Source organism: Zingiber officinale, chromosome 6B (assembly GCF_018446385.1).
Source record: "Zingiber officinale cultivar Zhangliang chromosome 6B, Zo_v1.1, whole genome shotgun sequence".
NCBI classification, from domain to species: Eukaryota; Viridiplantae; Streptophyta; class Magnoliopsida; order Zingiberales; family Zingiberaceae; genus Zingiber; species Zingiber officinale.
In genome coordinates, this window is record NC_055996.1 from 41,639,563 (window position 1) to 41,783,741 (window position 144,179).

The 144,179-nt window shown below is 34.5% G+C and overlaps 2 protein-coding genes across 3 annotated transcripts; one reads left to right on the top strand and one right to left on the bottom strand.

The window, feature by feature from the left end:
* Positions 1 to 13,741: 13,741 nt before the first annotated feature.
* On the bottom strand, positions 13,742 to 86,973 carry LOC121992376 (DExH-box ATP-dependent RNA helicase DExH11-like). 2 transcript variants are annotated; one of them, XM_042546698.1, is made up of 23 exons: positions 86,692 to 86,973; positions 86,127 to 86,375; positions 85,746 to 86,006; positions 85,578 to 85,649; positions 83,452 to 83,530; positions 82,705 to 82,850; positions 76,150 to 76,257; positions 72,404 to 72,505; positions 71,936 to 72,136; positions 71,743 to 71,853; positions 63,855 to 63,922; positions 63,337 to 63,706; positions 62,316 to 62,471; positions 62,125 to 62,235; positions 51,030 to 51,083; positions 43,936 to 44,193; positions 33,543 to 33,652; positions 31,312 to 31,465; positions 19,116 to 19,575; positions 18,432 to 18,646; positions 17,556 to 17,794; positions 14,227 to 14,353; positions 13,742 to 14,151 (listed from the first exon to the last, which is right to left on the bottom strand). In XM_042546698.1, exons 1-23 carry the CDS (start codon positions 86,824 to 86,826, stop codon positions 13,939 to 13,941), a joined length of 3,999 nt encoding a protein of 1,332 aa, XP_042402632.1. In that variant the 5' UTR covers positions 86,827 to 86,973; the 3' UTR covers positions 13,742 to 13,938. The 2 variants fall into 2 exon arrangements, with proteins under 2 accessions (XP_042402632.1, XP_042402633.1); XM_042546699.1 differs by lacking the exon at positions 13,742 to 14,151 and having other exon boundaries at positions 14,226 to 14,355; positions 17,557 to 17,794.
* A 50,195-nt stretch (positions 86,974 to 137,168) lies between these two features.
* On the top strand, positions 137,169 to 137,723 carry LOC121990932. Its single transcript, XM_042544979.1, has one exon. The coding sequence runs from the start codon at positions 137,169 to 137,171 to the stop codon at positions 137,721 to 137,723; it is 555 nt and encodes a 184-aa protein (XP_042400913.1).
* The last annotated feature ends 6,456 nt before the right edge of the window (positions 137,724 to 144,179 follow it).

The following is a 144,179-nucleotide window of genomic DNA, read 5'->3' on the forward strand; positions in this document are numbered from 1 at the left end:
GACCAGATCGAAGCGGAGTGAGCGGATCGGGCGGATCAGATGGAAGGAGACCATCTGATCGGTCGACCGAACGTGGGGATCGGTCGACCGATCCGCTTCGGGTCAAACCTGATCCTGAGTTTTGAGGATCTGGATCAGATTTGTAAAGGCTATAAAAGGAGCCTCGGGCTGCAGCTTCCAAAGACATGACAGACAGAATTCAAGCGATCATTTAAAGTTGTGCGCTGCTCCGAATCACTTCGACACTCCGACGATTGACGACTAGCTCTTCATCTTTTTGTATTGTCGATATAAATTCTTTTGTACTCTAAAGTTGTAAAAAGATTTATGGATTGATAGTGATTGCCCACTGAAAGTGATCAACGATCGCAGGGCTTGGAGTAGGAGTCGCCCAAGGCTCCGAACCAAGTAAAAAATACTTGAGTCTTCTTTCTGTGTTGTGCTTCTAATTTCCGCTGCTTAACTCGATTTTCCGAATATGAAAAGTGTGAAAGCCACGAGCGTTATTCACCCCCCTCCCTCTAGCGCTTCTCGATCCAATAATTGGTATCAGAGCCCGGACTGCCAGAAGCTTTAACCGCCGACTGTGCACAAGAGCTATGGTCTGATTGAGCCATGTGGGTACAATATTGACCTCGAACAAAGAAAGTGGGAGCTCGTATGTTCAGATCAAGAGGATCAAACACTAGGTAGGAAGTCCTAGTTGCGACTAGGCAAGGAAGTCCTAGTAGGTCGGGTGGACCGAGGGGCAGAAAGACCTGGTGGGTCGAGGATCGAACGTGGAAAGCCTATGGTCCTTTGTTTGAGGGGGGATTATTGGAGTTGCAAGGTTGTAAACATAGTCCCACATTGAAAACACATGGGAAAGATCATGGGTTTATAAGAGAAAGATATCTCCATTGGCATGAGACCTTTTTGGTAGAGCCCAAGAGCAAAACCATGAGGGCTTAGGCCCAAAGTGGATAATATCATACCATTGTGGAGATATCTAAATTCTTTTCGATCTTATATATAATCTCTTTCAACCTGGACTCATTTGGGGCAATCTTAGGTGGGACAACTTCAGCTTCTCCATCGGATCTACAATTGGATCCATCTCTGGATTCTCCACACAGTCTTCTGTTCTGTGTGTGTCTTGGACTGGAAACTCTTCTTGCTAGAGTTTCCAGAACAACCGATCGAGCCGACCAATAAGCCATCCGACTCCATAAATCAGGTCATAATCAAGCTCCTTTATCTCCTCCCAAAACTCATGTTGTCATATATCATGACTAGCCATCTGAAAAATTAAAATTAAATAAGTTAATACAAAATTGACTAATCAGTACAAAACCAGCTTAATTCAATTTATACAGGCATAGTACCAACATAATAAATCAAGAAAAATAAATCTTCTCCATTTTTGGGAGTCTAAGTCGACCGACCCATTGGACCGGTCGATCAGAAATTCAGATCCTAAGCTTGATCCATTGTCCTTGTTAGAACTAATCTAATTAGAAAGGGATTTTTATTTACCTATGTTTTGTTATTGTGTAATCTAAGTTCATTTCAGTCAATCTCAAATTTATTGATCAAACTTAGGTCTGTTTGATCAAACCAATGCCCATTGGAGTGAGTCTGATCTATTAGAATAAATCTAATCTATTTGATCAAATTTGACCCATTAGAACAAATCTGGTCATTTGATCATATATATATATATATATATATATCAGTTTAAAAATTATGCATGGATTGCTACTGTATTAAAAAATAAACAAAAATTTTGGTTCTTTTAACCAAACTTCTTCTCATACATTTGATGAAGAAATCTTTTAATCGATTAAAACAATGGATTAAACAAATTTAATCAATTGAATCAATCGATTAAAACAATCGATTAAATAAATTTAATATATTAAAACAATCGATTATTCTTTCTTTCACCACTTTCTTCGCGTCACGCTACCCACATCGCACGCCGCGCATGTCGCACACCACGCAATTGTGACAGACATGGTCGCCGGCCACGAAGGCCAATCTCTAGCCTACTCTGGTTGTTACCGATCCTTTCTGGAACACCGTCGTCGGCATATCCCCGACTTGCAAAGCTGGTCGCCTATGACCTACTGTTGGTCTCACCAGCGTCCGCGAGGAGCAGAAACGGTGAGAATCAGCGTTTAGTGAGTCGCCGGCCTCAGGTGTGTTGTCGGCCATCCTGGACACCATCTCCGGCCCAGGAACTCGGTCGCCAATGACCTTCCGCGACGCTAGCCCTTCACCAGTGGAAGTTGCAACGCTGTTGCAATTTTCTAGACTGTCACAACACTATTCACAGTAGCAATGTATCCTCCGGCGAGCGACTTTGTCGCTAACTGCATCCCTCTTTCAAGACGTTGTCATCGGCGAGCCTTTACCATGACACGGAGTCACCGGCCTTGGCTTTTTTTGTAACACTTATGCGATCATGACTTAATCGCGATTTCAACGCAAAGGTAAGGGATGAACAAAGAATATGAACATTATCATGTAATTCAAACATGCATCATATTTTCTTTAGAATGCATACTACTCTGATACTAATGTGGCATTCTAAAGACATGAAAATAAAAACTGTAAACGGTAAATACTTACAGCGATCTCTCGCAGATCTACAATCGGCAATAGAATGTGATCTTCAGACTTGCTGTCGGAAGAGTGATCACAGAATCGGAAAGCTCTCCGCAATTTCACAAATCAAATCCCACCGCCTCAAATGTTCTCCCAGTCCACTCTATTCTCAATGCACTTCATTGTCTTTCTTCCGTGAATGATCTTTGGACGCACCCCTTATAAAGGAAAAATAATCCAGGGGTATAAGGGACAATTTGCCCCTAAGAAGTGGGCAACGTGGGTTTCCCCCACATTCCCATTTCCTACAATTACGACTAAAGTTCTCTCCTCGATCTATCCCAACAAGGATATTATCTAAGTTGAATCCAAGAACAAATGACGGATAGAGAGAAATTCACTAAAATTGATCACAAGACATATACTGTTGGATCGTGAAACGTCGATAGAGGGGGGGGGGGGGTGAATATCGATTCGAAAAACAACGAGTATAAACGCAGCGGAATAAGAAAATTGAACACAGTGGATTTACTTCGTTCGGAGCCTGTGACGACTCCTACTCGAAGGCCCGTACTCCGTGAGTACTTTCGTTGGGAAATTCACTAGCAATTCGAAAAATAGATTACAAGTTAAGTACAATATTGCTAATAAGGAAAAATTACCGACAATAAAAAGACTTAGAATAGAAAGGAAAAGCTTGTCGGAGATCGCAGCGCAGCAGGAGCACAAGGAAGCAGATTCTTCGTTCTGAGAGTTGTGTCCTTGAAGCTTGCTCACCCCCTTTGGAGGGGTCTCCAGAGCTTATCAGATCCCAAAAATTCGGATCAGATGAGGAGAGTTTGAATCTGGCTGATCCGAGTCGTCTCCAACTACTTGTTTGACACAGTCATCTTCCGAAGGTCATAACTTTTGACTCCAAACTCGGAATCAAGCTCTGTCAGTTGCTACGCGTGTAGAATTTGAAGCTCTACATTTGTATCTACAAAATAGAGTTAGAAAAATATATGTATAGATATTTTATATAGATTTATGAGTTAGGTCCTGTCTTCCCGAGACCAGAACCTAGTCAGGGTCTCAATTTAGGGATCCAAAATGGACCTAAACTGGACCGACGCCTACTGTCCCTTAACTGGGATGCGTCCTCATAGTCACTCTCCTTCAGTGACTTACCTTTACTTACCTGCCAGACGTTCGGTCAGTTCTTCGACCCGTCTGGACTTTGTGCCAGCTATCCGGTCAGCCCGTCAACCTAGTTGGACTTCGTGCCAAGCGTCCGGTCAGCCCGTCGACCCGCTTGGACTTCGTGCCAACTATCTGGTCAGTCCATCGACCTAGCTGGACTTCTCGCCAAGAATCCGGTCAGCCCATCGACCCGCTTGGACTTCGTGCCAGACATCCGGTCAGCCCGTCGACCTGTCTGGACTTAGCCTGCATACTCGATCAAAGCATTAGATAACGACAAACCTAACTTAACCTATTTTTCATTCATCAAAACCTGGGTTAAATCGTTAGTGCTAACCGCACCAGCAATCTCCCCTTTTTTGATGGAATGACAACTTAGTTAAGTTAGTGAAAACATATGCAAGAAAAAACAAGTAACAACATGCATTTATGTGGTTTTTAAGTTAGTTTGTATTTTTCTAGTTTTGCTAACTTAACCACCTAACCCTCCCCCTTTGGCATTCATCAAATAAGGACATAAGTCAAGTAATTAACAACACAGAATACAGACAAAGTAAAAATTGTAAGAAATGATGTCAAGTTAACTTGGGGGAGTTTAAACTTTTGAAAACTTGTTTAAAGCATTAGCTTTTAGCTTTTAGAAAAATAGCTAAGTTTAAATAGTCTAATTTTCAAACATAAGTGTATAAGTTCTAAATTTCAAGATCAAGTTTTAAATTTTCAAAACAAGTTTCAACATTGAAACGCTTTTCAAACATAAGTTTTCAAAACCAAAATTCCAAAACTAAGTTTGAAAAATCTATTTTTCAAAACTGATTGAAATTTATTTTTCAACACTAAGTTTGTAAAAGATTCAATTTTCAAAATTAAGGAAAATGATTTTGAGAAGCTTAGTTTGTAAACTTAAGTTTTGAAAAATCTAATTTCCACAATTTTTAATAACAAAGTAATTTTTAAAACTAATTTTTGTAAAATTTAACTTTCAAATCAAATTGTCAAAATTAAGTTAAATCAAATTTTAAGAACTAGATTTTTAAATTCAATTTTCAAAATTAAGTTAAATCTAATTTTCAAAATCAATTTTCAATAAAAAGTAAAACCCAATTCTTAAAAACAACTTAGTTTTATAAGAGTTAGTTTTCAAAAATAGGTTTAAGAAATTTTTAAGAAAACATTTTTCAAAGATAAATTTTAAAATATTTTAAATAAAGGGAAATTTTTAATTAATTCCTCCCCCTGAACCTGACATAAAATTTTGAAAATATTTGCTAAAAATATTCAAAGTAGAATTTTTTTTAAAAAAAAATTGAGGTAGAATTTTCTAGAGAGATTTTAAAGAGAAGATTAAAAAATAACACTTAAGGAGATAATTAAAAAAATAAACCTCCCCCTGAATTTGATACTCCTTTAATTTATTACTCCCCCTTAATATAATGCTAAGGTTTGAGTGTGTTAAATTTCAAGCCCTAACACATTTGTCTACCTAAGTGTTCTAGGGGATTCGGTAACACTTATATTATTTACATATTTATCTCTGTATCCTTGATATAATTGTTTATTTGAGTTTGATTAATCAATAATTAATATTAGATTCAGGTGGTTAAGCTTCAGTTTAAGGTTTAATAAGATAAATTTTATTAAATCAAAAATAGTTGGCCATTATCAATAATTTATTGTTTAATTTTTACTTGATTTAATAATTTAATACTTAATAAAATAATTTAAATTTCATATTAATTGATTGAGTTGGTCAATGAAAGTGCTAGTTATAATTATTATTTTTTATTTACTTCCTTTTAAGTGAGATTAATTTAGTTTGAAGTTAGCATGAAGTTAAAATTATTAGACACAGTTAAGTAAGGTTTAATTCAAGTCAATTTTAGTTCTCAAATGAAGTTAAACTTAAACAGTTAAGTTCTACTTATTAATTACATAATTAAGTTTAAAGTTAAAGTTAACAGAATTTAAGTTTTTAAGTTAGGTGTCTAAGTTTTAAATGAATTTAAAAGAATTATTATTATTATTATTTTTAAGGGATTTCTAACAGGATTTCTAAAACAGTGTTTAAAAGGATTTTAAAATGATTTTTATAATTATTTAATGGCAATTGACATACGTTCAATTCAGTTTTGATTTAAGATTTAAATTAATATAAGTAATTAATTTAGGTTTAAGTTTTAAGTTTAAGTTAAATTTTTAAATTTTAATTGTAATTTCAATATTAAGTTTTAATTTTCAGTTAGGTTAAGTTAAGTGTAAAAATAATTTAAAGATTAAAATAATGTTTAAGGTAAAAAAAAGTTTAAAATCTAAATAATAATTTTTAAAGTTTAAATAATCAATAAGAATAATTTTTTTTTAAGTTAACAAAATTTTATTGAGGTGAAAAATAATATTAAGAAGAATTTTTCAAAATGATTTATAAAAGATTTAATTTTTAAAAGACATTTTTTTTAAAACTGATTTTTGAAAGAGTTTAAAAGTAATTTTTAAATAATTTTTAAAATGGTTTTTAAAAGAATTTTTAAATAGTTTTTAAAATAATTTTTAAATGATTTTTAAAAGAGTTTTATAAATAATTTTTAAAATAAGGTTTAAAATAATTTTTAAATTTATTTTTAAAAGAGTTTTTAAATAATTTTTAAAAGAATTTTTCAAAGAGTTTTAAAATAATTTTAAAAAAAAATTAAAATAATTTTTTAAAGAGTTTCTAAATAATTTTTAGAAACAATTTTTAAAATAATTTTTAAAAGAGATTTTAAATAATTTTTAAAAGTGATTTTAAATAATTTTTAAGATGATTTTTAAAAGAGTTTTTAAATAATTTTTAAAATAATTTTTCAATAATTTTTTTAAAGGATTTTAAAAGGATTTTTAAAAAAGATTTTTAAAAGGATTTTTAAAATAGTTTTTTAAAAAGATTTTTAAAATAGTTTTTAAAAGGATTTTTAAAAGAGTTTTTAAATAGATTTTTAAAATAGTTTTTAAAAAGATTTTTAAAAGAATTTATTTTTAAAATAATTTTTGAAAGGATTTTTAAAAGTATTTTTTAAAATAGTTTTTAAAAAGATTTTTAAAATAATTTTTAAATAGTTTTTAAAAGTATTTTTGAAAGAATAATTTTTAAAATAATTTTTTAAAAGGATTTTTAAAATGATTTTTAAAATGATTTTTAAAATAGTTTTTAAAAGGATTTTTTTTTAAAAAAATCATTTTTAAAATTTTTTTTTAAAAAAAGACTTTTTTTTAAAAGATTTTTTTTAAAGAATAATTTTTAAAAAGATTTTTAAAGGGTTTGTAAAATGATTTTTTTTTTAAAAGAAAATAATTTCTTTTAAGTTAAATTTTTTTTAAAACTAATTTTTTATAAAAAATATTTTTAAAATAATTTTAATTTTAATTTTAATTTTAACTTAATTTTAATTTTAATTTTAATTTTAATTTTACTTTAATTTTAAATTAATTGTAATTTTTAGTTAAATTTAATTTTCTCTAATTTTAATTTAATTTTAAGTCCTTAGTCATCTCACCTGATCTAAATTATCAATTAGGGAATCTTATTATTTTGTGAGATGAATTAGATTCTATTTTAGGATTTGGTTTAACTTTGTGTTAGATTTAGCTTTGGATCTAACAAATAGGCATTCTTTGGATAAACTTCTGGGCTATGGTGAGTCACTTGGACATCATTAGAGTAACCATACCTTCGAGGTTTTCCAAATAGTCATATCCACTGGACTTAGTACAAAACCTTGGTCTAACTGGTTAGGATCCATAAAGGGTAACTTCGGTCAGTTCCACTTAGCCAAATGCACCAGGTGGAAGTCATATCTTCCTAAACATGCATAGACTAAGCTTCCCTAACGTACTATCATCCAAGACTTCACCAGTACCGTTGGTCAAGTTAAACTATTATCCCTTTTGAACTAGTCCTAATTACCCTGCCAGGTACATTAGTTATTGGTTACCCTGTCGGGTAAATTAGTTTTGGAGGTGCCAGCTATTCTGGAATCTCCCCCTAAATTATTGATTTTCCTTTTAAGATTTTTTTGTTTTAGTTTTAATTTGAAATTTAGATTTAAGTTTTAAATTTTGAATTAATTAAATTGGTCAAATTATCCTTCTTTAAGAGAGTGTATTTAATATTTAAATTTTCTTTCAATTTTAATTTTATTAAGTTAATTGAATTGTCTTTATTTAATGGATTATCGTTAACGATTGAGTTTTTATTAATTTTTAAATTTGAATTAATTAAATTATATTTCTTTAAAGGTTTATCTTTTAATCTTTTATTAACTGTTAATTTTAAAATTTTCAGATTATCTTTGTTTAATATGTTATCTTTAATATTTAATTTTAAATTTGTTAAATTTATTTTTGATTTTATCAGAGTGTTTTTCAAAAAATTTTAGGTTTAAATTTGAATTTTTAGATTTATTAATTATTTTCAGATTTTTTGCATTTTCTAAATTAATGATATTTGTTTTATCAGAAAATATCCTAGGGATATTTTCTAAATTAATTATATTTGTTTTATCAGAAAATATCCTAGGGGTATTTTTGCAAGAATTCTCATGTACACTATTTTCACATATACTTTCAGACATATCCAAATTAACATGCACATATTTTAAACTACTACTAGCAAGGGTGTTTTGGTAAATATTACTAACCTTGAGCGCAACTCCTAATTCAGCAGGCTTCTCCATTGGATCTGACTCGAGTTCGGATTCGATTTTGGCTTGATCGTCTGACTCCAACGGCTTCTCGTGAAGCTTGATCAACTGGGTCCAAAGCTCACACGCATTCTTGCACTTTTCTAGTCTGCATAAAACATTGTTAGGTAAAACACTACAAATAATTTTACTTACATTTTTGTTCAGTTCCGAGTCCTGAGAGGGTTTTCTCAATATTAGCACATAATCAAAATCTAAGCTTCCTAAGAAGCATTCCATTAATCGCTTCCAATAGTTGAAATCTTGATCGTATGGTGGTGGTTCGTGAGGGTTCCGTCCTTCAAGAAGAGTCATTGAATGCTGAAGATGGAAAACTAAAAAGTGGTGCCAAGACTTGGTCTTGGATTAGCAGTGCGAGAAGAAAGAAGAGTAATGAAAAAGAGCTAAATCGGTGTTGCACCAATTTAGTTTTAATTACGAAAAAAAAATTCAAAAAGGTAATAATACCAGTTTGGAGTTATGCGAAAAACTGAAAGCCGAAAAAAAAAATTAAAAGAAATGTTTCTCCCCCTGTCTGATTGGTGGTTGCACCAAATCAGAGCGGTACCTGCTCTGATACCACTTGTTGGATCGTGAAACGTCGATAGAGGGGGGGGTGAATACCGATTGAACACAGTGGATTTACTTCGTTCGGAGCCTGTGACGACTCCTACTCGAAGGCCCGTACTCCGTGAGTACTTTCGTTGGGCAATTCACTAGCAATTCGAAATATAGATTACAAGTTAAGTACAATATTGCTAATAAGGAAAAATTACCGACAATAAAAAGACTTAGAACAGAAAGGAAAAGCTTGTAAGAGATCGCAGCACAGCAGGAGCAAAAGGAAGCAGATTCTTCGTTCTGAGAGTTGTGTCCTTGAAGCTTGCTCACCCCCTCCTTTTATAGCCCTTTGGAGGGGTCTCCAGAGCTTATCAGATCCCAAAAATTTGGATTAGATGAGGAGAGTTCGAATCTGGCTGATCCGAGTCGTCTCCAACTACTTGTTTGACACAGTCATCTTCCGAAGGTCATAACTTTTGACTCCGAACTCGGAATCAAGCTCTGTCAGTTGCTACGCGTGCAGAATTTGAAGCTCTACATTTGTATATACAAAATAGAGTTAGAAAAATATATGTATAGATATTTTATATAGATTTATGAGTTAGGTCCTGTCTTCCCGAGACCAGAACCTAGTCAGGGTCTCAATTTAGGGATCCAAAATGGACCTAAACTGGATCGACGCCTACTGTCCCTTAACTGGGATGCGTCCTCACAGTCACTCTCCTCCAGTGACTTACCTTTACTTACCTGTCAGACGTTCGGTCAGCCCTTCGACCCGTCTGGACTTTGTGCCAACTATCCGGTCAGCCCGTCGACCTAGCTGGACTTCGTGCCAAGCATCCGGTCAGCCCGTCGACCCGCTTGGACTTCGTGCCAGCTATCTGGTCAGCCCGTCGACTTAGCTGGACTTCTCGCCAAGCGTCCGGTCAGCCCGTCGACCCGCTAGGACTTCGTGCCAGACATCCGGTCAGCCCGTCGACCTATCTGGACTTAGCCTGCATATTCGATCAAAGCATTAGATAACGACAAACCTAACTTAACATATTTGTCATTCATCAAAACCTGGGTTAAATCGTTAGTGCTAACCGCACCAACATATGCGCCATAAATAAAATGAGGGTCAATGCTTTATTTCATTAAATAAACACTAAGTTACTCCCTAATCCTAGAATTAGGGAGGCTACTTCATGGCGTTGGAGTAACAAACAAAAGACATGGTTTTACAATGTAAAGAGATTAAGTGTAGAAGGAACCCAATGTCTTCAAAAGAACTCCAATCGGCGTTGCAACCTTCACCTCCTTGAGAGACGACTCTCCCAAGGAGGGTTTCTATCACAAATCCATGTATTCTTAGACGATCCTTTAGCTCGAGGCCTTGGGTTCCTTTTATAGAATTTGAGGGTGACTCAGTCTTTGACGGAATACAAATTTTTGGAGCCAAGTCAAGTAAGTGCGCCATTACCGTATTGGAGAACACGACATGTCCGCGTTGTTTCTTGAACCCTAGGCCTGAAAGAGTAGTGTTTGGCATGATCGTGCCAGGTGGCACGCCCTACCTGTGTTGGCCGTTGGAAGCTTCAAATATGCTATGTTTGTGCACCTTGCCTCTAAGTATGGGCAGGACCATGGTAGCCAGTGCTAGATGCTGGATAGAGGCTTTTCATCTTCCAAATGAGTCCAAACCAAGATCTTCATGCCCTATCAATAATAAACACAAAAGAGCAATCTCCTGTACCAAAATGATCAAAATGCATGAAAATGATAGGAGTAAATGGAAACATGCTCGTGCAATATCTAAAATAGATGCAAAATAAGCCTAGAAATATAGGTATGAATTATGTGCATCAACGAGTAAGGCATTGCCCGGAGGAGTGGTGTAGATGCTATTGACCTTGTGACCACTGGGCAATTGTTAAAGCTCTCAAACAAGGTTGTGGCGCCTTGGGCTTCTTTGTTGATGGACAATCTTGATGGGGGTGCTAAAGATAATTCAAGCTAAGGGAGGCAGATAGTTGAATGCTTAGTTATGAAAGAGCAACAAGGAGTTGGTTTCTAGAATATTCGTCTTATTTTGAGTGTGGTTTTATAACATGTTTACCCATGGATGGTAAATTCTTGGTCAAAAATATTTTCACCTTATGTGAAACTTACTGAAAACTTGGAACCCTCAAGTTCGTAAACCTTCAAGGTGGTGGTGAAAATATTGTTTCATTGTTGTACGTGCATAATGTATGTATAGGATATCCATAAAGATGTGGTTGGAGTTGAGCTTCCTAATTATGAATCTTGGAGGAAGTTATGTATTGTTGGAACGTGCGTCCCCCAAGTGGTCTTGTGTAATTATGGGTTTTGATGTTTAGGCAAACAATTTAAGTTTGAATTTGTGTTTGTGTTTGATTTGTGTTGTAGAGATTTAGGCATACACATATAAAGATGACATGGCACAACGAAGGTCATGGGTACCAAGTGGGACAAGATCTATGGAGATCTAAAAAGAGTGGTATGGGACACTCGAGATGTCGTAGGATGAGAAACATCGAAAGTAGCTGTGTATGTGAAGTAGAGTATGTAAGTGGAGCATGAAGGATGATATAGAAAGAGACCCAAGGACTTGGTGTATCCATGGGACAAAAAGCTTGATAAACAATTGTTGGAGAAGCACTATGTGAGCGAGCGAGAAGAATGACATGGGGAAATAGCCAAAGGCTTGATGCATCTAAAGAATGAGAAGATGAATAGGAGAAGATCTCATGGAAGTAGACAATTGCTGTCAAGCTGTGTTTAAAGCAAATTATTCACAGGCAAAATTAATTTTCGGCCTAGGCAGAGTCGGTCATTGAATGGGTTGTAGTCAACATCTCAATTGAGTGAAAATGTTAAAAGTTGACTGATTGCCAATGAGCAATCTAATATAGGTTGGATGAAGTAGTCACTAAAGGAATCAAAGAAATAGAGGAAACGATCAAGATCTACTAGATTCAGTCAAGGATAATTGATTAGCAGCTAATAGCTAGTTAATTAGTAATGAAGCAATCTTTGAGGGAGATAGAGGAAATGGCTGCGAATTATACTAATTTAGCATGAAGCAACGTTAATTAGCATAGCATGTAATTGACGTTTAGTATATAGCCTTTATTGATGGTGGTATGTGTGTTTAGTTATGAATTTGAGATGAGTGCAAACTTTAGTATAGCCTATATTGATGGGGGTATGTGTGTTAGTTATGAATTGAGAAGTTGTCACTTGATGCCTATGGGTACACCATAGGATAAATTATGAAACCTGTGGTTTGGAATATTAATCGAATCTCACAATATTTCATTGGTTTTGGATACTTAATGTTAGTCAGATTTGTCAAGGAGATGGATTTTAAGTGTAGGCTTGAGTAGTGACCCTAGTGGCACGGAATGTTGATTTTTTTTTTATATATATAGATATCCAACTCTTCGAACCGATTAATATTGATCCATTTTATTATCATGATTAGTTGTTTTATTGTTTTGACCCTGCATTATTTAATAGAGCATTTTGCTACAACTATTAGCCTCAGATTTGTAGTGGGTGTGCATTGGAGAAGGAATAAGTTTTGAGGCATGAATACGACAAAGCAATATTGTATTCTACGGTGAAGGTATGGGTTGTTAGTGTTTAGAAGAATATTGTGGGTATTAAACAAAGATAATTAGGATTAGTTAAGATTAAATATAGCTGAACCAGCATATCTGAGTGCTGATTTAGTGTTGTTTAATAATTGAATAAGGGGTGTTCTAGTTATGATGTTGTGCACTTTGATTGAGGTGTCAGGTTCGAGCACCCCCTGCGTAGGCTCTTATCAATTAAGTGGTACCGTTCATCCAAAAATCTATTCGGGGGTTTTTGATAAGAGGTCGTTTCGACGGTGGTGTCAGCCACTATAAAAAGTTTACCCATACAGTTTTATGACGTGATCGAGCATAACCTCTCTCATGTCTTGACCATTTGCACTAATGGCTAGTAGTCATCCGTGATTTACCTCTTCCGTATTGACCTAGGGACGGATTGACGGGGGCGCTTGGGGCGAGCGAATCGTCTTTTGCCACATGATATAGTGTTGTTTAAATTCAATTTGGTTTCAATTGGAATTAGAGATTAGCCAAAATGCAGGTCAAGGTGGATGGTATATTAGTTTTGCTTTATACTCAATTCCAAGGTTTGTTGGTTGAACCAACAATGAACTAATTCGAATTGATTTGGTTCAACTAAGTTGGCATCTTAAGGTTCAATAAAATCCCTCCCTAATTGAGGCTAACTTCACCCTCACCTCATCATATGTTTTAGGCGTCTGAGTGTCTATCAGGTGGTATGCTCATCCTTGAATTGAAATTCGAAAAAACATAAGAAACACATCTTTAAGTGTTATGCCATTTGCACGTATTGGACACCTGCTGCTAAGGTGCTATATTGACCCTTCAAGTCAGTTTCACTCGGACTCAATGGCATATAATAAAAGATTCAAAAACAGATGCGTGAGATAGATAGATCCCTAGCATTCATTTAGCCTGGTGGTGGTTCTATTATTATATATGAAGCAAGATTCAACTCGTCTATGGAACAATTTGTGGAAATCAACGCCATTCAAAAATACTGAACTAGGTAACACCGAACCCAGAAATGACTCAACAACTTCATTCAAGACAAGCTAATTGGAACTGATCTTCAAATTAAATTTGATGACTATTAGCAAGATGTAGATAACACTAATAAAATCCTAACAATTTACAGCCAATGAGACAAACACTTTGCTATTAACACAATGTTTACGAATGTGTGAAATTGTCTTTTTACGATGACAAGTGAAATCTATTGTGCCATTTCTAGGATGATACAAGATTAATGGCAACAAGAGCTGTGTTCAAACTCCTGTCACATACAAGCTAGCTGCAAACACAATGTCACGTTTTATAGCATTTGAAGCTGTTTCCATCTTCTTGTAAAGGCTGGAGTTGCCCATTATTGAGGCTGCGTTCTTGAATTCACGACATGTTTCATCCAGTCTAACAATAGTTCTTACTATGAGACCTTCAGGTACGTCAGTGAGTTCACAAATATCAGCAAATGGGGTTCCCTGAAATGCATAAATAAAATATCAGAGGACTTCTGAATCATGTAAAATACAGTGAAAAGTGTCTAAAACTCAGACCTTTGCCCATTCGTATACAACTTCAACAAGGCCAAACTTGAGATTGTCTCGTGCATATTCCACTGGATCAATAGAGAGTTTAAACTGTGCCTGGAGTTGACCCAATCTAATCGCTGTATCATATAACCTAATGCAGGTAGGAAGGGAAGATAAAGCTATAAATAATAAGATTCTTGAGGTTCTAACTGATGTAATTGGCAATTTAATACAATGTAAAAAACATCAAAACACGGTTTTATACATGAAACATTAATAAGCACAAATATTTATCTTTCACCAACGTCTAAATCAACCGTAAGCCAATGTTTCATATAACAAATCTAAAGAAATAACACATCAATTCAAGGCTTTCCCTGAAGGGAGAAGGATGCATGATAATATTCATGTTGTAAGTGAGATTGTACATTCTTTTTATAAACAAATCTGAAGAAATTGTGAAGGTTGATTTAGAAAAAGATTATTGATAATGTTACTTGGACAGCTATTATAACTATATCGAGGCCTTCGGGGTTTCCTAAACACTTCCTTTGCTGGATTAGAGGACGGTTGACCTCAAGTTTACTTCATTCTAATATGGAAAGTCAATGGAGTGTATTGAGTAATAGTTGCTAACTGGAATGTTGGACCATATGTTAGATGAAAATCTTTCCATGAAATTTTCTCATAATTTTTATGACGATAACCTATCTTACAAATTACAAAGTCCATGTCAGACTTACAAGTCTGAAATTCATATCAGTGTAGTATGAGCCCACAAGAATTCAAATTTCAAATGTTCTTGGACATACTGTTTCAAGTATCTTGGGGCATATCTTAAGAATCTTCATACATTTTTTATTAGAATAATTTAACACCCGTATATACAATTGTGTCTACAAAAGAAAAAAAAAGTCACTAATCCTTCAACTACCACAAGCAAAAATAAAAAAGTAAAAAAAAATCCTAAAAAATCAGCTATAAAAAAGAGAAATAAATTAATCCTCCAATAGAAAAATAAATCAACAATCACCGCCAAAGCTTTTATCCCACTAAGTGAGATTGACTGATCCCCTACGCCATTAATGGCTAGATCTCTTAATATATCCTCATTTATATTTTAAAAAAAAAATATTTTATTTTATTGTTGCTAAACAAGTCTTCTTTGATCTCATTCTTCTTTTATTAATGTTCGTATTTCTCATGTTCTCACATTGCCTAACTTAACAATTATCTTACTACGGCTAAAATTAATAAACTTAAATTACATATATTGTCTTTACTAAGGTTAAAACCTTTTTACTTTTAATGTTTTAATGTTTTTGCCAAAATTCAAACTTAGCACTCCTTCACGTGTTTCATCAACGAAACAAATGTCATCTACAAATAACATACACCATAGTAATGTATCTTAAATGTGTTCTCCATTCATGACTAGTGCAAAAAGGTATGGATTTAGAATTAATCCTTGATGTAACTCTTATAAATCAACCTTTCAAAATAAAAGTGATTTTCTAGTGATTTCTAAATGACTCTTTAATGCTCAATATTCCAACATGTCTGAAGTTTGTTGGTGGAGAGAATAACACTAAAGACAGGAAGCTATCAATTAAAAATCTCTCAGGCTAATTAATTCAACTATGAGCTCTATGCAAATGTGACGAATGGAGATCAATCTATGCCTAATCACATAAGTTTAATTTGATTAAATAGAGGATAGTGACTACTAGAAGGATAGTGACTGATTGAGCCTAGGTGCATGGAGGAAGATATAGTGTTAGTCATTCGTAAATGAAAACGCGAGTGGGGTGTTCATCTTGGGCTTCCAAAAAAAATCAGTGGTGTATTTAGGAACTGAAAGGTTGTTTGATGGTACAGATTGGGAATTGAGATAATTGAGACATTCGATTAAATGGTGGCATGTGAATTTGAAGAGCTAGGCTAGTGCAGGAGCTTATACAGAGATAAATGGAGCGTTAATTGTCTTTATTCAATTTTCTCAAATCTATTAGTGAACGAAACTTTTAACTTTTTAACATTCCTAATAGTAAGTGTGTGGACAAATGGATAATAGATGTAGTGCTGATGGAGTGTTGTCAGCTAAGGTTTCTTATAATTTTACAAGAGAAAGGAGTCTGGCAAAAATGAATCAGCATAAGATGAATTTAGAATTTGTTTATTTTTCCACGATATGCACCATTCAAAAGAGGATCATATGCATTTGGCAAGTATTCTTGTTTATTCCCATCATTGCATAATCTGGTCATTTTTTCTAGTATATCTAGAGTAAGAGATACTTTTTTTCTATAATTTTTATTCTACTTATTAATTCATTACTCAAGTTGTAATTTTTTTTTGCTCATTGGTAGAAACCCAATAATTATATAGGTCTTCATGGATACATTTTTCTGTCATGTACAAAGAAATCTTATGTTCTATCATTTTTTTAAAAAATCAATAAACTAGGTGGTGATTGCATACATCCAGTTACTCATGATCAATCTAGATACCTCTCCCAACAAATGGAATGTGCTGATAGACGATCTGAGAGATTTTTAGTAAATTGTAATTTATTAGGCTGATGATTTTTAAGCATTCACTTCTACTACTGTGGAAACCATGATAAAACAACAATGAGAGACTTAAGGCCTGATCTCTGGTTAATACTGAAGCTTTGGTAAGGAGAATAGAAGTGCCTAAATATGAGAATGTGTTGTCAGCAGGAGTTCTTAGAGAGGTGGAAACTGCATTTTATTGATAGAAAAGTTATGCAACTGGGATTGCGAAAGCTGACCCTAAGGTGGTTGTTGTGGAAGACCCTGTAGTTTGGGGTTCTTTTACAACACAAAGTATGTGAGCTACATATGTGGGCCAAGTTTCAAGTAGTAGGTTGGATATGTGAGCTACATATTATTGATCAAACAAGTTTAAGCTATGCGAATAGAAGAAAACACCAACTTAATTTATGGTAATTAGTATGCAGCATTATATCAAATTATTCTACATTGTATTGTTTAGGCTGGTTATTCAAATGCCGATCAAGCAATAGCACATTTCACTCTCCCGCCTAGGTTTCATTTGAAACACTGTCCATTAAGAGTACTAAATTTACCATCATCACTAACCACTTGGGTTATGAAATTTTGTAGAATTTATTTACGTGGGAGATACAATGGTGATGGTGATCAGTGAAAAAAATATTAACTATAGGTGGAAAGGTGATAATAAAAAAACTGTAGTATATAATTATAACTGTCGGATAATAAAAAAAATTAACTACAGACATTAGATTCTGAAACCGTATATTTCAAAAACAAAGCATCATTTTGTAGGATATTATATAATTATACTACCTTTTTTTTGCATAAGCCAGCTTAGGAGTAAGTGATGGTTCAGTAGTGTTGTTCTGTTGGAAAACAAGAGAAGACATAATTGCAACTGCCTCTTCAGGTTCCAGATCATCCAATTGGTTCTCAAACAAACATTCTGTGCATATCAGTTCCTCCCCAGAGTTCATTTCACATGCAACCCGACCCTTCAATTGAACAACAAGATCAGAATCAATACAGTAGATCTCCTTGAGCACATCAATCTGCATATTGAGGCATAATGAATTAGTTTATTTAAGGAATCAATTGGTTTGAATGATCTTAAGGAATACAGGTAGACAAAAGAAAAAAATAATCAACGTGATAAAATTTTGAATATCACTAGTGAAAAGCTTTGCATGGATCTCAACATAGGGATACAATTTATAAAGCCAAGTCCAAATAATTGGGAAGAAATATGGCTTGATGATGATGAAGGTATATTGTACAATTACTCAAATTCAATCCAAACAACCGAAACCACAATATCATATCTATGAGCGGTTTGCATGCATCAATTTTAGTAACAAGCATTACCGGCACACAGATTTATACTTGTTTTTGAAAACTGCAACAAGATGGAAGCTAGTCGGATCAAAATTCCTTTCAAGAACAGTGTTTGCAGAACAGTTTGCTGACATTAGTGTCAATAATACCCAAAAGATCAAAACTTTAAATCATCATCCCAGCACAGTCAAGGAGATAATCCAAGCTTCAAATAATATATATCTATTTCTATAATCCCATCGTTATTACAATCTGGCCTTTGCAGATCAGCATTTATCTTTGTAGGAACAAATTCTTTTGATATTAAAATGAAATTATAATGCATCAGGAAGAATGGAGTATATTTGAACATACCCGGCCTTGAAAGTCTGGCATTTGCTGAAGAGCATCATCTGACATTTGGAATTTTAAAGCATTGACTTCTTCTTTGTGCCTACTTTGCTCCTTCATCAACATGATATGTTCATTCAACTTTGTGCAACCATGGCATTTGTTCTCACTCATATTTTGCAAAAATTCATTGTAAATATGATACATTTGCACAAGAGCCATATCTTTCAATTTGAGATCTAAGAAGTAAAAAAAAAAAAACAAGCATTAAAGAAAGAAAACTAGAAAACAATTTTCAAGAGAAAGGGGTCATGAATCATAGATCTTTTTCAACCCAATCATAAAAGTTTAACTGCCATCAACTATCATATAAGAGAGTAAAAGAAGCAGTGCAAAAACAATTCAAGTATGATCTGCATATGCTATATGACACACTGTCCAATGACTTTATTATTCTATGCAGGACACATACATATTCCACAATTGTATTTTCTTTGACCTTCAGATCTGTATTTTCTTTTTGTGGATGGATTATTGCCCTAACTATTTAAATTCAGTTCTCTTAGAATGAAATTTTAGTTTCAATTTTTTGACAGAAGATATTTGTGAGCTGCGATGAAAAGAATAACTGGGATATTTGCAAGTATAGCTATATACATAACAGAACAGTCATATAGCTGCCTTTATGGCTAAGGAAATAAAACACACCTTTTACAGCATCCAGAGCAGGAGGAAATTTGTTTCCATCAGGTTTCTGTTTTAGCAATTCCTGAACAGTTTTTGCATATGCAATGTTGCTTGCATCCTCAAGAAGTCGGACTTGATCAATCTTCATTTTGCAATTGCAAATAGAGATGATATCTTTGTTCTCCATTTCTGTAACAGCATAGTTAATCCCAGAAGCACTACCATAATGGGGCAATTTTATGTTTATAGCTCCAGATCCTTTCCTTGAAGTAATGGATGAAAAATACTCTTCTTCTGTACCACGCTTTCCTTTAGGAGTAATAAAATAACCTTGTTGAAAACTTTGATTCTCTTGTATTTTGTTCAAGGGACATGAAGCTTGCATAGACGAAGCAGTAGCAGTAGTCAATACTAAAATGATATATTGTTTATTAGCAGCAGCAGGAGTCTTCAGAACAACACCAAGTAAGTGGTCTTCTGCCTACCATTCAGTCAAAACATAATTCCAATAAAAAATGGCATCCACAGGAACAAGTTTGTAGAAATGGAAACATGTGGAATTTTAAGGGATAAGTATTTAGACCACTCTAGAGAAGATATTATTGAATATGTGAATGAAAAAATATATATATACTATTGAATTTTATTTAATAAATATATTATATATTTAAAAATCCATAATTAAAACGTCAATAGGTCCCAAACTCAAATGAAAAAGGTTGAGGGTTGCATTTGGTTGTTAGTCAACATTAAACACTAGTGAATGTTATATGAATGGATCTATCAACTATTGTGCTAATGCTAAGTTACTCTCCTGAAGGAACACATTATAAGTTCCAACTGCAATGACCGCTATATCTCCGTGTGAACTTGGGTGTAGTGTTAAATACGCAAAAGTTCTCATGTCATAAGTTAGATAAGAACAAACATTATATTGAACATAGAATATAGGAATGCTCACTAGTAGAGCAATGAAGATAGTAGATACAATGATTAGGATAAAAATTAATATTTTATATTTATAAAAGATAAAATGGGTAGGAGAGCAAGCAAAAATGATAGAGACACAGCAAGGAGTAAAACAAGAAATACAATAAGTATTGTTGTAAATAGTTCGTTAAAGTAAAGAGTAGTTAAAAAGAGGATAAGATTATAACTCTCAAGATAGTGGTGACCAAAGAAAATATTAATGTGATTAACATATATGCACCTCAAGTAAGATTAGAAGAAGACACCAAATATAAATTTAAAAAAAAAAACCTAGATGAGGTAATACAAAAAATTCTATCAAACAAAATAATTTAATAGGAGATCTAAATGATCATCTAGAGTAAGAAATGAGCAATATGATAAGGTGTGAGGTTAGAGTTTTGGAACAAGAAATAAAAAATAAAAAACTATATTGGATTCTATGATAGTAAATGAATTTTTCATAGCTAATACGTATTGTTTTACATTAATCATGGATGACCTCACAAGAAATATGCAAGATATATTACCAAGATGTTTGTTGTTTGCAGATGATATTATTTTGATAGATAAGATATGTTAAGGAATAAATCTAAGCTCGATTTTGGTGAGAAACAATATAAGTGAAAGAATATATGAAATTTAAATTTAGCAATCTTAGACAATAGTATGACAAAGTTACCCATAACTGAGAGCTTTAAATATTTAGAATCAATTTTGCAAACGTATGGAGGGGTTAAAAGAGATATCTTATATAAAATGTAAATAGGAGGGCTGAAATGGAGTAGAGCATTAGATGGTCCTTGTGATCGTAAAGTATCGCAACGGAAGTTCTACAAAATGACATTAAACCAGTTATACTATATGTAGTTGAATGTTGGACTATATCTCGAGCACACAAGTAGAATATAAGACCCGTAAAGATGAGGATGTTAAGATGGATGTATGGATATACAAGGATCAATAGAATTAGAAATGAGAATATTAAAGAAAAAGTCGGGGTTGCATTTATTGAGAGAAAACTCACACATTTAAGATTATTTAGATGACTAATAAATACTTCAATTAGGTTATATGAAACTATGACAAATACGCACATTAAATGAGGACGAGAAATACCAAAAAAAAAGACTTGATTAATAACGATAAAAGAGGATGATAATAATAATATAGTAGGGGAATAAAACCTAATGATGTAGGAGGATCCAAGCTGACCTCATTTAGTGGGATAAGGCTTGGTTGTTATTGTAATATTTGAAAACACATAACATGTGGCACCATGCCAAGTTATTACTATGGTTTCTTTTTTCTGCACGTCATATCCTATCAAATTTAATTACCAATGTTTAGGATTTCAGTCAGTGTCAATCAGCATAGGTGAGTCAATGTCAATCAGCATAGGTGAAATATTTTATTTTGTCCTTTGACTAACATGTAGAACAAGCTCAAGGCATGAAAATCGAGTATTTCTAGTAACTCGATGGAAGACCATCACTTCATCACCTGTGAAAATCCAATAAAAAATTTATGCGTGAATGCCAATGGAGATGAAAATCATGCAACACGAACAACCCACAAGGCCACAATGCACATGGCCTAAGATACAAGCCCTTCTAGTTACTCAAAGTCCAACTCTTCAATGTCTATGAAAGTACAATGAAAAACTCATGTGCAAATGTCATGAGAGATGAAAATCTCACAATGTATTGTTTGACGCAAAATCCAATTAGACCATGCAACTTGCAATCCAACGATGTTTGTAGCAAAGACAACTAGCAAAGTTTAACTCCCAAAGAGATAAAAGTGTTGTTCGTCATCAGATCAAATGATGTCTGTGCAATTTGGGATCCAACATGTTCATAACAGAGATGAAACTAGCAAGCTTCGACTTACATGGAGACGAAAGTCTAGTGACGTTGTTCATTGTGAGATCCAATGATGGGAAGTCCAACTCCTTCACCTTCTTTTCGTCAAGGAGACGCATGACTTTCCTCACCTTCGCCTCTTATGTTTTTCCTTCTTAACTTCCCCTTTTGCTGGCTTCTAGTGTTCAGCACACCAATTTGACATATTTTGAGTTGACAAGATACTAAAACCATGGTTTGGCACATTTTTTCTTTTTCAACAAGAGGTCATAGTTGATTGTTCAAATTTATTCATTGCTATTATCAAACATCTGAACATGTAAAATTTAGAAGAGTAGGGAAGATTAAAAATCCCAATCTTGACTTCTGTCTACAGAAGCGGCCATCATTCTTCTACATGATTAAGAAGCATAAAGAGGAGGTGTGATAACTTTTCTGGCTTAGATTTAGTCCATGGTGGTCACCACCACTCTTCCTCTCCCTTGTCCCTTGTGATCGGGCATAATAGAGAGGTGACAATGATTCTGCTAGTTTAGGATCTCTAATTTATGCGAAGATGGCAATTAAGGTGGTTTCTCTTCCATCGATTAAGCAACATGATCTAAATTGCCATTGAATATGGAAGACATGCATCAATAGGCTTCAGTTCCTCTTCAACAAAGCAAACAAGGTGGCATGCACTGTAGGGTATCATAGATCTAGCAAAAGCGTGATATAGTGACGCTAGGGCCACCACATATGTAGCCACCACATATGGACAACGTTCACCATATTGTGTTGATTCCAATTCAATTGATTAAGCAAGAAGTCATGGGCAATTGAGTGGCCTCTCTTCCACACATATGGTAGCAACATGATCAGGAGAGGCTAGTCACCATGTATGGAAAACGCACATCAACAAATGGTCATAGGCATCAACTATTGTTTTCTTGATTCGACGTTGTTGACAAAAATTTCTTCATGATCTCACACTGTGTGGGGCAGCACAATCAAAAAGTATCATTCCAATAAATACCAAACCTTGATACTACTCGGTCCGACATCAGTAATCTCACCAATATTACTATGTCAATTATGTTGATGAATATCAGATCATGCTGATAATCTACACCCTTTGACACTCTCCAACACACATCAAAATGAATTGAAAAGCATTTCTTATTTTTGTAGCTTGTGTTTGTACAACACAATGTCAAAACAATATCATTCTGGATGAAATACAATTCATATTTAGGTTTATAGTTATTTCTATTCAACTTCTTCATTTCCTTCATCCTACCTCCAATTCGCCACCAACACTATATGTATGAACGTCGACATAGTATCAATTTCAATCAAAGATCAAAACCCTGACATGACTCAAGATTTTAAACCCTTCTCCTCATCAATCATGCAATCAACTCCCTGATTTGGATTGATTGGATTCTAGGGTGAACAGGATTTGTGCGAATGTTGGTTACATGGTGAACAGTTGTTGGTGGCATCTCTTTCCGACAAGACATGAGTAATAGAAAATGTGACAAAGCTTTCTATGCTCTTCTCCTTGGAGTCTCCACTCTTCATCCATTGTCTTTAGCTATCCTCTTCTACTGTTTCTTCCCAAATCTCTTCTTTCTATTTGTGCATCCTCCATTATTGTTCCCTGCTTTATGCTTCCAATCAAATTTATTCACTAGTTCTTAGTTTTCCTACATCTTCTTCTTCCTCTTCACGTGTTAATAAGGTTTGAGGCTGCACACATTCTCTCCCTCTTTTTTTTTTTTTTGATAAAGATAAGTTAAATTAAGTTGATCAAGGACTTAAATGAGGAGCATTCAAAAATCTAAAGACACGCGTTTGAGCCTTTTTAATCAATCTCGCAATGTTTGGCACATTCCCTTCATATTGACATCGATTTCGGGTTTGCCAAATCAAATAGATCATATAAGATACACCCAAATAATGGACTTTGTTGAGCATACTCTCTCCATAATATCGTTGTTGGAACGTCTCCAACAAGGTTACCACTGTCCCAATGTTGTGCCCAATGTGTAGCCAACTTTGAGGCCTATGTCATAGAGGTTTAATAATGGAACACATGAAGAAAAGGTGATACATCATCTTGTTCGCCTGCTGGCATAGCAGACAGGTTTTGTAGTCTGTCCTTGGTGCGCACTTTGCCATTTGTGGGCTGTCACATGACAAACTGGTGTTTTTGGCATGATGTAAGGCTTCCATACAATAGATCTGAGCATCCTCGAGAACACCTCTAAACATAATCCAAAGAGGAAGGGTGAAAGTGGATCACCCTGCCTCAAGTCCCTCCTCCCCTTGAATAATCCATGCATTGCTCCATTAATATCCACCGAGTAGGAGACGGTGTTACACATTCCTCTATCCATGTGATGTACTGCTCCGAAAATCCAAACCGCAGGATTGCAATAAGCAAAAAACGACCAGTCGACTGAATCAAAAACCTTTTGGAGATCCATTTTGAGTACACACAATGGTGAAGTTCTCTTCCATGCATAATTCTTCAAGAGCTCTTGGACAAGACAGATATTCTCCACCATGAAACGATCCTCAACATAAGCTGACGGTGTCGGATCTATGATGTTGGTCATCACCTCACATAGCCTACTCGTCAAGATTTTGGAGATGATCTTGTACACAACAGTACAGCAAGCTATCAGTCTATAGTCTGTAACCATCAGTAAGTGATCCGCCTTCGGGACTAGCATGAGGAGCGTATGATTTCACTGCTTAAGGAGTTTCCCCATTTTGAAAATTTTCCTCATAGACATCTGAATGTTGGGTCCAACCCGCCTCGAAGAAATTGAGGCCATATCCGTCCAGTCTACCAATATTGAAGAGAGTGGCCCGTATGTCCTTGGAGATAATCGTAGGACCAAACCTTGCTGCTCCACCTATGTAAGAACTGACCCACCAAACTGCAGGTTGCTATCCAGCAGCGTGCAGCCCCCTCTTATGCCTAGCAGCCTTTCAAAATGTGATACAAATTCCTCCGCAACTTCAAGTATGCCGCGTGATAGTTACCAGAGCATTTCGTTTGTTGTTCCTCTTGACCAAGACAACATCATCTTGGTGTTCCTTCGAGTGTGATTTTCTCTACATTTTTTCCCTGCTTCGTAACTGCTTCTTTCCTTGCTACCTACTATTTATTATTCCTTCTATTTGGACAATTTCTTAATTATTAAGTTTATTTAGTAGTTGTTAGACCTCTCTTAGTTTTATTTCTGTTGTAGTAAGCAAATAACACTTTATTTATTTATTTTTTTGCTGGAAAGGCAGGGTTGATAAGTATCCCAATGACGAAGTCGAAAATCCACTTTCTGTTTATCAGTGTCTGTCTTTCCTAAAAAAGGTCAATTTCTTCTTCCTCCCATAAGTTTCTAGCATTTAGTTTGTTTATAACTTATTCAAGCTGTTTCCATTCCCAACAACACAAATAATCACATTTAGGATCGTTAGTGGCTTTCTTGAAAGTATCACTACAACTTTCGAGAAACATATAGGTCAGAGATGGAACCATTTCTATTGAACTTAATTGTTAAATTTCCATAAAATTATATGAAGTTTGCAATGAAGGTAAAACAGATCAATGTCTTTTAAGGAGGCTATCTTCTATTGGTTTTGCTTGTTTTCACTTTAGGATACTCTTTCATTAAACATAATAGATATGCAAAAATAATCAGTCTCCTTTTTTTTTGCTCAGCATTTAGGTTGCCAAGTATATTTTATTTATTTTTGTTTCTCCTTTCTTTAAGTTACTTTAAAAAATGAATTTAATAATTGTTTCAAAAGTTCAAATTTAACTGAGTTTACTCTGGCCTCTTTGTGGCATAAAACACCCCAAAAAATTCAAGCCTAATTTTCAGTTCCTGAACCTCTTTCTCCAAACAAGTGGATATGATTGTCTATATCATTAAATTGTAGATTCTTGAAGTTTCTAATTATTTAGGTTTTTATAGAGTAATTAACATATTTGGTGATTAAGTATTTTTTTTTATTTTGAAAAAATAAAATAAAATTGGTGACTATGTCTATATTTTGGGCCGTTGTTTCTTACCTTTCAAACTCAGCGTTTATAAACAAAACAAAGATTTTCAATGCAATTAAACTTGAGGATTTGAAGGTAGGACTTGAGCAATTAAACTTGTTGTATAGGTTAATCAATATTTTCTACTAAGTTAATATATATGTGAAACCATGATAAAGTAACCGTTTAAATTCGTATTCTAGATACCTAGTATGTACAATATCTGAGCACATAAAACATCAAGCTAATTAGCTAAGTGTGCTAGGGATGAAGCGATGTAATAAATAGCTTGATGAAACTTATTCATTTCATTTGTGAACAAAAAAGCCTTCTAATTTCTTTAATTTATTACATAGGTCGTACTAAAATAAGACAGGTAAGGAATGTAACATTTGACATTAATACTATATTTCTATACTCCGTTTAACTGAGATTGATGGGGCACTCTAGGGAGTTTGAAAATCAAGAAAATGATGGTGATGGAGTTTAAAGCCGGAAACCATGTGCATAGGTCTCAATTATAGGTGCAATTGTGGCAGTTTGATCCAAATGACTATAATTCTAATTCTAAATACATAATAATTACTATCTTTTAAGGAAATTGATGGCACATGTCCCACATGTTTCAATCACTAAGGCTGACTTAAGTTTAATTTGACTTTAAGAAACCAGTGAACCTTAAACCTTACATTAGCTATTCCTACTCTTGACTCTTCTACATGCCCCAACACCATCTAAGGTATTTCCATTTGAATGTCTACTTAGTATTTGCTTATGTTCCTGTTTGATAAAGCAATGAAATCTGATGAACAATATAAATGTAGTTACAATTACACATTTTGAAGGGGAGCCTTGGCGCAATGGTAAAGTTGTTGTCATGTGACCAAAAGGTCACGGGTTCGAATCCTGGAAACATCCTCTTGCAAAAAACAGGGTAAGGTTGTGTACAATGGATCCTTCCCCGAAACCCCGCATGACGGGAACTTCGTGCACCGGGCTGCCTTTTAACAATTACACATTTTATTGTGTGAGTATTTTGTCTAAGTTTCCATTTTTTTTTCATATCCAAAAAGGTTCAATCAAGGCTAAAGAATATTTTTTGTTGGGTAGTGATGATGGAGTCTAGAAATAAGGGTAAAAGGCTTCATATGCCATCATTGAGAATTATAGATTAGAAAGTTTATATTCTTTTTATTTATGATAGCAAGGTTTGTCATAGAATTCAACTTGGTCATAATCAATTCCTTTCTAGTAATACTATTGTTTATCGAAATAGTATCATTTTTCATGTTTTTTGGCTCACGAATTCTGCATAGTTAATAAATAGAATATGAAATAACACCATGAGTGATTTACAGAAAGTAATTTAAAGCACACATTTAACAGCATTTCTCAAGCAGATCAGATGGTAGTAACTGAAAGTAAAACAAAATTAGAAAAATTTCAAATTTGGGTAGAAATTGGGTCACTGCAAGCTCTCTTTACCTCTCAAATTTTTTGCATCTCATTTTGGTAATAAGAATTTGCACTTTCTACTCCATTTAACAATATAGGTCCATTGGCAACCAAGACACGTTATATACGACTATTATTTGTTTGTGTTGTGGCAGAATCATAGATGCTTATGACAGCAATAATTAATGGCCAAATGACTTGGCCATGACTGTATGAAAAAAAGGATTGTTTAAATCATCTATATAAGTCTATCCGGAAAAAGGATCCAAACTGACTGGGTCACTATTTCTCACTAGATACTTGTTATGTTTTCTCTAATCCATCGCAATTGTAACACACTAATGTACAGTTCATCACAATACATTGTCCATGTGGCGAGATCATGAACACCAAGAGAGTCCTATATGTCAAATCATATGACCATTTTCAAATTTTTATAGATGACTATTGCACACCTCAACTCATCAATTCTCAAGAATATTTGCCTACTTCTTGAAACATATATAGACAGAAGAAACAATTTTTATCCATCTTTATTTTCTATTTCACAATTTGTCTATATGAAAATACTCAAGAGCAGAATAAAAAAAATGAAAGAGTTAAGATGAGAGCATAAGACAGTTTGAAGACAGATTCAACTTGATAATTATTTGGGTGGGTGCGCCAAGGTGATATAAGATGCGAGAAGATATATTATTGACATATTTATTAATCATAGGCCTCTTCCACCATATTTGCCCTTTCCATCCTATAACTTATGTTTCAATTTGTTTGGATCAGAATACTACTAACTTATCTATTTGTTGCTTTCTTATTATCAGCTTACTTGTTATTTATAACTCAGTGACCTAATATGCTTTCGATTTATTACTACTTGGTGCTAATTTAGCAATTACATTTCCCTTTTTAGTAAAGAATGCTACTGAATCATACTATTGTCTATTGCAGCAACACCTGTTTATATTGCTTTTATTATGAGCTTTTGAAATCTTAATTTTTTTACTACATGTGACTCTAAGCTAAGAAAATGAAGTCCCATTATGCCTCTACTTACAAATACAATTCCCCTGCTAGGACAATTAACTAACCAGTTTGGAATCTGGCATTAATGAACTGAGCGGCTGTGAATTTTGAGATTTCCAAGACTATTTCTCGTGTTTGCTCTATATTGATCTGTTGCCCATGATTGTCTGAAGTTGTTATTAATACTGAAGAATCTCCAATTTGTATTGGCGATAGATGGAAGAAAAGCAATTTTATACAAACTCAAAGGTACTTTCTTTTATGAATTTGATTGGCTTTGTGATTATATTAAAATATCATGAATTGGAAAATTGTATTCAATGATTTTTTGAACTAAATTATAATTGCATACTGTAAGGCAAAAATTAGTTAAGTTTTAGGGTTCATAATACTCATTAATAGATATTTTTATGTTGTAATCCTGCAAATACTGCCAAGTTGGTATTTATTAACTGAAATGATTGGCTACTAAACAGTTTGTCTTTATTTCGCATAAAACATTGATGCATTTAATTCCACTCTAAATAATCTTTGCCTTAATCAAATGAATAAAATTTATTAACTATAACTCCTTTTATAGTTTTCTTGTCAGATGATTCATTTTATTTTCAGAATCTAGTTACATAATTCACTTTTTTCTTGGATGTTCAAGTTTAGATGTATATAGGGATATATTTTTTATGTAACATTTTTCTTGAAATCATTAAGTTTAGTCACTGCTTTGTAATAAATTCTTTGTAAAATAATATGTATTATTCATGTGATACAAGAAACTTTGTTGACGAATTGATTCTCCATCCCACGTCATTGTGTGGTGTCATGCTTGCTCTACGATTGCAATAAGCATCTTCTCTCTAGTTGTGAAATATATTACGGTTACTTCAAGTGGTGAAATATATTATGATTGCCTCAACGCCAACAACACCATTAGCAGGTTGTAATATGGTGATCTACAAACTATTAGACAGGAGTCTTTTCCCAATCCCTTCTTTCAACCTTTCCCAAATAGGAGTTCCTTGTGCGAAAATAGAGGTTGTTGTTTAGCAGCCTAAACCTTTTAAGGGTAATGCCACTTATTGATTGGGCTCATGTGCTTTGTTGTTGTTTTACCTATATATAAATCACTTCTATATTGTACATCAATTTGACACTCTGAAAGTAGAGGTGGCAATTGCCCATGCTCGGGCTAGGCCTAGTCCATGCCCAATATACTGCTAGAATCCATGTCGAGTTGAGCTTCACCAATCTATTTATGGTTGTGTCCAAGCTAGCACAGAAAGGCTAAGACCTTGGCCCAACTTGAGCCCAAAAGCACTTGGGTTATGCCCAACATAAATTATTCTATAAGATTTAAATTTTGCAGCATTTCTAAATTAAAAAATTATTTAAAATGGAAAATTACTTAAATTCTTTTTAATTATACATTTTATATTAAATTTTTTTTTTATGGGTGTATCATAATAAAGCCAATTAGTTCAAGGATAGGCCATCAACATCCCCTTTTTATAGCCACAGGTAATATCAACATCCCTTTGGCCCAACTTGAGCCCAAAAGCACTTGGGTTATGCCCAACCTAAATTATTCTATAAGATTTAAATTTTGCAGCATTTCTAAATTAAAAAATTAAATAATTATTAAAAATGGAAAATTACTTAATTTTTTTAATTATAAATTTTATGTTACTTGTGTGTGTGTGTGTGTGTGTGTGTTTGTGTGTGTGTGTGTGTGTGACAATATAGCCAATTAGTTCAAGGATAGGCCATCAAACATCCCCTTTTATCTATAGCCACATGTAATATCAATATCTATCTAACTCTAAATGTGAAATTAAACGTCCCATGCTTTGTGGGCCAAGGGGCATAGGCCAAGGGACGATACTTGACCTAAGCACACTTAGGCTGCGTTTGGTAGCCAGTAATCTACCTTGTAATATAATCCAGATTACATTACAAAGTCGATTATTTTGTTTGGTTTGATTTAAAACTTGTAATGTAATTTAATCTGGATTACAAAAGGTAGTGAAGAGGTGTGGCGACCGCCGATAGAGGTCACAGGATATTTTTGTCATTTTATAATAATATGAATTACATTCCTTATAAAAAATAATGGACACCAAACAAAAGAATGTAATTATCTTTGTAATCAAAGATTACATACATTACATTACCAAACGTAGTAATGTAATCAAGATTACATTACATTACATTACAAATTTGATTACATTACAAGCTAGATTACATTACACCCAACCAAACGTAGCCTTAGGGTATAATGAACCGGATGTTCGTGAACATGTTTAGTTTGATAAAGCTCATTCTTGTTCATTCAATGATAAAAAATATTATAAAATAAACAAGCTTAACACTATAGTAAGCTTGGTTTGTTAATTATTTCTTAAATTTTTATTCAAATACATAAAAATATAGTAATTTATAAATTTTTATAATTTTAAATTATTCATAATATGTAAAAAAAATAAAAAATAATATAGTTTCCATGTATTACATAAATGTTTAACCTAATTTACAAGGACAACAACGTTATTAGTTGAGCTCAATGAAAAGCTCGAGTTTGATAAGATTTTTAATAAACTAACTTGAACGAGCTCGACAAGTAAATAAACAAACTTGAACACAACTAAGCTCAACTCATCTCGTTTACACCCCTAAGCTCGCCTATAAATTGGAGCAAGCATAGAATGATGCATGGCATGCTGAACCATAGGTGGCTCAACCCAATTACCACCACTATCTCAAAGTATTGACATCAAAGAAAAGAATGAAAAATATATTATCCAAAACTAATATCAAAATATACTGTAAAAGAGTAGACTTAAGCTATCAATATAACCAGATTAGCACTCACCGGTAGTTGTTTAACTATCACCAGTCTTCCTGGAGAAAGAAGTTGTTGGGTGGACTGTAACAGCAAGATAGCCTCCATAATTTGTCGTCTGTATGTTTCAGCTTCTGATGCCATCTCATAATATGCTTCTATTGTAGGTTCGCCTTTTATGCAACTGATACGCAAATAATGACGCTTCAGAAATATAAAGGAACTGAAGAAAAATAATAGTGACTAAGAAATGACGACATTTATTTGATAAAAAGTAGCTACCCAATTCTCAAGGCAAGTTAGATATACAAGTTGCTCCACTCAAGTATATTGAATATCTTAGTAAATCATGGTTTGCGTACTATAAAAGTCATACCATAAATTTTGGCATACTAACTGTATACTAGTACTAGCAAAACTACATCATCTTAAATGCTCATTTCCAGCAAAAAAACATACAATAAGCGCTAGATGACAAACAAATTATTCATAAGCCAAAAAATATCATAGATAATATTATTCAAGTATTAATCAGCAACAAAGCTAGCATCGAGAAGAAAAAAAAATGAGATTAAAGCATTAATATGGGCAAAGCTAACTTTTTGGAAAAAACAAAACTTATGATTTAACATTTTATTATGAGATTATAGTGGTGTTAACTTATGTTGCAGTGCAATTGATTTTTTTGTTAAAAGATTGTCTAGATTTTTTAAAAAAGAATAGATTATTTATGTTATATAATAATTAATTACTTAGGTTTTCATTGTTATTTATAAATACATTATAGGAAATTTTGAAAAGGTTTAAATATTAAATTTTGGTAATAATGCTTTTTTGAAGAAATTAAAATTTAATTATAGTTTATCTTATATACTTAATTGACTTGTTAAGTTAATTCAATAGAATTTTCAATTAAAGTAAATTTAATACATTTTATGATTATTTAATGTTAGAATTGGATATTTTTTCAAAATTATTTATATTTTTCGATTTAAATAAATAAGAACATTTCATTATGAGTTGGTCATGATTATTCTGAAATATTAAAGTACATTTAAAACTATTTGGTTCTGAATTTTTTTATGGTGAGTAAAAAAAAGTTAAATTAATTATTTTCTAATTGGCATTTCATTTAAAATATTTTCTAATTATTTTCTACCTAATGTCTATCTCAAATAATTAATATTTATCCAACCTAATGATGTGTTTAATTTTCTAAAAAAAACATATTATATTCCCCATGGATCCTAATAGAATAGTTATTCATTCATAGTTTCTATTTACCGAAGTGTTGATTTCATGTCTATCTCAAGTAATTAATATTTATCCAAAACCTAATTTGATTTGCTAAAATACATATTCCATTCCCCATGGATTTAATAGAATAGTTATTCATTCATAGTCATTTAGGAATTAATCAGAATAGGTAATCCTAACCTTATTCCTGAAATTCCCTATTTTGATACATTAGAATTACCACATTACAATTACCTATATTGGTATTGTATCTTGTTGTGTTAATACAACTTTGGTAATTATTTTGGTATTGCATCTCGTTGTCCTCCTTTAACTAGTTCTCTTTCTCCACCTAAGGTTATGCAACTAGCTCCTCATTCTCTCCCTTTGCCTAGCTGTCTTCTCGTCGTTCTCCTCCTTTTCCTCATTGATGTCTTCTCATTCTCCTCCTTTGCCTCATTTTTATCTTCCACATAGGTTTGATGCTACATAGCTATCGACGCCAGTAGTGAGCATGGTCAATGTCAATCTAGTTTGGAACAAGATTTCAAATTTAGCCTTAGTGTTTGAGCCTTATTTTGTAAGTATATTCAATTTATTGTTATATCCCAGTTTACATATTGTGCTTACTTCCATAACATAACTTGAATTATAAAAATGGTTTGAGTTGGTTAAGCAAGGTTTGTTGGCTCACACACTATGTTTTATTAAGGCATTAGTTAAGATCATGAGAGACACTCATCACTCTTCTCTCTTCTTTTTTTAGTCTTCTTTATTTCCCTCTCTTTTTTGTTTACTCACATCATAAGAAACACTCCCGCTATGTTTTAGTATGTCAAACACATTCTTTGGAAGATGAATTAAACAAGCTTTAAAATTTTGAGCCAAACTAAAAACTAAGCCATGTGTCAACCCAATGTCTTATTGCATAAGATACTACAGGCATTCTTCTAAGAAAGATATTTACTCTCTAGTAGCATTTTGACACAATTTAACTCAAAATAATGATAGAACAGGAAGTTTACTCAATCTTTTTAGTAGATTGGCGTAGCTTTTGCAAAAGAAGTCGCTCTTTCTCTGGCAAATTCTTTTGTGCATGGAATTCTGCAAAGCTTCTTTTTAACATGTCCTCCACCTGCAACACATAATTTATACACGGATATAACAGCATGTCAATTTTACTAACTCATTTCCATTACAAAAGATGGCATTTTTTCATGTTGAAGTTAACAAGCTGTGGTACACATTTTTTAGGGACCATGAGTTGGGAAGACATTTTAAGAGTTTGTCCAAAGATGAACCTTACTATTGAAATTACATAAAGTAACTTGACAGTTCACAATTGTGATAAATTAGGTACTTTGATGAGCTCTCATCAAATTCAACATCCTTGGAATGTTATAATTCATTAAAAGGCAGCCTGGTGCATGAAGCATCCGCCAATGTAGGATTCTGAAGAAGGGTCTATTGTACGCAACCTTACTCATTGCAAGAGGTTGTTTCCGCGACTCGAACCCGTGACTTCTAGGTCATGCGGTAGCAACTTTGCTATTGTGTCAAGGCTCCCCTTCAATGTTATAATTCATTCAAAACTCAACATGTGTTTCCAATATCCAATGGCTAAATTGTTCTTGAAACCAATGTTCAAAATTTTGTTCCGTGTCGAGCGAAACTTACCGTTCCGCCAATGCACTGAAATTTACACCAGACTAGTGATGATTTCGTCGCGTGCACACAACAGGAGGAATCGTGCGCGCAAAAGAAGGAATCGCGCGCACGACAAAAGGCATCGCGATAGAGTGGCCAGTGTGTCGTGATCTCATCGCAACCGGGGCCTTCGGAGGAGTCGCAGGACTCCTCCGACGTTGCGCTAGGAGTCGCTGGAGTCTCGCAGGCGTCGCCGGAGGAGTCATAGGATGCCTCCGGCGATGCCAGAGGTTCCCGCGACTCTCCGGCACTGCCGGATGAGCGTGTCGTGACTCTCAGGCACCGCCGGATGAACGTGCCGTGACGATCATGAAGAAATTAAGGTTTAAAAATTAAATATTTTTAATTTAATTAATTCAAACATTTCTTAACTTAAGTGTCATATTTCGAAGAGACTTTTATAAAGCCTAATAAAATTATCCCAATAAAATATAAATATATTTAAAATTAAAAAAAATAATAATAAATTCTATTAATTAATATTTTGAAAATTAATTTTACTGATTTAAATTTTATTTAAAATTTCTAAAAAAAATTTAAAAAATAAAAAAAACTAATAATTCATATTAATATTCTGATATTTTTTAATTATTTTATATTTTTTCTGTTTTACTATTTAATTAATATTTTGATATTTTTTTATTATTTTAAATATATATTATTTAAAATAATGATTAATTTAAATAAATAAATAGTTAATTCATATAATTATTATACAAAGCATAGTATTTTTTAATTAATTTATATACTTATTACATAAAAAATATAGAATCAATTTAAAATTTAGATCCATAATATTAAGATATTTAGCTTTTTTACTTTTAGAATTCTTGTTTCCTGAACATATGAAATATATATTTTTATCTTAGAATGTCTCTACTCTGCCTAGGAAATATTATACGTCCTTTATTTAAGAATTTTTGATAAAGATCTGTCAAGTTTATGATTCCTAACAAAATACATATAATCTTGTGCACCTTTGATCATTCTAAATTGAGATAGTTAAATTATTATTATTAGAAGATTGTTTCAAGTTTAAATAAAAAAATATCGAAAATGTATCGGCACGACATGATACGATACCGAAACAGTATAATTTCAGTCTGGGACCGAAACCTCGGCACGGATTGAGATTTTTAACTTTGCTTGAAACAACTCACACCACTTTAACAGTCTTGACATAGAAATAAATTTTTTTTCATAATGGTGGTAGAAATCATGAACAGCAAGAGTGAACATGCAATGCAAAAGTATGCGCTCTTCATCCTTGTCTTTCCTCACAATGAACAGTGCATGAACAGAGAAGACCAAGAAAACATCATTTATCTCACTATTAGGAACCACCCACCCTGTGTGAGGGGCATGAAGACCCAAATTATTGTCCAAGAAAAGCCTTTCAGGGTTTGCTCACATAAAGCTTAAGTAACATAAAATAAGGAATATTTTTGTGTGGATCGAAAGTATCCTGGATTTTATTCTAAAAAACATTGTGATTTTCTTATTTGTGAAGTGATTATTGGCAAGCCATTCTACACCCCTCACTGATGAAGGTTATTTTAAGGCAAGGTAAACATTTACCAATAGACACATAAATGTTTCAAAGGATCTATTAGAAATGATATCCCCATGAATCTGGTATGAGAACAAGACTTCTGATTATCACAGCCAGACAACGGGCAATACACTACAAACCAATTTGAGTAATCAAGATGGTTCAAGGAAAGCAAAGTTAATTAGAGGCATCCTTGAGAATATCCCCCAACATTAAATCCAGGAAAAAGTTGCAAGCAATGAGGTACAAAAAAAGAATAGGATGATGGGTATGATAGAACCAAGAAAGTGGAACCCTATAGATGTCAGATATCGTGATAGAGGGAAGAATGTCCACATATAATGCCTTAGTGGACCCCTTTGTATGTCACATTAAGAACATTGTACAAGGAGAACTTACTTATTTTGAGCAACTTAATGAGGGAATGATGGTGTTGTACACTGAGATTGTTGAGCTAAGAGTATGGTTATCATTACCTAGCAGGAGCTATTTTCAAGTAGAAGATCAGAGTACGCATGCCTGCATCTGTCCTTTGAAACCGTGATCATGCACCTATACCAAAGTGCTGCAGTCGCACATGAGAAACACCTTTCTTTTTGAAATGAGATAATGCAAGGGATTAGGCAAAATAGGGAAGACACAAAGGGATCAATTCCAACCATGTACTTGTGCAGTGATGAAAATATATGGTATGGAACAAAGTAATTATTATACAATCAAGGTGGGACTATTAATTTTCATTAATATTGAAAAAAGAGCTGCAAAGTCAAAACTTAATACAATTACCTAGAATATTTACCTCATTGCTCAAAAAAAGTTATGTTACTTAGTCAACAAGAGTTGATCCAAATATATCAAATGCTTCAAGACTCAAACAAAACCAAGAATGACCATCCTTTTTGCTTCTTGGAGAGTTGCAGATATGGCCATATGGCCCAACAAGAGCTGTAATATAAGAATGCACAGTTGTGGCCCATGGGCAGAGAGATTGTTAATTAGAATCATACAGATGATCCAAAGCTTCTCATCGTACAAACACTAGGAATTACATTTAAAAATGTGACACACAAGAAGGTGAAGGGTGCAAAGTTGCCCATCTAAATGTGAAAATTATTGCATGGATAAACAAAGCAAGTCAAGAAGTGTAAGGACTTCAATTAACCGGCAATATTGACCAGTGTTTTCAAGAGCGGCGAATAGCATGCTATTATAAGCGAACGCTGCAGAGCATTCGCTGATTAGCGATTCGAGGCAATAGCGTCGATAGCGCACATACATGCGCTATCGTGACCTAGCGGCCCATAGCGGGCGCTATAGTTGATTACAAAATAGGAGGCGAGGAGGGAGAGGCGAGCGGAATCAACTTCGAGAAGGTAGGGCAAAGGCAAGCGGGCGGCAAGGGACGGTGATTGGAGGTCAGGTTTTCTCCTTCCTTTTCAGTTTTCTTCGTTTTCTTTTTTCCTTTTCGTTTTTCATTTCTCAAAGGAGAAAAAGCAATCGCGATTTCGTTTTTCGTTTCTGAAATCAAGCATTTGGATCGATTGAGTGATCAATCCAGATGCCTTGGATCGATTCAATGGAATCAATTCAGATGCCCTAGATTGATTCTGATTTTTTTCTAATTAATTAATTATTTGTTCTGATTTTTTTCTTTTGTTTTTCTAGGATTTTCATTGTAGAATTTGCAATGTCTACAAATTTATCAAAAAAAAGATAAAAAAAAAATATTGGTTGGAAGTATTATTATCAAACAGAGGGAGAAAAATCTGTTCGATGCAAATTTTGTCATCATATATCAAATGGAGAGAATACACGCTTATTTAGCTCAAACTCATAAAGGGGTTGTACCTTGTGTTAGTGTTCTGGATGATATTAAGCAAAAAATTAGAGAATCACTTGACAAAATTAGAGCATATAAAAGTAAACAAACCAAATTGTTACGAGAGATTGGTGAGGTCCCCAGAGTATGAATACACTATCATCAAAAGTTGGAAGTGTAGGGGGCAATTCAATTGGATGTTCTTCTGGTAGTGGTGAATCAAAAGGTAAAAGTACTCTTCATGGGTTTGTTAGTTCGGAACCTAGACAAACAACCCTAAATTCGGCATACAAAAAGGATTTGCTTGTTGATGTAAGGCGTAGAGTTGGTCATTTTACTTACTCTGCCGCACTTCCGTTTAATGTTGTGAATGATCCTTATTGATTGCCTATGGTTGAGGGTATTGCGGAATATGGAAGAGGGTTCAAGCCTCCTTCAATGCATGAGTTAAGAACTTGGATACTTAAGGCTGAGGTTGATGGCATCAACCTGATATATGAGGAACATAAAAAGGCATGGAAAAAAATATGGATGCACTATTATGTCTGATGGTTGGACGGATGGGATGAATAGAAGTTTGATCAATTTTTTAGTGCATAGTAACGCCGACACTTTCTTTTTGAAATCTATTGATGCATCAGCTTTTATTGAAAATAAGGAATTGATCTTTAAATATCTTGATGATGTTGTTGATGAGGTGGGAGAGGAACGGATAATGCTTCGAATTGCATTAAGGTGGGGGAAAAAATTATGGAGACTAGACACGAAATTTGGTGGACACCTTGTGTGGCGCATTGCATTGATCTAATGTTGGAGGATATTGCAAAGTTGGAGATTTTTTCTAACACAATTGAGCATGCTAAGATGGTTGTGAAGTTCCTTTATGGTCATGGGACTATACTTTCTTTGATGAGAAAGTATACAAACGATAAAGAAATTCTCCGTCCTGCTGTTATTCGCTTTGCTACTTCATTTCTCACTCAAGAGTATGTATAAAATTAAAAGACCACTTGAACAAATGTTTACTTCCGAAGATTGGGTTAGTTCACCACTATCTCAAACAACTCAGGGAAGGTCGTGAAGAGAATTGTTGTTAATGATTCCAACTTTTGGTCACATGTTGCATTTACGTTGAGTGTTGTTCCTCTTGTAAGTGTGTTAAGGGAATCTAATTCGGAGGAGAGATCGGTCATGGTATATATTTATGAACTTACGGTTAAGGCAAAAGAGACAATAAAATTTAATTGTGGGAGAGTTGACAAAAAATACAAGCCCATTTGGAAAGAAATTGATTCACGATGGACTTCACAACTTGATCATCCTATACACATGGTCGGGTACTATTTGAACCTGTAATTGCGTTATGAAGAAATATTTTCTGATTGTGATGAAGTTAGAGATGGATTGTATGCTTGCATGGATAAGATGTTGTCTTCAAATGATCGTCTTAAAGCGGACATCCAATTGGACTTGTTTAACAAAGCTAAAGGAGAATTTAGAACTCCAATAGCAAAATGAACAAGAATGTTGCAGACTCCAGGTAAAATTTACTTCTTGTAATCGTTCTTGTAAAATTTTAGTAGCATTCGTATTTTAAAGTTATATTTATATATATTCTTGTAATTTTCTTTATGTTATTAGCCTCGTGGTGGGAACGTTTTGGAAGTAAGACACTCGAGCTTACTACATTTGCAATTTGAGTGCTTGGTCTCACTTGTAGTGCTTCAAGATGTGAAAGAAATTGGAGCACTTTTGAATCGGTGAATATTCTAAGTTTATAACTCTACTTGAATTTTAATTGTTTTATAATTTTCATATCATTATTTAATTTTTAAATATATTTTCTTCTTTGTAATATTAGGTTCATACAAAAAAGAGAAATAGGCTTAAACATGCGAAGTTGAATGCATTGGTGTTTGTGAAATATAACTTCAAGCTTAGGGAGAGAAGCATTATGAGGAGAGTCAAGATTGATCCCATTGTAGTTGATGAAATTGATTCAGATGATGAATGAATAACTGAAAAAGGTCTCATCCTCCCCGTAACTACTAAATGGCTTGAAGATGATGAATTATTTGAAAGTGATCCTATTGTGAGTGTGTCGTCGGCTATCTTTGAAAGTCTTTTCGACTCAGATAAGCTAGTTGAAGATGTTGAGGATATAATTGAAGTTCCTCCTACGAATTCAAAAAAAAAGAAAGTTGTCGAAAATTCAAGTAAGCATATGCAAATTATTTACTTATATCTACTTCACCTATAATTGATTCTTAAATGTCGTATCTCTTATATAATAGATTATTTACTTATATCTACTTCACCTATAATTGATTCTTAAATGTCGTATCTCTTATATAATAGGTGGAAGTAAAGACAAACAAGCAAGGTTGAGTCTTGTGGAAGATAATCATCTTAATACTGAAAATTATGATGGAGTAATTCCAACAACTTTTGATAGTGAAAATTTTCCAACCATAGACACTATTGATGATGATAATGATATAGAATTGGATGATACAGATTATTTTTAGGTTATGTTGTTTAATTATAAGACTTTTTAAATTGTTGTTCTTGGATATTTTGACATGTAATGAATTATTATGATTAATTTTAGGTTATGTTAATTTTATTTTATTTATATAAATATATTTTGTTTTTTTTAATTTAAAAATTGGCATGCACAAAAAGCTTGCGCTATGCACTTCGCTATTTACGCTACGCGATACAAGACAAAAATGCTATGAACCAACGCTATGCGATTTAAATCACTGATATCGACCAGGTTGGTGGGTTTGAAAGGTTCCATGGGCTTCAAGAAAAAATGTCCATCATCAAGTCAGATAAATGATTCTAAATCCAGCAAATCATTCTGCCAACCAATAAATGTGCCACAGATTTACAACATGAAAACAATTAAATTTTACAGTGGTGGAAACAAATCGATGATATTGAAACAAAAGGCATCGCCATGAGTGGACTAAGAAAGATTGTCAAGTCGGAGCATCAATTCAAGTCTTGTATTGTATCAGGTGGCACAGTTGAAATATACCACTTGAATAAATTACCCAAACCCAACTAACCAATTAATAGGCAGTGGTATCATATCATACCGACACTTTGCACAATTCGAGTAATGTTTAATATGTTATCACAGCTTGTTTCTCTAAATTTCTACTTCAACTTCTTATGTAATTGCTATGGTCTTATTTACAAAAAAAAAAAACAATGTGAAAGAAGACTATAGGAGCCAAACTTATATAAATTCAGCTTGACATGTAAAATTATGTGAAAGAAGACTATACGAGCAAATCTCATATAAATTCATCTTGACGTGTAAAAGTGACGTTGATTCAACAATCTAATTGACTAGTAATGTTAAAAGTAGAAAATCTAACAAATACGTAAAATCTAAATTCATTTGAGACACTTTATCATATGGCCAAGTGTATTGGTATCAATTAAAAATATTAAAAGAATAAAACTAATCAAAATTCATATCTGCAACATGCTAAGTATTCCAAGTGTCAGCACAATTTCGGAGGGAATTTTGTCTAGTTCCTCCGAGAGCTGATTCTCTAGGACCTTTTCTCCCTACTTCAGTATTTGCATGGGGTCATTCATTTAGACAATCTATCTATGGTCCAAGAGCAATGGCCCATCTACATATTGGGTTTCTAAAAGATGGGGAGGGGGTATAGCCCATTGCTCAAACCAACCTTGAGGGGTCAACTTGAGAGATCAGCTTCTGAGGGAAAAGTCGCCCCATGATGTTGACTTGATGGTGGTTGGCCTAAGATATTGAATCATGGGGCAAGGGAAATTTCTCGAAGAAATCGATCTGTGAGGCCGACTTCTAAGAAGTAGGTCTATGGTGCCGATTTAGTTGGTCTATGGAAGAAGTTGGCTCAGGTGCTCAGTGTAGGATCGAAAAAAATTTGATATCTCCATAATGGTATGTGATACAACTCCGGATCAGCTCCAAGCCAATGAGATAGGACTGCAAGTCGAGATGTACGTCCCGAACCACGAGGAGCATGAAGAGGACTTGCATGTGCCAGCTGAGCTGATAATGAAAACAGAGATCAAGCAAGTTCAACATGCTGTACAAGCATCGACATCTCGTATCTTGGAAGGGCAGGCTATGGAGTTACAATCGATGTCATGCCGAATGATCAACTTCATACAAGTCGACCCTAAAATGGGCCAATTAGCTGCGGAAGAATGGAATATCATGATGCAACATGTTTCTAGCCAAATACCATACTAGAATGGTGGGAAAACACACCATTCTAGTTGGAATTGGTGTGCCATTTAATGCCACCTACATTTTGGACAAATTCCCAAGTTGGAGGACAGCTAGAGGGAGTGTGCATAAAGACTTGCATTCATCATCTTTTCTTTCCATGCATTGGAAACTACCATTTGTTGGAAAGGGAGTGTGCATGAAAACTTGCATTCATTATCTTCTCTTTCCATGCCTTGGAAACTACCATTTTCAGTTTTATATAATGTCTTGAGTAGATATCAAAGGGGGAGAAAACATTATATTTTGAGAGAGTTTTCCTCCTTGTTGTTCTTCAGCAACTCTGCAGGGATTACGATTGAGCACTTGTAATTCTCAGCACTTTTATAATATTAGTTCTTGGTTTTGTTATAATCATTGGGTCGATATTCTCCATTGTTCTCATAATATTGGTTCTTGATTCTCTATAATCAACGGGTAAATATTTCATCCTTCTGAAACCTCCTTTGGACGATCCCGAAACTGAGTTCCAATCTTATTGTTGCTGGGTCTCGCGACATTATTCGTCGAGATTCGCATCAGTATGTTATTATCCACTTTGAGTCTAAGCCCTCATGGTTTTACTTTCGGGCTCTACCCAAAAGGCCTCATGCCAATGGAGATATCTTTTTCTTATACACCCATGATCTTTCCTATGTGTTTTCAATGTGGGACTATATTTGCAACCTTACAACCCCAATAATTCCCCCCTAAACAAAGGACCACAAGTCCCCCTCAAGCATCGGGGCACTTTTGACCTGCTCAGGGCCTCCTCTCGAGCATTGGATCACTCTTGACCTGCTCAGGGCCTCCTCTCGAGCATCGGATCACTCTTGACCTGCTCAGGGCCTCCCCTCAAGCATCGGGTCACTGACATGCTCAGGGTCTCCCCTAATTCGTTCAAGGTTTCACCCACATGATTTGATCTTGGATCATGGCTCTGATTCGTGCGTCTTTCTGGCAGTTAGTCCGTGAAGAGCGACCTTGCACTGATACCAATTATAGGATCGAAAAAAATTTAGATATCTCCATAATGGTATGATATTGTCCACTTTGGGCCTAAACCCTCATAGTTTTGCTCTTGGGCTCTACCTCTCATGCCAATGGAGATATCCTTTTCTTATAAACCTATGATCTTTCTCATGTATTTTTAATGTGAGACTATGTTTACAACTTTGCAACCCCAACACTCAGAAGTCCGCTTAGAGTGTCGACTTCTAAGAGATGTCAGCCTAAGGTGCCGACTTCGAGGAGAAATCAGCCCAAGCTGCCAATGTATCGGTATTACATACAAGGCAATCGATTCACTTTCATTTTAAGGTTTCAAGCTATTCAATCCCCCTACAAGCATGCCACCAATTCTACAAGCACGGCATGTTATTACAATTAGGAATCAAAACTCTAACTGAGAAATATATTTTAAGTTTTACTCTAGTCAAGTTTTGTATTATTTTATAAGTTATTGCATCAAAATTGGAAATCAGTCAAACACTTTCAATTTTTATAATTACATTGAGAAGGAAAAAAATCCACTTGGATTATAGATTAAAATTTATTTAAATTCATTCAACATCCACAAGCTTAGAAGCATGCTAATGTGTGCTAAGCGTTGGCACAACATGAAATTTTAGACCTTAATCAATTATTTTTGTCTTTGAAAATGCTCACACCATCCTATCATATATTTTCTAGTACGTTTATCTATTATAGCTAGACATAATTCCTCTTAGGTAGTAGTACTTATGATTTTTTTTTATCTTTTCAATTGACTCCGCATATCATCTTTCTCAATTCTGCTACATTTAACTTTTTGTGTGCATTGGGTTTCCTAACTGCTAAATACTCTAATAAAAATTCAGAACTCAAAATCTTTCAAAGACAAGGATCACTTATTATTGGTAGGATCAATGAATGTGTTATCTCCTTAAGCTTTAAGCAAAAAAAAAAAAAAGTTACTTCAATAACTAAAAACATTATGAAAGATTGGCATGTTACAAAAATGCCATTTTTATCCATTTCTGTGAATGTAAATATTATAAGAGCCTCTAAATGCTAAGGTACCTTCAATTCTTCAACACGGAGAAGATGCAATATCATGGTATATGTCAATCGAAATTGAGACTCAAGCCTAGTTGGTCTTCCAACCATTACTTGCTTCAAGTCACTTTCTTCAGGAATCTCATCACGACACATAATAACAACTGTACCAATATTATCTAACCCTCTCCTTCCAGCTCGGCCAGCCATTTGAATATATTCCCCAGGAAGCAACTTCCTGAAATCCTTTCCATCAAACTTTCTCAAGGTATCAAAGACAACCTATGAAAGAGAACATCAATTAAATCATCTCTGCAAAACAATAATTTTACATTTTTCACTTGAAATAAAAAAGAAGAAATCTTAGGCTTTTAGTATTTGATAATTTCTAAGAAAACAATGGAAAGAAAGTCTTACACTTATAGTGTTAATAATTTTTAAGAAAACAATGGGCGCAGACAACATAATAAAGAGCATATGATCTCATTGAAATCAACCCCACTAGAACATCATTGAAGAAATAACTTACAGTTTTCAAAATGAAGTTAATAAAACTTACTAATGTTAAGCAGCAAGTTGATTCAGGAAAACCAAAAACAGTTACACAACTCAACTAAAGGTTCCTTGAGGCTTCAATGGAGGAGAGATTCTATATAGACTTTGCATTATATATCTAGGGTAAAGAACTGTAAGTGTCATGCAAGCATTATCTAGACAACATAAACAGTTGAAGATTAGAATGGAAATTAAAATGAATATAACCAATTAGATAAATGACAAATTAGAAAAATATCAATTTAGACAATCAAAACGGGAATTAAAAGTTCAAATAGAATATAACCAATTTGAAGAGCCATCTAGACATCATAATCTAAACAAGAACTTGTTCATCACATCATTATCTACAAATTTACAAATTTAGAGAAGGTGAAATAGGACATTTAAAAGAAGAGTAATGTCATTTGTTCTGCAAAATAAAACACAATTAAAAATCTTATAGGAAGCTAGTGCATACATAAACCCAACTATTGTGAACTGAATCCTGACAGAAAAACAATCAAGCAACAATTATTAATCCACCTGCATGGCACCAGAGTATCAAGCAACAACATAAAGATTTCACAAGTAGTTAAACGAAATTTTCAACCATGAAAAAATTTTCAGTGACATGGCAAATTCTTCAGTGGCATTCAGAAAGAAAGTGGAAGAATAATCAACCATGTATAAAGGGGGGAAAAGACAGGTAGGTAGGCCAGTACAAGAAAATTTATATGTATGTTTGATAAAATGGGGATAAATTACACAAGTCAAGCTGAGCCGAGCTTTGTGATGTTCAACTTTTGTTTGATAAGGTAACCAAGCCAAGCCGAGCCAAGCCGAAAATAAACCACGCTTAGCTTGAGCTTGGTTTGTTTCGTTGTTATCGAGCTTTAAATTCAAGCTTGTTTGATTGTTTTCATTTTTTCATTTTAAACTTGTTTGATTGGTAGCTTGATAATATAAACTTGTTTGTTCATTTTGAATTTTTTTTTTTTGTTTATTTAGTATGTTAATAAGAGGTTTATTGATGAACATTGTTCGTGGACATTTACGAATTAACGAACTAAATACATATGTATTCAAGCTTATTCATTTACTTTAACAAGTTGTTCAAACTTGTCCATTTAATTAATCTTATGTGTATTGAACAAACATAAACAAGCTCTTACCAAGCTGAATACCAAGTTTATTTACGAACATTTGATTCATTTACATCCCTATATCTACCAAGATAAGTTACAAAGCCTGATTTAGTGAAGCCTTGCCCATCTCTTCTCCATTATCCTCTCCATCATATTATTCATTGTGCGTTTTGCCACAAACTTATGTTACTCCAAGAATGCCCCCAGCATGATCTATGATCTTCACATGCTAATCATAAACCCTCCTATTGACCCTCTTCCCTATTCATGTCATTGTCCATGTCACATTCCAGTGTGATCAAGCCATCCATTCCCCTACAACCTTCTTGTTATTCTCATGGGCTAAACAACTTTGCAAAGACTACCAACTAACAGAGGGTGCATCGCAATCTCAATCATCATTTGTTGAATTTAATGTGTGTGAATTATGCATATGTTTTTAATCTTATTTAGCATATATTTGTTGCATTACATGAGCATATTTTGCATAAACTTTTAGCATTTGCATTTATTTTTTCTTTTTAGTTCGATGATTGCGGTTTGCAATTTTTATTGATAGAAATGTGAGATATTGACGTTGAAGCATGCTAGGAGATGTCAAATTTGAGAAAACACATGCCAGAATAATCCATGGCTAACCTGTGGTAGCTACCATGGTCGCGGATACTACTGAGTAAAGTGGAGAATCAAGGTCGAACGATCCACAGCCAGCCAGTGGAACGTTGCACAACCATGGATCGTTAGGGTTACATAATCTGCACCGCCTTTTATTTAGGAAATTCCATTAGGGTCAATGAGATATAAAAAAAGCAAAGGAAGGCAATTTAGGGGTCATCTAGTGACACGAGACCAAAGAGGAGGCTGCATATCAAAGGAGCTAAGAGATTTCGAACATCAAAGAACACTTGCAAATCTTCTAGAGACATCGACATACATCAACAATCATACAAACAAGTTGTTGATGTCGTTGCCAGGATTGTGTTTTGTTGATATTAGTAGTATTTGCAATTTGATTAATCTAGGTTTTTATTTTGTTTCTTTTTACGGCTATTTTTTGTTATCCCTTGCAGTAAACAGTTTGTCTTGTATGCAAAGATTAGATAAAAGAAGAATTGTTCTATAAGCATATCCTAAGATTGAAAGAACTTTTTGTTGAAAATCCTGTCATCAATAAAATCAAAGATATACAAATCAAGAAAAAGAGGAAAGGATCATTTGTCAATTATTAGCTTTAATTAGTTTCCGTATTATTTAATTTCCTTTTCATTAGTTTCCTTTCTATTGTAAATTCTCTCTATAAACAAGAGAGTCGTGTACCTATTCTTTTGTATAAGAAATTATTTCTTCCTCATTTTCTAAGTTGGTATCAGAGCTATGTCAGAAGTCACGTCCGAAACCGCTACAATCCCTGCCACTATGGTAAAACCTTCTGAGACCCTGCAACACCATTCCAACTCTCATTCAGTCCAGATCACCAACATCCACCTAAATGGTGACAACTTCCTCTGGTGGTCGCAATCCGTCCGAATGTATATCCGTGGGCAAGGAAAAATCGGTTATATCACGGGTGACAAGAAGGCTCCTGCTCTTAATGATCCGCTGCATAGCATATGGGATGCTGAAAACTCCATGGTTCTGACATGGCTAGTCAACTCCATGGAGGAGGATATAAGTACCAATTACATATGTTATCCTACTGCAAAAGAAGCCGACTCGGGTCCCTTCAACAAAGAGCAGATGGATCAACTCTTGAAGCTGATAAAATACAACTTCTCATCTCGTATTCCTAGTGTTTCCTTGGCACAAACAGGTAACAATCCTAAAGCTCTCCACATGTCTAAAGCTCTCTCCTGTTTAAACTCCTCTCCGTGGATCATAGATTCTGGTGGCACAGACCATATGTCTAGTTGCTCTCACCTATTTGATACTTATTCCCCTTGTCGATGGTAGTTTTTCACTTATTGCAGGAAAATGACTTATCAAACTGACCGAACAATTTTATCTCAATTCTGTTCTTCATGTTCCTAAATTACCCTACAACCTTTTGTCCTTTTGTCTGTTAGTAAACTATCTAAAGATTCTAATTGTCGTATTATATTTTTTTGAATCACATTGTGAATTTCAGGACCAGAACTCGAGGATGATGATTGGACGTGCTAGGATGATTGAAGGTCTCTTAGTTGGATGAAATACTTGTTAGTAATAAAAATGCTCAGAGCCTTAACAGTATTAGCTTAAACTCAGTTCGAGAAAAAATAATGCTATGACGCTATAGATTAGGACATCCTAGCTTTCTTTATCTAAAAATTTTTTTTCCAAAATTATTTAAAGGCATTGATTGTTCTTCTTTATATCGTGAAACTTGTCTTTTTGTAAAATTTCATCGTTCAACTTATTTGCCAAAAAATTACCAAGCCTCTAAACCTTTTTACTTGATTCATAGTGATGTTTGTGTTAGAGTGTATACTAAAAACTTAGCTTTTGTAAACATTTATTTGTTGAAATAAAAGAATCACATTGGTCAATATCTGCATTTATTTGTTAAATGTAATTGTTCAATTAATTTATATAGTAGACAACATGGAGTGTGGTGTCACACTCAGAAGATCATGTTGTCGGTTCTCTATAAATTATAAACAAGTTGCTCACGACTAAAATGGAAAGGAACAAACCATCAGAATAGTCGTAGTGTAATTAAGTATTAGTTTATCTTGACTAATAAATTACACTAATACACTTTAAGTGTATTGAGTAGGACCATTTAGGTAAGTTCTTTTTATACTGACTTAGTAAAAGAACTAGACCTTAGTTATTATGGAAGTGTGTGCTCTTAATCCTAATATAATAACAAGCACATATATTTAATATTTATTTCTTTGACTTATCAAAGGGTGAGGTTTAGCTCGATAAATCAATATGCCCGATAAGTTGGGAAATGATATTACTTATAGTGTGTGTTGTTGATTATAGAAGGAATCTGTGTCCTAGTTATCTAGGTTGAGAATGTCCCCAAGAGGAGCTCATAAGGATTGTCATGTAAACTTAGTCCGACATGACAATAAAGTTGAGTGGTACTACTCTTGGAGCTAGATATTAATTAAGTAAGTTGCTAGTAACTTACTTAATTAGTGGACATTCGTAATCTTAAACACAGGGAGACTAACACACTCATAATAAGAAAGAGCCCATAATGTAATTTGGGATTGGTGCGGTAGTGCGGTAATAACTCTCTAGTGGAATGAGTTATTATCGATAAACTTGAGTTGTGTGTTCGGGGGGAGCACGGGATACTCAAGCTCATCGGAAGGCCAAAATCAATTTCTCCTCTAGGTCCCTGTCGTAGCCTCATTAGAGCCTCAAGTCCATCCAAAGAAAGGCCCGTCTTGGTGTCCAAGAAGGGGGTCGGTCCATTACTTGGTGACCAATCAATGGCCGGCCACATCTCCTCTTAAAGGGCCGGCCCTATTGCTTGGTGACCAAGCTAGTAGGGGTCGGCCACAATATTCAAAGATGGAGGGTTGTTTTGAATTTTTTAAATCTTCTCTTTGTAGAAAACTATAAGTTTTAAAAGAGAGATTTTAATTTTAAAAACTTTCCTTATTTGAATTTGGCCACATGTTTTAATAGAGAGTTTTAAAAGTTTTAAAACTTTCCTTTTTTAACCATCCTCATGGTTTAAGAAAAAAAAAAGGAAGATAAGTTTTAAAATTAAAATTTTTTATCATCATGTTAAAAAAGGAAATTTTATAAGAGAAGTTTTAAATTTTAAAACATGGTTTTAATTTTTAAAACTTTCCTTTTTTAACTCTAGGAAAGAGAGCTTGTAAAATTTTATAAGAGGTTTTTCTTCTTGTAAAATTTTATAAAAAAATTATTTTTTTTTCTTTCCTAAATATGGTGGCCGGCTACCTTGCTTGGTGCCCAAGCAAGGGGTCGGCCAAACTCAATCCTAAACCAAATAGAATTGATCACAACCATTGATTTGGTGATTGATTCAATCAAGAGGAAAGAAAAGGAAAAATTAAAAGGGAAAAGGAAAAACTCTTGTATGATTTTATTTTTTGTAAAAAGTTTTTCGTTATTTGCCTTGGGCAAGTAATATAAAAAAAGGGGTGAGGAGGCTTCATTAGACATAACTCTTATTCTTTGCCTTGGAGACTCTCTTGGTGGTCGGCCCCTCTCTCCCTCTCTTCTCCCTTTGCTCTCTTTTCTATTGTAGTGGTAGTGGCTGAATATTACAAGGAGGAGAAGCTCTTTTGGGTGGTGTTCATCTTGAGGATCGTCGCCCACACGACGTCCAAGGCGAGGCGAGGAATACGACAGAAGATCTCGAGATCATTAGTTTACAAAGAGAAGGTATAACTAGTAATTTTCTTCCGCATCATACTAGTTATTTTCTTTGTAAGAATTCTAAATACAAGAGACAATTAGATCTAGTTTTTCGAATTTATTTTTCGAGTTTGTGTTTTCTTCTTTTTCGAATTTGTGATTCGATTGTTCTTTTTGGTTAACCTAGAGTTATTTAAGAAAATTAAATATTAGCTTTCCTTAAAAGGCTTTGTCTAGGCGGTGGTGGTTGCTCCCATATCCAAGAAGGCCATATGACTCGCCATGCAGTCCTGGAAACTAATTTTGGAAATTAATATTTAATGAAATTAATAACTTAGGTAGATTTGAATCGATAGTGTTTATAATACAAATCTTAATTTGATAATGTTGTCATCAACTAAGGGCAGAATCTATGAGAAATTCCAGCACCCCTTTTTAAGTTGGTTGTTGATCTGGTAAGTCATTATTGGATAAATCTTGTCCTATTTTAAGGCTTTTGTTTGATTTTGTTGCTTATGACAGTGTAATTTGGTAACCTTTTTGGCAGGGTCTTGCTGCAATTGGTTAGAATGGTTTTGGGGGTCGATTAAACTTTCATGCTTGCTTGGATTTAATTGTGTGATAAGCATTTTTCTTCTGTTGTAAGCATTTAATTGTGTAAAATCAAAACTTTTGTTCATATACTTGTAGGTGCAAACTAGTATTGAGTTAGTGGATCTTCAAATTGAATGGGTGTTTTTCAACTTGCAACTTTCTAGAATACAATTATGCAATGGATGTATAGTTGTTGCTTTTTCTAGCAAGGAGAAGATAATAATCAAACAAATATTAACGAAATTCCTGCAAGAAAGGTTGATCGTGCAACAATTGATTATAATCTGCCTCCAGGGTGTCAGTAGGATTTCAGGCAACAATTTAAAATCCACATGATTTAGTCATAATATCTCCAAAATCAGCTAAGATATATGTAAACCAATTTCAAACATGTAAAATATTTGCACATCCAGAAGCAAAAAAACCAACCAAACTCTCAAACAATAATGTTCAAACAACAAAATAAAAGTTGAGCATTGTTATAAACCAAACAATAGAAAATAGACAGCTTACTGTTCGAGCTGGAGCATTAACTCCCATTGCAAAAGTCTCAGTGGAGAACAGAACCTATATGAAGTCAAGCAGAAAGTCAAATTATAATCAGTCATCATCTATTTGTGTCAACCCAAAAATTAATTTTTCCACCAATTGTAAGTTTGGGAAAGAGGAATACTGAATTGTAAAGTTGAAAAAGGTAATTATGTATATATTATAAGATTGAATCTAAAAACCCTAACTTAAAATACCATTGTGGAACTAGAGCAGTATGCTAACAACTTTATTATCCTAATACAACTACTAGACTATCTCCAACATAAACTAGATAAATTATAACAGGAAAATGAAAACAAAATTAACCAAAACTCTAGAAATAATAAATAGAGGATGCAAGCGATGATCCCTACAACCTTTGATTAGTACACAGTCAGCATGGTCTTTGACTTTAAGTCAGCACATCAAAAAATATGAGGATAAAGAGAAACAAATCCTTAAACCAGCACATCAATGTCCTTGAACTTGTGTATATAGCGGCACGCAACGAGTATGGAGAAATGATGGAGAGCACAGCAGCGACTCTTTCCTGAAAGTAGAAAACTGAGAGCAGAATATTTTCTCTGAATGAAGACTTCATTGGAGATGGACAGCAAGCTCGACCCATTACATGAAGTAGCAAGATGAGAATAAGATATTTTCTCTATTCACATCAAACAGGATGTGTTGAAAGAAGGAAGAAAGAGAACACACACTCCTCACAACATGACCTAAAAGTAGGTGAGTGCAAAGGAGGCTACACTTCTACTCCCACTTCCACTCAGAAACAAGAAAGAGACAACATCACCTAAAAGAAGGTGAGTGCAAAAGGAGGCTACACTTCTACTTCCACTCCAGATACATGAAAGAGACTGCTCTAGATTTGAAGTTGCTCAAAATTGCTTGTCATGCAGAATCAAAAAAGCAGGTAGTGTTGGATTTAGCATCCACATGGGGCAGCAACCTTGATGCAGATCCACAACTGATGAACAGACACTTCCAAATAGAGAGACTCAGATGTGATTAGCATGGACAAGGGCAGTTAAGGCATTGTGATGGAAGTGACAATGGTAGGGAAGGTGCATTAGGAAGACTCATTACACACAAGAAAAGCACAGGAGGAAGCACACAGAAAGTTTGGTGCAAAAAGAGGAAATTTTAAGAGGAACGAAGCTTGCACAAGGGCTGAACCAAAGGTGAATACAAGGAGAACTTGAGTGCAAATAATATCTGAAGGAGTACAGGGAGGACCTCAAGTATAGAATAGAATGGGAGGTCACACAAGGGAAATTTAGCTGAGACAGACAAGATCTATGAGATCAAGAACAAACGAATTAAGAGTTGAGAGATCAAGCACAGAAGGATAAGAGTTCTGAGATGGAAAGGTGTCAGACGAGATTACACTCATTGAAGATATCATTTGAATCACAAGATATCACAAACAATGGATGTGGGTGTAGGATAATCCACAACAGAGAGCTTGTAGGCGGCTGACTCATAGGCAATCGACATGCACAGAAGTAGGTTTGACGGGTAGTCATGCAGTAAGCTTCGACAACGTCCCCAAAAGAGGGATATTTTTTTATGGAAAACCCAGACCCTAAAAGGGGTGCTTTACAAGTTTAGTTGAAGAAAGTATTGTAATATACTAATATACATGTTGTGAAGAGACAATTACATCTCTATATTAAAATATTAATATAGGACTAATTCGCTACATTAATAATCATATCGCCTATACCTCTAACAACAATAAGATGAATAGCATAGAATATAGAAGTTTTAGTTTGACAATAGAAACACAAAAGATAAGACTCATGTGTAACAAAATTACCAAATCATAGTTGTGCGGAAAGTGCATAAGAAATTTTAAAAAAAAAAACATAACTCCATTTTCTAATAACAAAAATTTGTTTTAAAAACTCCATGCTTGGGAGGTCGAGAACAACCTAACAGGCCATGAGCGATAAGGATAAGATTTTCAAGAGGGAAAGGAGTCGGACAAGATTACATTCATTTAAGAGCTCATTCAAGTCACGAGCAATGGATGTGGGTGTAGGATAATCAACAACAAAGAGATGGCAATGGCTCATAGGTAGTGCACGAGAACAGATGTAGGTTATTAGGATTAAAGTCACTACATTAATAATCCTATTAACCTAATTCTTCTAACAACAATAAGATGAATAGCATTGAGCATAGAATTATCAATTTGCAGTGTTGTTAGAGGCGCGAGGCGCACTGAGCCGCAAAAAAATAGAGCCCAAGGCGGGCCCAAGGCGCGCGCCTCTTGAACATGAGGTTGATTATTACTAAACTACTAACACACTCATATAATATGTCAAATATGATAACTATTAATATTCCACGTACACAAATATCAAATATGACAAGCAAAACAACACCATGATAAATTTAATAAAAGTTTCAAACTTTCAAGTTTCAAATCTAAACTAACAAAGTTCATCAAAACAAACGTAATAAGTCAAATTAATCATCAAGCTCAAGATCATCCTCATTATATTCTTCTTCTTTATCTTCATCTTCTTCAAATTCAATTTCTTCTTCTTCTTCCTCTTCATCACTAAGTCTTAGAGATAAGTGTCTCATAGAAGAAGATGTATTTCCCTTCTCAACTTGTTTAGGCCTAGCATGTGAACTAGAGGCCATGGATGCAATGTTTTTTTTTCTAGTACAATATTCAGGCTCTTCAACTCTACTAGCCCTAGCAACAACATCCCATGTCAAGTCATCACCTTTAAAAACCAACTCATCTTCTTCATTATCACTTTCTCCATCCATTCTATCTATCAACCATTCATTACTGTCATCAATATCTGTCAAAGAGATGAGGGCAATCTTATCACGTGCATCATACCGAAATTTTAAGGCACGATTGTATTTCACAAATACCAAATCATCTAGCCTATTCCTTTTTTTGCTGTGAATCTACAAAATGTCAAAAATCACAATAAGTATAATAAAATAGCAAAGAATATTTTTTACTTATAAAAGTAACATACTAATAGTATTATACATTTATATTTACATACCTGCTCAAATACACTCCAATTGCGCTCACTACCAGAAGCACTACAAGTGAAGCTAAGCACTTTAATTGCAAACTTTTATAATTTTGGGGTATTTGCTCCATAGCATTCCCACCATTCTGCTGGAGATAATGCTCTTCTATGTCTAATTGTCACATTCCTCCCAAATAGCCCTTCTGCCTTTCGATATATAGAGAGCTGGGTAGTGATTTTATCTTGCTCAGTAGCGCTTAAAACCAATCTCTCCATAGTTTCAAACAAGTCATTCACCACTTCTCCACATATATTTGAATCTGTGTATGAATAAAAATATTCTGGATTTAAATAATGTCCTGCAACATGCAAAGGCTGATGAAGTTGGCATTCCCATCTAGTATCAATGATCTCAATCACTTCTTTGTATTTCTCTTCTTTCTCCTTAAAGGCCTTCATAATTATTTCTTTTGCCCTATCCATAGCCTCATAAAAATAGCTCATTGCAGATTTTCTTTCGCTATCAACCAGTCTCAGGACACGGATTAAAGGGCTATATATCTTTAAAATGTGCACAATACTACTCCAAAATCTAAGTGTCATGATGATTTTAGCTACCTTCTTCCCCACCGCTTCTTTTGCACATTTACTCTTTGTCCAATCCTTTGAAATGAACATTTTTCTTAAATTTTGCTTCTGTAGGTGCATCCTTTCAAGAGTGAGAAAAGTAGTAGCAAATTTGGTGGCACCCGCCCGACAAAGCTCTTTTTGTCTTGTGAATTGCCTCAACATATTTACCATGCCGAGACGAACATAAATGTAAGCATTCACACTCATTGCCTTCTTCAATGTTGCTTTGAAATCAGGCAATTTTCCAATATCTTCTAAGATCAAGTCGAGGCAGTGAGCAGCACACGGAGTCCAATACAAGTGTGGCCTTTTTGCTTCTAATAATTTTCCTATAAAAGAAGTTAGAAAACTAGATAAGTTTAACATATATAAGAAAAAACAAATTGATAAGAAAGAATTAAATAGATTCTAACTAACAAGCACATTGTTACTTGCGCTATCCATAACAACTTGAACAACATTTGCTTCTCCTACACGCTCCACAAATCGATCAAGCAACAGAAATATTTTCTCTCCGGTCTTTGCATAATCAGAAGCATCAACCGATTCGATGAAAATTGAACCTTTAGGAGAATTCACTAAAAAATTAATCAATGTCCTCTGTCTTTTGTTTGTCCACCCATCTGCCATCAAACTACAATCATACTTGACCCATTCTGTTTCACACGACTTAATGTAATCATTTGTCACACTATCAACAGCCTTTTTTAGAAAAGAAACCCGCACCTCATGATAACTGAGTCCTTTTAGACCTATACCATATTGGGCAACCAAGTCTAACATCTTTTAGAAGCTTGAATAGTTAACGGCATTAAAAGGAATTGCCGTATCATACATCGACTTAGTTATGGCCATACAAGCTTTTTCCCTCAATTCTTTCTTGTATGCCTCATTTATCGTAGTTTGCCTCTCTTTACCCTTTCTACTTTCAACATTTTTTTTGCACATTAGGAGCAAAATACGTATCCATTGGACCTATTTGTCTTAGCCTTTTTTGCATATTCACTGATCTAGAACTTGTACTTGTGTACAGCTTTAGCTCCAATATCATCCATATCAATATCATCGCCAAGAGGGTCTACATCCTCAAAGTCCAATGTCACAAGTTTAGAAAGATTACTTTTCTCTATCTTTTTCTCCATGAAATTTTTAATTTCTTCACTTACATGAGGCAGACATCTTTTGCAAATCGTAATATTTCGAAATCCCTCAACAAGATGTTTCGCACGATAGATACCCCCTTTGTTGTAACTTTTTGATAAAAATTACAAATTAAATCATTTTTATTATCCGGATTAACTCTTTGAAAATAATTCCACGCCGGATCTTTTGATATATATGTTGAAATATCACTACCACCTTCCATGATAATTGAACAAGAAAATAATTTGAAAAATTAAAAACAAAATAAAATAATACTGTACCAGTAATAGAAAAGTAGTGTATCAGTAATAGAAAAATAGATAAAAAAACAAAAAGAAAAACAGAATTAAAAAAAATGAAAAAACAGGAAAAAAAACAAAGCAGCGCGAACAGACAACACAGCATGAGACAGCATAGCAAAAAAATTTTAAAAAAAACAGGAGAAAAAAACAAAGCAGCACGAACGGACAGCACACAGCATGCGGCAACACGAACGAACAGCACAGCATGAGGCAGCACAGCAAAAAAGTAAGAAAAAAAAAGGAGAAAAAAACAAAGCAACAGGAACGGACAGCACAGCAGGCAGCACAACAAAAAAATGAAAAAATAGGACCAAAAATACAGCAAAAACGAACAGCACAGCATCAACAAAACCTGCGAAAATGAAAAACAGGGAAAAAACAAAATCGGTCAGTGTGCTCTACATAAACCAACAACTCAATGTTGAGAAGAAAAAAAGAAAAACAAAGAAGAAAAGAAAATACCAGAAAAGAAAAGAAGAAGAAGAAACGACGAAGAAAAACTGAAAAGTTAAGAAGAAAAGAAATAACAGAAGAAGGAGATAATAGAAGAAAAAAGAAGAGAAGAAGAAGAAGAAGAAGAAGAAGAAGTGAAGAACAGGAAAACAAAAAATAGGAAAAAAACACATATCTGGGCACGGCGCGACTCAGCAACGGCGGTGGCGGCAGACGGAATTGGCTCGGGTTCAGGTTTCTTCTTGTTCTTGCATTCTTTTCTTTCTTCACTTTTATCCTTTTCTTCGACTTCTTCTTGTGTTCTCTTCTTCCCTTCTTGTGTTCTTTTCTTCTCCGTGCCCTAATTCCAAACCAATTTGATTTGAAATGGTATTTTTGGGTTAAAGTTCTAGAAATTATTCACGATCGCGCCTTGTCGCGCCTCAGTTGAGGTGCAAAGGCGCCCTATAGGCGCGCGCCAGACGAACACCGCCCGCCTCGCGTAGGGAAAGGCGTTTTTTCCAACGCATAGTGGGCCTGACGCCTCGAGCGCGCCTTTAACAACACAATTAGTTTGACAACGAAGGATAGGACTCACGTGATCAAAATTACAAAAACATCATTGCATCAAAAGTGCATAAGAAAAAAAATAGAAAAATCTATTTTGTAACAACGAAAATAGAATTAAAAACTCCACGATTGGGATGTCATTTGAATTAAAACTTCATAGCAATAAATTACAAAATATACAAGCTCCTCAAATACTAATTGAAACTTGACCATATCAAAAGAAGGTAATATGGTAGAAAAGAATGTGGGTGGTAGCATAAAAAAAGGGTAGTCCAGTGCACGAAATTCTCGGCAATACGATGTCCCCGGGAAAGATCTATTATACGCAGTCTTACCTGCTTCACAAGAGGTTGTTTCCATGACTCAAGGTAATACGACGGCACCTTTACCATTGCGCCAAGACCCTCCTAATATTGGTGGTAGCATACTCTAAAATATATAATTTTATAATATCAAACTTAGATAACTCGCTAACATCTAGAATTGAAATTAATTACTCCATATATCCATCAATATAAATCTTAAATATAAATTAATCTTGTTATTTTTTAGCTTGTCTGTTAAAATTATATCATTACAAATGGATTACAAGATCTGTTTAAATATATAGTTATCATATCTCTCTTTTTCTTCTTTACCTCCTTCCCTTTCCACCTCCAATTTTTATGTTGTCCCTTAATATGTACAAACCCGACTTTTTCTCTAATATTATCATTTTTTTAATTTGTCTATCATCGTATGTCTATACCTCCACTTTAATATCTTGAATGTTGGACTATGACTTTCTTTCTTATGTTGTCCATTCTTGTATGTCCACACATCTACCTTAGCATCTTCATCCCTACACTCTCATCTTCTGCTCATATGCTCAAGTCATAGTCCAACATTCAGCTTCATATAACATAACAGGTCTAATTGCGGTTTGATAGAACTTTCCCTTAAATTTTACGGGTTACGGTCACATTAAACACTCGACACTCTCAATTTCAACTATTCTACTTGTATTCTATACAATACATCTCTCTTAATTCCTCCATCATTTACAAAAATGATCCTAGATATTAAAACCTCTCGGTTCCAAGCAACTCGTCTTCTAACTTAACAATTGTATCATTATATCTAATATTGTTAAACTTAAATTTCATATATTCTGTCTTTATGCTACTAAGCCTAAAACTTTTCCCTTCTAGTATTTCCCACTGAGATTCTAGTTTAGCATTTACTCCTTCACATGTTTCATCTACCAAAACAATATCTGCAAACAACATGCACCACGATAATATATCTTGATTGTATACAATGAGTTCTTCCCTAATTAGTATAAAAAGATAGGGACTTAGAGTTGATTCTTGATGTAACTCTATCTTTATTGAAAATGTTACAGTTACTCTGTCTGAAGTCTTTACTCTGGTAGTTAAATCCTCATACATATCCTTAATTAGTTCAATATATGTTATACTAACATCTCTCTTTTCTAAAATTCTCTATATAATTTCTCTTGTAACTCTTTTTCTAAGTCAATGAAGACCATGTGTAGATCTTTTTTTTCTCTCAATATTTTTTAATTAATTGTCTAAAAAGATTTATAGCTTCAATTGTCGACCTTCCAGGCATGAACCCAAATTGATTTTCAATCACTGTTGTCTCCTTTTTTAATCTTTTTTCTATTACTCTTTCCCAAAGTTTAATAGTATAACTCATTAGTTTAATACCCCTATAGTTTGCATAATTTTGTACGTCTCCCTTATTTTTATATAAGGGAACTAGAGTACTTACCTTCCATTGATCAGACATTTTTTTCGTTTTCAATATCATGTTAAATAATTTTGTATGTCATTTAATAACTTGTTTCACTAGACACTTCTATATCTCTATCGGAATATCATCGAGTCCAACAGCTTTTCCATTGCACATCTCATTTAAAGATTATTCTACTTCTGAAGTTTGAATTTTATAATAAAAATTTAAATTTCTATACTCATTTGATCTGCTTAAATTACGTAAGTTAAGTTGGTCACATGAACCTTCATTAAAAAGTTGATGAAAATATCTCTTCCACTGCTCTTTTATTTCTTCATCGCTTACTAGTACCTTATTACATTATCTTTAATATATTTTATTTGAATAAGATCTCTGTCTTCCTTTCTCTCACTTTAACTATTCTATAATGTCTCTTTCCCCTTCTTTTGTATCCAATTTTTGATATAATTGTTTAAAAATTTCATTCTTTGCTTCACTCACTACTTTTTTAGCTTCTTTCTTAGCTACTGTAGATTTTTTTTTAAGTTTTCCTCATTCTTATAAATATATAATTTTTTATAAGCGATTCGTCTTTCCTTTACTTTCTCTTGTACTTTCTCATTCCACCACCAATATTCATTACTTAGTGGTGTATGTCTCTTTGACTCATCGAGTACACTCTTAGCTAATATTTTCAACTTTGATATCATTTTATCCCATGTTGTATTAGAGTCACCCTATATTTCACCTAATGTTTGTACTTCTATCTTCTCCTTAAATATATTTTACTTCCTATCCTTTAACTTCCACCACTTAATTATATGAGTCGTATATATTTTCTTTCAATTGATACTCTTGAAGTGTGTATCCAACACAACTAACCTATATTGGGTAGTTAAGCTTTATCCAGGGATAACCTTTAGGGTTGTAAACGAGCCGAGCTGATTCGAGCTAAGCTTTAGGGTGTTCAAGCTTGTTTGATAAAATAACCGAGCCGAACTTAAACAATTAGGTTTATTTTTTATGAACTTGAGCTTGTTTAAAACTTGGGTTAAGCTTGGTTCATTTAGATGTTATCAAGCTTTCAATTCAAGCATGGCTTAAGCTTAGTTTGACCTTGGTTCATTTAAATGTTATCAAGTTCTTAATTCAAGCTTGTTTGATTGTTTTACAACTTTTAATTGTTTGATTGGTTATTAATCTTGATAATTCAAATTTATTTATTTATTTTATTTTATTTTATTGTTTATTTAGCATATTGATGAAAGTTTTATTAATGAATATGGTTCGTGAACATTGTTCACGAACGTTAACGAGCTGAACACATGTGTTCAAGCATGTTTGTTTAATTAATCTTGTGTATATTGAATGAACATCAACATGCTCTTACCAAGTCGAATACCAAGCTTATTCAAGAACGCTTGGTTCATTTACCGCCTTAATGACCTGAACCATGTAATCTTTACAAATCTTTCTATCCTTTTTCCTAATCGTAAGAAAGTCAATTTGCGATTTCCTATTCCCACTTTTGAACGTGACTAAGTGCTCTTCTCTGTTCTTTAAAAATGTATTAGCTAATATAAAATTATATGCTATCGCAAAATCTAATATAATTTTCTCTTATTCATTTCTCGTTCCAAACCCATAACTTCATGTACCCTCTCATATTCCTCATTTTTCACTCTGATATGTCCATTTAGATCACCTCCCAGTAAAATCATTTCATTTGGCAGAATGTTTTGTAATACTTCATCTAAGTCATGCCAAAACCTTGATTTAGTAACTTCATCTAATCCTACTTGCGGTGCATATATGCTAATTATGTTTATAGTTTATTTCGTCACTATTATCTTAAGGGTTATAATTCTATCCCCTTTTTTAACTAATCCTACAACGTCATCCATTAACAAACTATCTACAACAATACACACTCCATTTCTTGCTTTACTCTTTCATGTGTACTATAACTTAAAACCCGAATTCTCTATCATCTTTGTCTTCTCGCCTACTCATTTTGTTTCTTGTGTACTAATTCTTCTCCTAATCATCATATCTACTACCTCCATTGATTTACCATGTTCTAAATCTTAGACTATTAATTTTTCTATCATATTTATTCTTATCCAACCTATGGTGTGAGAACTCTTGCGTATTTAACACTACACTCAAGTTCTTATGGAGATGTAGCAGTCCTTACTGATACATTACGATTGGACCTGGAACGCGAACTAGAGCATATTTACACCTGAGTTCCGGAGATGTAGCGGTCCTTACCGAGACGTTACAATGCGTTCCTTACAAGGAATATAATAGTTTAATGAATTCATTCATTGAACATTTGTCATAGTTTTAACACTAGTTAGCAACCTAACACAACCCTCCTCTTTTATCCGAGCTTGGGACCGACCATGACTAGTTCGTCATGGGCGGAGTTTTTATATCATAAATAATGGAATAGGAAAATATCATAGTGAAAATCAAAGATAAAAATATTATCTAAATTTGTTTAGTAATATAAGAAGTTGCTACTTTGATATAGTAAGAAAGATCGAACTTTAAATTCTTATTAACTTACTACATCAATATAATATTTTCAGAATTTAATAAAGTTTATGCTCAATATCATTAGAATTTTTTATTATTCTCTTTACCTAATACATCAAATAAATTTTATTTTTATTTTTACAAATATTTTACTACGAATTCAAAACTGGGGGTGAGTACGCATGAACTAAACTTGTTAAAACCAAATTAACTAAAAAAAATTACCAATCGATTATTACTATTAAAGCTAAAGTTGAATCATAAAAAATTGGTTAATTGAGTCCGTAACTGAATTAACTGATTTTAAAAAAAATAAAAAATCAATAAAAACATTATTAACGTATTTTTAGTTGCATTTGTGAGAGTTTTTACATCACAGTAGCAAGCCTCATTATGTGTTTGTTCTTCAATTTCCATTCTTCAATTTTCTAGTTGCATTAGTTTTCTAAAAATAATTGTCAGATATGCACCTACTTTTTTTTGTCTTTTGAAACCTCTTCGAAAAGAGATGAGGCTTGGTTGTTGTTGTCTCTCTTTTGACATGGAAAAAAACATTAGGAGTTTAATAATGGATTTTCTATTTAAGTAAATTGGATGAAACCAAACAAAAAAACTTTCACATAAGTAATTGCCAAGATGTCATTCATTCGTGCATTAAATAACTGTAATTACGTGAAAAAAAAAAATCAGAACCTTAATGACACCCCGACAAAAGAGCATCTCAACAACTTCTTTTACAATCGGAAGAAGCCCCGCATGGTGCACACCAATACCCCTCTTAAGCAAGTTCTCGACACGAACAACCTAAATAAACACATACGAAGTTTGATTAATGTCAAGTTAATAACTTTAAATAACACAATGAGTTTATTTAACAGCATTACTTGTGGAAGATTCCTATCAGATCCTTTTAGCCTTGAAAATGCTTTGTCACAAAAGACCCGAATTTCACTTTTTTCAGAATTACTTGTCAAGTCAGTCCCGGTCATGTTATCTGCTGATTTATCAACACGATTCTTGGAAAAGCAGAAAATGACAACCTGACACCAACATGAACCCAAATAAAAAACAAATTTAACAATCACAACCTAAAGCACAAACAAAAACCTCTGGAAGTGAATGCACAGTTGAATTGGTGAAAGGTTAACCACATACACAAGCTAATGAATCAAATATTGTGCCTATACCTAAAATGATGCAAAACCATGTTCCTATCTGTCAGGTAACCTTGCATTTACAAACAGTCCTTTTAAACATGGTAGACCAGAGTTGTAGATTATTGAGCTGAAAATTGAAAAGAAAAAAAAAACACAGGTTGCTACAAATACGAGGCACCAAAACTGAGATTGAATAGATAAAAACTGAATGGTCAAATCAAGAAAATTTTCAAATAAGTCAGATTCAACAGGACAAAGGAAGAAGAAAGAAACACTCTTTACAAAATTTGGAAAACAAAACCATATTTATAAGGATATAGTCATATAGATTGATCCTTTCCGAATAGCTCAAACATTGGGATAAATGAATAGTCAATCAACTTTAATATGCTATAAAAGCAAGAGATTTAAAGAAAAGTTCATCAATCAATTCATGTGTTGCCTTTGAGCCAATTAGGTAAATATATCAATCCATACATGAAGGATGAGCATTAAGGATATAAATATATAAATTGACTCTTTTCCTATTCACTCAAACTTCTGGAAAATAACTTTAACAAATCAATTTTAATAATATTATTTGAAAGAACTAGACACAATATCATTTGAAAGAACTAAATAACTGTCTAAAATATTATTTGAAAGAGCTAACCACCAATTTTAGCATAGCAAAGGGGGGAAAAAATCATAAGCATGTGTTAGATTAATAGAAAAAACTATCTCTTGACTTGAATAATAAGCTCCTTACAGGCAATTGGGCATTCTTTGAAAGCTTGTTTATGAGTGACAGCCACAAAGAGGACTCAGATCTCCTTAGACCTGAAGTATGTTGATTCCCGCTAGTATTCAAGGAATTCTGAGCATTCTGATGTCCTGAATGCTTTTGACTTCTCTCTCGATTAGAACGGTCAAATTGCTTGGGTTGGCCTCCACCATGAAAGTGTGAAGCAACATGTTTCACTCCAGAAGGGCCTCCAACAGCATTAGACTTTCTTTTTTTATAAACTTCTTTTACTGCTTTGAATCCTTGAGGCAAAAACTCATCATTCTCACATATTTTGAACAACCCCCCAGAGAAGAACAAGCAGTGCTCAAGTGGAACAGGTCTTTTGATAGTCCTGAGAAGAAACCCGAGTAGTATTATTTTCTAGGTATCACAAAAGAAACAAGGTGAACTAGTGGACAAAATAAGGGGTTGGTACAAAAAAAGAATTACAACAGGTGAAACAGTTGCATAATTCTATTATCAAAGTAATTGAGACTTGCCCTGTCACACGTATTTTCTTTTGTTTTGTTCGGCCAATCCAATCCGCAAATTCAATTGTGTTAGGGACCTGGAAAATATTCAAGAAGCCAATTTACTACAATTTTACAAATCAGAAAAAAAAAATAGTAGCATATTTCATTTTACCAGTAATATAAGTGATACATCAGAACTAATTCTCCTACATAACATGATCTTTCAATTTATTTTGTGCAACTGAGTAATTTGAGAAAGCCAAAACAAATGTACTATGGAATGAAAGATTCTAACACTTAAAAGTCAATAACACTGGCTGTAGAATCTTGCATGCTTTAAGATAAAACTGCCGCTACAGATTCAGCCATAAGTTGGCAAAATGGATGTTCAAGTGTGTAAAGAACAGATGCAGATATTATTTAATATCAGTGCAAAGAACATTGTCAAGATACAAGACAACTTCATTTGCCAACTGTGAGGGTTCCATAACACCGAAATGAGGCTTCCTCTTGGTAAGGATAAACTATACTACTAGTTCTATGACTTGAAAAAGGAGACTTTGTTCTTTGCTTCTCCATCATGAAGAGAAAGTCTTGTTAGTGGATAAACTCGTCCATGTTGTCCTTGAAAGGAAGGGTTTGTTCGATCTTGCCCGTAAGGGCAGTGCCCCAATCCTCTTTTGTATTTTTTTTTTTAGTGTATGGGTATACCATTTAGGGTTTTGCCTTGGGATTTAAGGATGGGTTATAGTATTAAGCGCAAAAAAAAAATGAAAAAAAAAATTAGGTGCCCACGAGGTGTGAGGGGTAAGGAGTGCGACGTGAGCACCTAAATTTTTTTTCATTTTGAAATTTTTCTTATGTTTAATACTATAATTCAACACCTAAACTCTAAGACAAAACCCTAAATGGTATACCCGTAAACAACAACAAAAACACAAAAGAGGGTTGGGGCAGTGTAGGCAGGATCAAACGAACCCTTCTTCTTCAAGGACAACATGGACGACTTTATCCACAACAAGACTCCCTCTTCACAACGAACAAGCAAAGAACAAAGTCTCCTTTTTCAAGTCATAGAACTAGTAGTATAGTTTTTCCTTCTTTTCCTCTTCAAGACACTATGAGATTTGCTCATCCAGAAGCACCAAAAGAACTTTGCACAATAACAACAGAGATATTCCAAATTTAAAATCTCGAGTTGTAATGGAGTTTCAATCTTTGATATGAATGACACAATTTCAATATTGTATTGTGTTGTGTCGTTACAATTTTGATACTTATGCAATTGAATTATTAATGATGAGGTAATTGATTTTTACTCAATATAATTTGTAACTTTTAACATTTTATTATAATTAACTATTTTCTTAGTAATTGATTAGATTGTTTCCTCATTAATGAGCAACAGAAGGCCTTTGGCAATTTAACAATAGAAGAGTTTGTCCAAGATTTAAAATCTTCAGTTGTAATGGAATTTTAATCAAACAACACAATTTCGATATTGTACTATGTCGTGTAGATATCGTTGTGATACTTATCTCATTAAAAAAAATATTAATGATAATATAATTAATTTTTAATTAAATATAATTTGAAACTTTTAATTACATTTTTTATTATAATTAATTAGATTACTAATATGCTTCTTCTTTTTTGTTTATATTTGTTGATTAATTTGATCAACCCAATCAATTTAAAAATATTTGCAACCCCATAAGTTTTAATTTTCAATTATGGTCATTTGTAATTTATATAATATTTTCATTGTATAATGATTTACACATATAACCTACTCAAATATAATTTGAAACTTTTAATTACATTTTTTATTATAATTAATTAGATTACTAATATGCTTCTTCTTTTTGGTTTATATGATTAATTTGATCAACTCAATCAATTTAAAAATATTTGCAACCCCATAAGTTTTAATTTTCAATTATGGTCATTTGTAATTTATATAATATTTTCATTGTATAATGATTTACACATATAACCTACTCAAATATAATTTGAAACTTTTAATTACATTTTTTATTATAATTAATTAGATTACTAATATGCTTCTTCTTTTTGGTTTATATTTGTTGATTAATTTGATCAACTCAATCAATTTAAAAATATTTGCAGCCACATAAGTTTTAATTTTGAATTATGGTCATTTGTAATTTATATAATATTTTCATTGTATACTCAAATTTTGCAAACAAAATGTTGCAATGAGAAAAAAAGGATTTCCACTAGACCTCTATAAAACTAGGACAGATTTTGTAACATTAGAGCAGTTCTAAATTTGAAGACCATGAGAAATTCCTTCTTCGGATGTCAATTAATAATGCTTGTAATTTGTTCGAAGTAAATTTCAAACTTTTTAGCAAAAATTTCAGTTTTTCATAATTATTTCTTACTTTCAAGACTCATAATTGCTGCAAATTGCAGTGTCAAAAAATATTTAAAAATTTGATAAAAATAGTCTCATTTCATAATAACAATCCAGTTCTCATTCTTAATTATGCTCTACTTTTAAATAATTCAATTAGTGATTTGATAAATACAATGTTATTGTAAAACTTGTTTCAAAAATAGTCTTTCTTGACCTCTCCCAATGTGACAAAAGTTGGAACAAGAAGAATCCTTGTTTATGTTAGATACTAAATTTGTCTTTAATTAATTTTTCAAAATTTAAGATAACTAATTAAGATGACTTGAACTGAAATTTTGGATTTTGGGGTCGAGTAGAAATCAATTCAGGATTGGATGGAGCCTATTAAGTAGGCATGGAGTTTAGAGTAGAGTTGGGGTTCAATTCAACTCAATTTGGAAAGTTTAAGATTAAAACCAAATTTGTATATGGGACAGTTTTTAGGGGAAAGGAGTTATTTATAGTCTCCTTCCTCTCTCTACATGCTCTCTTCACTACCTGATTCTTCTCTTCCTCTACTCTCGACGTCACTCAACCACTTTGTTGGCACGCGCATAATTCGTTGTTGACTCAAGTCATCAGCAAAAGTTGGTCCCCTTCTCCCCTCTCCACCAGCATCCCTTCTCACTCTCTCTCTTTCTCTCTGTCTCTCTCGATCTCTCTCCAATCTTTCTCCCTCTTGTCTTTGTCTTTGTTTTCGCACATGCTACTATTGCTGAAGGATGCAACCAACAGTGAAGACCTCTCACATGATCTCGTTGACAACACAAAAACCTTTGATAACCTTCACTATTGTTGTAAGTTGTGGTATTGAAATTCACATGTGTGGATGGAATAATAAAACCTTTAACTTGTTCGCATCCTCATTTTCTCTTTGAGATGCAAAGTGGCAAGTAATCCTTCTTTGTTTCCTATTCAAGTCGTGGCAACTACGAGCTTGGTAAGTGTTAAATACTTATTTTTATAAATGAAAAAAAAAATCTAATAATAATAATAATAATAATAACAATAATAAATTGAATCGGCAAATTAATGAATTCAAGTTTTTCTAAAATGATGAACCAACAAAATAGATGGAGCCAAACCATTAAAAATGAAATTTGACCGTCGAGTCGAGTTGAAGCTGGAGTGGGTTCGAATAGAATCAATCGAGTAGGCACGGAGATTAGGATTGCGTGAGTTCAAACCAGAGTCGATTTGGATTTGTTTTGACCAATTTGTGACCGAACTAAATTTTAAACCAATTTAATCAGTTTAAAATGAATTAGGCAATTTTTTAGGAAATCTCTTTCCCTCGTGTTTTCTCTCCCACACACACCGCACCACCTCTTCTCCTCCTTTCCACGTGCCAAATCCAAACCCCCCCCCCCCCCCCCCCCCCCCCAACCCAACAACAACACCACCAGCAACTTCTCCCAGCATCAGTAGCTCAGTCCCTCTCCTTATTCTCAACGCCAGATTCTGCAGCACCCCCTTTTTTTTCCAGCATCAGCAGTAGCTTCCCTTCTTTCTCTTCCAACCAGTGAACAGCAAGCTTCTTCTGTTTTTCCAGCAGCAGCCTTCTTCCTCTTTTCCAGCCAACAATAGCCAGCAACTTGATCAGCGGCAGCGTTCCTTTCTTTGTCACAGCCTACACCATCGCTTGTTGTTGGAGCTAAGTGTGTGAGAGCCACTAGCTCTCTTGTTGCCCAACATACATAGGATAGGATCGTAGGTATACTTTGTTTCTGAACCTCTAGGTATTCTCGCTCAACAAGATTGTTGTTCATACAACAACTAATTATTGGTATATATTTCTTTATTGATATCAGAAAATAATTTATTAATTTGGATTAATTATGATCAATTGTATAGGTCCGATTGACTCGAGCATTTCATAACAAAACACCTCCATTATTGCATCAGTAAGGAAAGTTGCAAGATACATTTATTTTATTTTATTAAATTTCTGATTAGGTTGGTTTGTTTAGTTTAGGATGGGAAAAAATGAGTACATATATGAATTTGCTATTCGATAGTAGTACAGGTCTCTTGTAGGAACTGAGATAAAGGGGTCAAGATTTGATTCATTGACTTTGAAATTTAGTTAATTTTAAAAAAAAAAATGTTGTTATCATTATTGGATATTATTTCAAATTTTCTGAGTTATTTTTATATTGTACTAGAAGAATGAGTTTGAATGAAACAAGGTGACTTGCTAATACTAGAAGTATTCCTTGTACATAAATAAATAGATAAAATTGATTATATATGCTTACGAAGTTTAAAATCTCGTCATATTAGGTGAAACATCTTGTTCCGCCCGTTGAGTGGCATCACAGCAACATCAGCATACCTCGTGCGAAATCCCACGGCCGCAAAAGCCTCACGTGTCCCGAAGGGCTTGCGCGAGGCTGATTTTTTTTAATTTAATTTTTTTCTAGTTTCAATTTTTAAACTGTTAATTTTTTAAAAAATTTTAATGATTAATTCATCCCCTCTATATTCTTTTTCCTTCTTCCTCATATTTTAATTTTTTTATTTATATGAATTTTTTTCTTATTGCTTTTTTCCTTAAATACATAGGAAACAATTTCCTCTTAAACTAATTAAAATAAATTAAATATAAATTTAAACTAAACTTACTCGATCTCAATCATTATGTGTAAACTTTAGTTAATCCTAAATTAAGGTGGCGTTTGATTTTCTCCTAGGAATCAGAATGGGAATGGGTATCATAGTATTGTGGAATGAAAATGGGTATAAGCTTGGGTTATCATTCTTAAAAATAATATTTGGTTAGTTGAATATTTTCAATCGGAATGAACCTAAATTTCATTTTTTACCCTTAGAAGAAAAATAAGAGAAAAAATTAAATGGAAGAGAAAGTTGAATGTGAGAGAAACATATGATGAGAGAGAATGATGAGAGAGAATATGTGATAAGAGAAAAAGTGTGAAGGGAAAAAATGAAGAGAAGGAAAGTGTGATGAGAGAAAATGAGGAAAGAGAGCATGATAGGAGAGATTGAGAAGAGAAAAAGTATGATGAGAGAGAAAATGTGTTGAGAGAGAAAGAGTGATGGAAAAAATAAAGAGAGAGAAAGTGTGATGAGAGAAAATGAGAGATTGAGGAGAGAAAGTATGATGAGAAAATGTGATGAGAGAGAAAATATGATGGGAAAAATGAAGAGAGGGAAAGTGTGATAAGAGAATATGAGGAGAGAGAGTGTGATGAAAGAGAATGAAGAGAGAGAAAGTGTGATGAGAGGAAATATGGAGAGAGTATGGTAAGAGAGATCGAAGAGAGAGAAAGTATGATGAGAGAAAAAATATGATGAAAAAAATGAGAGAATAAAGAGAGAAAATAATAAGAGAGAATGTGTGATGAGAGATAATACAGAGAAAAAATGGTAGAGAATGTGTGATGAGAGAGAATGAGGAGAGAGTGTGATGAAAGAGAATAAAGAGAGAGAAAGTATGATGAGATAAAATATTGAGAGAGAGTATGATAAGAGAGATTGAGGAGAGAGAAAGTATGATGAGAGAGAAAGTATGATGAAAAAATAGGTGAGAATGAAGAGAGAGAAAATGATAGAGAATATGTGATGAGAGAGAATGAGGAGAGAGAAAGTATGTTGAGAAAGAATATTTGATGATAGAATGAGGAGAGAGAAAGTATGATGAGAGAGAACAAGGAGAGAGTGAAATGAAAGAAAAATTGAACAAATATACTAAGGGTATTTTCGTCCAAAACTTAATTCTTATTCTCATTCCATCAAAACCCAAGGGAAGGGGTGGGTTTCATCCATACCTAAATTTTTTGTTTTCATTCCAAAATCTTGATTACATTCTCATCAACCAAATACAAGGTTTGGGAATTAATCTATTCCCTCATTCCCAAACCTCTAAACCAAACGCCACCTAAGTTTTACTCAATTTAATTTTTAAAAATATTAATTTAACTTAATAATAAGTATTTATAGTAATTAAATATTATAATAATATTTTTTAATTAATATATTTTATATTTAAAAAAATATTAAAACTATATTGGAATAATACCAAAACTGTATCATTTCAGTCATAAAATGAAACTCTGACTCAAAATTTTAAACTGTGTATGCTTGTATAACTATTTTCAAAAAAAGAGATTAAAATAGTATTTAAAATAGCAAATTGAGTTTAATAATTAAATTATTGGGGAATAAATAATTAATGTTTCTTTATGTTCACATATAGGCTCATATGAAATTAACACGGGAAGGGTAGTTCTGAAAAACTAAAATATAAAATGGATCTTCTAAATTATTGATGCTTGTTAGATTATTATTGATCTTCCATGCTATTTGATGAAATAGATGTAAATACTTAAATTTTCATGTTGTAAAGCTTTTATTTGCACACCCTATGATAATACATAATTAAATCAACATAATTTATGCAAAAAAGTTGATTTAGGTTCGTCGTTGAGACTAATCTATAAAATGTGAACTTAAAATAGAATAATTGTGGCAAAAAGAAATAAAGTAAAATAATAAGATATTAAATGAATAAAAAATACTAAAAAGTGAAAATTTATGACGGCACACATGAGATATGTGGTAGCAAGGAGTCGTATGTGATCAATATTTATTTGCACAATAATACTATATTGTTATATACCACCTGTAAGGGGGCCTTTAGTCCATACGTCAAATGTTATCAACAATAATGATTTGTTGATAGTTAATTTACCAAAATTTTATCATTGATGTCATTTATACATCCTCGTGTGATTAGTAACATTTATACATGTTGAGTGAATAATGATTATTGAAAATTATATTAATTGATATATATGATGATAATAATTTAGAAATGATTTTTATAACTCAAAATATCAACAACCAACCAAAATAAAATAATAGATGAATATAGATATATTTATATATCTATATGTGTATAAGTTAAAGAATTTAAAGTTGCAAGATGAACATTGTGACCTAATTTAGTTCCTTTGCCTCCTAAATAAGATTAAATTCATGCACACCTTTTTTGTTTACCCTCTTAACAATTTGTGCTTAGCTTTTCTTTGACCTCTAAATTTGTAGTCATAGGCATCCTTTTAATAGCAATTGGTTTCATCTAGTACATAATGTTGCTCAAAGATCTCGACCTATTGATCCTTAGAATGATTTTCATTTTATTGGATTTCATTTTATCTGTATAATTTCCATTCTACTTGTAGACAAAATATTTATATACATATATGTAATTTATTGATCCTTAGATTGATTTTCATTTTATCTATATAATTTTCATTCTACTTGTAGATAAAATATTTATATACATATATGTAATTTATGGATTTCTTGGTTATCTTGAGCACACCTTGGTGGCTTGGCCCACTACTAGCACCATCTTGTTACTGGCAGGGAACAAAATCTCAACGTGGAATGAAACTTCAAAGTTTGTTTAGAGATTTCCACTAGTTTGCTTAGACATAATATGTAGGACTAAGGTATAAAACATACCGTTGCTGAAAGTAGGACGATGTTCACATGACTTGGAAGCATGATAATCACTTCCTCCCAAACAACTCCTCTCTCAGCATCATTAACATAATGCACTTCATCAAATATAACCTGTGCGCAATGACAAAAGAAGAATTAAAGAAAAATCATTTTAATTGCTCCGAATAAAATGAACAAGAAGCAAGCACATTACCCATTCGATGTCTCTAATGATATCAGCACCTTTATAAAGCATTGACCGCAATATCTCTGTAGTCATGATAAGACAAGATGCCTCTGGCTTCAAACTTACATCTCCGGTAAGAAGGCCTACATCAAATTTCCCAGAAAAATCCCTGTACTTTTGGTTGCTGATAGTTTTTATTGGAGCAGTATAAACAGCCCTCGTGCAATGCTACAATAAAATCCATTTCAATTAAAAGAGGCAAATGAATATGTTTCAAAACTAGGATGCCTAATGTTAGGTTAGACTTGGAACACTTCAGCACAAGATTAACTAAAGTATTCAGACAACAAGGACAATACCAGCAAGGAATATGTGACTTTGCAAAACATTTTGATGTAAAATAACACTGAATGACCTTGCAAGGCATTTCTTAAAACATGGAATTTGTGAGAACAAGAAAATGTTGACAAAGAAATGGAAGATAAATATGCATACTTTTGATGCTAAAGCAAATGCATATTCAGCAACAACAGTCTTTCCGGCAGAAGTATGAGCAGCTACAAAAACAGACTCACCTCTCTCAAGATAGTATATAGCCTGCATTCACCAGAAGGTAATAAAATGATTAGTTTCAATATATTAAACAGTCTACACAAGAATTACTATTAATCAAAGTAATATATTTTTTCACTATTATTATCTGTTTCAAGGACATAATTTATCTGCTATTTAAGTCCTTAAAAAAAACACTAGATTTGTATGCGCGACCTCAATTTTTATTTGTTTTTGGAAGTGCTTATGTTGCGAATCACAACAGTCTGCCTATAAATCCACAACCCTCCTTACCACAATAATAAGATCAGGTTTTAAAATAGTCAACTCGTCAAGCCTTACATTGTTTGAAGAGAGAGCAGATACATTAAAATGACATAATACAAGGCATATTGAAGCATTTACAATATTTTCCTCTATTATTCTAATTTATCAACAATCAATCTGTTGTTTAGTATCCACATCCTTCTTACATCTCATCTTTAACATTTCTACACCAATACCTCAATAAAGTATTTACTCGCCATTGAAAGTGAACAATACTATGCCAAGAAATTATATGAGGTTCATGAGAACCACCTCCTATTAGTATGAACCATAACGCAAAAACTTGTTTACCCGATTAATAAGCAGATTCTATTTTGACATATCTTGCATCTCCAAACAAAAGACTGAACTATTACCTATATATGAAACAAGAGGAACAATTACTATGTTACACGCCCATTCAACTGATGATGGGACAAATAGGCAAACCAATTAAACTTTGAAAATCAGTAATTTACCTTTAAGGCATAAGCACATCAAAAGTTCAATATGTTATTACACAAGATGAAAAGAGTGGTACAATACTCCTAGAATTAGAAGGATGGGAAGGGAAAAGATGTAGAGCACTAGGTACAAGGTAAATAAAAGGATAAGAAGTTCTACCATAATCAAACCACCTAATTTAAGCAAAAACAATAGAGAAAGTGTAGTTTCAATCATGGTTTGAAATCTCATACCATGCACGCTAAACAGTCAAAACATGTTGCTTTGATAAATTATCAAAATGTGATACTCCTCGACACCAAGACAATATCTCCTATGTCGTTATATCAATTGTGTTGATAAATATTATTTCATGTTGACACTCAACACCCTTGGCATACTACAATTAATATAATGTTGTCATTTTATTCCATAGCTTGCCTCCATACAAGACAATATCCAAATTGTAGCATGCAGATGGAAAGCAAACATTGAGCTTAACTATATAGTTATCTTAGCTTTTTCTTTTTCTTCATCTCTTTCCTCCTTCCACCTCAAATTTATCACCTACATTATACATCAAAACGTCAACAAAATATCGAACCAGTATCATTCCAATCAAAGACCAAAACACCAACATGGCTCAAGATTTTGAACCCTGATTTCAACATAATTGGATAAATGTATCCATGGAACAAGGTTTAAAATCCAAAACCATATCAGAGTTTTGATCTTTAACTGAACAACAAAATATCGAAGACAAATGAGATAAAAAGAAGAAGAGAAGATAGTATGAAGAACAGAAGATAGCTATATACCTAAGTTCAAAGTTTGAGTCTCATCTTCAAGGATATTGTTGTATGGAGACAATCTAAGAAAATGACAATGTGAGGTTTCATGCAACAACATAAGGCTTCACACGATGACAAAGACCATTACAAACTTCATAAAAGGCGCGAGGCTTCCCATAAGGCTTCCGCATAGCCTAGGACGATGTCAATGAGGTGATAATCTTCTATGATGCTACTCGACAAATTGGTAGTGGCTCCTTTCTTCTTCTTCTCTTCCTCCAATCTTCTTTAGTCTCTCCTCGCATATTCCTTCCTCCTCATCAATGCTTCTAGCATTGCATGTTGGTATCAACATGGCACTCCCACATCTCATTCCAACCAAGGACCAAAATCTTAAACAAGATTCCAAATATTGTACACTTGATAATTTAACATTTTTATATTTATTATAGTTGAGAATTATGTTAATGAATTTATCATTTTTGAATTATTGTGATGCCATTTATTTATTTTATTAATTTATTTATTAAGTAATCGGAGGCTTTAGCAAATAATATATACCAAGAAGATCAAAGGAGGAAAGCGAAATGGGAAATGGATTTTTTTTTCTTATCGCTAAAGTTTTATTATTCAAGATGGGCTGGTTCAAAAATAAAAAATGTCCTGAATATTAACTAATCATACACAATTTTTTTCCTTTATATTGCATACAATATTGTGATTCAAAGGGAAACCATGAAACGTAAGCAAGCTTTGCTAGGTTCAAGCATGCGACAAATCTCATTTATCCAAGTTTGCACCATTAGATAAGTTCTCCAAGGAGGCAAACCAGGGCATGTGATGGCCATCTTGGGGAAGGAACTGGATCAAGAGAAGTTGGGATCAAAAAATGAAACAAGGGATGAGAAAGGGTGTTTTTGTTTATGTACCCTGATTGCGTCCTGATTTCTGTCCAAGTAAACTAAGGGACAATAATATCAACCATCCTCCATTTAACTATAAACATACTTGAGGGATCATCAAGTAGTTTTAAAACTTTTCTTGGTAATCATTTTTTTTAAATAATTAATTTATACTCATCAATTATTACTACATTGTTTACAAATATCATACACAAGTTTCTCTCAAATAAGAAAGTCAGACTCTTCATCTACCCCCTCCATACTTGTATTGGATACTCAACACTCTGACAACAAAGCTCCACGTAAACACATACTATTTCCGTGCAATGTGTAAAAGATTTGAAAAATAGTCATATCAGGCACACAAATCCATACCCGAGTTCGAATAACATAATTTGTGAGGTCGTCTAATCTAACTAAAAAGATAAGCAGTTAAAGCTAGCACGTGATATACATCTTGCATTCGTAATTACTAAAAACTAAAACAACCAATATAGTTGGAAAACCTAAGAACCGACAAGATATCACTTATCATTAAGCTGAACAATACAAAAGCCAAAAAACCAGATCAACACAAGCATGTTTTGATTGATTAGATGTTCAAGATGTAGAGATGGCAATAGGTCATATTTGCTATAACTCATTTAAATACCCACTTCCAATGATAAATGAGTACCAAAACTAGAGACCAAATTAAATGGGTAAAAAAGAGATTACTCGCTGATTAAGCAATGTTAAGAAAAATTAAACCCAAATACTAAAGCACAATCAAGTACCTGAACCCAACATAACCAAGTAATTACTTGCTGAAACACCATTCTCAAGTACCCATTGTCAATCCCTAACCAATGGATGATTAAAATTGGAGACATTCTGTAACAATCCATGAAATTTCAAAAATGCCCTAAGTAAAATGAGAAACCAAATTCATTTTCAAAAATGTTATCACATCTCTTTTTCTCCTCTCTGTAACTCTTTTTTAGGTTTTCACATATTCCTCATCAAAGAATAACATTTCACTATTGCTCTTATAAAAGATTATTAAAAGTTTTTCCCCAATTCCTCAAGAATCTTAATTTTCTAATTTCAAAAAAAAAATGAAAATTGTTAAAACAGTATTTTTCCCAATGGTGTGTCTGGCATTTCCCATCATAGATTGGTTGCACAATGAGCATATTTCATTTTGAGGAGAAAGATTATAATTATCATTTCCCTGCAATATTGATAAGAATTAACAAATTCTAACCTCTTTCTGGAAGCTATCCAACTCAAAAGGGAAGTCAATAGCCATATCAGGAACAAGTTCATGGAAATGATCAACAATTATATCATTCCCACCAAGAAGAGCCCACACCTGAAAAAAAAAAGTTAGGAATATTGCAAGCATATAGTCACTGCAAAAAAAAATGAGGTCAGCCCTATATCAAACAAAAGGCAGCATTCAACTATAAGTGGACCAAAATTTAAATTACTTTGTGCTTAATTGTTATGAATTCAGAACCTAATACAAGGCATAGAATAATCTAAAATTTTTAATTACAGATAAAATTAACTAATCAGAATGGCTATAAAACATGTGCTGAAGCTTTGATTTTACAAAATAATAACATACTTAGATTTTAACTGGTATTTGAAATGTTTATTGGCTCTTACGAAAGAAAAATTCACTTACATCTCTAACTACATATGACAAAGATGTCACTTAACAAGGCGAAATTCAGACCTGACTGACACTTCCCAGCAATATGAAACCACAATAGTAATGTTCCTCTCAACCTCAAAAGAAATTTGAGAGGCAATTAGATAGATATGCTCTTATGAGCAAAATGCCCAGTGTATAAAATAAGTAGATAAAGATATTGTTAATTAAAATTAGATTGTCCTTAAGAAAGAGTACTTTGTTCTAGGCTTCCAACCAGAACTGCTTCAACATATATCTTCATACCAAGTCCTCGGCAGCTCGTTCTGCCCACTCAACTTTAAAAGAGCTCTTAGAAGTATCTTTGACTAATACAACTTTGATAGGAACCCGATTGAACCAAGCATCCGCATAAGCTTCATTTAAGGTCTTTAAGGGTGAAATCTACTACAAGGCGTTCACGGGTATCAGCTAATCAATATCATATTAATGTACTTGAATCGGTCTCTTTCTCTCAGAAGTGCCCCTATATATATAGTATGTTTGGCTAGTCACTGTATCAATCTTCCTCCTTTCCTCTATATTGTCATTCGGGATAAACAATAAGAATGGGAAAAGAAGAAACTCTACCCACTACTACATAGGGTAAAGATTCCCCATCTTGTTAGTGGTGTCAGACTTGTTTGAGTTAGTTGTGCCTACCTAGTTGCTCACGTTGTTTGACTTGTACCCTATTTTTCTTTTGTCAGTTATCGAAACAAGTGCAATTAAGAAGGGAACTGTCTTGGGACAATCATATTTAGTATCGGAACCAAAGGATATGATTTGAGAGTCCCAACTCAAATTGAGGGCACATGTTTTACAAAAAAGAAATTGGATCAATAAGCAGAGAAAGGCACAAAATTGGCTCAAATTAGGTCAAAGACAGCTCAAATTATTTCTCAATTTGGATGGTTGCTATTGTTTATTTAACCCATACTCATTTGCAAGGTTTAAAATTTTGAGACATGCTAGAATTTTGATTTATGATCAAAATGATACAACTTGTGTATTGTGTCATGTCAATATGATTTAGGTATTTTTTAATATATAAAATATAAAAAGACAGTCCTATGCATGAATCCCGTCAATGTAAGGTTTGAGGAAGGGTCTATTTTATGCAGCCTTACCCAGCATTGCAAGAGATTGTTTCCATAACTTAAACTCCTGGTCACCATATCACACGATAGCAACTTTACCGTTATGCCGAGCCTTCCCATTTAAAATATATTAATTTTAAAATATTTAATTGCCATAGATGTTTATTATTGAGTAAAAAGTCAATTTAGGATAAGTAGGTTTGGATTAGATTTAATTTGAGTTTATTTTTGATCAATTCAAAATTAAATTAAATTTAGATATATAATAATTTAATTTATTTATAGTTATATATTTTATAAAGTTAGATTTTATATTATATTTAAATTTTTTTAACCATCCATATCTTATTTATGGAACCCTTATTTAAAAAGAAAGAGAGGAAAAAGAATTAATCTGAAATAAGGGAAACAAATTGCCTCCTGGCCTTGTAGCGAATTGCAATGGCCTTACAACCTCACAGAGGCCTCTGTGAGGTCACTGCCGCCTTGCGGCTCTGAGCCCACGCTCAAATATATTCTTGGACGATTGTCAAGTGCCTGTGCCAACTAGCACAGCTAGATATTTCTAACCATGCTCATTTGTATAGGCTCATCAATCAACTCCAGCTCCTCCATTAACCCTGAAGATTGTTAAAGAGAGGAACTCAGACTCTAACAATGAGAGGAGGGACTTTGACAATTGCTCTTTCCCTAAGCATGCCTAACCGCAACTACAACTGAAATGTATAACACCAAGTCACTCTTTCTTAAACAAGAGGCGAAAGATTAGTAGCATAAGAAGTTAAAACTCATCATATCTCAAAAGGGCACGAGACTCTATGAAACCAAGCAATTGTCTTGGCATATCACCTCTAAATCCATTCCCTCTCTCTGGAGCATTTAGGTCAAATCCTATTGGTTAAACAACATAATATAAGTCGAAAGTCAAAGTTACATTTGACTTCCATCTTTTCTATCTATCTCTCTCTTTTAATGAACTGAGACTAGGTTGCAATATTAGAAAGGTATTATTTTCTTATTGATGTTGCTACATTCAACTAATCTCTTTGAATAAGTCTTAGTCCCGAGAACAACTATTGAAAGCAACACCTATGAAAGGTTCCTAAATATGGTAGAATTCCATCTGTTAACTCATTCTAATCTAAAGAACCCTTTTGTGCACCAATTAGAATCCCTCCTTTGGCACAGATTTCACTCCCATTAAAGGATAGAAAAATGGAGTCAATGACTCAAGAACCTACCTCTAACTCAAAATCAAAAGATGGACTCTTCACAACAAGAGTTGGAGAAGGAGTGTTTTCCGACTTGGTTGAATAAGTTCAAACCTTCTTTTGTTATAGTGTTGCAATCCAAACAACTTATAAGAAACTCTTGGTGGGAGGCCTCTTACAACTAGTTGTAAGGAACTAGCTTATTGATATCATGGATCTTTCCCAAACCATCCTAAGACAACTGAGACGCGAGAGCGAAGCTACAAGTATAGAAATACCCAATAACCAAGGAAAGCCTAGATAAAAAACTCAATGTTGGGTTTGGGGCCTCAAATTAATCACCAGATTCAACTATAACACCAGAAACAACAACAGAAATTCAAGGTTCAAAAGACCATCCAAAACAGCTACTAACTAAGGCTCAGGAGAGGAAGCAAGAGAACCTTTTTCTTCTCCTAAAGTGAGTTATAGGGATGACTTCAGATTCTTGTATGAATCCTTAGCAGTTTATCTTTCTGCAGCTCTTTAGGAGGTTTCCTCAAGTTCAAGTGATTTATGAAGTGTTGCCAACAGCTAAAAGAGTCATTGATTCACCTAGCATCTAATCAACAGGATTAGAGTTCATGGCATGTCCATTCACAAAATTCTTCGACCTCAGAAACCTATTGATCAAACAGCAGAAGCAACAAAAGATCTACATTATTGGAGATTCAGAACCAGAAACTGAAGACTTGGGAGTGGAGCCTTTCACCATGAGCTCTAATGGAACTCTCTCTTCATCATAACCTCATTAAGATGGACAAACAACTATTGAAGCAACAACTGCAGTGCAGTGAATCCAGTTAAAGAGGGCACCTGCCAGTTCATATTTTAAAAAGAATCAAATGATCTTCACCCTTTTAAAGAGAATAAGGATAATAATGAATTCTTTCCTCTCCTGCTAGTCAAGACCTCCGCATAATGAAAGTGTTCCTTAACTCAAACCAAGAACCCTTAATTTCTAAGAAGTTAGGCAAAAGGTTTTTCATGTTTCTTATCTTGATAAAACACCCTTAGTCTTTCGCCAAGCAACTCCAATAAAGTATCCTTTTGTGAACGAGAGAATAAGGACACTAGCTTTTTGGTGTAATGGGTTTCTACCTAAGCCTCAAAGTAAAGCTCCCTTCTTTTCTCTCCTTAGGGTCAAGTTGTACCCTTTTTCAAAGAATTTCTTCTTTCATTCCTATCTTTCCCTCGCATGGGTGGTACTCTATTCCTATAATAAGTGTAGTGCCAAGAAAGCAATATTATATATGTCATGAGTCCAAGGAAACAAAAGTACATAAAGCAAGTGGGACTGAATCAACTCCCAAACCGGATCAAACTCAGACTCGTTACCTGAACTTCCATTTCTGGGGTACCTTCCTAACCTGTCTTTGACTATGAACTGCTATCAGAAAATAGGAGTCAAGAGAAGCTTTAGGCATATTAGTTTTAATCAGAGGGTAGCCTCTTTTCCCTCTCAGGCACGAACTGTTCTCTTTCTTGAATCCCCTGTTAGACTGTTTCGTACTTACACCTAGAACAACAGCAACTTATGTTTCATAGGAGTGTTAGGGTCTTAAAGTCAGGACTCTCCTTTCACCCACAACAAAGCTAGTGAGGGCAAATTAAGTATAAATTATGGAATGAACTTCAAGAGTTGAACCAACTTAGTTTCTGACTGAGTATAATTTACAATTCCTGAGTACAGCTACTGAATCGATGGTTAATGAGGGAAAAGAATATCCCTTTTCTGTTGCATATTAAGGATTCCATCCTGCAGCTCCTGTCTCAGAATTATTGTTGCATCTTTGGTTCTTTATCCAATGAAAGTTCAATATGAGTCTGAGTCTCTTGAATTTGTTGCAGCTCTTGTTGTTCATTCCTTATGTAGTCCACTATAAACCCTTTACACCAGCAACAGAGGACTTTGGAAGTAAAAAAATTAAACCAGCAGGAAAGGGGTTATATTCCATTCACTCCTCTGCCCACCACCTGCACCAGCGGATAGAAGTTTGTTGTCTAGAGAGAGGTCTCTTAGACAGAGGTCTCTTAGACCCCGAGCACCAGCTCTTTCATATGAAGATTGTCCAGTCCGATCATTCAGTTCTTTTTCATAATCTGTTCCTTTTCTCTTCCTCTCATTATATGAAGATTCTTCATCATTTAATATCTTATGTAATGTGAATAAAATGAATGATGAACTGAGAGGGAGATGAACTGAGAGGGAATATCATTGTCCCAGTCTGACATAAGCTCTCATTTCAGCCCAGTAAGCAAGTAGGTGCATGACACTATGTATAATGGTGGTGACAGTTGGGTGGCCATTGTGGTAGCAGTTGGCTTCCCTCCCTTGTTGAGTTATTAGTGTGATGCCAATCAGCTTTAATCATGGCTAAAATTCAAGAAAGTTTTTTATGATAGATAAACTAATACGAAATCTTATCTTGCTATATAACTCGATGAACTAGAATATTTTAAATGAGAACACCATGTATTATAGAACATTTTCCCTGGCTTCGTTCATTCATTCAATATGTGGAAGCATTCACTCCATTCACTCATTCCTGAAACGATGTAGTCGCGCTAAGCCGCTTCAAGGGAATGTATTGACATGGAACATTTCCCTAAGACTCAATCCCCCCTGTTGTACCTCTTGATCTTTCCACATTTGCATCATTGTATAAAGTTTTCTTCTTCAATTAGCTCCGTTGGATAGCCATGGAAGGGAAGGGCAATAAATGGTGCAAATAAGAACTATTACAAAAGTTGGTACAAATCCTGATAAGGAAAGGGGTGGTAATGCATCTGTTTTACTTACTCGAATGCTGTTTTACTTTGCCTACTTCAAAATTACCTGCCCCAGCCATCGAACATTGATGTAAGCTCAACTAGATAATGAAGCCTTAGGACTAGAAGTAGAGATGCACTTAGGAATTCTGCTGCTTCTTTAGGGGAATGTGATACTTCTTTAGATTAATAAGGATGTTTGCAGAACTAGCTCTTTCACATCTGGAATGTTCACTATTTACCAACCTAATGCTTTACATTTCTATATTCATGCACTGGTTATCCACATAGCCCTATTTTCTTTCTTACAATCAGGTAATAGTTCGATATACCTTGCATATGAATAGTCAAATGTTGAGGGGCCATATGAATAGTTCATCTCAGTATCCAGAAACAAGATAAAAGAAGGGCAAGTAAGATATCTTTTATTACAAGGCTTTCGAATCAAAGAAATTTAATAAACTAAGCTAAGGAATTTTAACCTAATTCACTATATTACTCTCCAAATGGTTGGAGTTATTTGCCCTTTTTCTTTATCGTCAATTATAAATGAACCTTTGGCTAGGGAACCCAAGCTAATAGTCTTGTCTTTTTGATCTATTGGTTCTTCCCTAATTCATTCTCAGTGTGAGAGGTTCAACCAGGCAAAAAAAATCACTTCCTTTTCCAACCAAAGTTGACATGCAGAGTGGGAAATGGTCTGCTACATTATTGGTGCACTACTCCACTAATGAGCCCGTAATGTACAAAAGAGGCATTGTTATGTTTTTTGCCCATTAATTTCCATAATGGCTATCAATACATCAGTTGTAACAATGTAACCTTGTCCTTACACAATAATAAGATACCTAGTTTCTAATTTTCTCCAGTTGTAATTTTTTTCCCAATTATTTATCCATAAATCTTATATAAGCTTGTTTTTGCACAAAAATAAGAAACTTAGTCCCTAATTTTCATGATGTCAAATGGCCCATAATTAGAACAAATGACATATTTCATACCTCCTTGTCATGATTCTTAGCCTTGGCACTTTGTCCACCTAATTCAGCTTCTGCATCACTTGATTCACTCAATATCGTATTTTCTAAAGTTTCAGGAATATCATCAACTTTTGCATCTTCATTTTCAATTTCATCTTGGTTAAAACCTGGATAATATGGAGCAAGTAGATACATTAAAATTAAAGTTTTACATAGGAACCATCTTGTATGATGCTTTAAGTCAGACAAAGAATCTTTCTTCATGAAAATGAAAAAGAAAAAAAAAAGAATATCTTTCTTTCTTGAACCCCTTCAATTATTACATCTGTCAGTATCTGAACAATAAGAAGTAAACTAACAAGAAGATGTACAGTGCAGTCAATCAAAACTAGGCTGTGTAGATAACTATTCCATGAGGAAAGGCAAAACTTGTGCTAATTATTGGCGATGCTTCATCAATGTTTAGGTATTAAAATGATTAAGAATAAGGTGGAGGAAAATTAGTCCAACAAAAGTATGCATTGTTAATGCTTATTCAATTCCTGTTAATTGTTAGGAAAACTCTCAATATAGCAGTTCTTCAGGCATCTCTTTAAGATTATCACATTTTCAAATTGAATCCAAAAAGCATTAAGACCTTATGTGACAATTTAGAAACAAAAGTTGCAATTAACATATTGCAATCTTGTTGTGAAACAAAAGAATCTCCCTGCATAAACACAATACTACAAACTCCACGTTTACTCACTAGAAAGGGCATAATCTCACCATCACCACTTGATCCTTCAATGATATCTTCTTCCCAAGCCTTTTTAAACAAATAATTGAACTGCACTGAGTGTTTATTCTGTAAAAGATAAGAGCCAGCAAAATGAACAAAAGACATTACTAGATTCCATATAGAAAGGTTCAAAATTACAAAGGAGGAAGTAATAATTAAAGTAAACAAATAAAATCCAAAGAATAGCCTGTGCACTTAAAGCTAATTAGGATTTTGGTAGGAACTCCCAACATAATATGAGCGCACTGGATATCAAATGAGGCATCAATCACATAAATTTCTTTGGTTCAGGTAAACATAAGTCATATTGACTTAACTAAAACTTGCATAATTAGCGTAATAAATAGATGAAGATTAGCCAAGGGAATGACATGAGAGCATCAGTAACATAAAATGTTTGATGTGAAATGAAACCTATACATTACAATTACCATAATTTACGAAAACAAGAAAAATAAAATGTAGTAGATAATTCACGCATCCAGATTGTCTGCTTAACACTCAAGGAGACACTTGTCCAGGCCTTTAGAATTGATACAGTTTCAAGTAGGGTCATACCATTAACACATTCCGTAAGAACAAGAAGATTAAAAGAATAGAGCAAATGTTGGAAGTAAATTGTAAACAAAAGGTTGAATAAGAAAAGTAGAAATTTGCATATTATACAAATAAAAACATAGTTATCTTGAGCAAACATTTAAAATCAATAGTAAACAAAACATTGGATAAGCAAAATAGAAAATAGCAAATTAGGTATAAAATTAAGTTTACATATTGTTTTGTATTTATTGGAATATAATATTCATTAGAATCATATAAAATTTCTTTGATTGTTCTCTTCTTTCTATGTTTCTCTTATTCTATTTTTTTATAAGTCAATAGGAAACAAAAGGTTGAATAAGAAAAGTAGAAATTTGCATATTAAACAAGATAAAAACATAGTTATCTTGAGCAAATGCTTAAAATCAATAATTAAAAAAGAAAGTGGATAAGAAAAGTAGAAAATAGCATATTAGGTACCGAAACATGAAATTGACATAGTGTGTCATATTTATTAGAATATAATATTCACCAGAATCATATGAAATTTCTTCAATTGTTCTCTTCTTTTTATTTTTCTTCCATTCCATTTTTTATTTGTCTACTTGTTTTAATCTACATAGAATTCTCATGTTCTATGCTCCCATCCTCTGTTCTCTCTTTCCTCCTAATTTTCCATGTTGTTTTCTCAAATTAATTTATCTTAGGATAGCAAAATTAACAACTAAACACAAATGGTTATTTCCAAATAACTCAAACAAATTTCGATTGCGCGATTTTTTCTCAAAATAGTCCTTTATTTAAAAGTAATGATGGCAACACCAATAGCCAATGGATCCTCCACTAAAATAAATCATGGAGCAAAACCCAAAATGAAAGAGCAATTTAGCAAATGTAGGGTCCACAGAGGATCAACACCATTAAGCTACTCATTTATGTGATGTGGCTAGGAGGCAACAAGAAGACAATCTCTTTATAGGGTAAGTAATAGTGATTTTCCCAATGTAATTTTCTTCTTCTACTCCAAAATATGATTACACTAAACCTTAAATGCCTATAAGATATAGAGTTCAATTAATGTTTTAATGTCAACCTAAATACATTCCTCCTTCACTTGATCTAGTCCTAACTAGCCTAGATGCCAATAAGGGAACAGGAGAAAGAACAAAGAACTGAACTTCAACGCTTGAAACCGATTTGCTCATTCCAAAACAAAGTACTAGACATGGTATAATAGAATAGGCTCCTCTCTTTCCTCTTGATTTTGTAGCTCCTATACATAAATGGCCCACTCATCAGTCACATGACACTGGCAGTAAATGTAATTAAACTAAGGAACAACTACTAAAGGAAAACGTGAAAAAAATTTAAATCAAAGATGCTCCTGCATCAAAGAAAAATCTATGGGTGTGAGAAATATTTTACCCAGATAGTATCATAAGCAACTACAAGTAGATGAATTCTTCCTCAAATTATTTGAGAGTCATGGATTATTAATAAGGATTTTTTACAGCAAATTCAAATTTTCACCATATTTCCTATTGATAAAAAAGAATATTGGGCATCAATTTACCATTCCCTCATCAATAGAATCCTTCTCTGGAAATATCTGTTGGCTGGTATAGGTCCATTGGCAGGTATATTCCTTCAAAAAAAAAAAGAAAAAAGAAAGAAAGCATCACATGAGTGAACAGTAGTTGAGATAATGTTGAACAATTAGTAACTACTTACTAACTAGTACCTTAAGGCTACCTAGATCAAGTCCATTTTTAGAGCTAGGGGGGACATTTTGAGCATGACCACCATGGATAACTTCATGCACCCAATCACCACTATGTGCTCCCTCGGGAAGGCTTCTTTGTAAAGCTTGAGAACCTTCAAGTCCTCCTGGTCGGAATGGGCGGTTGTTGGTGCTTCCTCTTACAAATTCCTTTGGTGGCCCAGGCATTCGAGGCATTGATCCCAACTCTTGAGCACCTTCCATCAGCAATGTAATGTCTACCTGGAATAAGAACAAGAAAGTTTAATTCAAATCAAAGAATAAAATAAGAACTTGTTTCTTGCTATTGTTTTGATATAAGTGCAATGTTTAGGGAGACATAGAGAAGAATCTCAATGATACCTCCACTGAATGTGGATTCCATATTACTGAATTCTTGGATCGCCTGAATGGCAACTCCCACATAGGAGCAACAATGAAACGGGGTTCTGAAGGCTCCAACTGGATTTTAGCCCTGTCAAACCAATCATAATGCCACCACCTCCCAGAGTTTTGCACAGAGAACTCATCAAGGTCGACCTCTGGATGAAAGTAATTTTCCTCTATACTCTCCCTCATTCTTTCATGCGTTTCTTGAGGAAATGCAGGTGGCTACAACAAAAGAATACAGCATTTACAGTTTTATTGAATAAATTACCAGGAGAAAAATGTTGCTGTAATATTTTATCACGATTTGAACGACTTGAATTGAGTTTAATTTCGACCAAGAATACAATTTATCATCAAGATGCTTATCTTTTTTTGTGTGTGTTAAAATCTAAGGATATATATGTATGAAATTTTATTTTTCAGTGGTAACACGAACATTTCTCAAATGAAGATAGTAGACAAAGAATAGGAAAGCAAAGGAACAAAGATAAACCTGTTAGCAACAATTAAAAAGGGAAATGGAACGAGGAGTACTTACGAGAATGAAATCAGGGAGAGAAGTCAAGGAGTTCGGCCGGACAACGGGATGGAGTGGCTCGAGATGGAGATGACCGCTGTGTCCAGTAAACCCTAAGCTGAAGGCGACCTCGTTAGCCGCCACAACGCGCTCCATCGACGACGACGACGACGGAGAATTGTTCTAGTCGCAGCGACCTGCAGCCTTACGACCACTAGACGAGGCAGTCGGAAGTAATGGCGCCCGTCCCTTTCCCTTCCCTTCCCTCGCTCTTCGAAAAAAATCCGTTCGTTTCTTGGTGACTTCGCTTGGGTCTCATTTTATTCATCGCGCTTATATGGGCCTCCAAGTAGCTACGGCCCGTTAATCATGGATAAAAAGAGAAGGCCACCGTCAATCTACCACGCAAATAAATAATAAATAAAATAACGCAAATAAAAATGTCAAAGAAAAATAAAATAACGCAAATAAAAGCGTAAAAAAAAATCTATTTAACCGTTAAAATACCACCATCTAAATGAAAATATTTTATTTTATCTTTTTTTAATTATATTTTCAATTATTTGCTAGTTAGTAAAGAGATATTTATGGTAATCAAGATATTTTAAAAATATTAAATATTTAAGAATTTTTAATCTCTTTATCAAGCATACTAGACAGAAAAAACAAATGATTAAATCTTATTGATCATAAATCTTTATCTTCTGATTATAATACATGCATATATACATATAATTAATATATTTATATGATATTATTAAAATGTTCATATATATATATATATATATTAGTTGATCCTATTATGATCATTTAATATTATCTAAAATAAATTACCTTTTAAGAAAGCAAATAGAGAACAAAAGTATAAAAAAATAGATGATTCATTCCCAACCAACACTCAAGAGCTAGTGTAAGTTTTGAATTCCAACAGCATGATTTCCAGGTTAAGACTTAGAGCATCTCCAATGCAGCTTTTTTAATAGGTTTGTAGAGTTGAAAAAGTTCAACAAAAAAGCTCTAATGAGTGGAGACATAAGCTTTGAGGTTTTTATTTTAAGAGCAGGTTTGATATTTCAAACCTGCTTTTTTCTCTTGAAGATGGAGCTATTAATCATTGAAAAATTAATATTGCATGTTTGATTTTTTTTAAAACCATTAAATATTTTATTTAATAGTTAAATTATACACTTTTCTTTTGAAAATAAATATATTTGATAAGTTAAAAAAATACAAATGACTATAATTAAATTAAAATTCATAAGTTAATTAAATATTAAATAAAAATTATAAATTAAATTAAATTAAAAATCATAAGTTTATTAATTTATTAATTAAAACTTACAAATAAATTAATTTAAAGATGAGAATTAAATAAAATATTAAGTAAAAATTATATAGAGATATTAAATGAAAAAATAAAAATAAAAATGTATGATTTGTAATGTAGGACCCACAAAAAAGTTATATGGAGGTTTTTTGATTGTGGAGAGAATAGTAGGTTTTCTATTTTTGATGTGGCATTGATGTGGCATATTGAAAATTAAAAAAAAAATTATGAAGAAATTTAACTATTGGAGATGCCCTTAAAAAATTGTTCTTGAAAATATAAATTTTGATCTTGAGCATTCATTGCATGCATGTCTTTTATTATATCTGCAGAGTCAGTCTTCGTAAATCTGTCTTTTATTAAGATAGGCATGGGTGACATTGTGTCAGATAATTAATGAGAATGTAAAAAATCAAACTCTTCACCGCATATTTCATTCTTCTCAAATTTTGATGATCGATTAAAATTTTCTATAGAGCTTATTTTTTTATTTCATTCCTTTGCAGCTAGAGAACCCAAAGCCAAGTTGAACCACTAAACTAAAAATGGCAACATGTACATTCATTCCTTACAAGCGCCAACAAAAAGTAAACTATAATATTTTTGGTATTTGCTAGCTCCTTGTCCTTAGCTTTCCCAAACAGAATCGTGTTTGCATATGCATATTGTACTAGCTGAATGGTCTGAATTAGTTTGCTATGACTTCGACAATGATAATAAAAAAAAAGAAGGGACGGCTTCATTGCCCAAGTCCTCTACTATTCTTGAAAGTTCAGCCTACAACTCCATTTGTTAGTAGATAATTGTTGTCTGATGTAAGAAATAACTCCATCTATCTAATCCAACTTAGAGGAAGACCATTTAGCTTAACAACATTGCTGTGATTGAACCAATTCACCTTGTTAAATGCTTTCTTAAAGCCAATATTAATCATAGCTGCACTTCTGCTTGCATCACCTATAAAATACCGAACAAAATAATAATTAAATAATAAGGTTATTTGACAAATAATCTTATTGGATTTTTCATAAATTTTTTAAGATTTAATTGGAGCTCGTATGATGTAGGTTAAGGAGATAAATATGGGACTAGGAAAAAGTCTGTTTAAACTATCTTATTTAAACGAGGAAAAGTTTATTTTCTTTTATTTTTTTTTCTTCTATTCCTATATTTGTTTTTTTCTCCCGCATGCCCTAGCACGCCGTTTCCCTTCTCTTCCTCCCTCACCCAGCGCCGACTTCCTCCTCGCGTCACCGCAGCATCACCGAGCCCTAGCCATCTCCTCATCGCCGACCCCTTCTCCACCCTCGTTCCTCTCCTCTCTGCGCCGAAGCCTTTCCTCTGCCGGACTGCCGGCTTCCTTTTCCTCCCTCGGCCATCTCCGCACGGACGCTCCCCGATGCCGACGCCTCACCGAAGCTTCATCTGCGTTGCCCACAGCCGCATCGCCGAATCTTTCCTTTCTTCTTCGTCGAGCTAGCGCCGCCGGCCCCTGTTGTCTCTCCATTGCCGGCACTTGCGCGCCATCTTCTTCTTCCCTTGGCCACCGATGGATGTGTGTTGTCGGGGGTCCACCGTCAGAGAGGGGCAGCTATGGTGTAGCTGATCAAGGGTACCTGATTTGGAGACTAGCAACTCTACCTAGTTCCGGCCACCAATTTTCGGGAGCAAGCTTCTTCGGTTACGGATGGACGACGGTGCAATTGGATTTGGGTACATATTTCCTTGATTCCCGCTTGAAGGTAAATCCAAATTGGGTGTGGAATGTTAGGGATAAGCTAATCTAATTAGGTCATGAGATGATTAGGGTTAATTAATGAATGAACCTAATCTAGTCAATAAGAAGGATTAAATGAGGTTAATCCTAATTTGATCCCTGAATTAGATTAATTGAAGTTAATCATAATTAGGATAATTAGGGATCGTTTAGACTTGGGTTTTCCCTTTTGGTTGGATCTTGGGGTTTAGCTAAATATTGTAAGTCTGATTAACTAAGCTGCACATTACGGGATTGCAGGTTTGTGATTCGAGACGACATCACAATGAGGGATTTATTCTGATACAATCTACATTTAAGGCGGGTACTTCTTGCTTTGTTTTCTTTTAGTACTTTGACCTTGGTGCATGAACTATTTTGGATAAAGACTGTTTTACCTTGACTCCACTCGTATTTTTCCTGCGCTTGATACTTCCATGTGATCTTTGAGATATTCATTTCCATATCTATACAGTCTCTTGTTGTTGTCCATCATAAGTAGCAGATACTAGATACCATGTTTGTATGCTTTGACTGTTGCTTATTTATGTACGATATTGAGCATGCTGGCTTCATGTAGCATACCCGTTTCTGCTTATATATATATGATGACTGTTGCATTGTTCGCATCATGTCATTGCATGCATGCCGCATCCTCGGCCACTCGAGAGAGTGGTAGCTGGAGTTGATGTCGCTTGTCCTATCGTGCCGCACTCGGCCACTCATGTGAGTGGTAGCTGGAGTACGAGCAGCAGGGACCCCCTTCGCTGTGTAGCTAGTTAGCTACTCAGCACCTGTCCATCCGGTCACTCGCGGGAGTGGCGGCCTTTGGGTGGTACAGTTGTCATTGATCCGGCCTCTCGACCATACAGGGGTCATGGTGCAGAGAGGTGGGCGGAGTGACCATCCGTGCATACGCTGTTATTATGCCTGCTTTGGCTACTGCTGTTTACTTATATTGTTATTGCTTACTTATGCTGCTGTGGTATGTTTATGCTACCGTTGCTTCTTGCTGTTGTTCACTTATACTGATATGCTGTCTTATGTTGAGATATGCTCACGTTGTAGGTGGTTAAACCTTGGTTTATTAATTGAAAATGTTTATATACCTTACCCATTACCTCTGTAGTTATGAGCAGTACTATAGCAGATTAGTACCATTTCTGACTTTCTATATCTAGCCTAGGATATGGTTCCAGGTATGAATCTTTATCATGGTTTTATTTTTGTATCTGCTACTCTCTTATGAGACTGTATTCCTTTTGGGTATTCTTTATTGGTTGATTATGTTCATGCACTATCTTTTCTATAGCCGCTGAGTTCCAATACTCACCACCCCATAAAATGGTTTTCTTTCGCCAGGTAACAGGTAGATGAGTCATGGATGCTTGGAGAGATGTCGGCTGCCAGTCCTGGGTCCTATGTCACACTCGAGGACAGTTTTTTTTTGGTTTTGTTATCGTTTGGGTGACATGTTAATTTTACGTATTTTGCTTTTGAACAAGTCACTGTGGATTTTTGGAGTTTAGTTTGGTGGTTGTAGGTAATTTTGTTAGTGTTGTTGTTGGTTTTACGTTCGTATCGTTTGATGTCTTCCGCTGCCGTGTATTTATTTTGTTCCAGCCGAGTGGGCTGAGGATATAAACTGTGTGGTTGTGTTTATTTCATTTTTGTCCAGTCGGGTAGGCTGAGTATATTAAACTGCGTGTTATGTTGTGTATATTTTGTATATATATTCCAGCCGAGTGTGGCTGAGGTATATTTTGTATGTAGTAATGCTTCAGATTGTCACCCGTACAGGGGAGATGCTGTCGAATTTTTTTTCGGACAGAGACTCCTCTGGGGCGTGACAATTTAGTGGTATCAGAGCTCAGGTTGCCAAGTCTATTTATGTGTTTCAGATTGTGCGATTGGTTTTTCGTGTTTGGTATTTTCGAGTTAATCTGATACCAATTTAGTGGTATCAGAGTAGTTTCGATCTTGTTTCGATTTATGATTTTCGGTGTTCCGATTGTTTTGTTTTTCCCTTTGTAAGTTGATCCCTCGATGTGACTCTTGAGTTGTGGGACCAGGCAGCGGCAGGAATCTCCAAGCTATAGGAGGTATGTGGTATATCGTTATCGTACATTTTTGCTAGTACTTGGTTAGTTGTTTATACCATGTGTGCTTTTTAGTTATTTGTACTGTGTGTTTATACCAAGATATAGGAGGTATGTTTGTATACCGTTATCATACATATTTATTAATACTTGGCTAGTTGGTTATACCATGCGTACTTCATACATCGTTATTAGAACTTGTTTAGTTATTTGTACCAGGTGTACTTAATTAGTTATTTATACCATATGTGACATGTTGGGTCCTCAATTGATTCAAAGCTCATTCTCAACCACGTGGTTTAGCTTCTCATCTAGGACTGGGCCTATTCCTTCCATGAGTCTTCTGTTTAGTGTTAATCCTCCTAGCTCGCAAGTAGTTGTTCAAGCTCTTTTGTTGATGGAATACTAGGCCTTAGACCTTGGTTTTACTAGTAGATACTTCAATAGAGCCTTGAGCCTTAGTTGCTCCCCATGAATGACAGTGTGTAACTTGATGGTGGTCAGAACTTCTATTATTGAAATTTGTGTGACTTTATAGATGGCATACAATTCAGCCAGTGTTCAAAAGGTTTTTATACATTTTAGGTTTCATCAACTCCGTCTAGAATTAACAAGCACCTGCTCTTCTAGCTATTTGAGAATAGTTTCTGAAACTGAAGCAAAGACCCTTAGCATGTCTTCTATCTATTTGGTAAGTGTTGGCAAGTGTAGGTGTGAGGTTGTGGATTGGACTGTGATTATAGTTGTGGATCCCTGGGCACCTATGATTTCTAATTTCAGAGGCACGCTAGATGGCCAAATTCCTCGGATCATGTGAGCAATGTTTTGCCTTCACTTACTCTTGTTGGTGAAGTAAAAGTTTAATGACAAAGAAGCCTACCTCCTGGTTTGCCATCAATGGTTCAGTGTAAGCAATAAGGCTTTAAAACTTGCATAGGTATTTAATTTGCTGAGTGTGTGCTCTTGTTGGAGCCTGTTCAATTTTTGGAATTCCTATCCCTATCCATTGGTTTAAAATAGTTGCCAGTGGCAACGCTTCTTAAATTGTGCCTGGGTTAGTTCAAATAAATCTTTTTCAATTTTCAAAAATTATACATGTGCATCTGCTTCTAGGTGGTTGGAGGCAATATTTGTCTTTTCAACCTTGTGGATCCTTTGATGTTTAAATAAGTGGTCACACCTTGATGTCCTGGTTCTTCTACTCCATAATTAAAGTCACACCTTCGGGTTCAGATCTTTTCCAGACCTGGGGTTGTTCCCTCAATCTTAGTTTACCATTATCCTTGGTTGTTATCCTTGGATAAGGGTCCCTGAGTTGAGTAGTAAATTTGGGGATCAAATTTTTATTAGTGGGGGAGAATGTAAAATATCGAACAAATTAATAATTAAATAATAAGGTTATTTGACAAATAATCTTATTAGATTTTTCAGAAATTTTTTGAGATTTAATTAGAGCTCGTATGATGTAGGTTAAGGAGATAAATATGGGACTAGGAAAAAGTCTGTTTAAACTATCTTATTTAAACGAGGAAAAGTTTATTTTCTTTTGTTTTTTTTCTTCTATTCCTTTATTTGTTTTTTTTTCCCCGCGTGCCCTAGCACGCCGTTTCCCTTCTCTTCCTCCCTCACCCGGCGCTAACTTCCTCCTCGCGTCACTGCAGCATCACCGAGCCCTAGCCATCTCCTCATCGCCGACCCCTTCTCCACCCTCGTTCCTCTCCTCTCTGCGCTGAAGCCTTTCCTCTGCCGGACTGCCGGCTTCCTCTTCCTCCCTCGGCCATCTCCGCACGGACGCTCCCCGATGCCGACGCCTCACCAAAGCTTCATCTGCGTTGCCCACAGCCGCATCGCTGAATCTTTCCTTTCTTCTTCGTCGAGCTAGCGCCGCCGACCCCTGTTGTCTCTCCATTGCCGGCACTTGCGCACCGTCTTCTTCTTCCCTTGGGCACCGATGGATGTGTGCTGTCGGGGGTCCACCGTCAGAGAGGGGGCAGCTAGGGTGTAGCTGATCAAGGGTACCTGATTTGGAGACTAGCAACTCTACCTAGTTCCGGCCACCAATTTTCGAGAGCATGCTTCTTCGGTTACGGATGGACGACGGTGCAATTGGATTTGGGTACATATTTCCTTAATTCGTGCTTGAAGGTAAATCCAAATTGGGTGTGGAATGTTAGGGATAAGCTAATCTAATTAGGTCATGAGATGATTAGGGTTAATTAATGAATGAACCTACTCTAGTCAATAAGAAGGATTAAATGAGGTTAATCCTAATTTGATCCCTGAATTAGATTAACTGAAGTTAATCATAATTAGGATAATAAGGGATCGTTTAGACTTGGGTTTTCCCTTTTGGTTGGATCTTGGGGTTTAGCTAAATATTGTAAGTCTGATTAACTAAGCTGCACATTACGGGATTGCAGGTTTGTGATTCGAGACGACATCACAATGAGGGATTTATTCTGATACAATCTACATTTAAGGCGGGTACTTCTTGCTTTGTTTTCTTTTAGTACTTTGACCTTGGTGCATGAACTATTTTGGATAAAGACTGTTTTACCTTGACTCCACTCGTATTTTTCATGCGCTTGATACTTCCATGTGATCTTTGAGATATTCATTTCCATATCTATACAGTCTCTTGTTGTTGTCCATCATAAGTAGCAGATACTAGATACCATGTTTGTATGCTTTGACTGTTGCTTATTTATGTACGATATTGAGCATGCTGGCTTCATGTAGCATACCCGTTTCTGCTTATATATATATGATGACTGTTGCATTGTTCGCATCATGTCATTGCATGCATGTCGCATCCTCGGCCACTCGAGAAAGTGGTAGCTGGAGTTGATACCGCTTGTCCTGTCGTGCCGCACTCGGCCACTCGTGTGAGTGGTAGCTGGAGTACGAGCAGCAGGGACCCCCTTCGCTGTGTAGCTAGTTAGCTACTCAACACCTGTCCATCCGGTCACTCGCGGGAGTGGCGGCCTTTGGGTGGTACAGTTGTCATTGATCCGGCCTCTCGACCATACAGGGGTCATGGTGCAGAGAGGTGGGCGGAGTGACCATCCGTGCATACGCTGTTATTATGCCTGCTTTGGCTACTGCTGTTTACTTATATTGTTATTGCTTACTTATGCTGCTGTGGTATGTTTATGCTGCCGTTGCTTCTTGCTGTTGTTCACTTATACTGATATGCTGTCTTATGTTGAGATATGCTCACGTTGTAGGTGGTTAAACCTTGGTTTATTAATTGGAAATGTTTATATATCTTACCCATTACCTCTGTAGTTATGAGCAGTACTATAGCAGATTAGTACCATTTCTGACTTTCTATATCTAGCCTAAGATATGGTTCCAGGTATGAACCTTTATCATGGTTTTATTTTTGTATCTACTATTCTCTTATGAGACTGTATTCCTTTTGGGTATTCTTAATTGGTTGATTATGTTCATGCACTATCTTTTCTATAGCCGCTGAGTTCCAATACTTACCACCCCATAAAATGGTTTTCTTTCGCCAGGTAACAGGTAGATGAGTCATGGATGTTTGGAGAGATATCGGCTGCCAGTCCTGGGTCCTATGTCACACTCGAGGACAGTTTTTTTTTTGGTTTTGTTATCGTTTGGGTGACATGTTAATTTTACGTATTTTGCTTTTGGACAAGTCACTGTGGATTTTTGGAGTTTAGTCTGGTGGTTGCAGGTAATTTTGTTAGTGTCGTTGTTGGTTTTACGTTCGTATCGTTTGATGTCTTCCGCTGCCATGTATTTATTTTGTTCCAGCCGAGTGGACTGAGGATATAAACTGTGTGGTTGTGTTTATTTCATTTTTGTCCAGCCGGGTAGGCTGAGTATATTAAACTGCGTGTTATGTTGTGTATATTTTGTATATATATTCCAGCCGAGTGTGGCTGAGGTATATTTTGTATGTAGTAATGCTTCAGATTGTCACCCGTACAGGGGAGTTACTGTCGAATTTTTTTTCGAACAGGGACTCCTCTGGGGCGTGACATCACCTATTCAACACTTCAGTGGCACATATAAATGACCCCTTTTTGAAAACATATTGAAATTTTTATGACCTATTCAACACTTCAGTGTGCCATTAATTTCACATTGCAGATTTTGTATGCTATGGGCCTAACATCTTGAATAAGAATCCTACTTTCCTTCGTCAAAATAAGTGTAAAAAAACTTACTATATATTGTCTTCATAAAGCTGATGAAACATAAGCATAATGTCTTGTTTGATGATAGACCTAAACACCTTAGGAATTCAGAATTGAATTTATCAATTTTTATTTGAACCAAAAAGGTTGCACAGGGTGCAGGAATTCTTGTTTTTGATCTCTTGAAAGAGAGCAAGAGTAAGTTGAATAATACAATTGCTCTGTGCCTCCATGATTTTTTTTATGTATTCAGAGAATTCTGTAGATATGCTATTGGAGTTAGAAAAGGCTTGAACAGTTTCCTAACCTCAGCAATTTCCTAACTTCATGCTTCTTTTCCTTTCCACGACAATATTATGGAAGTAAGCATTATTCATTAGCTTCTTTGATCCACATAAATTTAGCTCTTTGCTTCCAATGGCTTTAGTGACTCTAAGAGTGTGTTCGGTTGAGAGTTATCATCATTCAAGGTTATCAATGAAAATCTTATTTTGTTTAGGTAATCGGTGATTCTTGAGTAATGATCCATATCCGACATGTCAATAAAAGGGACATACAATCCGGAATCGAAAAACTGAGATTTCTTGATTCCAGGGTTAATAATTTTTTTTTATCAAAAATATCCTCCGATAGTTATACTTTGAGAAAAAAACATCCTTACAATTTTTATAAAAAAAAATTTATTTTAAATTATAAAGGCTAAATAAAAAATAAAAAATAAAAATAGATGTTTTTTATTTAAAAAAAAATTATATTTTAAAAAATATAATAAAGTTAAAATAACGTAAAAGGTAAAAAAAATGTAAATTATACATTAAAACTTTCAAACAAATATGTTTTTATTGCATTACCTATATTGAATTTATGTGATTACCAAGTAATCACATAACCAAGGTTATAAATGATAACTTGAACCAAATACACCCTAAGAATCATGTCTATTATTAATTTAAAGTCTTTCTTCATCAATTTCATCTTGAGTGAGTTTGTTGTAAAAACCAAGGTTTTCTAGGCATCCATTGTTATTTAAAATCCATTGTTCATTAATAGTGCAATTTTTATGTAACATGATTGCATACTTTTAGGGTATATTTGGTGAGGGGTAATCAGCCTTGTAATATAATCAAGATTACATTACAAGATTGATTATTTTGTTTGGTACAATTTTAAACTTGTAATGTAATATAATCTGGATTATAAAAGATAATAAAATTTTATAATCTGGATTACAAGGCTAAACATGTAATCTAGATTACATTCCACCCCTAAAATTTAATATGTCAAATATAACCCTAACAAATTCGCCGAGACCTCAGCAAACGAAACCCTCAACAAATTCCCCGACACCAACTCCCTCACCTCTCGCACTCATCCTAGCGCCTCCATCAACATAGGTGCCGACACCACCTCCATCCACAACCTCCATCAGCATCGGCGCTAACACCACCTCCCTCACCTCTGCTTCCCATTAAAGTTTCGCCAAGGCTTTGATCCACCGCCGCCTCCATCAGCATCGGCGCTGACACCACCTCCCTCGCCTCTGCTTCCCATTAAAGTCTCGCCAAGGCTTTGATCCATTGTCACCTCCATCAGCATCGGCGCCCACACCACCCCCCTCGCCTCTGCTTCCCATTAAAGTCTCGCCAAGGCTTTGATCTATCGCCGCCTCCATCAGCATCGGCGCTCAACATCAATCTGGCATGTATTTTTTTCCTCCTATAGTAAACATGCTTTTATTTTCCCTCTAAAATATCCTATCTTGTTCTTTAATTTTCATTATATTAGTAGTTACCTGATGACTTATAGTGATCCCATAGCAATCTTGAAACTAGAGGCAAGTTAAAGCAGCAAGTGAAATGCAGTGTGGCAATGGAAACTATCATTGCTACAACAAATACTATAATTGCTTGTTATGACGGTATTAACACCCATGTGAGTAGATATTAGAACCAATGCAAGACAACTATATGAAGACAACAATCAGTGAGCATTAATATAGACATGAAGGTGTTATCCCATGCAGTCTCTCAATCTACAACAAGTGAATGGTATTACATGTGGGCTCCATCACAAGTATCACTATCAATTAGCTTAAGTGTGTTGCATCAACACCTTACACTTAAGAGCCAATATACATATGAGGAGATAGATTGACTAAATAAGTATAAACAACTCATGGTTTGAGATCACCAATGTCAAACACAAAGAAAAAGAGGGAAAAAGTTGCAATGGTCATTCTGTGTATACCACCATCAACACTTCAAATGCATGTATTCCTTTTTAGTGTAGTTATAAGTATATGTTACTTTCAAAACTTGTTAGATGTTTTTACCAAAATCAGCATCTTGTTGAACTCAACCTTTTCATTTATTGGTCTTATTTATTTTGCATCCATGACTCGTCTTAGTTTAAAGACCAAGAATATAATGAGAAAAAAGGAAACTAGTTGTTGTGTTAATGCATTAATTGGAAATCTTGAATATAATGAATTAGTTTTTTCAAATGTGTTGTATTTTAGTGGAATAACATAATAGATCATTTGCTTGAAAAGGTAATATGTGAATGATGGTTTTGCTAGGAGAGGGATGATATATAATTTAGCATATGAGAGTGAAACTACTTGCATAACACAGCTAAGAATGATTAGGAGTAGTTTTGTAAAGTTGTGTTGTATGCTCGCAAGTGAAGAGGGATTGAAAGGAACAAGATATTTAGAGGTAGATGAGCAAGTAGTAATGTCATTACATTTGTTAGCTCATCATGTCAATAATAGAACTATACAAATTTGATTTAAAAGGTCTGATGAAACAATTAGTAGACATTTTTCTCAATTTTTGAATGTTGTTATTCGTTTACAAAATGTGTTTTTTGAAAATCCAGAGCCAATTGAAACAAACTTAGTAGATTGGAGATGGAAATGGTTTAAAGTAATTTTTATATTTGTTTTTAAAATTATGATTTATGATATTTTTCTTATTTTCTTCTTATTGTTCCTTTTAGAATTGTTTGAGAACTTTAGATGAGACACACATTAAAGTTAGACTACTAGTAGAGGATAGACCTAGATATCAGACAAGAAGGGGTGAAATTGCTACTAATGTACTTGATGCTTGTTCCCGAGATATATAATTTGCATACGTGTTATCTAGATGGGAAGGTTCAATAGCAGATAGTAGAGTACTATGAGATGTAATCATAAGGAAAAATGGATTAAAAGTCCCACATAGTTTGCTAATTAATTTTTTAAAATATCTTAAATACTCTGCTGTGTTTTGAGTTTGTGATCTATTTAAATATATTTATTCAATTTATAAGATATTATTACCTTGTCGATGTCGGTTACACAAACTGAGAGGGTTTTTAGCACTATATAGGAACCAAAGATATCATTTAAATGAGTGGAAAGAAAGCCGAGTACCTAGAAGTCCTCAAGAGTTTTTCAATATGAAGCATTCGGCTGCTAGAAAATGTGATAGAGAGTTGTTTTGGGCTACCTAAAATACGTTAGGCAATACTTAGAAGTCCAACGTATTATACGATCCAAACTCAAAATTGAATTATTATGGCATGTTGCCTTCTTCACAATTTTATAAGGAGAGAAATGTCTAGGGATTTTGCAGAAAGAAGGTTGGATAGTCAACAACATGGAGTTGATGGTGTTGGTTGCTACTTGGAAAACCTATTGGTTCCACTGTACAAAAATTTTGTACAAAGGTCTGAACCTTTTCCTAGCTACCATGTGTTCTTTTAAATTAAATTTTGGATTGCCTGCGGAACTTAACACGTTTGATCCAAAACTTAATCTATTTGTTCTTTTAGGTTTTGACTTGGATCTCCTGCGGAACTTAACACGTTCGACCCAAGTCTCCTTAAGTTATTAATTCCATTAAATATTAATTTCCATAATTGGTTCCCAGTACTGACGTGGCGAGGTACATGGCCTTCTTGGATATGGGAGCAACCACCACCGACTAGACAAAACCTTTTATAGAAATCTAATATTTCATATCCTAAAATAACTTTAGGTTAACCGAAGAGAACAATCAAATCACAAGGAAAAGAAAAAATAAAAGATCACAACATCGAAAAATATATTCAAAATTCTAGAACGTAAGCCTCTTGTATTTGGTATTATTTCCATAAATAACTAGTATGATGCGGAAAGAAAAATTACTAGTTATACCTTGTAGAAAAACCTCTTGATCTTCTACCGTATTCCTCTTCTAACCTCGGACGTTGTGTGGGCAACGATCTTCCAAGATGAGAAACCACCAACCATCTTCTTCTCCTCCTATCTAGGTTCGGCCACAAAAAAAGCTTAACCAAGGATGAAGAACAAAACACCAACCAAGCTCCAAGAGATGCTAGCTTTCTCTCCTTCTTCTTCTTCTTCTTCTCCAAGTAGTATCCGGCCGCCACAAGAGCTCCAAGCCTTTGAGAGATTCGGCCACCACAAAGAGGGAGAGAGGAAGAGGATGGCCGGCCACTCCAAGGAATAAAAGAGGGAGAGAAAATAATAGAGGTTGTATCTCATGAAGGCACCCTCACCCCTTCTTTTATATTCCTTGGCCTAGGCAAATTAGGAAATTTAATTACAATAAAATTTCCTTAATTTCCTTGGCATGATTTAATTGAGAAAAATAAAATAAAATTTCCCCAATTAATCTCTAATGGCCGGCCACATCAAGAGAGGTAAATTAGACAAGTTTTAATCAACAATTAAAACTTCCTAATTTGTTTCCGGAAATTTTAAAATTAAAATTTTCTTTAAAAAATCTCTTCATGGTTGATAAAAGGAAATTTCTATAATTTTAATTTTATCAACATGTGGATAATTTTAAAGAGAAAATAAAATATCTCACCAATCTACAAATAAGGAAAGAGATCTAATCTCTTTCTTTAATCTTTTGTAGATATTTTACAAGAGAGATATTTTAATTTTAATTCTTTTTAATAAATTATTTCTTCCACATAATAAAAATTAAAATTAAAATTCCTTTTTAATTTAATTTGGCCGACCCCCACTAGCTTGGGTTCAAGCTAGGGCCGGCCACCCCAATTTATACCTAGGCCGGCCCTAGCTTGGTTCCCAAGCTAGCTTGGCCGACCCCCTATTGGTGGGTATGGAAGGTGGGTATAGTACTCTATAAATAAGAGGCTACGATATGGACCGAGAGGAGGAATTGGTTTTGGTCTCCCGATAAGATTAAGCATCCCGTGTTCGCCCCGAACACACAACTTAATTTTATCAATAATAATTCATTCCACTAGAGAACTATTATTGAACTACCGCGTCAATCCCAAATTACATTTTTGGGCTCCTTTTTATTATGAGTGTGTTAGTCTCCCTGTGTTTAAGATATCGAATGTCCACTAATTAAGTGAGTTACTGACAACTCATTTAATTAATATCTAAATCCAAGAGTAGTACCACTCAACCTTATCATCATGTCGGACTAAGTCCACCTGCAGGGTTTAACATGACAATCCTTATGAGCTCCTCTTGAGGACATTATCAACCTAGTATCTCTAGGACACAGTTTCCTTCTATAATCAACAACACACACTATAAGTGATATCATTTCCCAACTTATCGGGTTTATTGATTCATCGAACTAAATCTCACCCATTGATAAATTAAAGAAATAAATATCAAATATATGTGCTTGTTATTATATTAGGATTAAGAGCACACACTTCCATAATAACTGAGGTCTTTGTTCCTTTATAAAGTCAGTATAAAAGAAACGACCTCAGATGGTCCTACTCAATACACTCTGAGTGTACTAGTGTAATTATATAGTCAAGATAAACTAATACCTAATTACACTACGACCTTCTAATGGTTTATTCCTTTCTATTTTGGTCGTGAGCTACTATTTATAATTTATAAGGTACTGATAACATTATCTTCTGCATGTGACACCACATACTATGTTATCTACAATATAAATTAATTGAACAACTACAACTAAATGTAGACTATTTGACCAAATGTGATTCTTTATTCATAATGAATGTTTACAAAGCTTAGGCTTTCAGTATACACTCCAACAATCTCCCACTTATACTAATGACTAATCTGTCATATCTTCTACTATACATCTGAATCTCATTCCCTCCACATGCCGATCAAAAGCTTTCGCCGGAAGGGCCTTAGTGAAAGGATCTGCCAGGTTATCCGCTGATGCAATCTTGGCGATGACAACTTCTCCTGGCTTCACGATATCTCGTATCAGGTGGTACTTGCGCTCTATATGTTTACTTGCCTTATGAGCTCGTGGTTCCTTCGAGTTTGCAACTGCACCGCTATTATCACAATAAATTGTGATAATTTTGGGCAAACCAGGAATCACATCTAAGTCCATTAGAAAGTTCCTGAGCCATACTGCTTCTTTAGCTGCCTCAGAGGCTGCTACATACTCAGCTTCCATGGTTGAGTCCGATACGCATTTCTGCTTAACACTCCTCCATGAAATGGCTCCATCTCCTAAAGTAAACACATAGCCTGATGTAGAATTACTGTTATCCCTATCTGATTGGAAATCTGAATCCGTGTAACCCACAGGGAGCAAATCATCTGTTTGATAAACTAGCATATAATCTCTAGTCCTTCTCAGGTACTTTAATATATGCTTTACCGCAATCCAATGTCCTTGTCCAGGGTTACTCTGATATCTGCTAACCATGCCCACGGCAAAACAGATATCAGGTCTCGTACATAGCATTGCATACATTAGGCTTCCTACAGCCGAGGCATAAGGAACTTCTTTCATGTCCTCTATCTCTTTTGATGTTTTCGGAGACATCTCTTTAGATAGAGCTATTCCATGCCTAAAAGGTAAGAAACCTTTCTTGGAATCCTGCATGCTAAAACGAGCAAGGATTGTATATATATATGAAGCTTGGGACAGACACAACATTCTTTTCTTACGATCCCTTATAACTTTGATCCCGAGAATGTGTGCACAATCTCCTAAGTCCTTCATATCAAATTGTTTGGACAACCATACCCTTACGTCTGATAATACCTTGACATTGTTTCCAATTAACAAAATATCATCTACGTATAGTACAAGAAATACCACAACGTTTCCGTTACACTTCTTATATACACAAGACTCATCCGGACACTGAATAAATCCATATGACTGGATTACATCATTAAACCGGATGTTCCAAGACCTTGAAGCTTGCTTCAGTCCATAAATGGACCGATTGAGCTTGCACACTAAATGCTCTTTGCCTTTTTCAATGAACCCTTCTGGTTGCTTCATATGGATGTTCTCTTCAAGACTTCCATTAAGGAAAGCTGTCTTGACATCCATTTGTCAAATCTCACAATCCATATGAGCAGCAATGGATAAGAGTATCCGGATAGACTTAAGCATGACTACCGGTGAAAAGATTTCCTCATAATCGATTCCCTCTTTCTGAGTGTACCCTTTCGTAACAAGCCTAGCATTGAAAGTTTCTACCTTCCCGTCTGTCCCTCTTTTCCTTTTGTAGATCCACTTGCATCCAACAGCTTTTACACCATCAGGTGGTTCTACAAGCTCCCAGACCTTATTAGAGTACATAGACTCTATTTCAGAATTCATTGCCTTTTGCCAAGATGCTGCATCTATATCTTGGAGTGCTTCGTCATATGTTCGTGGATCAGGTTCATGTTTACCCGGGATCAAGTCTGAAGACTCTCCCAAAAGCATGAATCTTTCAGGCTGCCTTACAACCCTCCCACTACGATGAGGCACTGTCTGTGGTTGTGTATCATGTGTGACACGTGTTACAGTCTCTTGTGGTACTTCATCTTGTAGTGTTGATACTGAAGTAGACGTGTCCTCTTTAAGTTCTTCTAAAACAACTTTACTACTGGGCTTGTGATCCATTATATAGTCTTCTTCTAAAAACTAGGCATTGGTGCTAACAATGACCTTCTGGTCTTTAGGACTATAAAATAAACCTCCTTTCGTTCCTTTGGGATATCCCACAAACACGCGAACTTCTGTACGAGATTCTAACTTATCAGCATCTGGTTTTAGCACATGTGCTGGACTACCCCAAATCCGAATATGTCTTAGACTGGGTTTTCGCCCATTCCACAATTCTATGGGAGTAGAAGAAACTGATTTAGAAGGTACTAAGTTCAGAACGTATACTGCTGTTTCCAGAGCATATCTCCAAAACGAATTTGATAATTCTGAATAACTCATCATTGATCTAACCATCTCCATAAGAGTCCTATTCCTTCGTTCCGCTACACCATTCTGTTGGGGTGTTCCAGGTGCAGACAATTGAGATTGAATCCCGGCCTCTGATAAGTAATTCCTAAACTCTCCTAATAGGTATTCGCCACCACGATCAGATTGTAGTGTCTTGATACTTTTACCTAATCATTTTTCCACATCAGCCTTGTATTCTTTGAACTTATCAAAGCACTCGGACTTGCAGCGCATTAGGTAAATATATCCGTATCTTGAATAATCATCTATGAAAGAGACAAAATATTCAAAACCTCCTCTTGCCTGGATAGACATAGGACCACACAAATCAGAGTGGATCAATTCTAACACTTCTTTGGCTCTATACCCCTTGGCCTTGAACGGCCTCTTGGTCATTTTACCTTCTAAGCAAGATTCACAAGTTGAAAATTTTTCCAACTCTAATGAACTCAAAAGTCCATTGGCTATAAGCCTCTGAATCCTACTTAAGTTAATATGACCAAGCCTTAGATGCCAAAGATATGCTTGATTCATTTCCGAAGGTTCTTTTCTCTTATTAGAATTAGAAGATGAGTTATAAATTTCCATGTTTTGCTTTGTGGAAGAAATTTGATTTAAAGTATACAAATTACCAACTAATGCACCAGAACAGATAATCACTTTATTTCTTTTAATAACTACATCGTTACCAAAGGAAACTGAATATCCATCTAAAAACAGTTTAGAAACTGAAATTAAATTCTTTCTAAAACTGGGTACATAAAGACAATTTCTTAAAATCAAATTTCTATTTCTACTAAAAGATAAGTAGACGTCTCCCACTGCAACAGCTGCCACCTTAGTAGCATTGTCCATGTAGACGGTAATCTCTCCTTCAGATAGTCGTCGGGTTTCCTGGAACCCCTGCAGAGAATTACAGACATGATCAGTGGCTCCCGTATCTACACACCAGGTGCTGGTAGATAACACCGCTAAACATGTTTCAACAACTAGAGCATGAGATATACCTTTGTTTTGGTTCCTACGAGGACAGTCCGCCTTCCAATGTCCTGCCTGCTTGCAGATGAAGCATTTGCCCTTCGGCTTCTTCACTCCAGCTTTAAATCCCGTACTCTGAGATTTATTCACTTTCTTTGCTGAACCAGCTTGTTTCTTCTTCTTCTTTCCTCTCGGTTTAGAAGTAGAATAATTTTCAGAATAGTGAATTTGAGCATTGTGACGAAATAATCCTTCTGCTGCTTTCAATAGTTCCGCTAATGAATAAATCCTCTTATTCATATTATAGTTGAGGCGAAAACTTCTAGGTAACGTTTGGAGGATCATATCGATCCGGGTTTCCCATCAATTTTTCCTCCAAGGATCAGTATCTCGTTCGGATAAGCCATCATCTTTAGGATATGATCCCTTACAGAGTACCCTCTTGCATGGTGGCTGTCATTATCTTTCTCATGGCTTCTTGCCTAGAAGCCCTATCCTGATGACCAAAGAGTTCCTTGAGATTGTTCATAATATCATAGGTTGTTGGTAAATCTTGATGCTAATGTTGCAATACATTTGACATTGAAGTCAAAATGTAACACCGCGCCATCTCATCTACTTTTACCCATTTCCTATGATATTCAATCTCCTCTTGGGTAGATTCACAAGTAGGTGCTTCAGGGCACTGCTCAGTCAGTATAAATTTATAGCTTTCAGCAGTAAGAACAATGTCTAGGTTTCTTTTCCAATCTATGTAATTAGGTCCAGTAAGTCTATTCTGTTGAAGTATGATGGACAGTGGGTTGAAATTCATCCTAAGAATCACAAATAACTTTTGGTCAGAACTCTAAATTTAAAATAATATTGATTCCTCAAACAATACTATTTTAAATTAACCAACACCTCATAACACCGTGAATTTTGTATGCCACGTTAGTGTGGACGTATACAAATTCAACATTTGTAAAAGGAGGATTTTAACCCATTAATTTTATTATCTTGTCAACCTAACTTTTGACAAATAAAATTAATAGTTGGTATTATTTGGTCACACAAATAATAGCAGTGACTCCAATGGGGAGGATACTATTAGATGTGTCTAAGTGTATACCATTACTTGACACTAAGTCCATTAATAAGATTATGCTCCTTCCGTTGGGGAAGATCACATGCTCTTAATTAACTTCCTATAGTCATCCAAAAATGGAAGTCTGTTCTAGTGATCCACAAACAAGCTCATCCGTTATGGAGGAAGGCACTCAGAGCCAACGCGCAAGCTTGTTTGCATCACTTACAAACCAGTAATGGAGACCATGGGATTTACTTAAAAATCCCTCTCCCACTTAGTTATTTATAAATGAGGAATTTTTAACTATGCTAGCCTACTAAACTTGTAAACTAACATGCACACACAGCACAATATAAAAGCAATAAATAGAAAATCTAATTTTTAACTATTATGGCTTTTATCTCTAGTTGTCCTCCGTGTGTTGTCATCCCAAGCTGCTGCCATATTTGGCCACCGCCACCGGGTCTAGCTGTCACATCCATCTTGCTCCTTGTTCCGCTGCGCCTCTGGTCCATAGAAGGTTCCACGCTTTGCAAGATTCGATCCGCGACATAAATAGAATTTTACATTTTTGATCCTATATTCCATAAAAGGAATGTACATGTATCTAGATCAAAAATAAAATCATAATAAAACTAAATACAGCTCCTGCTGTATTTTAATACAATCATGCACACACAGATAAATGCCCTTGACATGTCCAAGGGTCCAATCACACACATAATAACTAAAAGCCATAATAGTTAGATCCTGCATCCACAAAGTTAGCACATCATACTATTAACCTGCCTAAATTATGTATGACATGTGCATAATTAACCTAATACCAAATACACAGAGGCAAAACCCTAGCTCTGATACCAATTGTTGGTTGCTACTTGGAAAACCTATAGGTTCCACTGTACAAAAATTTTGTACAAAGGTCTGAACCTTTTCCTAGCTACCATGTGTTCTTTTAAATTAAATTTTGGATCGCCTGCGGAACTTAACACGTTTGATCCAAAACTTAATCTATTTGTTCTTTTAGGTTTTGACTTGGATCTCCTGCGGAACTTAATACGTTCGACCCAAGTCTCCTTAAGTTATTAATTCCATTAAATATTAATTTCCATAATTGGTTCCCAGTACTGACGTGGCGAGGCACATGACCTTCTTGGATATGGGAGCAACCACCACCGACTAGACAAAACCTTTTATAGAAATCTAATATTTAATATCCTAAAATAACTTTAGGTTAACCGAAGAGAACAATCAAATCACAAGGAAAAGAAAAAACAAAAGAACACAACATCGAAAAACATATTCGAAATTCTAGAACGTAAGCCTCTTGTATTTGGTATTATTTCCATAAATAACTAGTATGATGCGGAAAGAAAAATTACTAGTTATACCTTGTAGAAAAACCTCTTGATCTTCTACCGTATTCCTCTTCTAACCTCGGACATTGTGTGGGCAACGATCTTCCAAGATGAGAAACCACCAACCACCTTCTTCTCCTCCTATCTAGGTTCGGCCACAAAAAAAGCTTAACCAAGGATGAAGAACAAAACACCAACCAAGCTCCAAGAGATGCTAGCTTTCTCTCCTTCTTCTTCTTCTTCTTCTCCAAGTAGTATCCGGCCGCCACAAGAGCTCCAAGCCTTTGAGAGATTCGGCCACCACAAAGAGGGAGAGAGGAAGAGGATGGTCGGCCACTCCAAGGAATAAAAGAGGGAGAGAAAATAATAGAGGTTGTATCTCATGAAGGCACCCTCACCCCTTCTTTTATATTCCTTGGCCTAGGCAAATTAGGAAATTTAATTACAATAAAATTTCCTTAATTTCCTTGGCATGATTAATTGAGAAAAATAAAATAAAATTTCCCCAATTAATCTCTAATGGCCGGCCACATCAAGAGAGGTAAATTAGACAAGTTTTAATCAACAATTAAAACTTCCTAATTTGTTTCCGAAAATTTTAAAATTAAAATTTTCTTTAAAAAATCTCTTCATGGTTGATAAAAGGAAATTTCTATAATTTTAATTTTATCAACATGTGGATAATTTTAAAGAGAAAATAAAATATCTCACCAATCTACAAATAAGGAAAGAGATCTAATCTCTTTCTTTAATCTTTTGTAGATATTTTACAAGAGAGATATTTTAATTTTAATTCTCTTTAATAAATTATTTCTTCCACATAATAAAAATTAAAATTAAAATTCCTTTTTAATTTAATTTGGCCGGCCCCCACTAGCTTGGGTTCAAGCTAGGGCCGCCCACTAGGCCGGCCCTAGCTTGGTTCCCAAGCTAGCTTGGTCGGCCCCCTATTGGTGGGTATGGAAGGTGGGTATAGGTGGGTATAGTACTCTATAAATAAGAGACTACGATAGGGACTGAGAGGAGGAATTGATTTTGGTCTCCCGATAAAATTAAGCATCCCGTGTTCGCCCCGAACACACAACTTAATTTTATCAATAATAATTCATTCCATTAGAGAACTATTATTGAACTACCGCACCAATCCCAAATTACATTTTTGGGCTCCTTCTTATTATGAGTGTGTTAGTCTCCCTGTGTTTAAGATATCGAATGTCCACTAATTAAGTGAGTTACTGACAACTCATTTAATTAATATCTAAATCCAAGAGTAGTACCACTCAACCTTATCATCATGTCGGACTAAGTCCACCTGCAGGATTTAACATGACAATCCTTATGAGCTCCTCTTGAGGACATTATCAACCTAGTATCTCTAGGACACAGTTTCCTTCTATAATCAACAACACACACTATAAGTGATATCATTTCCCAACTTATCGGGTTTATTGATTCATCGAACTAAATCTCACACATTGATAAATTAAAGAAATAAATATCAAATATATGTGCTTGTTATTATATTAGGATTAAGAGCACACACTTCCATAATAACTGAGGTCTTTGTTCCTTTATAAATTCAGTATAAAAGAAACGACCTCAGATGGTCCTACTCAATACACTCTGAGTGTACTAGTGTAATTATATAGTCAAGATAAACTAATACCTAATTACACTACGACCTTCTAATGGTTTGTTCCTTTCCATTTTGGTCATGAGCTACTGTTTATAATTTATAAGGTACTGATAACATTATCTTCTGCATGTGACACCACATACTATGTTATCTACAATATAAATTAATTGAACAACTACAACTAAATGTAGACTATTTGACCAAATGTGATTCTTTATTCATAATGAATGTTTACAAAGCTTAGGCTTTCAGTATACACTCCAACAGATGACATTTGTGAAAATGTGGGATTAACCATTGAAACTTCGAGTGAATTTAGCGATTGGTGAGATAATCTGGCCATTGACATTTTTAATGAATGAAAAAATGTAGATGAGATCATTTGTGTAATTCTTATGAATTATTAGATTTTTGTAAATGAGCAAAAACCACTGTCTTTATTCTGTGTCTTTGTAATTTACATGTAACATGTCTTGCAATTTTTAATTTTATGTTTTAGCTTATTTTGATTATGTTGAATTACAATGTTTTTTGTTTAGATTGAAGCATGAGATTTTTGACTACGTAAGCACATAACATCGGTAAGCATGGTAGTTCTAACTGTGAATTACAATTTTTAATTTTACATGTGACCTCTATAAGCATGGGATTTTTTACTTTTAGTTATTTCTATAACTTATGCTAGCTTTTTAGGCCGCTGAAATTCAGCTTATTGGGACTTTTGACTTTTGGCTATTTATCTTTATTTGAACTGTTAATTTTTTGTGCTATAGGTGAACATAGCTTCTAAACCTTCAGGAGAATCTTATAACTCAAAAAGACCAAGGAAAAAATAAACATCAATGGTCTACTAAAAAGATGTTGCACTTATTAAAGCATTGATGCAATTACATAATACTGGAGAGCTTCGAAACAAGAATGAGAAAGATTTTAGGCTAGGGCATGGACTAAAAAATATAGATCCGCTATATTAACGACCCCCCTAGTGTCGGCCCTACGGATATGAAAGGAGGTACATGCAGGTACATAGACGTCAGACACATGATGGGGTAAACTCCAGGCCATCAGTTCCTGGTAATCCAGCTCTGACCATTACGCCGGATAGGGCATGGACTAAAGCTACAACAAATGCTTGAGGTTAGCTTGTCTAGACATGGAATTAAGGCAAAACCACACATTGAATCAAGGTTAAAAACTTTACAGAAGTTCCACAATGTTGTGCATGACATGTTGTATGGAGTTGGTAGTAGCGGTTTTAGTTGGAACTCAGAAAAAAATATGTTATGACTGAGAATTCCGTGTAGGATGAATATATTAAGGTAATTTATTTTATTATTAAAATGTTTTATTTTTATTTTCTTTTGTTTAGTTAGTCATATAATTTTTTTTATAGACTCATGAAGATGCAGAACGATTTATATACAAGTAATTGACTTACTATGATGAACTTTCTGTTATCTTTGATAGAGACCGTGCATTTGAGAAATATGCTTAAGTTCTTGTTGATATTGTAGAAGAATTAGACAAAGTTATAGTTGAAAATGATGATAAAAGTATAGGTGTTGATAGGGATTCTACTTCATATTCCTAAAATTTCATATTTAGATCAAATGAAGAGAATTCTAAGCCAAAAAGGAAAAAAGATCGAGAGCACTAAAGATTTGTCTTGAGTTATTAGAGAGATGACATCTATTTTTGGGGAAGAACTTAACAATACAAGTAATTGATTAAGTAAAACATTGGAATATGATAAAGGCATTGAAAAAAGAATGAAAGTTAATGAAGTTTTAACAAAGTTATTTGGGCTTAGCATGTTGGAGCGACATAAAGCGATAAGAAAAATTAGTTGTGATCGTGAGACTATAGATATTTTCTTCACCATATCAGGTGATGAGAAAGAAGTTTAAGTGAAAACATTATTGAGTGGAGAGATTTGAAGGGTTTGTTGTCATTTCTTTGGACAAGTTAAACTTGTAATTTACTAAACAGACTAATCTTAGTGGTTAGACTTTGGTTTTTATGCAAACTTAGTAGTTAATTTTATTTAATTTAGTAAAATTTAGTTTGATTTAATTTAGTCTAAGTTTATTCTATTCGATTAAATTTAGTTTAGTTTAATTTGATCTTGTTTAAAAAATATACATCTGTTCATTTTTAAAATTCAACTTCCAATGATAAAGAAGCAACTCATATTTGTGTCTATTATGTTGGCCACTGCCTACTTGTGGATTGTCCTGTCCGTGGCCACTGTACCTATTATAGATTGTATCTCTCAGCCAATCCCGTCCGTGGCTACTATACTAGTTTGTCGATTATGCAAATCCAAGGTCCCTCCACTAGCATGACATTTGCAAATCTATGTAGAGAGATCTTTTGACTTGCCTAGTGGAATTTCTCTTCCTTTACCTTCTGTGGCATTGGCTATCAGCCATTAGAGGAAGAAGGATGTATGCTCTTCATGCCACTGGTCTTTCCATATATATGAAATCCTAATTTTGCCTCGTCAGGCTTCCCACAAGTCCGCCGCTATCTAAAAAACGATGTAGCCTTTAAATTCTGAGATGGATTTTCCTCCTCCGCGTCTCCGGAATTTGGTGGTTAATTTTGTTTGATTCGGTCAAATTTAATTTGATTTAGCTTAGTTTAACTTTATTCTATTAGATTAAATTTTATTTGGTTTAATTCAATCTTGTTTAATTAAGTCTAGTTTAATTCGATTTAATTGAGAAAAATTTAGTTATAAGGATATTTATTATTTTATAATAATATGAATTATATTCTTTATAAAAATTAATGGACATCAAAAAAAAAAAATATAATCATCCTTATAATCAAAAATTACATGCATAATATACAATTCTTTCACCAAATATAAAAATATAATATTAATTACCTTATAAATTTAATTACATTATCCCTAATTAAACACAGCCGTTGCACCATAAATTGTGTCAAACGTCTGATCAATAAAAGTTACACGGAAACTCTCTTTGCAATCATATTTTCCAGATCAAACACCTTACAAGGCCTTCTAACTAGCTAACTATAGGCCGAAAGAACACATTGTCAAATTAGCTTTCACCACAAAAATTAGCTATCAAACTTCGGTTAACATAAAATCTATCTAATTTGTCAAACATTGGAAACCGACGTCTATTATTCCAAGTGAAATTAGAACAAAAAAAGAAACTTGAATTGCAGCTCATTATAAAACAATTGATTGGTAAACTAACGGTAGGTTTATGTAAAGTTGCATGGGAATCTCGAACTATATCCCAGCATCCTTGACTAAAAAATTTTGTAGTTCTCCTACCATTAGCGCAAGGAGCATAAGTATTAGTAATCATTCGCATGTCCAAATATATCTCCTTTTCATGCCTTGCCACCTATATTAACAGTTAGTAGTCATCCATAATTTATTTCCTCTCTGTTGATCTAGGAATAGATTGACATGAAAATGAACGAATTGTCTTTTGTCATGTAAGTATTAGTAACCACCCCATTATACTGGTCACAATGTTTTCAAAAAACAAGATGTATGGGAGAAGTTGTCCTATTCTAAATCTGTTAGTGTCCAATTCGTAGAATTATATTTCAATCATTAATTCCTTGATGGATCTTCTGACTCCAAATATATCTATGAAAATTGCCTAATTGCACAAAACTATCAAGATTTGAGATTGTCTTTGAAATTCAATTTTCTTGCAAAATATGAAATCACAATTAGATAGATTGATAATTAAATTTGGTCTAATATAACTTCTCGTTTATCTATTTTACAAATCCCCTAATATTTTAGGAAATTAATTTAATTATTTTTTTGTTATAAGGCAAAGCTACAAGTCAGATTTGGTTGTAAGGCATTTAACTACCATGATTGATACCTATTAGCAGCCTCCACATCAATAATATGCTTATCTATCATGGATGCCCAAAGGTGTGCGGTGCGGTGGTAAGAACATCCACATCAATTACCTTAAACTAAACTTTTACTTTAAATTTTACATTTTGCATCAAAAAATCATCCGCATCAGGTACCCTACTCATTCCCTAAATATACATTTTATGAATAGTAATTATTTAAATTTAGGGAATGGATTCCATTCCCTAAACATTAAAATTCTCTCTCCTTTATCTATTTCCTCCATCTAATAATAAAAAATATAAAGGAAAGAGAAAAAATAATAAAAAAATAAATAGATGGCAAATTATATATAGGGAAGTTGATGTATCATGTAGTTAAAAATGAATATTTAAATTTAATAAAGTAGTTCTTTTACCCTAAATTTTAGATTTTGGATGGGGATACTGATGTGGATGGTCTAAGAAGCAAAAATGATTCCAATGCAACAAGGGTTCTAATCTCACTTGGGCATTTACAAACACCCGTGGAGTTTGAACCACTCGCGACGATAGGGTGTTATGCTAGAATCTACCGTACTTCTTGGATTTACCTAGTGGTCGGTGTGTGGTGTCGGATCGTCCACCTTCAGGATTAGTTGGATCGCAACAGCTAGATACCTTGATTAATAAAAAAAAAAAATGGATGCACAAAGAGGTTGTGTTCAATTCTAAGCTCAATTTTCTTGCTAGAACACTTGTTAGAAGGTGTTCTCTAGGTTAATATCTTCAACCACTTACTATTATCACTTTTTACCAATTTGACATTTTAGCATCAAGCAAAGTGAAATTGACTGAGTTAACACCTATTCAACTCTTGAGCTTCTTTTAGTGGACTAAACTTTAGATGATTTAGTGTCTTAGTTATCCCTTTTCTTCTTTCTAAGAGATTTGATTGACTTTTCTTTCGTATCTTCATCCTTTCTATCTTTTATAGGAAAAGCAATCATCTCCATAGACAAGCCAAAAGCCACAAAAGGTTGGCTAGGGCCATCTGGTGTAGCTCTCTATTATTGGAGTATGTAAATCCTCCATCATAGTGTCTATTCAATATTTTACCTGAGTTGGAAAAATAATCATTTGATATATGACTATAATTCGTAGTTTCAGGCTTCATAGTATACTTCCCTACCGTCTTATCATTTAATTCTATTTTCTCATTAATTACGAATCTTCTTTCTTAGATTTATAGCACGTAGGTGCATGTACTATCTTGAACTTGTGTTGAGAAGTCTAGTTTGAAGTACCTAGGGTTGACTACCCCAAATCTCTCTTTCTCTATAGCCTCCTAGCATGGAAGCCAAGCTATTGCCCAAACTTCACTCCACATTTGTAGATTTCCCTTGTTGGTATCCCCTACTAAATGCAAATTATCTTCTTCTTTTCCGATTAAAGTTAGGTTTTCCTCAAGATTAATCGTGTTAAGACCAAATGCTTCCTTTCTATTCTGTTAGAATTTTTCTTATTGGATACAGCAACAATAATCAAGTTTTATCCCACTAGATGGGGTTGGCTATATGGATTATTTTACACCATTAGACTTTATCCGCTACTATATCATTATCTATACTTAAATAAATTTTATCTTATTTTATTGATATTAATAAAGTCTTTTTTGATTTTCCTCTTCCTCATTTGATGAGTATATGTTGGGCGTTGCATCAGTTGTAACGTCAGGAAGATGAAAGGGTGCCTATTCACCTTCATCTTCCTCCATTGAAAGCCATCAAAGCATCGGTTGGTAATCGATGTTTTGCTTCCTATTTAACATGGCGTCCAAGAGCAATCGGCGAAGAAGTGAGAGCATAAGGTGAAGGCAGAGGCGACAGTGATCAGAGGTGCGTCAAGCAAAGAAGAACATCTGAGAGGTTGGGGATTTGGCTCGTGAACCTTGAAGTACTTTCCGATTATCTGTGATCGTACTTCCGACAGCAACGACGCCCGACAACTTCATCGATTTCTTCGGGAGATCACTGTGAGTGGTTATGACTTTGTTTTTGTGTTTTTTTCCATGCTGTCAAAAAGAATCAACAATGGTATCAGAGCATTGTTTTTGAAAGCATGGAGAAATCGCGACGTTGCGATTTCAACAATCCATGCCAGAATCGCATCTCGAATCGTGATTCCACCCGACTACATGGAAATCGTGTAGTCTTCGACGACATAGAATCGCGGCAGAGGAGCGTCGACACTCGACAATCATGTTTAAATACCGATGAAAGTCGGCCACGGGAAGAATCACGTTTGTTGCAAGATAGAAGATGAACAATGCATAGTTTTTTTTCATTTTAATTGATTACTCAATTAATTCATGCATTTGAATCGATTGAGAAGGAAATTAAATCGATTAAGTTCACGGCATAGTGACTTAATCGATTTATCAATCGATTGAATGCGTTTTTAATCGATTGATGAATCAATTGAAAATAAAAAAAAATAAAAACTCTCGAGATACACAGTAACTTAATCGATTCATGAATCGATTGAAGAAAAAAAAAAGAGATGAACAGTAATGTTTTGACGAAGCACAGTGCATGTATGAATTGCTTTTTTCTTCACGGAGATCACTAAAAACCTCATTGCATGTTTAAAGAAATTTAATCAAATATATTTATTAATTAATTAAATGTATATAGAAATATATTATTAATTAATAAATAGATATTTAATTAAATTATGGTTCAATTAACTGAAAATTGAACCAAACTAAATTGTCCAATTAAATCCAGGTCTGGTTTAAATTATTAGTTAATTTAAGCAGACCAGTTTGATTCAATGATACCTAAATCTGGTTCAAATTATTTGTTAATTTAACCAGTTCGGTTTATTATTGAATTAATTGGGGTGATTTTGTTTACATAAGTTGGGTTGATCAAATATGACCAGATTAGTTCTGTTGTGTCAGATTTGATCAAAAAGATTAGATTTGTTCTAATGGGTCAAACTTAATCCAATGGGCATTCGATGAATCAAACGTACCTAAGTTTGATCAATAAGTTTTAGAATGACTCAAATGGGCTTAAACAATAACAGAACATAAGTTTGAAATCTATGTCAAATTGGATTAGTTCTAATGAGGATGATAGATTAAGCTTAAGATCCGGATTCCTGATTGACCGATATAATGTGCCAGTCACATGAGATTCCCTAAATAAAGAAAATTTATTTTTCTTAATTGCCCGTGTATTCTGTATATATTTGTTCTATACGTGGGAATTGAAGATGACCGGATTTTGTTACTGGTCTGTCGGTTTTGTACTGACATCATGATTTTCAATTCCAGAACAATATACACGATGAAACTGGAATATGACCCGGATCACAGAGTCAGTAGGCTTATTGGTTGGCTTGATTGGCTGTTCTGGAATCTAGAGCAAGAAGGGTATCCAGTCTAGGACAAAGAAAGAAGATGAGCTCTAGTTTATTCATTGTCGGAACATTTTAGGCAAATAACATTCCAACTTTGGGATGATTCTGAAGGGCACATCTCATATTCAGAGATGTATAGATAGTTACTTCATTTGGAATAGGGTCCTGAAGAATCTGAAGAGGATCAAGATCCCGAAGAAATGGACCTCGAAGAATCTGAGAAGGATCCAGAAATGAATCCTCAAGATTTTGAAGAGGATCCAAATCCCGTAGAATCTGAGGAGTATCTAGAAATGGATCCTGAAGATTTTGAGGAGGATCCAGAGATGGATCCCGAGGAGGATGTAGAGATGGATCCTGAAGAATCATAGGAGGATCTTCAAGAGTGTGTAGAAGATCCAGAAATGGATATGATGGATGTTGGATCGTGACGCACGTGAGAGGGGGGTGAATCACGTGGTTTTGAAAAACACTTCTTTTAAAATTTTAAAACACGAGTGTACGCAGCGGAAAGTAAATACGAAAAGCAACACCAAAAAAAACGCAGGCGGTTTTTACTTAGTTCGGAGCCTTCGGTGACTCCTACTCTAAGGCCCAGGTCCCGCGGACCTATCGATGGGCAATCCACTAAAAACCTCTTCCGGTATCCCCGGAAGAGAGAATCGAGTACAATAAGAATGAAGCCAAGTGCAACACACTACACTTGCCTTTTATAATAATTAAGTACAATAAAAGAAATTTTACCAACACTTTTAAGGATCAAAAGATGAAGCACTTCGTGTTGATGTCTGTCTGCTGGGCGCGATCGGAACTCCTCGGAGTAGTCGTCGAGCGCAGCAGCTTCGTAGCAGGAGCCCAGAGCAGTCAGAAAGCCGTTTGGATACGTTGAAGCACGTATGAGGGTTCTATGTTTGAAGCTTGCTCAAACCCTCCTTTTATAGCCCTTAAGAGGAGTCTCTAGAGCTTATCAGATCCCAAAAATTTGGATCAGATGAGGAGAGTTCGAATCTGGCTGATCCCAGGCATGTCCAACTGCTTGTTTGACACAGTAATCTTCCGAGAGCCATAACTTTTGACTCCGAACTCAGAATCAAGCTCTGTCAGTTGCTACGCGTGCAGAATTTGAAGCTCTACATTTGTGTCTACAACATAGAGTTATAAAAATATATGCATAAATAGTTTATATAGATTTATGATTTAGGTCCTGTCTTCCCGAGACCAGAACCTAGTCAGGGTCTCAATTTAGGGATCCAAAATGGACCTAAGCTGGACCGACACCTACTGTCCCTTAACTGGGACGCGTCCTCACAGTTACTCTCCTCCAGTGACTTACCTTTACTTACCTGCCAGATGTCCGGTCAGCCCTTCGACCTGTCTGGACTTCTCGCCAGCTATCCGGTCAGCCCGTTGACCTAGCTGGACTTCTCGCCAAGCGTCCGGTCAGCCCGTCGACCCGCTTCGACTTCTCGCCAGCTATCTGGTCAGCCCGTCGACCTAGCTGGGCTTCGTGCCAGACATTCGGTCAGCCCGTCGACCTGTCTGGACTTCGCCTGCACACTCGGTCAGAGTGTTAGATCAACAACAAACCTAACTTAATCTATTTTGTCATTCATCAAAACCTGAGTTAGACCGTTAGTGCTAACCGCACCAACAATCTCTCCCTTTTTGATGAAATGACAATCTGGTTAAGTTAGTGAAAAAATATGGAAGTAAAAACAAGCATTTAAAGGGTTTTTAAGTTAGTTTGTATTTTTCTGGTTTTGCTAACTTAACCACCTAACCCTCCCCCTTTGGCATTCATCAAATAAGGACATAAGTCAAGTAATCAACAACACAGAATACAGACAAAGTAAAAATTGTAAGAAATGATGTCAAGTTAACTTGGGGGAGTTTAAACTTTTGAAAACTTGTTTAAAGCATTAGCTTTTAGCTTTTAGAAAAATAGCTAAGTTTGGATAGTCTAATTTTCAAACATAAGTGTATAAGTTCTAAATTTCAAGATCAAGTTTTAAATTTTCAAAACAAGTTTCAACTTTGAAATACTTTTCAAACATAAGTTTTCAAAACTAAAATTCCAAAACTAAGTTTGAAAAATCTATTTTTCAAAACTGATTGAAATTTATTTTTCAACACTAAGTTTGTAAAAGATTCAATTTTCAAAATTAAGGAAAATGATTTTGAGAAGCTTAGTTTGTAAACTTAAGTTTTGAAAAATCTAATTTCCACAATTTTCAATAACAAAGCAATTTTTAAAACTAATTTTTGTAAAATTTAACTTTCAAATCAAATTGTCAAAATTAAGTAAAATCAAATTTTAAGAACTAGATTTTTAAATTCAATTTTCAAAACTAAGTTAAATCTAATTTTCAAAATCAATTTTCAATAAAAAGTAAAACCCAATTCTTAAAAACAACTTAGTTTTATAAGAGTTAGTTTTCAAAAATAGGTTTATGAAATTTTTAAGAAAACATTTTTCAAACACAAATTTTAAAATATTTTAAATAAAGGGAAAATTTTAATTAATTCTTCCCCCTGAACCCGGCATAAAATTTTGAAAATATTTGCTAAAAATATTCAAAGTAGATTTTTTTTTTAAAAAAATTGAGGTAGAATTTTCTAGAGAGATTTTAAAGAGAAGATTAAACAATAACACTTAAGGAGATAATTAAAAAAATAAACCTCCCCCTGAATTTGATACTCCTTTAATTTATTAATCCTCCTTATTTATTACTCCCCCTTAATATAATGCTAAGGTTTGAGTGTGTTAAATTTCAAGCCCTAACACATTTGTCTACCTAAGTGTTCTAGGGGTTTTGGTAACACTTATATTATTTACATATTTATCTCTGTATCCTTGATATAATTGTTTATTTGAGTTTGATTAATCAATAATTAATATTAGAGGCAAAAATCCACTGGCCAGGGGTGGAAAGTCCTAGTGAGTAACGACACGGTCAAAGGGTCGTCGGTCGACGACATGAGAGGTCGCCAAATGGGCCGACGACATAAGGGCCGCCAGTCGGGCCGCCACAAGTGTCGCCCAAGAGGCCAAAGGGCCGGGTCGTTACACCTTTGGACAACTCCGAACTTCCACTGGACCCGGAACAGTGGACACCAGACATGAAGAAGAAGGCTTCAACCGACTTCAAAGCACTCAACACGCTTCAGTGCAGACTGATGAAGGAAGAACTGAACCGGGTAGGACCACACCAGAATGCAAAAGAACTTTGGGACAAATTGATTGAGCTACACGAAGGAACAAGCGATGCCAAGGTAACAAAACGTGACTTGCTATTAAATAAATTATTTAACATCAAAATGCAGGAAGGAGAATCGGCGAGTCAACTTCACGCGAGGATCAAGGACATCCTCAACGGGCTCCACGCGATAGGCCACCAGATGGAAAACAGAGATCTGATAAGGTACGCGTTAAACGTCTTTCCATGTAACTCTTTGTGGGCATTCATCGTGGATGCCTACAAAATTTTAAAAAATCTGTCTAAATTAAAACTTGATTAGCTATTTTGTGAATTAGAGTTACATGAACAGACTAACACTAGATCCGAGAAAGGTATAGCTTTGTTTGCAGGCTCCTCCAAAGAAAAGAAGAACAAGCCTGAACCTGAAGAAGATTCCGACCAGAACTCCGAAGATGAAGAGCACCTGGTGAATCTGGTAAGGAAGATGTTCACCAGGAGGAAGAGGAGCTTCAGCAAGAAGGACCTGCAGGAGATCAACACTCCAATCTAACCGAGGAACGTGATGTGCTTCGGATGCAACAAAAAGGGGCACTACAAGAATGGGTGTCCAAGATTGAAGAACGACAAAATGAAGCCGATCAAAAAGAAGGCCCTCAAAGCAACGTGGGATGACTCATCTTCGGAAGAATCGGAGGACGAAAATCAGAAGAACCAGTTACCTCGCGCTGATGGCCCGCGAAGAAGAATCGGACGACGAATCGGAAGACGGGTCCGAACCCGAATCGAGCCACGAGTCCGTACTCGTTTCCGAAGAAGTATACTTTAATTTGAACAAAAAGTTTTTTAAAATTATTTCATGTTTAAATAATAAATTAAATAAAATTAAAAAATAAAATGAATTGCTCCTTGAAGAGAATCAAAATCTCAAAGAACAAATCAAAAATTCAAATCCAACTCAAGATCTAACACTTGAGAAGGAGAACTTATCACTAAAAATAGAAATTAATAATTTAAAAAAAATGTTAGAAAAATTCACAACAAGATCTAAGAACTTAGATCTAATCTTAAATAACCAAAAGGCAGTTTACAATAAAACCGGACTTGGCTATAAGTCAAGCTCAAATAAAACATTTAAATCATTAATAACCCAACACAAACAAACAAGTAAAGCTTGGGTTCCGAAAGCGTGCTTAACCACGCAAGTAGGACTTAATCAATTTTACATACCTAAAAACAAAATATATTATGTAAAGTCAATTAAAACAAATCAAAAGCCAGAATACAAATCTAGACCAAAAAATTCAAAATCCAAGTATTCTAAAACTCACCAAAACTTAGACTATTATCAAGTAAATTATAACTATAAAAGAAATAGATATAAACCTAAAACCAAAAATTAAATTAAAAGCCCAATAATTCAGGGGGAGACTCAAAAATAGCTGACACCTCCAAAACTAACCTACCCGACATAGTAATCAAAACTAATTTACCCGGCAGAGTACTTAGGACTAATTAGAAAGGGGCTCAAGTTTAACTTGAAAAATGATACTGGTGAAGTTTTGGATGATAGTACGTCAGGGAAGCTTAGTCTATGCATGTCTAGGAAGATATGACTTCGACCTGGTGCATTTGGCTAAGTGGAACTGACCGAAGCTACCCTTTATGGATCCTAACCAGTTAGACCAAGGTTTTGTACTAAGTCCAGTGGATAGGACTATTTGGAAAACCTCGAAGGCATGGTTACTCTAATGATGTCCAAGTGACTCACCATAGCCCAGAAGTTTATCTAGAGAATACCTATTTGTTGAACCCAAAGCTAAACCTAAATCTAACACAAAGTTTAAACCAAACCCTAAATTTGAACCTAATTCATCTCACAAAATTATAGGATTCCCTGATTGTAAACGTAGATCGGGTGAGATGACTAAGGATTAAATTAAATTAAAATTAAAATTAAAATTAAAATTAAAATTAAAATTATTTTAAAATTTAAATTTAAAATTTTTTAAACTTAATTTTTTTTTTTTTTAACTTAAATTTTTTTTTACTTAAAAATTTTATTAAAATGAAATTTTTTTTAACATAAAAATTTTTATTTTAAAATTAAACTTAAAATTTTTTAACTTAAAGTTTTTTATTAAACTAAATTTCTTTTAAACTTAAAATTTTTATTAAACTTAATTTTCTTTTAACTTAAAATTTTATCTTAAAATTAATTTTTTTAAAAAACTTTAAAATTAAACTTAATTTTTTTTACTTAAAAATTTTATTTTATAATTAATTTTTTTAAAAATTTTCTTTAAACTTAAGTTTTTTTTTTTAAAATTTTTATTAAACTTAAATCCTGTTTGCTTGACAATTAACTCAAATTCTTACATAAAATGATCTTAAAAGAATAAAATCAGACTAACTTTAATTCCTACCTATTGTAGAAACCGATTTTGGACAGTGGTTGTTCCAAACATATGACTGGAGAACACACCAAGTTCACCCAACTTACTTACAAGAGTCTAGAAACAATTGCTTTTGGAAACAATGATAAACTCAAGGTAATTGATATAGGTAATATTGAATTAAAAATAGATTTTATTATTACAAATATTTTACTTATTTTAAATATAATCTCCTAAGTATAAGTCAATTGTGTGACACTAGGTATAAGGTCAAATTCTTATTTACAGAATGCTTAATCAAACATCTAGATAATCCTACTACAAGTCTTAAAGGTTTTAGAAAAGACAACATCTATGCAATTAACTTAACCACCTCTTCAGTTAAGTGTTATTTAACACAAAAAGAGGAAACTTAGTTATGACATAGAAGAATGTCACACACAAATTTCAGAATTATAAGCAAATTAAATGGATTAGTTAGAGGCTTACCAAAGTTACCTAACTTAGACTCAACCATATGTAATGCTTGTCAACAAGGTAAACAAACAAAATCCACTCACAAACCAACCAATCAATCACAAACCAACTCAATATTAGAACTTTTACACCTAGATCTATTTGACTCCCATGGAGTCAAATCAATAAATAGAAGTTTATATTTAGTAATAATAGATGACTATTCTAGGTTCACTTGGGTTAAATTTTTAAAAAATAAAGATGAAACCTTTGAAATATTTACAAACTTTTGTAAACAAGTTGAAAATGAAAAAGACATTAAAATCAAAAGAATTAGAAGTGACAATGGGGGAGAATTTAAAAATCATAATTTTAACAAATTTTGTCTTGAAAACGGCTATCATCACGAATTTTCGTGTCCAAAAACTCCCCAACAAAATGGAATTGTAGAAAGAAAGAATAAAACACTACTTGAAGCATCTAGAACAATGCTGAACGAATACAACCTACCTAAATATTTTTGGGCAGAAGCTGTTACCACAACCTGCTACGTGCAAAATAGAATAACACTAAATAAAATCTCTTTCAAGCTTTATTATAATAAACAACCCAACATAAAATATTTTAAAGTATTTGGGTGCCCAGCCTTCATCCTTAACATAAGAGAACACTTAGGAAAATTCACTTCCAAAGTAGAAAATGGAATCTTTGTAGGTTACTCACTAAACAGTAGGGGCTACAGAGTCTACAATAAATTTACCTTAAGAATTGAAGAAACTACTAATGTAAAATTTGAAGAATCCAAACAAAATCAAACCCAACCTCAACCAATTGAATTTGTTCAAGAAAATATTAATTCTGAAGGAACCAATCAATCTCTAAATCACGAAGAGGAAGAAGAACTTCAAGAGAGTCAATCTCCTAGAACTATTAGAGTCAACTCAAATCATCCAACTAGTCAAATAATTGGTGATCTAGACCTAAGGGTTCAGACTAGGTCATCATTTAGAAACCTAAGTCAAATTTCATTAATTTCAAAAATTGAACCTAAAACAGTAGCTGAATCGTTACTTGACCCAGACTGGGTATGCAATGCAAGAAGAACTAGCTCAATTCGAATGCAATGAGGTTTGGGACCTAGTACCACCACCCAAAAATAAGAAAATAATAGAAACAAAATGGGTATTTAGAAATAAATTAACTGAAACTAGAGAAATTACTAGAAATAAAGTCCGACTAGTTGCTAAGGGGTTTAGTCAAGTAGAAGGACTTGACTATGATGAAACTTTTGCCCCAGTAGCTAGATTAGAGTCCATTAGAATGTTACTTAGTTATGCAGCCCATAAAGGGTTTAGACTATACCAAATGGACGTTAAGTCGGCCTTCCTAAATGGACTGATAAAATAAGAAGTATATGTAGGGCAACCACCTAGGTTTGAAAATTTGGAACACCCTAATTATGTTTTTAAATTAAAGAAAGCCTTATATGGACTTAAGCAAGCCCCTAGGGCATGGTATTAAAGACTAACTTCCTATCTAATTTCCAAAGGGTTCAACCAAGGTCAAATTGACCCAACCCTATTCGTTAAATTAATACAAAAGGATATTTTCATAGCCCAAATCTATGTAGATGATATCATCTTCGGGTCAACAAATTCAGAATTTTTAAATGAATTCACAAGTCTAATGGAACAAGAGTTTGAAATGAGTTTAGTATGAAAACTAGCCTATTTTTTAGGATTATAAATCAAACAAACAAATGAAGGAAACTACATTTATCAACAAAAATACACTAAAAAATTACTTAAAAAATTCGGAATGGAAAACACTAAAGAAATCAAAATGCCTATGGCCGTAAACACAATCCTAGATAATGACCCAAATGGAAAACCCGTTGACTTAAAATATTATAGGAGTGTCATAGGTAGTCTACTGTACTTAACTGTAAGTCAACCCGATATTTTATTTGTAGTTAGTATGTGTGCTAGATACCAGACCTGCGCTAAGGAATCACATTTAAATACCTTAAAGGAACAACTAATGTAGGTATTTGGTATCCTAAAACTAATAATTTTGAATTAATAGGGTATTCTGACTTAGATTATGCTGGGTACAAATTAGACCGCAAAAGCACAAGTGGTGGTTGTCAACTACTAGGTCCATCACTTGTTAGCTGGTTTAGTAGAAAGCAACACTGTGTTGCGCTATCTACAACTGAGTCAGAATATATAGCCATAGGAGAATGCGTTGCACAATTATTATGGATGATGCACACGTTAAAAGATTTCAACCTAAACATTACAAATATAAAAGTGTTAATTGACAATATCAGCTCAATTAATTTAACAAAAAATCTAGTGCATTATTCCAGAATCAAACACATTGAAATTAAGCATCACTTTATCAGGGATCATGTCACTAAAGGAGACATTAAACTCAAGCACATTGAGTCAAAGTCTAATTTAGCTGACATATTTACTAAACCCCTCCCTGAAAGTGAATTCAATAATCTACGTAGAAAATTAGGGATGTGTCTAATAGACTAGGAATTTTAAAAATTGTTTTCAAAATTAGGCATTTTTAAATTCTAAGGTAAAATATTTTCAAAACTTCTTATTTTTAGAATTTCAAAATGGTTATAGCCTTAGACTAGAATATTTCCTTAGAAATCATGTTCCCCTAGGGCTAGTATTTGAGCATCTCACCAACACCCTAGGTTTACCTTGCTTGTGATTGACAAACATAGAAAGGGGTGAGATGCATAGGCCAGTTGCTTGAACTTAAGATGCTTATGTCAGTGTATCCATATAAGTCTGGGCGTTAAATACAAAACAGACATTGATCAAGTTAAGTTATTCAGTCTAGTCAAGCACTAACTGATTACAATGTACTTAACTTGACTAACCAAGTAAAAGCTGCTATCTTCTGATAATTAGTAAGTACCTAATCAGTTAGACAGTTGTTTTAATGTCAGGTTCAGGGGGAGGATTTAGCTAACCTAATCTTTACTCTTTAAAAATAGATTGTGAAAATTATTTTTGAAATCTGAAAAAATTAATTATTTCTAATAATTCTTTTAAAATCTAAGTTACAAATACCTAGATTTAAAACTTAATTTGAAAATTAGATTTTTACTTCTAAAAAGTTAAAAACTAAAATAGTTTTGAAAATTGAACGTTACAAACTTTGGTTTGAAAAATGGATTTTACACGTTTTTAAAAGTTTAACTTTGAAAATTAGCTGCTACTTAATTTTGAACATTGAATTTTATCTAGGTCTTAAAAATTTTACTTTTGTAAAATTACCATTATAGAACTTATGTTCAACTTTATTTTAAAAAATTAAATTTTGGAACATATAAACTTATGTTTGAAAGTTGAAATTAGAAACTTGATTAACTTTAAACTTATACTTGAAAAATTAGCTTGCAAAAATTATCTCTTGAAAACTAATTTGCAAACCTACTACTAAGTTATGTTGCCAAAATAGCTAGCTTCCAAAAACTTAGTTATTTTACAAAGGTTAAGAAATAAAAACAAAATTATCTATGTTTTAAAATTTAAACCCCCCAAGTCAACTTGACATTATTGCTTGCAAGTTTTACAAAGTCTGTATTCCTCTTATATTTTTTTCTGTAATTATGTTCATTTGATCTATGGTCATGTTTGATGAATGCCAAAGGGGGAGGGATAGGTGGTTAAGTTAGTTAAAACAACACAAAATTTCAAACCAAGCTAACTTAATAACCCTATAAATGTCTGTTTTTACTTGCATATTTTTTTTCACTAACTTAACCAGGTTATCATTCCATCAAAAAAGGAGGAGATTGTTGGTGCGGTTAGCACTAACGGTCTAACCCAAGTTTTGATGAATGACAAAATAGGTTAAGTTAGTTTTGGTGTTGATCTAACACTCTGACCGAGTGTGCAGGAGAAGTCCAGACAGGTCGATGGGCTAACCGAAAGTCTAGCACGAAGCCCAGCTAGGTCGACGGGCCGACCGGATAGCTGTCACGAAGTCCAGCTAGGTCGACGAGTTGACCGGATAGTTGGCACGAAGTCCAGACGGGTCGAAGGGCTGACCGGACGTCTGGCAGGTAAGGGAGGTAAGTCACTGGAGGGGAGTGACTGTGAGGACGCGTTCCTGGGAAGGGAACTTAGGCGCCGATCCGACTTAGAGTCATTTCGGAACTCTAAGTCGAGATCTTGACTAGATTCTGGTCTCAGTGAGATAGAATCTAATTACTATTTCCTATTTAATTATATTATGTTCTAACTCTGTTTTGTAGAAAACTAGCATTTTGGTGCAGGGTTAGAACTGACCAGGATCGGTAGACCAAACGTCTGGACCGGTCGACCGAACCCCCAAACAGCAGCAGATCAGACCTTCAGTGAATGAACTGGGTTCGACCAGGTGATCGGTCGACCGAACCGAGGATAAGCGTCGATTGGATCAAGCCAGGTGGACCGGGTCAGAGCAGCTAATCGATCGACCGAACCTGGCGATCGGTCGACCGAACTGAGGATAGAAGTTGACCAGATCGAAGCGGAGTGAGCGGATCGGATGAGGTGGAAGTCATCTGATCGATCGACCGATCCGCTTCGGGTCAAACTTTATCCCGAACTTCAAGGTTCTGGATTAGTGTTGCAGAGCCTATAAAAGGGAGCCTCGGGGTGTAGCTTCTTCAACAATTCGAACAGAACATCTTATGCTCCCGTAAGCTGCTCCGAACGGCACAACGACGCCCTGCTGCTCCGACAACTGACAACCTCACCTTTTTCAATTCTGTTATATTGTCGGTATTATATTTCATTATCCCGCACTTGTACTTTCAAATTGTAATTATTTTACGAATTGATAGTGATTGCCTAACGAAAGCGGTCAACGACTGCGGGCCTTGGAGTAGGAGTCGACCTAGGCTCCGAACCAAGTAAAAACCTTGGTGTCTTTGTCCTCTGTGTCTTTTCTTCTTTCCACTGCGCATCTCTACGAAAATTTTAAAACGCTATTCACCTCCCCCTCTAGCGACACTCTACGATCCAACAGATGTGCTCCTTTTTATTATAGGTTGTAGCATTTTATCTTCCTTGCTCTTCTTTTCTTCTCTTGCACTTGACTAAATTTATTAGATCTAAAAAATATCTTAAATTTTCTTACCATAATTGTCGTTTCATCATCGTTGAGGGAAATGTTGGCATATGATTCTTCCTTCTTAGCTTTTAGGGTAATGTTGTTTGATTTTTCTAACTCCTGAGATCTACACAACGAGACTCATGAAGTTCAAAAGTAGAAAATAAACTTTCAAGCATACTTACCTCGAAGTCATTAGAAATAAAGTAAGCATCTATTAAGGTTGACTACTCTTGAGTTCTCAGAAAAGCGTTAAGTGTGTACCTTAAAGAGTCATGATTTGTTACCTTTTCTATGAGGTTATTGAGCTGGGTGATCAGATCTTTAATCCTCGCATGGAGTTGGTCTACCTTTTCTCCCTTGTTTATATGGAGGTTCGTCAGTTGACTTCAGAGGATGTCCCACTTTGCTAATTTGGCTTCTGAAGTACCCTCATGAAGCTCTAGGAATTTTTCCTAGAGATCTTTGGTGGAGTCATAGCTAGCTTCTGATCCAGTTAACCTCCTGGGGTAGAAGAACACTAAACTGATAGAGCTTTACTTTTCCATTAGCCACGAAGTCAACTTGTTCTTTCTTCGTCCACATGTACTCTTCTGTGTCGACTCCTTGTTAATCCTTAGGTGCTATAAAATCATATTTTATAATTAACAAAATTTCAAAATCGATCTTGAAGAATACCTCCATACGTTTTTTTCACATTGCGAAGTCTCCCTTAAATTTCGACGGGTAGATGTGGATCCGGCCATTTCTTTTGCTTCGGATAGCGGTTAGTCCTTTTGAAGCGAGTCTTGCTCTGATACCACTTGTAGATTTTTTTTATGGTGCGGCCGATAAGAGGGTGTGAATTGCCTTGAAAATAAAATGAAACTTTTCTTGATCTTTTGAAACTAAGTTAGAGAAACACTTGTATATAAAATAATTAATAAACTAATTGATAAAAGAAAAATGCACAAAATTTACTTGGTTTGCAAGACTATGAAAAGTTGTCTAAAATTCTCTTTCGAGCAGAGTAGCCTCTTACAGTGTTGATAGCTCACAGAATAACTCACAGAATAATAGAACACAAGTGATGATCTGAACTACTGAGACCAGGGCTCTATTTATATCTTGCTAGTCGAGTCTGACCATTTGCTGACATGGTAGCTCCGAGCGCCTAGAAGGGCTCTGGGCGCTTAAGCATGGATAAAACTTTATCCACATTGCAATGGTTCACAACGGATCAAGCTTATCTGGTACGAGCGCCTGGAGCAGCTTTGGGCCCCGAGACGGGATTGGGCGCCCAAATTGTTCAGGCATATGGACTTGGTCTAGGCGCCCAGATAGTCAACATGCTATCGACTATTCGAATTCTCCTCCATTCTGGCTCCGTTCGCTTGGGTGATTTCGACCATCTAGAATAGGGCTCACATAAACCTAATTTTTGGCCTTCTTCTCAAGTAAGCTTCTGCTCTGGTTTCTCGTCCCTCAGAAACGTTGCACGCTTCCTTCTCGTTCGCCAGTGTACTCTTCCGCAACACCTTGTCCCTCGAATGCATCGAGTCTGTCGACTCTTTCCTATGTCATCCTTCTCCCTAGTTGCGTCTTTCGCTCGACTTCCTATGCTCCTAAGTTCTTGTACAATTAGACACAAGGTATCAAACACACAAAAGACCTAACTTAACTCGGTTGACCATATAAAAACTACCTCAGGATACCTACAATCTCTCCTTTTGGATGTGCATCAACCTGAGTTAGAGTTAGAGTAAAAACATAGAATAAAATGACAATTAAAAATAGAATTTTGTAAACTATAAAATTACAAATATAACCTCCCCTAGACTTAAGCTCCCCCCTTTGATCACATTAAAAAACAAAGTCAGGGAAAAACAAAGTTAGATAAAAATTTTAAACTTTTTTTAAGGGATAAAGAAATAGGAAAAAAATTTATAAAATATTTTTCTAAAAATATGGATTTCTAAGATTTAATAATTATACTTGAAAATTTAATTTAAAAATAGGTTTAATACTTCGAAATTTTTTAATTTTTTTAAGGTTCAACAGTAGAATACGAATATTCAGAAAAATTTTCACAAAATTTATTTAAATATTTTAACATAAATAAATTATTTTGCACAGAAAATAGTTTTACAAGTTAAATTTTAAAAATCGATTTTTATTGAGACAAATCTCTTAAATTTTCTAAATATAGAGAACAAAATGTATAACTAATAAAAAAATTATTTTTTTAAAAAAGAAGTTTTCGATAATTTTTAATTTTAAAAATAAAATATTCAGTAAATAATTCATAGAGAATTTATTATTTAAAAAAAATATAAAAAATATTTTCAAATAGAATTCAATGGTTATATCACTATAAAAAAATTAGATAAGAATTTTGAATAGAAAGATTATATGAAAAAAATATTTTAAATAAGCATGATTTTTTATTTTCAAAAATGAATATTTAAAAATAATTTTATTAACCGAAAAATTAGGTTGATTTTTTTATTTATTCAAAATGTAACGATAATTCTATGAAAAATCAGGTTTTTCAAAATACATATAAAAAAATAAATTTTAAATAATAAATTTTAATTTTTCAATAAAAAATTCTTAAAAAAATTTTATTCAAAAAGATTGAAAAAAATTTTAATACTAAGAGATTATTCGCTCTAGCAACACACAAAAAATTTCAGCAATAAATGTTAACAGTAAACACCCAAACTTAATTTTGCAAATAAAATTAATATTCCTAAACATAAAGCATGCATAATTATTTATTTATACTAAGCAAGATTTTGGGACCCAAAATAATTTTTTACCTGCAGGATTGATAAGAAATTTCTATTGAACATATTTTTGCGATACTTTTCTAATTTGACCCTTGAGATATTTAAGGTGTCAATTTAGGTTTATATAATTTCTTGAAGTATTACAATGAACACATGCAAAATTTTTAGGTCGATCGATCCCTTGGTTGAAGCTTCATCGTGAGCTGATTTGATGTCTGAGGGTCGGTCAACTGATCCTGAGATTTGGTCGACTCATCCCGATGTTCGATCGATTGAATAAGATAAATTTTGACCCTACAAAATGTTAGTCTTTCTGTAAAATTAAGTTAGAATAATATCCAAATAGTATATAAAAATTGACTTTTTGACAGCATCCAGGATGTTCGATCCTGACTTTGAGTTTCCCTGAAACTCTAGGTCAGATTGACACCTACTGTTCCTCTTCAGGGAATGCGTCCCCACCTACTTCTCTCAGAAGAGTTTATCTTTTGCTAGATTGGTCCTCTAGACTGATTGGACTTTTGCTCAACGTTCGAGACTTCAGGACTTCATGCTGGACGTCTGCTCCATGATCCGTCCAATCTTCCACTTGGTGTTTGCGACCCCCTTGATTTTCACCTAAAGTCCTCGACTCTAGGATTTCACCAAAAATGCTCAACCTACCAAGACTACACCCAGTCCCCTGGACTAGGACTTCGTTGCCTAATCATAGCTAGGACTTTTCACTTGCCTAATAGCAACTAGGACTTTCCACCTGCCTAGTATCAACTAGGATTTTCTTTTACTTAAGATCACTTAGGACTTTCCTAAAAACTCAGTTAACCTTGTTAGACAACAAGAAACCTTAACTTTGAATTGTTTACCATAAATCAAAACTTAGGTTCGATCGTCTGGTGCTTTTTGCATCAACAATCTCCTCCTTTCTGATTATGACAATGCAATTCAAAGTTAAGTAAATCATAATAAAAAAATGTAGCTTAAGTACAAAAATTGAGCATAAATAAACCAATTTAGGCAAATTAAAGATGCTCCCCCTTAATTTAGTCCTCTAAAAAATAAAAAATTATTAAGTTATGTTTGACTTAACTTTTAACTTTTCTCTTTCCCTTTGACATAAATGAAAAATAATACTAAGTAGAGAGAAAATTAATTTGTAAAGATAGTAAAAATACTAATTTTTAATCACTTTAAAAAATTTAACTTTAAGCTCTCCTGAATTCATCACTTTAAAAAAGCTTAGCTTAAAAAGGAGTTACTTAGCTTTAAAAAGTACTTAGCTTCAAAAAGATTTTAATAAAATCTCAGTCAAGTAAAAAGATTTCCACAAAAAACTTAGTTAAGTACTTACCTGAAGAGATTTCAAACAAACTTAGCCAGATAAAAAAATATTTAAACTTGTTTTTTAAAAAAATATTTAAACTTGTCTTTCAAAAATGGTTTAAACTTTCTTTTCAAAAATAGTTAAACCTTAAAAAAAAACTTAACTTCCTTTTTCAAAAATACATTGACCTTTTTAAAGAACTTATTTTTTTTTTAAAAAATAACTTTGAAAATTTTAAAAAATAACTTAAAAGTATATTTAATTTTGAGATTAAAAAAATTCTTTAACTTTGAGAAAAGATTTAACTTTAAAAAAATTTAACTTTTAAAAAGAAAAATATTTAACTTAACTTAACTCCTCTCACTCCCTCTTAATTGATTTCTTAAAAAAAAATTAACTAAATTATTTAAGCTTGAGGGTACTAGAGTCCAAGCATACGAAATATAGAAAATAAACATAAAAGTTATTATCTATTTTCTTGATTTTCTATCTCACCTTTTCTAAGTTATCAAATATGTTTATCTTATGAGTTTGTGTGAGGTGAAGTTAAGTTAATTTTAAAGTTGATTTTGAATTTTGAAAATGATTAAGTCTGAATTTGAAAATTTTAAAATATTTATGTTTGAATTTTGAAAATATAAGTTTGAATTTGGAAAATGTAAGTTTGAATTTTGAAAATTAATTATGATTTAAAAATGATTAAGATTTGAAAATAATTAAGATTTTAAAATGATTAAGATATGGCGAAACACTAGGCTTTCTTAGATATTGGAACAACAACCGCTCCTGGACAAAGCCTTTTAAAGAAATTAAATATTTAATTTTCTTTCTGAGAATTCTTAATCTAACTAAATAAGTGTCGATCAAGCCTAAGTTCTTATCTATCCTTATCTAAGCATGCATAAGAAAAAAAACATTAAATCAAGCATCAATCAGTATAATATGCAAATAGTATATAAAAATTAACTTTTTGATAACCTCTAGGCTGTCCGGTCCTGACTTCGAGTTTCACTGAAACTCTAGGTCGGACCGACGCCTATTGTTCACTCTTCAAGGAATGCGTCCTCACCTACTCCTCTCAGGAGAATTTACCTTTTGCTAGATCAGTCTTCTAGATCGATTGGACTTTTGCTCAGCGTCCGAGACTTCATGCTGACGTCCGCTCTATGACCTGCCCTGTCTTCCACCTAGTGTCCGCGACCCCCAGGATTTTCACCTAGAGTCCTCAACTCTATGATTTCACCCAAAATCCTCAACCCGCCAAGACTTCGTCCAGTCCCCCGAACCATGACTTCGTTACCTAACCTCAACTAGGACTTTTTATTTGCCTAACCGCAGCTAGGGCTTTCCACCTGCCTAGTATTAACTAGAACTTTCTTTTATCTAAGATCACTTAGGATTTTCTTGCAAACTCAGTCAACTTTGTTAGACAACAAGAAATCTTAACTTTGAGCCATTTTTCATAATCAAAACTTAGGTTGTAACATTTTTATGTTCCTTGCTCTTCTGAATTTCCTTCTTAGCTTTTAGGGCAATGTTATTTGATTTTTCTAAGTCCTAAGTATCTACACAACGGGACTCGTAAAGTTTAAAAGTAGAAAATAAACTTTCAAGTGTACTTACTTATCTTGAGGTCCTTAGAGATATAGTAAGCATCAACTTGTTAGAGTAGGTGCCTTGCAAAGCTAATTGTTGGCTAGGGCTTTTTGACTCTTGTAAATAACCAACCTTTATTTTAATATAATTCAATTTAGTTTGGCATTTACTTTATTTTTATACCTATGCTAGATGCATAGATAAAGTCCTTAAATATACTATAGTGTGATGTGATGGTACATATGATGGTCATCATGAAATACATCAATATTCACTGTATATTCTAAATTTGTTCCTAGTCAATTGGGCTGCCTAATAAACAAGGATAAAAGGCCGCTTGACCTAGAGACTAGCATATGTGATGTATTGTACTATGTTTCATTGGCAAGGACATAGAGATGTTCAAACATACAGATGAGTGATCATACGATGAGTTCATCGAACATCCCTCACACAGACTTTTGAAGTGGTTATCATTTATCGAGTGGATAAGTCTTTGGTTGTGATTGTACACTAGCAGTCCTTATAACTCGGGACAACACTGAGACTCTATATGATGGCCGGGCTGCACTTTAACTCATTTACCGACTCTATTAGAGTCATCAGGTGGTGAAATTGGTTATAGTAATGAAATATATAGGAGTTAGTGTATTGCATTCGAGGATTCATTGCACACCCACAGGTGTGGATATCCTATGTAATATATTTTATAGTGTACAAAGTCTTTGATCACAACTGTAAGATATACTTTAGGAAAGGAGTTTTCTAGTTACACATACGATATCACTATAAGATATTATATAGTTGTCGAATCAATATACAATCCTCGATGTACCAATTGTTGTAAATTCGATCGGGATATATGAGATGAAGGAACCAAACTATACACTAACCATAATCGACTGGTTCTTGCAAGCACTATTCAGTGATACCTAGGGAATCATGGGACGATACTGCTAGACGCTCTTATCATGATTCATTGGATATTAATCTGAATTAATTCTGGCATCCTATAATTAAAGAGTTAATCATAGAATGAGGCTATTAAGGGTATGCCTAAATATAGGACAAGTATATTCTGAATCATAAAGAGTCGTGAACTCACGGCTAACAATATCCCTAAACCATTGAGGGTCACACAAGTATTGATTTCCTTATTTCCCGTTAAGAAGTAAAATTCAAATAGTTAAATTTGACAAATAAAATTTGATGTGATCAAACAGTGTATTGACAAATAAAATTTGATATGATCAAATGTTAGAGTGATTTCCAATCAATGGAAACAAGGAGAGTGAAAGAGCTTCACATAAAGTCTTAGATTTATATTATTGTAATAGCGAGGAAGTGTGTTTGTCGTGTTAACGATATTGGATCATTGATATGATTACAATGGACTCGCATTATTAGATTCAAAAAAATTCTAAAAATTTAATAAATCAAGATGGAAGAGATAATGGGCCTTGAAGGCTCAAGCCCACGTGAGAAAAAGATAAAAATTAAAATAAATGAAAAGGAAAATGGAAATTTTCATTTCAAGGTATGATGAAAAAAATAAAGAAAATAATTTTTTTTGTTCTTTTTTTTCTTTATCCCTCCACAACGTTATCCTTTTTCCCCGCTCATTTTCTCCACTCACTCCACGTTTTTTTTTTTATTATTTGGCTTGCTTTTTAAGAAATTAAAATTAAGAGCTCTCTTTTTCTCTCATGAAGAAGAGTTCCGTGAGTCACCTCTTTGTTTTTTGTGTGTGTTTTTTTTTTGTTTTTTTGCTGAATTCGGACACAAGAGTATTCTCTTCTTCATGGCTGAAAAAGATATACGGCAGCATCATAGTTTGGGATCTTGTTGAATTCGGACAGCACGCTTCTTCTGCTTATATTTGGAGAGTTTTTGACAGTCATATCCACTATTCTCCCTAAGAATTTCGGCAGCCGTTTTTCAAAAGGAAGAAGATAGAGTTCTTCTTTCTATTCTTCCATCGAAAAGTTTCATCTTTTTGTTGTTACTTCTTTTCTTTGAGAAATATTATTGCCGCCCACCTTTTTTTAGAATTTTAGAAGGCATAGTTCCTTATTGAGGACTGTTAGACATCCCCTTATGAAGGAGTAATTGGGTAACCTCTTCCTCATCTTCGAGGAAGACTTTTCGACCGTCTCAACGAAAAATGGCACTTGATCTCTATGCAATCAGGTGTAGGTGTTGGAAAAAGGATTCTGATCGTGGACCGGATTAGACGAAGGAAGTACAAGCTCATGACAATTAACAAAGAGTTATTTTACTACAACCAAATAGTTAGAGTCATCCCCAAACACAGGTTGTTTGGAAGGTATATTTATGCTTATATATATATAAGTGATGCATGTGTTAATAGTTTTATTTAGGTTTTTCTTACATGATCTAATAGGTTTATTTTAGATAGTTTAGCATGTCTAAATAAAATGATTAAATTAGCATTATATGAATCAATCACATGATAGTTTATCTTTGTTATACTTTTAGGATCTTACTTATATGATTAGATTGTAATACATACTTAGATAATAATCATGCCTATGTTTATTTTAAAAATCATAAAAACACTCCTTTAATGTAATTGTTAAATCATAAATAAAATTTTAAATTTTCACTATCCATAGGAGTGTAGAAACACGATATCTGAATTTTGAATTCGGTTCCAACAGTGGTATCAAAGTCAGGTTATCTTTGTTTGTCGTATGGACTTTAAAATAAAAATATATATGTTCTTGTTAATTAGTTTGACCATTTAAATATTTGGTAACATATTAGGGTGAAACATAATTTTACCTATAAAAATTGGTTTACCAAAATTGATTATAGATAAATTGATTTATCAATTTAGTTGATAATCTTGCAGTCAAATTTAAAGAATTAACAAGAAACATAAATTGATCAATTAATTAATTATTTAATTAATTGATATAAAATATTTTCTATTTTGCATCCAATACAAGAAGGATGATCAAATGGTTCTCAATGATTACTCATCCTTAAAATATGATATATTTGATTTATAGTATTAGATATATGTATGTATGTTATTTTATAACATAGTTGTTTGATTCTAGCAAACATACATAAAACATATTATATCTTCCAAGTGATGATATAAATATTTAAATTAAAATCCCTCATTTTGAATATGATTTAAAATTTAGATCGAGTCATAAAGGAAAAAAAATAAAAGAGTATATTTTTCACTGCCTTCCATCAACGGTGGCTACACGATGAAAACTACCCATGGTCAATGTCTGACTTATATCATTGGGGAGGCATGGGCGTCGGAAAGTTGTGTCTTCCACTAACATAAATGATGTGGATTGGGTGGAACTCCCATGACTTCGGCTCATATCATTGAGGGAATGCATGACGACCGTCCATTACAATCTAACATTCATAGGTTGGCTTGACACGCAAAGATAATCAGCGTCATATTATTGGGGCCTTATCAAATGTGAGGCGAATTACATAGATGTTTCATATGATGTAATTGAGTTCTACCTTTTGGGAATTGTAATCGACTGATATCATTCAGGGATCACAATTGGCTAATTGGGCTCTATGTGCTTACTAAGGAAATATAATTTCCCATTTCCATTAGAGGGTGATAGAAATGTCAAAAATAGTGGGAGACAATTCAAAATATAAAAGTCCACATATTTTATCTTATGAATTATTTAAAATAATCTATAATATTTATTATCTGTTTTCATTTTAATATATTTTCAATATGGTATCTCGGAATCCACTATCTATGATACTTGATCAGAATAAATTAACTAGACCTAACTATTCTTACTGGCTAACAAATTTAAAGATTGTCCTGACATTTAAAAAAATTGCATATACACTTGATAAGGCACCTCCAAAAGAGGCTCCTGTTAATGCCACCGCTGATAAGTTGGAAAAGCTTGAAAAATGGCCAGACCATAATCTTCAAGCAAGATGTTATATGTTGGCTTCAATGTCAAATGAATTGCAAAGGCAGTTTGAGGAGACTGTGGATGCTACTGATATTCACAAACACCTACAAGAGTTGTATGGTACACAGACTTGTTCAGGTAGGCATGCGATTGTCAAGGAGCTCATGGCGGCTCGTATGCGAGATGAGGCTTCGGTCCATGAATATGGGGTCAAGATGATTGGGGTTATTGAAAAGTTATTGAACCTTGACTTAGTTATTCCACACGAGCTATCGACAGACATCATATTGATGCCTTTCCCCTCCTCATTTGACAATTTTGTAATCAACTTCAATATGAATAAGCTAGAGGGCTACCCTTGAGGAGTTAGTTAATATGCTTGCAAATTATGAAGCAATAACAATGAAAAAGGAAAAAACTATTTTCCTTATGGGTTCATCTTCTGGATCCAAGAAAGGATCCAAGAAAAAGGGAAAGAACTATTCTACCCCTATGAAGAAGATCAAGCCTAATAAGAAGCCAAGGCCTACAAAGCCTAATCAGTCAGAACATGTTTGTTTCCACTGTAACAAGCCTGGACATTAGAGGCGCAATTGCAAGGAATATCTTGCTCAGAAGCGTTGAGACAAAGGTATGCTCTATATAGAAGTTAATGTCTCTATTAACTCTACTTCTTGGGTATTGGATACTGGCAGTGGTTTTCATCTTGGCAATGATTTGCAGATGATGATAAGACTCAGAGAGGGTGAAATCTTCTTGAGACTTGGGAACGGAGCAAGAGTTGTTGTAAAAGCTATAGGAGATATTACTTTGATCTTGAGGAATGCATTTAAGTTGTATTTAAGAGATGTTTTATTTGTTCCAAACTTAGTTAAAAATATTATTTCTATTTCTATGCTTGATAGATGTGATTATTCTTATCTTTTTACAAAAGGTATTTTCAATATTTACAAGGATAAATATTTGATTAGGACTGGTGAATTAGAAAATGATCTCTATAACTTAAAATTAAAAGATATTTCAATAAATAATATACAAGCGCAATCAACAATAAAGAAAATAAAAGAAGATAGTACAAATCAAGCACACATATGGCACGCTAGATTAGATCATATTTCACAAAGAAGGATGGCTAAGTTAGTAAGTGAAGGATTGTTTGATTCATAAGACATAAATTTTCTACCAACTTGTGAATTCTATCTGAAAGGAAAAATGACTAAGGCACCTTTTAAAGGTCAAGTAGAACATGCGCATGATATGTTGGATTTGATCCATACCGATGTGTGTGGTCCATTAAGTGTTAGCACAAAATATGGCCATTACTACTTTATTACTTTTACTGATGACTATTCATGGTATGGGTATATATATTTGATGAAATATAAGTCTGACTTTTTTGAAAAGTTTAAAGAGTTTAGAAATGAGGTAGAAAAATAACTGGGAAAAAGTATTAAAAGCTTCGATTAGATCGACATAGAGAATACTTAAGTACAGAGTTTAAGGACTATCTAAAAGAGAATGAGATTCTTTCATAGTGGACTCCTCCTGCAACACCATAGCTTAATGGTGTAGCAGAACATCGTAATCGAACACTGATGGACATGATTCGATTTATGATGGAATTCATTAATTTACCACCATCATTTTGGGACTATGTGCTCGAAACTGGGGCAATGTTGTTGAATAAAGTTCATACAAAAGCAGTAGAAAAGACACCATATGAGATATGGATGGGAAAACCTCCCAAGTATTCATACTTGAAAATATGGAGACGTCCTGTTTATGTGAAGCAGACAGTGGGAGACAAACTGCATAGTAGATCCACTTTGTGTTATTTTGTAGGATATCTAAAGAACTCTGTTGGATATTATTTCTATAATCCCAATAAAATAAAAGTATTTGTTTCAAGAAATGTCACCTTCTTAGAGAAGGAATTTCTATTAGATAGAAAAGGCAGGATGATAGAACTTGAAGAGGTTCGAGACGATTCCACCACTGAAATAATAGAGCCTACACCCCAACAGCCAGTAGAATAAGTACACACTTTAAGGAGATCAGATAGGGTCTCAAGACTATCTGTGAGTATGATCTATTCCTTGAAGGAAATTTGAATGACTCTAATTATGAATGTGATCCAAGATCCTTTAAGGAGGCGATATTTGGTATCGACTCGACTCAATGGTTAAAAGCCATGAAATTCAAAATGGACTCCATGCACCAAACCAAGTTTGGTCAATAGTGGATCTATCTGAAGGAATCGTTCCCATAGGATGCAAATGGATCTATAAGAGGAAACTTGGAGTTGATGGAAAGGTATTGACCTTCAAAGCTAGATTAGTGGCAAAAGGATATAATAAAAAAAAAGGAGTTGACTATAATGAAACGTTTTCACCAGTCGCAAAGCTTATGTCCATTCAGATATTGCTTGCCATAGCTGCATGGTATGACTATGAGATATTACAGATGGATGTGAAGACGACATTTCTTAATGGTGATATTAAGGAAGAGATTTACATATCTCATCTTGAAGGATTCACATCTGTGGGAAGTGATCATAGGTATGCAAACTTCAGAGAACAATTTATGGTCTCAAGCAAGTGTTGAGAAGTTGGAAGCTCAGATTTGATGATACAATTTGACAATTTAATTTTATTAAAAATCCTGAGGAACCATGTGTGTACAAGAAAGTTAGTAGGAGTGCAGTGACATTCTGATACTATATGTTGATAACATTCTACTCATTGGGAATGATATAGGAATGCTTCAGTTAATAAAAGTATGGTTAGCCAGTAAATTCTCCATGAAGGATTTGAGTGAAGCATCTTATGTACTGAGAATACTGATCTGTAGAGATATAACAAAGAGGATGCTGGGGATGACCCAATCCACATATATGGATACCATACTCAGAAGATTCTCCATGGAAGAATCTAAGAGAGGATACTTACCAATGTATCATGGTATAACTTTATCCAAGTCTATGTGTCCTAAGACAGATGAAGAGATAGAGATGATGACACACATTCCTTATGCGCTTGCCATTGGTAGTATCATGTATAGTATGATATTTGTCCCCTCAGGACGGTCTAGTGGCTAGCACATGAGGTGTTGTCCCATGAGGTCTGGGGTTCAAATCTCGACAAAGTCGAGGTAAATGCCTTCCTTATGTGCTAATCAATATTCCAAAGGCTAGTAGCCGCCCGTGATTTACCTCCTCCGTGTTGGCCCTGAGACAAGTTGGCGGAGGCGCGGGGGGCGAGTGTATTCGCCTTTTACCACCATGTATAGTATGATATCTACAAGACCTGATATACCATACGCTCTGAGTGTCCTGAGTTGATATCAGTCAAACCCCGGTTCATTGCACTGGAAAGCTGTGAAAGATATTCTTAAGTACTTACGAAGGACTAAGAATTTGTTCATGACATATGGGGTTGGAGAATTAAAATTGGAAGGCTACACTAACTCTAGCTTCCAATCAGATGTGGATGATTCAAAATCAACCTCTGGATATGTATTCACATTGAATGGTAGTGTTGTCTCTTGGAAGAGTTCCAAACAAGACACAATTACATATTCCACAACAGAGGCAGAATACATTGAGATTTCAAAAGCAGCAAAGGATGCAATTTGAATTAGGAATTTTATCCAAGAGCTAGGTGTTGGTGCAGGGAGCACCAGACAATCGAACTTAAGTTTTGATTATGTTAAAGGGTTCAAAGTTAAAGTTACTTGTTGTATAACAAGTGTGATTGAGCTTGCAAGAAAGTCCTAAGGGCTCTTAGGCAAAAGCCCTAGTGGATTCTAGGCAGGTGGACCTTAGCGGGAGGTAACCCTAGCTCCTAGGCGGTGGTAACCCTAGGTGGAAAGTCTTGGCGGATCGAGCGCTTTGGGCAAAATCCTAGAGTCGGGGAATCTAGGTGAAAATCCTGGAGGTCGCAGACCGGGTGGAAGTCTGGATGGGTCAGGATCGGACGTCCAGCGAGACAGTCCAGAAGTCTCGAGCCCTGAGCAAAAGCCCAGTCGATCTAGAGGACTGGTTTGGCAACAAGTAACTTCTCCTGAGAGGAGTAGGTGAGGACGTATTCCCTGTAGAGTGAACAATAGACGTCGGTTTGACCTAGAATTTCAGCGAAACTCGAAGTCAAAACCGGACAGTTCGGAAACTGTCAAAATAATTTATTATTTCATATTTTATTGTGCTAACTCTATTTTGCAAGGTATGTTTTGTTGGATTTTTCGGGCCGCGAAAACCACTTTTTCGGGCCGCGAAAATCGCTTTTTCGGGCCGCGAAAACCACTTTTTCGCGTCGCGGAAACCCCGAAACTCCCTAGCCAACGGATCCGTGCAAAGAAAATTTTTTCAAAAACTACGAGTACGAGTTTACCTAGATCTACACTTAGATCTACAAGGGAAAAAGGTTATACCTTTGAAGCGAAGCCCTTCGCAATCCCGCAAGTCCAAGATACGCCGGATCTCAAGATTGTCAACGTAGACAATCCTCTAGAAGTATCCACACGAACAAGATGTGTTCTCTAACACACAAGGATGGAGAAGAGAGCACCACAAGTGTGCTAGCACTTTCTAGGGCTCTCGGATGGGAATGAAAAGAAAAGGATAGAGAAGAGAAATAGAATGGATCTTATGAACACTCTTCTTCTTCTTCTATATGACAATCACTCTACCTTTTCTTCATGAAACTCAAACTCATTCACCTTCTTTCTTGCTTGAAAACTTTCGGCCAAGAGAAGAGGAGAGGGAGAGCTTGAGGAAAACTTGAGGAAGAAGAAGATGCAATTAGCCTTGAATGAAAAATAATGCATCCCATTCATTTTGAGTGGCCGGCCACATCAAGAGTAACTCCTCTCATTAATGTGGCCGACCACATTAAGTCCAAGAGAAGATGTAACTTCCATTAGATGGCACAATCATGTATTAACTATGATGATGTGGCACATCATCATTGGCCACTTAATGCCAAGTCACACATATGATGTGGCATAAAGTCAAGTCAAACTTGACTCTTCCTCTTCCTCTCAAGTCAAGTCAAACTTGACTTAATCTCTCTCATGGTTGATCTAATCCAACCATTTAATTCAAGCCAATTTATTATAATGAATCTAATTTATTTAATTAAATTGATTCAATGAGTCATAATCTAAATTAGACTCATTGAACACATGAATCAACTTGAGTCCAACTCAATTAGCCCAATTAGGATTACTCTTAATCCAATTTGATTCATCAAATGAATCTAATCCTCTTGGTTCATCATATGAACCTAATCTCCATCCACTTGTTCTTTGTGTGTGATCCAATAGGTTCTTGTAACGTTGGCAATGCCCCTAAACTCATTTAGAAGCATAAGTAATGAGCGGTATCTAGCAATACATCATTACTACCCAAGTTACAAGAATGTTGAGATCCAACATCACCTTGTGACTACTAATTGTGACTCCTCACAATATATGACAAGTGTCCTTCTATCCTAGACATCTAGATTGATCAATGTGAGACATATGTTAGGATCCTTCGTACGGAGGCTAGAGAGGGGGGTGTGAATAGCCGACCCCAAATTGTCGCGTTTCTACAAACTAAGGTTAGCGCAGCGGAAAATAACACGTAGAAATGAAGGAAAAGAAGAAAAACTTCAAACAAACTGATGTAACGAGGTTCGGAGATGATACTCCTACTCCTCGGTGTGTCCGTAAGGTGGACGAGCCCTATCAATCCGTCGGTGGATGAGTCCCCGGAGAACCGGCTAATAAATGCTCCTTGTGGGTGGAGAAACCTCGCCACAATACTTGTAACAACAAGAAGGAGTACAACAGATACAAGAAAGCAAAAGACAATATGAAACACTTGCTTGCCTTTCTTGTTGACTGGAGTGATGAAGCAGCTGCTTCACACCAGCAGCAGCTGACGAGAATTCAGTCGAGAAGCTCACGCGAAGCTTCAGCTGCGAGGAGCTCAGCAAAGCTCTGATAGCAGGTAAGAGCAGAAGCTCTAGAGCACACGAACAGAAGTTCTAAGGAGGAAGCAAAAAAATGGCAGCAACGAAGCCCTGTAGCTTCTTTTATACCTGCGAAGAAAAACACGAAGGAATATAGCCGTTGCGTCGCAACGGCTAGTGCCCTGATCGGTCCACAGACCGATCAGGAGTGTGCCTGATCGGTCCACAGATCGATCAGCGCTTTCTCCCGAACTTCGCTAGCTACTGATCGTGCTCTGATCGGTCGTGGTGACCGATCAGGGTATGGTCTGCTGACCGATCAGGGCTTATTGAGTGCGGTTCCTCGCACTCCTCAAGATCGTCACCTGATCGGTCGGCAGACCGATCAGGATATCGCCTGATCGGTCTTGCAGACCGATCAGGCTCCATGCTGATCGGTCCCCAGACCGATCAGTAAGCTCACAGAATCGATGCGTGCCTTCTGTTTGTTATCTGATCGGTCAGCAGACCGATCAAATACACAAGCGTATCACTGGATCGGTCTGGTGACCGATCCAGAGCTTGGTTTTTGCCCAAACCAAGTCCCAAGTCTCCCAAACCAACATCCGGTCAACCTTGATCTGTTGGTACATCATGCTTAGCATCCGGTCACTCCCTTGACCTGCTAAGACTCCCTACCAAGTGTCCGGTCAATCCCTTTGACCCACTTGGACTTTCCTCTTTGTGTCAAGTATCCGGTCACTCCCTTGACCTACTTGACATTCTTAACACCAGATGTCCGATCACCCTTGATCCATCTGGATTTTCCCTTGCCCGGCTTCACTCACCAGGACTTTCACCTAGCTTCACTCACTAGGGTTTTCC

What these genes read in the sequence shown, in the direction of transcription:
- LOC121992376 (XM_042546698.1), bottom strand. Translation starts at nt 86,826, where the DNA reads ATGGAGCGCGTTGTGGCGGCTAACGAGGTCGCCTTCAGCTTAGGGTTT. An exon ending in GGAATCCACATTCAGTGGAG is followed by an intron (nt 86,007 to 86,126) that starts GTATCATTGAGA and finishes TTCTTATTCCAG; the next exon opens with GTAGACATTACATTGCTGAT. An exon ending in CTGGCTTATGCAAAAAAAAG is followed by an intron (nt 14,354 to 17,555) that starts GTAGTATAATTA and finishes TACCTGCATTAG; the next exon opens with GTTATATGATACAGCGATTA.
- LOC121990932 (XM_042544979.1), top strand. Translation starts at nt 137,169, where the DNA reads ATGGTATCTCGGAATCCACTATCTATGATACTTGATCAGAATAAATTA.